Source organism: Paroedura picta, chromosome 3 (assembly GCF_049243985.1).
Source record: "Paroedura picta isolate Pp20150507F chromosome 3, Ppicta_v3.0, whole genome shotgun sequence".
NCBI lineage: Eukaryota > Metazoa > Chordata > Lepidosauria > Squamata > Gekkonidae > Paroedura > Paroedura picta.
In genome coordinates, this window is record NC_135371.1 from 156,006,772 (window position 1) to 156,150,950 (window position 144,179).

Here is a 144,179-nt window from a genome sequence, read left to right on the forward strand (position 1 = left end):
CATTCCCAAAGAGTAATGTTTATTTATTAGATTTTTAAAATCCCGCCTGTGCCATGGAAGCTCTCGGAGTGACCTGAGGCCAGTCACACACTTTCAGCCTAACCTACCTGACAGGGTTGTTGTGAGGATAAGGCAGAGGAGAGGAGAATGATGTAGGACCACTCAGAATGATGTAGGACCACGTTGGGTCCCTACCGAGGTGACAGGCAGGATACAAATTAAATATCTCAATGGAAGTCAATGGGCTTAGAAGGCTGGAACACTGTTTAGGATTGCTGGAGATCTAATAATTCTTCATTCCAGGAACTAGCCAGACCACCCTTAATTTCAGAATGAATGCTCCCGGCACATGCATTTCTATTCTGGGACCAAAGATGTCAATTTTGGTTCCCTGGTTCCTGGGCTTCCAAACTTAGCCTACTGTGTGCACCAGGGCTTAATAAATAGTTTCACATATGTGTGGTATTTTATTAGCACAAAAGAAGACAATTCTGGTGCAAATCATTTTCTAATTATTTCTTTAATAAAATACTGCATCAAATTCAGTGTAATAGAATTTGGTTAGGGGTGCATACTCAAGAGTTTTCTTATGTACATTTGCCGAGAGAGATGTGTCACGCAGAGCCTGTCAGCTTTTAGTTCTAAAACGTGAACTTTTTCCAGACAAAATGCCGTAATCATAGGAAGGGAGTAAATATTTTAAGAAAAAATGATCTCATTAGTGTGAACTGGAACAGCTTACTCTTTGAGTTAGTCACAACGAACGGTGCTTCAAAATGACTATCAGTCTTTTTGGTTTGATACAAGCAGAGGTCAGGCTTCAGATGAGGTTGGTTTTGCTTATAAATACATTTGAATTTGAGGTAAATTGGGGTTAAGCAATATTTTTTGCGTGTGTTCTGTCATTTTTGTACTCCATGATGATTCGGGACTAAATCTATCAATAGCATTCACGCTTCTTGACTCGGGATCTTAATGAAACTGACTGAATCCATTTGTACATATTAAATGCTATATTTTATATGCTGTATCATTTTCTTTCTCGGCTGTCTTTATGATATCCATAAAAAAGAGACAAAACTGAATTAAAATATTTCAGTAAATACTTGGATGCCTGTATCTAGGCTATGAATTATCCCAACAATCTGGACTGATTTCTGCTCTTTAAAATTCAGCTCAATTGAGTTTGATGGCGTTATGAGAAGGGAGAAAGTCAGAAAATTGCAGATCATATGCAAATATGAAACCAGAATCTTATAACCCCCTTGTTTGCTGCCAGAGATGCTGTGTATCAGTAATCTCTGCTTTGCTACACGAGAAAACTTGGTTCAACTATCCATGAAACATTTCAGATGCCAGACGTTGTTTGCCAGAGAACAATTAATGCTCATGACTATACTGGAATTGCCTTTTGTAGAAGTCATAATCTTTGTAAAGCTACTCCATTTTGTAGTGAAAAAAATTGAGGATTTGTTTTTGTCCTCAATGTGACATTTCCAAATCTGCAGAATAAGAATGATGCCATAACTGCTTTAGCTTGTATTTTAAAAAGTTTCTGTCTTTCAAAAGGGATATTTTAAAGGGATTTACTATTTTATGCCTTAAGAAAAATGAACACATGAGCCAGAATTTGGGCAAGCATTTGAACATTTTTACACCTCTTTCTAAGTAGCCAAGCAACATAGATGGTGCAAAACTTGACACTGAATTGTTGAGCACGTTAATGCCATTTCACATGTTATTTTTTTTCGTATGTGGAACATCATGATGTGTAAAATAGTCCTGTCAATCTGGCAGTAATAACTCAATTGTTTTACTTTCAACAATATTTCTGACCACAAATCAATTGCTTACACTGGAATACTTTTCACTGAGACCATAAAAAAGTGATCAGACATTTTTGACAGGTTTATCCATAATTGCTTGGCAAATTAAAACAGGAAATGTAGCAAACATTCATACATGTACATACATCCATTGATTAGAATGACATTGAATAAAACATAGAACATATCAGTGGAGGCTGAGCTGAATGTCACTATTTAACTAGTGGAAGGATGGCAGTAATACTGTGTAGATGTCATGTTCACCCCATAGGGGTTACCAACAGCTCAAGCAAAACGTGACTTATGAAAGAATCTAAGTGCTGCTGAATATTTGGGACTGGTAGAACAGCTTCCATCTTGTTTCCACAACGTTTCTTGTTCACTAAGTTCCATCAGGAGAAGCTTCTATTCTCTGCAAGCAATGAGATTAAAACATTGTAAGAATCAATTTGACAAATATATCCCTGCAAATCATTCCTAGTGCCACAATATAATCTAAATAACATTCCTGAAGAGTTTAAAGACCATATAAAGAATATATTTGCATTATTCAGTTCAAATGAATATGAACTGCAAGATGGATTGAAACCAGATATTATCAAGGAAGAATGTGCAAATACTATTCCTGTAGCCAAAAGAAATGAAATGCTTTGATAGATGCCTGATGAAACTCTTAACATTGCTAAAGATGGATGAGAAGCAAAAGCCAGTACTGACAGAAATACAGTAAGAAGTCCAAATGCAGCACTCCAGCAACTTGTATGTAGAGAAAAAGAGAACTATTATAAATTCAGTGTAAGGAAACGGAAGAGAACAACAAAAATAATGAACGAGAGAACTGTTCCACAAGATCAAAAAAACCAAAGAGAAATTTAAAGCATGATTAGGTATGCTGAAAGATCAACATGGAATTACATTAACTGAACAGGACTAAGTAAAGAAAATATGGGAACAAAAAACCGAAGAGATGAAAGGATGATAGATTCCTTCTTGCAAGAGCAACCTAGTTTTTTTTTAAGTGAAGTAAAAGCTGTACTGAGAGCACTTGATAAAATAGATCACCAAGAGTAGGTGAAATATCAATAGGCTTATTCAAACTATGGAAACTAAATCAAAATCTTTATAAAAGTATGCCAACCAATATGGAAAACAAAACAATGGCCCATAGACTGGAAATGCTCAACCTATATTCAAGTTTTGAAAAAAGCAGACCAAAAGATGCTACCAGCTACCATTAATTTCTTATACAAGTAAAATGATGTCCACAGGTTTACAAAAAGTAGTAAATATATACAGAATGAGAAATGCCAGATATTCAAGCTGGATTCAGAAAAGGAAGAGATACTAGAGATTATATTGTAAATTTGCATTGGGTACTGGAGCACATGAGAGAATTTTAGAAGAAAGCCGCATAGTGCTTCATAGGTTACAACAAAGATTTTTACTGTGTTGATCATGGTGGATTTTAGAAAAGGTAAAGCTTAAGCATACTCTTCAAAGTCTCAGTGCCAGCAGAGTAGGGTATAATAATTCGTTACCCACCCTGGATCCTTGGGGTGTAATGGGGCTATAAATCAAATAATGAAATGTTTAAGTGGAATTCTATTCACAAAAAGCATGTAAGGAATGAAGAACAGTCATAACATACTTGGTGTTTAAGCTCTTCCTTGAATACATATATGATAATAAAAAGAGTATGTGTCCCTTAATCACATTATGATAGATTAGTAATAATTATTCTCCAGCCTTTGTGTTGATCAATGAATCATACATAATGGCAAAAGAGCTCTTAATTATTACTTGGTTGAACTTTTGGCTCCTTCAGTTTCACCCTGGAAAAAAAGGAGTCTGTCTCTGGACAATGAAGGAAAAGCTGCTCAGGTATATACTTTGCCTTAAAAGAAGAGGGGATAACTATTCTTTCAAGGGGTGAAAATGGAGGTGTAAAGTGCCATCAAGTCACAGCTGACATGGCAGCTTTGTGGGGTTTTATTAACAACAACAGCAACAACAATAATACATTTATAATCCAGTCTTCCCTGAGGACTCAGGGTGGATGACAACATTTTAAAAACTACAGGATAATTCATCAAAACATTATAACATAAAAATCCATACTAGATCCCTTAATTAATTCCATAACCTTCTTATGGCAGAAGGGTTTAGATTTCAGATTCGGATGTAAATTTGGCTGGTCTCTGCGGTGGCGGTGGGGGTGGCTTGCACAGGTGCGCAGGCATGCACAGGTGCTCAACGATCTGGAGGTGGCATAGAGGTGATGAGACAAACTGAGGAGGTTTACTAAAGTCTGTCTCTGTATAGTGACCCTGGACTTCCTTAGTGGTATCCCATTTGAATACTAACATGGACCATCCTGCTTAACTTCCAACTGTTGGCAAAGTTTAAATATGCAAAGGAGGAGCAGAGCACCATCTTCTTAAAGAATAAACTCAACTACCATTAACATTCTGGGTCTCCTATAGCAGATTTGGCCCTAACCAGCCCTTTAAGAAAAGGTTCTTTCTTTTAATGTTGGTTAATTCACAGAAACGTTTTTGTCTTTGTTTTGCATATCTGAGGAATCCTTGAATATATATGTACCTTGTGTGTGTAGCCTTGCTGTGCCCACAACCAACATGAAGTCACTACTAACTTTACTACTAACCCTTCCCTGTTTCTCAGGGTCTAGCATGGATAATAGATTCCCCCCCCTTGGGAGTTTAAAAAGAATGTCTAAACTCTACTTTAATTTCCTGAGCCATTAACAACAGTATGTTTCATGGCGCTAGAGCCTCTTCTTAGATACAACCAAAGTCTGGAAACAGTATCCTTTTGGTACCTTAGAACTCTTCTAGAGCTCTTTTGGATCACTGAAGCACAAAGCAATAGTTGTCTAAAATGAAGTGCTGCTCCATGCAGTGAATAGTAAATGTCAACCTCCCAGATAGCCCTCTTTATACCTTTACTAATTGGCCCCTGAAGCACAATACGTGCTGACAAAATCTATCAGCCTCAATGGCGTTGACAGGCAGCCGGTTCAGGGCAGATAAAAAGAAATACTTTTTCATTCGATATGTACTTGGTAAATGGTTGAATTTACTACAAAGATATGGACCATGCAGGAGTAGCTTAAGGATTTGTGGGGCCTGCAGCACCAAAGCCAGTTTAGGGATTCACAGGGCCCTAGAGAGAGTACAATTGTGGCGAGAACAGCCAGACTGGGGCTGAGGGGTTCCCCGCAGTGGAAAGGGGTGTCACTCCGAGTGTCCTTAAAAAGGGAAAAGGGGAGAGGAGAGAGGCTCTGGCCCTGATCAATGGGGGAGAAAGCATTGTGCGTGGCCCCTTGAAGGCTGGGCCCCGTAGCACATGCTGCATGTGTGATACAGATAAACTGGCCCTGATGCCGAGAACACAAGACAGCTTTTAGAGGGAACTATTCATGGAGAGAAGATCTATCAGTGGTTACTAGCCATGATGATAAAAGAAAACCTCCCTATTCAGCAGTAGCAAACCACTGAATGCCAGTTCTAGGAGGCAACTTCAGAGAAAGGCCTTGACCTCTCTGCTTGTTTGATATCCCTTCAGGGGAATTGGTTGGGCACCATGCTAAACAGGATGCTGGACTTAGGTGCACCACTACTCTGAGTAGGATTGCCAGGATTGTTACTGAGGAGGGGTAGTTCTTTCCCTCTCCTGATTTAGTTTGGGCAACTCCTGGAGATTTGGGAGTAGATCCGAGGCAGGACAGGGACCTTACTCAGTGGGGTACAATGTCACAGACTCCACCTTCCAAATCATTCATTTTCTCCAGGGGAACTGCTCTCTGTAATCCAGTGACGAGCTATAATTCCATGGGATTCCCTGGTGCCACCTGGAGCTTGGCACCCCCAGCTCTGTGCTAACATTTGGTTATCATGACTACCTTTTCATGACTACCTTTTCACCGATCCAAAGTAAAGCAAGAAAGCACGCAACCGTGTCAAGGTGGTCAAAGAAGAGTCTGAAAAGAAATCAGGCCGTATTGCTGAAGCAAATTAAACACAATACCTAACGAGGACTTGGCGAAGCAGTTACCTCATTGTTATGATATTTCCTTTAATATGTTTTCAGAAACTGGAGGCCGCCATAAAACTGCATATAAAGATCGCCAGCTCTGATTCCAGGAAGGAAACCCCCTCCCAGTTCCTTTCTGAGCAATTCAAAATTTGTCCACGATACTTTCCAAGGGAACGAGGCAGAACTCAAAGTGGGACAGGAACACAGGCAGGAGCATTGGCAGACAACCAGCCTGTATTCCACTCAGGTGTCGGATGCCCTCAATCCCGAATCAATCAACCGAGGGGGCAATCAAAGTGTAGATACTGGGGATTCAGGACAGGATGGCCTATATTTAAACCTAATGCCACGAAATCCTTAAACCCAATACGTTCAGATCTGAGGTGTTTAGAGGATTGTTGGTCTTTGTGAGTCCGGTTTGAATGAAAACTCTACTTAGACTTAGTGTTGATTTAAAGCAATTTCATTTTAGCTGAAAAGGCACAAGTTCAGATTGGACTGAATTGGATAGCCTGGACTCATAAATTCTCTTCCAGTGATGCGATTTGAGCAGATATTAAAGATTTAACGGAAGTCCATTTGTACCCCATTCAACAGTAGGGACAAACAATTATCAAAGTCTAGATCTTCCCCGAAAACATTATGTGGTAAACTAGAGGCAACCATGGCTCTAGAATGGGTCAGTAGTGGTTCTGAAGGAGCTGGTGTGGTGGTCAGAGTGGCGCACCAGGGTCAGATCCCTACACTGAAGAAGAAGAGTTGGTTCTTATATGCCACTTTTCTTTACCCGAAGGAGTCTCCAAGTGGCCTTCCCTTTCCTCTAGCCACAACAGACACCCTGTGAGGTGGGTGAGGCTGAGAGAACTCTGATATTATTGCTCAGTCAGAACAGCTTTATCAGTGCTGTGATGAGCCCAAGGTCACCCAGCTAGTTCAATGTGGGGGAGTGTAGAATTGAACCCGGCTCGCCAGATTAGAAGTCTGCACTACACCAAGCTGGCTCTTGCCATGGAAGCTTGTTGACTGACCTTGGACCAGTCACTTTTTCTCAACCTAATCTACCTCACAGGGTTGTTGTCAGGATACAATGCAAAAGGGTCAGCAAGCCAACAATGGATGCTGCTCTGAGTTCTCCCAGTGAAGGGTGGCATCAAAATGTACTAAATAAAAAACACATTGTGGTAAGATAAGTCTGCATCTTACAGGGTACTCTGTAAACCTGTTCCATGTGAAGCAGCCCTTCAACTTCTCCCATGGTACATGTCTTAAATTAATCAAGCTCATGATCCTGATTTATTTCAGAGGAGGATGTGCCAAAGCAAACATTTAAGACTCTGGGAAGGAACAATGGTACAATGCAGCCAGAGCTAAGCACTTGTAAATCCACTGAATGGAGTGGAAAAGACCTAATCATATGCTTTAACTTTCTCACAGAAACTAAAAAGACTGTAAAGCCTTCCATTTTGTTTCAGTCGCACTCTATTCTTTTAAGTATTAAATCGACTTACCCCTTGTCTCCCACACCCAGAAGCTAACCCAGGTTTGTTTTAAAAGCAGCTCATTTATTTATTTATTTTTATTTATCATACTTTTATACCGCCCTCCCCGGAGGCTCAGGGCGGTTTACATTTTAACAGAGAACCATACATAAAACAGTCTGTAGAACATGTACACCAATAACCAACAATTGCAACCAAACACAACACAGTATAACAATAAACAATCATAACACAAACAGGTCCAGGGCTTGTTGATGGGATTCTGAGGGGGGTGGCTTATTGATTGAATTCTGAGGGGGGGGAGCAGGGGCCCTTGGTCGCTGTAGATTACATCTGGTCTCGGCCAAATGCCTGGTGGAGGAGCTCCTTTTTGCAGGCCCAGCGGAACTGTTTAAGCTCCGTCAGGGCCCTGATCTCCTCTGGGAGCTCGTTCCACCAGGTAGGGGCCAGAACAGAGAATGCTCTGGCCCTGGTCGAGACCAGACGGACTTCTTTAGGGCCAGGGATCCTTAGCTGATTGGAGGCAGTAGAGCGCAGAGCTCTTTTGGGGGCATAGGCGGGGAGGCGGTCCCTCAGGTACACTGGGCCCTGACCGCGTATGGCCTGGAAGGTAATTACCAGAACCTTTAGTCTGATCCGGAATTCAACTGGTAACCATTGCAGCTGATGGAGAATAGGCCGGATATGGGACCTCCACGGTGTTGCCGTGAGGATCCTGGCTGCTGCATTTTGAACTAGTTGTAGTTTCCGGGTCAGGGCTAAGGGCAGGCCTGCGTAGAGCGAGTTACAAAAGTCCAGTCTAGAGGTGACCGTCGCATGGATCACTGTGATGATGATCTTTTCGGGGAAGATCATCTCCTTTGACTAAAATGGGAACCGATTCCTATGGTGGTATTCAGTGTTCCTCTACTGAGCGGAATGGTTGACATTCTGAGGGGAATATAACCGCTATAATCTTAAAACGGGAAATGGGCAGTGCAAGACCCTGTGTGGCTCCAGACCGCTGCTCAAGCACACACTTTAAAGGGAACACAATAAATATATAGGTTGCATCAGTTGTCTCCCCAAAACCGAGCAAATATCTTTTAAAAACTCTAAGAGTTTTAGGAATACAGTCAACCAACTTCTGGGGCTAAAGATGGTCTCCTCGTATTGGGTGATTACTATATGCCAGGGGTAGTCAAACTGCGGCCCTCCAGATGTCCATGGACTACAATTCCCAGGAGCCCCCTGCCAGCAAATGCTGGCAGGGGGCTCCTGGGAATTGTAGTCCATGGACATCTGGAGGGCCGCAGTTTGACTACCCCTTCTATATGCCTTTCACAGCTAGGGTTGCTCATCCCCCCGGGGACACCTGGACATCTCCCGGAATTACACCTGAACTCCAGATGAAAGAGACATGTTCCCCTGGAGAAAAGGGCGGATGCTATGGCGTTATATCCCACTGCGGCACCCCCCCTCTCCAAACCCTGCTGTACTCAGGCTTCACCCCCAAATCTCCAGGAATCTTCTAATCTGGAATGGGGCCTATTTGCAGCACACGGGACTGTGACTTTGTGCATGGTTTTCTCCATATAAATGCAAAACCAACATCACTTCTTGGTTTTATTTGAAGTGTCGTCTCAGCACTGCTTGAATTTAAAGTGGGGGACACACACCCAGGCTTTTTAGAATGTTGAGCTTCCAAAATAATTTAAAAGCTTTGCAAACGGCCCTTCTCCTGAGAGTCTAGTAGGAAAGCAATGCACTGTTTCTGTGCTGTTTCTTTTGCACTGCTCAGCTCTCCGCTCCCTCATCAGCATTGTCACATTAAGAAGCCATTAAGACCCACGCACAATACCTTGAATTGCTTGAAGATATTGGAAAGAAAGGAATATAACACAGACGTCTTTTGCTTTTGCCCAGCAGGGACTAGCTTTCTGCATACTCACACTGGCTCCCTTTGAAGAATTTACAATATTTTTATATTTGTTTAAATAATATCTGGGCAGACAGCAGCTCTCAACATGTACTTTGGCAGTGAGTATGTTGGTTAAATACAGGCTGGTTGGTTCAGAAAAACCAGAGATCTTTTTTTAGAGGGTTTTTTAAAAAAATCTTGCTGAAACTCCATCCTTGCCTTAATTAGTCATGGTCAACAGCACTAAGGAGGAAATTCCCAAAGAAGTTTGGATGGGTAGAATAAAGCTTTCCTTGCATTTCCCCATTTCTTTTTTAACACTCTTGGAGTTTGACTCGAGAGCCTTGGGCTCTTTGTCCCATTCAGCCATGAGGTTCACTGCAGCTGCTTCCAGGTGGAAGGTTTTTACCATCTTGGCTTCCAAACTGGAGTGCTGTTTTCAGCAGGTGCCAGAAGATGCTATGATGTAGTAATCCCATCTCCAGGTTTTCCCTGTCCTCAGCATCTTCTTTTCAATAGATGCTTTCTCTGATTGTGAGGGAAAGAACAGTCAGACTGATCAACTGGTGGGAGAGTTGGGGATATGAGTGTGATGACATCACTTCCAGGAAAATCTGAAAATAACAATGGCAGTGCTAGGAATTGGTGGAAGCTCTACAGTAACATGAGAGTTCCTAGAGCTAATGCTATTACTTCCAGGTTTTCCCTGGAAGTGATGTCATTATGCTTACAAGAGAGCCAGTTTGGTGTAGTGGTTAAGAGTGCGGACTTCTAATCTGGCATGCCAGGTTCGATTCTGCTCTCCCCCACATGCAACCAACTGGGTGACCTTGGGCTCGCCACGGCACTGATAAAACTGTTCTGACCGGGCAGTGATATCAGGGCTCTCTCAGCCTCACCCACCCCACAGGGTGTCTGTTGTGGGGAGAGGAATGGGAAGGCGACTGTAAGCCGCTTTGAGCCTCCTTCGGGTAGGGAAAAGCGGCATATAAGAACCAACTCTTCTTCTTCTTCTTCTTCTACAATGCCACTGAGCGTTTTTATTCCTCTCAATGCAATGTGAACTTGAGGCAAGGGATTCCTGATCCGGATCTTGGCAATCCTACTCCAAGTACATCATTTGGAAGTAGGGGTGCACATTTCCTTTCTCTGCCAAGGCCTTGCCCGTTTCTCCACCTTAAACCCCTTTCAAGCACCATTTCCTTGGCTTTTCCCCCAGCTGGAGCTAGGGATGCCAGTCCCCAGGTGGGACTAGGGATGCCCTGGAATTATAGCTCATCTCCAGACCACAGAGATCAGTTTCCTTGGAGAAAATGGCTGCTTTGGAGGGTGGACTCTATAGCAGTGGTCCCCAACCTCCGGTCCGGGGACCAGAACCGGTCCAAGGATCTGTCGGTACTGGGCCGAGGCTCCTCCTCATCCTCCTCCCTGGCTGCTGCCTCGGGGGCTGCCCTGCCACTCTGTCAATGGCTCACCTTTGGTGCTCTCCAGCGGCTGCCATAGCTGGGGCTCCCCCTCGGTGTGGTACTGTGCAGCTGCTGCTGGCAGCACCCCCCAGTGGGCGGCGGGAAGTCAGAGGCACTGGTGGGAAAGCAAGTGGAGCAGGGGCTCAGGTGGCGATGACGTCCCTCGGCAAAAGACTACACCCCCTTGGGCCTCAGTAAAATTGTCAAGCGTTGACCGGTCCCCAGTGATAAAAAGGTTGGGGGGCACTGCTCTATAGCATTATACTCCATTGAGTTCCCTCCTTTCCGTAAATCCCACTCACTTCTGGCTCCACCCCCAAAGTCTCCAGGTATTTCCCATCCCAGAGCTGGCAATGCTAATTTTTTAAAATATGGTAATTGCTATATAGTCATGATGCAGAAGATTAATTTTATAAATTTGACATGATTCTATGTTTATGCCATATCTGAATAGCAAGAACACATAGAGGGGTATTTCTAGTCACTATAGTTTTGCAAAGGTACCTCACTGTGGCCTGGAACAAGTGCTTTCCATTTTGCGTTGGGGTCCAGCCAAATTGCTTGCAATCTAGGTCAGGCCCTTCACGTAATTGGCATGTGTTCCCACAGTCCTTGGCAATAGTACCAGAGAGTCAAGGCAGGGCCCAGTCAGATTGCAGGCAAGGCATGTAGCCTTCAACCTAGCCAGTTTCTACATGGCATGAAACAAGCACAACAGACACCCTTTCTGCCCCTCATCAGCCATTGCTCTGCCTCCTCAAGACAATTAAGGGAGCCTCCTTGGTCATTGCTCCTCCCCAACATGCAATGCTATTCTTGGTGGCTTTCCCATTGGCACGGAACTCCTTCCTTTTGGAAACCGGCCTGTGTCCAAATCCCAAACAAAACATAATAGAATGTAATAATAAAATTAACAAAGGTGAAAAATGTCTATATTTTGGCTGGCTTTTGGAGATCCAGTCCTCTAAGTGTAAGGCAAGAAAATGGAACTAGGGTTGTGCGATTCGGCTGCCGAAGCGGCCGTTCCATCCGGGTGCAGCCAGCCCCGCGGCGCGGCGCTGGCTGCGCCCGGACGGAACGGCTGCTTTGGCAGCCGAATCGCACAACCCTAAATGGAACACAGATTTAAAAAGAAGAATCTAGCAATGACATAACTATTGCTCATCCACTGATACAAGTCTGTTTATTCTAACAGTGACTGTCAGTTGGCTGCATACTGGAATGTAAACAATAAAAACAGTTTCTTGCGAATCCCATGAGAACAAGAGTGTTGATTAACCAGAATGCTCTCTATGTACAGGTGCACATGTTTCTCAGTAGCTTATACAAATGGTACAAACTGTTACCAACATTCTTATTTATAAATATGTTCCTCCTTGGTCAGAACAGACGTCAAGATTAAAACTAGGGATCGCTCGAACACCAACCAGTTTGACTCATGTCCTGTTTGCCAGTTGCAAACGGGGAGACAGTTTTTGTTCATTAGAATTTGGCAGGACACTTCATTCTGTTCCTTCCAAGCAGGATAGATTCAAGTGGGTAGCCGTGTTGGTCTGAAGTAGCACAATAAAATCAGAGTCTGGTAGAACCTTTAAGACCAACAAAAATTTATTCAGGGCATGAGCTTGCTTGCACTTGAAAGCTCATGCCCTGAATGAATCTTTGTTGGTCTTAAAGGTGCTACTGGAAAGGTCTGACGAAGAGTGCTTGCCCTTGAAAGCTCATGCCCTGAATAAATTTTTGTTGGTCTTAAAGGTGCTACGGGACTCTGATTTCCTTCCAAACAGTTCAGTTATACCACCACTGGCTTTTCATGAATGCAGATTTTCAAACAGCCTTCTTTTCCCCTTTATCCCTGTTACCCTCTGTCCTTTTTGCATGGCAGCTCTGTTTGGCAGGCAATGGAATAGACAGCTAAATTAACCACAAGCCCCATAAATCTTCTATTGTACACATGTTTTTTTTTAATCCCACTGTTTGGTGTTTGTATAAGTAGTTCTTAGTGATGTTAAAGGCTGCGGATCTGTTTTGATCAGCGTCACTTTCACATATCCACACTTCTGAAACCCCCTGCTGTATACCTTGGCAGGCATTCAAATCATTTGAGGCCAAACCAAACAGATCCTCTGATTGGGCAGTATCTGACCACCACAGTCTAACATCATAAATCTGACTGCAGAATACACTCAACACAAAATCTGCAGTCTACCTAGCTGGACCCTAAGAACGTGGTCTGTAGCCATGCCAGCACCTAGCCTAGCGATCCCCAACCTGTGGGCCGCGGACCACATGTGGTCCTTCGACTAATTGGAGGTGGGCCCTGAAGGACGCCTTCTCTCCCCCCCCCCGCCCTTTACTTCATCCCCCCCGGCCCTTTACAATACACTTCATTGTTGTGGCATGACTGTATCTTATTTTGAAGGGATATTTAAACATTACCATAGCGATCAGAGAGCGTTAGGGCAGTGGTTGAGAGTAGAGGAGTAAACTACCCCCCCCACCAGGCCTCAGTAAAAGGCGTTGAGTGGTCCCCGGTGAGTGGTCCCCGGCGTTGAGTGGTCCCCGGTGATAAAAAGGTTGGGGATCACTGACCTAGCCTATGGCTAACGGAAAATGTACAAGCACTACCAGGCACAAGTTGTAGCATTAGGAGTTTGTGAAGCATGTTCCAGAAGACACATTGCTTATAAAAGCTTTGCCTGTAGCAAAGCAGATTGGGAGACCAGTCATTGCACTGGTATTTCCCTTCTGCTTAAGGGTGCTAGTCCGCAGATGGGACCTGGGGATCCCCTGGAATTATAGCTCATCTCCAGACTAGAGAGATCAGTTCCCCTGGGAAAAAGGCTGCTTTGGAGGGTGAACACCTTAGCACTATACTCCAAATCCCACCAATCCTGGCTGCACCCCTCAAAGTCTCCAGGTATTTCCCAACTCAGAGCTGGCAACCCTACTTCTACCAAACCCGCCTAGTTTAAACAGCAACATTTGGAATTCCTCCCAGTTCCAAGATTACTGACATACAGGAATGTCCTCCTTTTATATCCCTCATCCAGTTCTGGTTCCATCAAGTCTACACTATGGCTTTTCTGGTGGTCAGCTGATTGTTACTCATGTGTAGTTCATTAGCTCCCCCGCCAAGGAATTATATTATCGCTGACCAAAGCCATTGGAGTTCTGTTGATTTTGATCCACTGTTGGATTGTTGCTGATGTGTTATTTTATGACTGTGTTATGTTCAGACTGTTCCATGTATGACCCCTGCAATGTTGTATGTGAACCGCCCTGAGCCGTATGGGAGGGCGATATAGAAATCTAACAAATAAATAAATAAAATTAGCAATAAAAGAACAGCAAAATAGTCCAGCATATAAACTTTCAGGAATCAAAGTTCACTTTGTCAGACTGCACAGAAAGATACACCTTGCAAGAATACATATTACAATGACACGTATTTAAAACAGTCAAGATGTTTGGCTTCTACTTTGCCTAGCAAAATAGTACTACCCTAAGCCCATCTCTCCATATTATATGATTAAAAATACATAAATAAATGCATACTTACAGAATTCCTATTTTCACCAGCATCTGAAAATGACAAAATACAGTTTAGAAGAAGAAGAGTTGGTTCTTATATGCCGCTTTTCCCTACCCGAAGGAGGCTCAAAGCAGCTTACAGTCGCCTTCCCATTCCTCTCCCCACAACAGACACCCTGTGGGGTGGGTGAGGCTGAGAGAGCCCTGATATCACTGCTCGGTTAGAACAGTTTTATCAGTGCCGCGGCGAGCCCAAGGTCACCCAGCTGGTTGCATGTAAGGGAGAGCGGAATCGAACCTGGCATGCCAGATTAGAAGTCCTCACTCCTAACCACTACACCAAACTGGTTTAGGAGCAGAAAAAGGTCCAAAAAGGTCAGCTTAAGATGCAAATATATGTACAAAGTACTATAGAACCCAGTCAAGGTATCCATATTGCAGATGACAAAGAAAATGCCTACATATCTCTAGCATGATGTTGTAGAATACAAAGATGCAGCTATGGTGATAGATTCTTGAGAGGCAGGACACTTTGCACCAAAAGGGAGCACTCTGCACAGTGCAAACATTATTACAGCACACTGGCTATCTCAGTTCTGCTGGCAACTCTTACACGTATTCCTCCCCAGGACACACACAAAAAAAAAAAAATGGAGAAAGGCAGTCCCTCAGGTATGCCCAAATCAGTTTCACTTGTGCAAGAGCTTGGACAACTCTTCTTGTTTTTGTTTTCCTCCTGCACATTATAGTGCTCAGAAACTGTTCAAACACAAAAAATCTGTGCAAGTAGAAAAAGTTTGGATACAACATATTCAGCTTAGTACAACCAGCTGCTGCAGTTTTTTTCTCACTTTTCTACTTGCGCAAGAGCTCTGGACCCAACTTGGGTACTGTCTGCACTCACAGTTTTTTTCTACTCTCAATCCTGCCGAATTCTGATCGATCTGAACCCAGATCTTGCAACAGTTCTGCAACATTCTTTTTTCTGACTAGAAACAGCTTTCAGTCAGATGCTGTGTTCTGCACTTGAATCATTCCAATTGTCACTCTCCTCTCTCCTTCCACCTTGATCTTGGGGGGGGGCACGTACTTCTAGGCACCTTTTAGCTTGAGAAGCAGGGGTTGTTTGAGGCTCCAGCCGGCATTGTTTGAGCTGTTAATTAGTCTGTTGATTGGTTTCCAGCAGGAGCAGGGCTTTCAATTCTGAGCTTTGCCTTTTGCACTTCAGTGCTTGGATAAAGTTAAGGGGATGCTTAACCCTTCACTTTCTTTAAACAATGATTTTAAGTGTGGGAGGGAGGGAAACATTTTTCAAAAGTCTTTAGTGGGAGGAAAGTAAGTCCAAAATAGGCAAAGGCATCTGCACCTCAAAGAGAATGCTGTGGGCCCGCATTTCCTCCTTGAAGTGGAGAAAATCCACTTCTGGATATTGCGATGAATAAGTAGTATGACTGCAGAGCCACACTACAGCTGTGCATATGGGAGGCAAAACTGGATCAGGATCGGACTGGAAATCAGAGTGGTGCAGATGGATTTTGTTTAATAGAATCCAACAAGCTTTAAAAGCGCCATGCAGATATTTCCACACTGGAAATACAGAAATGCAGAGCAATCATTATGATATTGGCAAGTGTAACCCCATATATTGAAGGAGGAAATGGAGCAGAATTACATTAAGTTTCAAGCTTGCAGAAAAGTAATCTAGAATATCAGTTCCAATATTTTTATCCAGATTGTCAGGATCAAAAGGAAAGATAAAATATGCAAAGTATTTGTTGAAAGAGACTGAGCTCCAGACAGTAATTCCCTTCAACAGATTTTAGATTAAAGTGCAGTTTGAACCAGTCAAATATGAAACAAGAACGTGGAGCATGCTAGGTATTGTACTACCAGGAAAGAGGAAATTATAAATTTTGTAGACTTCTAAAGCTTCAAATGAAGGGATGTTTGTTAATTATACAGTGGCAGGGCAGCAGGGGAAGAGACAGGGGCCACCAACGGATATCCCACGTCTTTGTCACCATAAATTAAAAGTCTGCACGGCCAGCAATGTTTTATGGGCAGGTCACATTAGACCTTTTAATCTGCAACATGTTCTTTAGTGTAGATATTCTCAAACAGCCCTTATAGAATATGCTTCATATGCTGTTGACTCCTACCGAACCATCAATTCCTTGTGGTATCACAATCCCATGAAAAAATAGGAATTATCCAGGCTATTCAAAATCCAATGAAGAATTATTTAATTTCTTCTTATAGTAATCCAAATAATAGTAAATATTCTTAATCATCCAAAATAATTGCACACAATCAAAACGGGTTCCCAGGTAAACTCTCCCCGTTTAAATTTACTATTATTTGGATTACTATAAGAAAAAAGTAAAGAATTCTTTATTGGATTTTGAATAGCCTGGATACTGTATATACTCGCATATAAGCCGACCTGCATACAAGCCGAGGTACCTAATATTACCACAAAATCTGGGTGAGGGTGGGAAATGCTCCATCCTCACAGGCTCTCCCATCCAGCCCCCCCCCAACAAATAGAGAAATGTCAAGAGGATGAATAGCTCAAGAGGATGAAAAGCTTGCTCCAACCAGCTTTGTACAATTGGCTGGTTGGAGCAGGCTTTTATTTTAATTACTGTATATACGCACGTGTAAGCCGAGGAGGGCTTTTTCAGAGTGAAAAAAGTGCTGAAAAACTAGGCTTATATGCAAGTATACAGGGTAATTCCTATTTTTTCCATGGGATAGTATGCTGTTGAGTCATGGACACTACAGATCTGCCTTGGAAGTCTTTTCATGTGCACTGACAATGTTTTTGTGAGGATAAAACGGAAGACTCAACAATGGCCACAGGATTGGAAAATGTCAGTTTACATTCCAATCCCAGAGAAGGGCAATGCCAAAGAATGTTCAAACTACCGCACCATTGCACTCATTTCTCATGCTAGCAAAGTTATGCTCAAAATCCTACAAGCTAGGCTCCAGCAATATGTGGACCGAGAACAGGCAGGATTTCGAAGAGGCATAGTAACTAGAGATTAAATTGCCAACATACGCTGGATCATGGAAAAAGCTAGGAAGTTCCAGAAGAACATCTACTTCTGCTTCATTGACTATGCTAAAGCCTTTGATTGTGTGAAGCACAACAAATTGTGGCAAGTTCTTAAAGAGATGGGAATACCAGAGCATCTTATTTGATCTTGAGAAACTTATATGCAGGTCAAGAAGCAACAGTGAGAACTGAACATGGATTCACTCATTGGTTCAAAATTGAGAAAGGAGTTTGGCAAGGCTGTATACTGTCGCCTTGCCTATTTAACTTGTATGCGGAGCACATCATGAGAAAGGCGGGATTAGAGGAGTCACAAATCGGGATCAAGATTGCAGGGAGAAATATCAACAACCTCAGATATGCAGATGATACCACTCTAATGGCAGAAAGTGAAGAGGAACTAAAGAGCCTGTTGATGCGGGTGAAGGAGGAGAGTGCAAAAGTTGGCTTGAAACTCAACATCAAGAAAACAAAGATCATGGCATCCAGCCCTCTCAATTCCTGGCAAATAGATGGGGAAGAAATAGAGATAGTGACAGATTTTATTTTCCTGGGCTCCAAGATCACTGCAGATGGGGACTGCAGCAAAGAAATTAAAAGACGCTATGGCAAATCTAGACAGCATCCTAAAAAGCAGAGACATCACCCTGCCAACAAAAGTGCGTTTACTCAAGGCTATGGTATTCCCAGTTGCAATGTATGGCTGTGAAAGTTGGACCATAAGGAAGGCTGAGCGTCAAAGAATTGAGGCTTTTGAACTCTGATGCTGGAGAAGACTCTTGCGAGTCCCTTGGACTGCAAGGCGAACAAACCGGTCAGTTCTAGAGGAGATCAGCCCTGCCTGCTCTTTAGAAGGCCAGATCCTGAAGATGAAACTCAAATACTTTGACCACCTCATGAGAAGGAAGGACTCCCTGGAGAAGTGCCTAATGCTGGGAGCGATCGAGGGCAAAAGAAGAAGGGGACGACAGAGAATGAGGTGGCTGGATGGAGTCACTGAAGTAGTAGGTGTAAACTTAAATGGACTCCGGGGAATGGTAGAGGACAGGAAGGCCTGGAGGATCATTGTCCATGGGGTCGCGATGGTTCGGACATGACTTCGCAACTAACAACAACAACAACAACAACAACAACAACAACAACAACAACAACAACAACAACAACTGCTTTGGGTCCCCATGGGACATAAAAAGAAGGGGATAAACGTAGTGAAATAAAAAGGCCAAACTGTTCACTCTTCTACATTGGTGCAAAATAAGCAAACATTTCTCATCTTCTCCAAAATAGGTTTGTAGCTGTGGACGCTAAAAGCAAAAAACTGGCAAAGCATCTGAATCAGAGAAAAGATCCCCAGGAACGTATTCCAGGCAGCAATGATTTCTCAGCCACCTTCTGTTTGGGAATATTTGTTTTTCCATAACACATGGCCAATGGGATCTTTAGTACTTTAGCAATACAACAAGCAATACAGCTTGTTGATTAGATTTCCCTTTTCACAGATTTACCAAATAAGAATGAACTGCTGTAAGATCTAACCATGGTTGATGAGTTCTGAGCACAGATGGACTTCACATTACTGGGGACAGGCAGGGTTTGAACAGGGAAGTGGTTATTGTGGTACTTGTTCTTACAGTCAGTCAGAACTTTTGGTATGCAGCTGCCATATAGAAATCCTCCACTGCTGGCTTCATGCCCATCGGCAGGTAAAAACAACATGCACTAATACACTCAGCGCTCCACGTGGCGGTGGCAGTCCGGTACGGAACTAGTACAGGCAGGATTTTTGAAAGGATGTTCTACATCAGTGGTCTCCAACCCGCGGGCCGCAGCCCGGCGCTGGGCCATGAAGGCCTCGGCGCCGGGCTGCGGCTCCTTCTTCCATCCCCCCCCCAAAGCGAGAAGCTCACCAGGCCGCGAGCAAATCGGCCGCCAAAACGGCCAATTAGCTCGCGGCCCGGCAAGCTTCTCACTTCGGGAGGGGAGGGGAGGGAAGAGAAGCTTGCTGAGCTGAAAGCTAATCGGTCGCTTTAGCAGGAGGGACCGGGAGGGGAGGGGCCGGGAGGGGAAGCCGCGGCCACCGGCATGGCGGCGACACAAACGCGCATGCGCGGACTGCGCGCATGCGCGGCAGTCCGTGCATGCGCGTTTGCGCTGGGGCTGCCGCACGTGCGCGGGCCCCTGGGACGCCCTCTCCACCCACCACTCCGCAACGGTCCGCGGCAAGCAGAAGCTTGCAGACCGCTGTTCTACATCATATCATCCTGTGAACTGTCTTGGAATAAGATCTGCAGGGTGGCAGCCGTCAACCCTTGTGGGGACCAAAGCTTCCTATATCATTCTCCTCCTTTCCCTTTTATCCCCACAACAAAATTGTGAGGTAGGTTAGGCTGAAAGCATACGACCGGCCCAACATCACCTAGTGAACTACCATGGCATGCTGGTGATTGGAACTGGGCCTCCCACACCCTGGCACGAAGCTCTAACCTCGACACTCCCACTGGCTTTCATAGGGTGGCTGCTGACTAGGCCCAAACCCTGTTGCCTGCCTTTTACTGACACAAGCCAAGCCTAGAATGCGGTGGTTGCCTAGCAACGGCCATGAAGGGCTTCCGTTTCTTAAAACTACTTTTGTCATTTTGGGCTTCCATTTATATATTTTTTTTATTTTAAACATTTATATCCTGCCTTTAGGAAAGCTAAAAAGTCAGGACCTGTTCCAGGTTTTGAGGGCCCCTGTGCCCCCATTAGGGTTGCCAACCTCCAAGTGATGGTTGGGAATCTCCCAGTAGTACAATTGGCTGCTAGACGGTAGAGCTAACTTCCCCTGGAGAAAATGGCTGCTTTGGAAGGTGGGCCGTCTGGCATTATACCATGCTGAGACCCTACCCCTACCCAGAGCCCAGTCTCTCCAGGCACCACCTTGAAAATCTCCAAGTATTTCCCAACTGAGAGCTGGCAACCATAGCAGTTATATACCCACCACCAGTCCCCCCTCTTACCTTTCTACCCCCACTTCCGTGGCTCTCATCTTCTCCCATTCATAAGCCCTCCCACTGCTCAGTTGCCTGGGCCACCTACACACCCTTTCCCCTACTGCCCTGGTTGGTGCCTGCAGCTGGGAGCTCTATTACCGTGGCCACCAGAAGCATCCTTTCTGTGCACCACATGGCTTTCTTCAAGGGTGGTGGAGCACTGCAGGCAAACAGATGGGGGCAGACATACGGGCAGGTGGCAGGGGAGGTGCATGGCTGGGGGTCAACAGCAACGAACCCTGTCAAGGGTTGTGGCCCTGGCAGCTGCCCTGCCTTAGGGTATGCTGACCTCTGCCTTGTCTCCAGGTGTGTGCTTTTGTGTACATGCTCTCAGGAATCGTCTCCCTAAGCAAAGTCAACGCTTTTTTTCTGCTTCAAGAAGCAATGCAGTGAAGCCTCCAATGTGGAGTTGGTGTAGTGAGATGTCCTGCTTATCTATTTGAAACACTTTTTCCTGTGTATCTGTCAGGAAAAGCAGACGCAATTAGAACAATACACTGTTATTATGTTTCCAAAAATAACTGAAACTGCAGCCGGCTAGATGCGAGAGAGAAGGTGGAAAGCAAGATTAAGGGGTGCTTGCGTCTTGCCAGTCTAATCCCGCCCTCACTGGTAATCGTATTTCATTGCACTGGACTTCCTGTCCTAAAACAAAGTATAAGTTCAGAAGGCATTTCTGTAATGCCATTCTCAAACTCATTTGAGCTGATAAACTAGATAGATAACAGAGAGCTCCTCTGTGTTTCCCACGAGGAGATCCATCGTGGAAAGTCTAGGCCCTTTTGCCTCCCTAACTTGGGCACAAATCAGATTTGCATTCATTAAGATGTAGGCATCCTATATAACAGTGGATCTCAACCTTCCTAATGCTGCAACCCTTTAATAGAGTTCCTCATGTTGTGGGGACCCCCAACCATAAAATTATGCCAGTGTTCTTTCACAGAAATTAAACCAAAATTGAACAATGGCATGAGGATCCATTGTTCAGGATGATATATAAATAGTTTCTTTTTCCGGGATTTCTCAGTTCCATTTTGCCTCTTGTCCTACTATTCCGATCTTGCTCCCTTTTGCAGCTCCAGACAGATGAACGCTCTATCTCTATCTACCCTGCAAGGCTGTTGTGTGGATGGCACCTCCTGGCCAAGCTGCTTGCCCTGCCGCAACCGCTGTGATAGGGTTGTTCGACCCCCCAAAGGGGTCCCGCCCCCCAGGTTGAGAGCCAGTTAACCTAGAGGCCTTCAGATCAATTCTCAGGAAGATTTGGGGGGGGGGGGTGCCTGGGGAAAGTGGATTTTCAGCAAATAGTGAAATCACTTCTAGGTGATGTTTTAGGAACTGCGTGTAATTAAGACTATTCTCCCCCCCCCTTTCCTCCTGCTCCTGGGGGATTTAATGTACAGGTGAGAGATTGCCCACAGCCAATGGACAAATGATAGACTTCAAGTCTCTTAACAAAAAGCATTTCTCCAGAATAGTGCTGTTGTAGAAAGAACAGCTGGAAGAGAAGGAAAAACGAGGTAAAGACAAGAATGAGACCGTTCCTCTGGATGACGATGAGAAATTAGGTATGTGGCATACGATATAGGCAGTCCCAAAGCAATTACCCATTCCGCTTTTAAGAAATGGAAAATAAATCTGTCAAAGTCTATTAGCAAGCTTCACTAACTGGCTTCAGAGACAGCAGGATTGTGTTACTATCTCCACTCACCATGCATTTCTTAAACGGTTTAGTGATTTCAAAACCAGAGAACTAACATTTGGATATAACGGGCTGAATCCAGAATAAATTTTCCAACAACAGAATGTCCTTCCATTGAATATCCTCCCGTCGTAACCCACTGATTGCCACAAAATACTGATCTTAGAGGATAGTGGACTCTGAGGAATGACATGAAGGGAGTCCACCATAGGAAGAGAAAAATGGCTAGTTTAATTTGGATCCATCTCAGTGTATGAATGAGCAATGCATGTGGGATCACACATATTGCCTTCCTACCTACTCAGTGCAGACTTAGCTCAACCCCAGTGGCAGCAGGCTTGATATGGGCCCGTAAGATTGGCAATTGTCCACTCATGAGCATTTTCTGTGGTGGCTCCCGCATTGTGTAATGGCCTGCATGAGGAGGTCATAAGAACCCCCACACTACTATCATTTCACAAAAAGGAGGAGGCTTTTAAAACGATTTATTTAAACTTATAATTTGTTAAAGGGTTTACTTATATTATTTGTACTGATTGTTTTTAAACTTGATGTGATCTGCCAAGAAGTCATTAGGGAAAGATGGAATATACCATAATAAAATTATTATTATAAAATGTGTAGAATAGAAGTGTTCAGGAACATTTTAATAAAAGGATTAGAACTGTATTTAGAACTGCTGGAGGAAGGGGATTCCTTGTCCCCAGAGCCTCACCTCCCGCTGCCAGTCAGCTGGTTGGCAGGATGACTTACCAAGGTGCAGTTAAGATTGTATTGACTGGTTTGATCCTCATGATGCTTTAAGAGAATAAAGAGCGGCGGCGGCTGGACGCGGCCGCAGTTGGCGGGCGGGGGAGGAAGGAAGGGGAGACGGAAGCGGTTGGAGCGCCGGCGCGCTCGGGACGTCGGGCTGCGTAAGGGGCGGGGGCAAGGCGTTTATAAGCGCCATGTGCTCGGCCTCCCGCCCTCTTGCGCAGCAAGCTCCGGAGAGGACACCCTCCCACCCTCCCAAGGTTTATATTGTTGCCTTTCGTCACAGCTGCGGAATGGGGGGCACGAGGTAGAGCTTTTGGTCAGGGACCAGTTTGCGACTGGGACCTGAGGTGGGGGTCTCATTAAGAGACCGGCTGATGCCGAGCGCGGCCTTACCCGGCTGGGAAGGTCAGGGGCTCGGAGCCAGGAGGTAAGGGTGGTTGTATGAGGCGGACGCCCAACAGCCATGACTGGCCTCCTCCCAGGGAGGGCATCAAGGGGCAAGGGATCCTTCTTCTCGGCTGAGAGGAACGGGGGACCCAGGGCGCTCCTTGAGCCCATGTCAGCAGCCGGACGGCTGCGCGGGTAGGGCTCTACACCTCGTGCCAGGCCAACCCCTAGTTTGTTGTTAATCAATAAAAGCTGTGGCCTTGTTCATGCCAAAAGCCGACTCGCGTCTCATTATGACTGAGTTCCCCATGCCAGTCAACACAGACTGATTCCACATGGAGGTGTAAAACCTGCACCGCCTCCTGCTTGCAAACACACGGTTGGAAGCCATGAATTTGCAAGCTTCCTGATGGGAGATCCCTCCCGCGTTTTCCCACTGCCTCATCGCAGCTTTTTGCCTCCCGCTGAGGCGGCAAGGGAAAATAATGCAAACTTCTTTCCCCACTCCTCAGCTTGTCAGTCACTGCAATCCACCAATCCCTGCACAGTGCTTGTATTGGGGACTCATATTCCCTTCCCCCTGAGCCCCCCCCCATTTTTTAAAAAGTGTACTTCTGCATTGCCATGGAGGAATGCCACAACATGCGAACATTAAAAAAAAAAAAACGAACACTTCCTCATTGCTATGGAGAAATGCCAAAACAATGAAACATTCCCTCCTTTTTTGGGGATTCTTTGTGTAATGGTCTCTATGTTTGGGTAGATTCTGATAGACTGGCCATGGTAACTGGGCCCTGATCAGTGATTGTGTGTTCACAGTAAGTTTTAAAAAGAAAGAGCATGGATGCCTAGCTGATTGGGAGAGGGCTGCTTCATCATACGCCCCCCCTTCCCTGTTCATATGCCACTGCCAGAAAATGCAAATGGGAATGTATTTGGGCTGCCTGATTCCAAAAGAAACCCATGAACAATGAGGAGAACATTTTATTTTTACATGGGGAATGTAGCTTTGTGGTCCCATAGTAATGTGGGCTGTGCCATTCTTTTTTTAACAAAAAAAAAACACAATCAGGAAATGGAGAGGGATGGGCAGGTGCACAGGTGGGCAAAACGCTGCTGAGACTGTTGTGTGTTTCTCCCTCCACACAGGCTTGCCCCTGTTTGTTCCTCGGATCGCTGCGCAGCAAGAAGTGTCAAATTGAGTTTTGGTAATTTCTCTCATCACAGAGCAAATTTGACTAAAACTTGCATCAGCCCTTGAGAGCTCTGGGTTGCTGCCGACGTCATCTGGAAGCAGCACTAAAACCAGAGAGCAATGAGAGGCAGTCCTGGGGGCAAATTCCTTGTGCGGAATCAGTCTTATTTTATTAATGTTTATTTGTTGCTTGCTATTTCTTGCTTGCTATTTCTATTTAGCCTTTCTCACTCGGACACAGTTTGAGTCAATTCAATCGATGGCTGAGATGATCAATAAATAATGCAATAGTATTAGGGTTGTAGAACCAACCAGAAATCTACAATCAGAACCGGAGCAAAGCAGAAGTATAAACATGATGCATTAAATGATGCAAAATAATATATTAGGATCCCAGTTTCAGATGCTATACACAGTCGTACAGACAAATATCCCTAACAATTTCCCAAGTAATTTTGTATATCATTTAGTACAGTAACTAATTCAGTTACATTTACTAATTATTTTTTTAGTTATTATTATTTGCTTCTTTTATACCCTGTTTATTTCCCAATGGGAACTCAAAGTAGTTTACATGATTCTCCCCACCTCAGTTTTATCCTTACAATAACCCTGTGAGGCAGTTTCGAATGAGAGTATGTGATTGGTCCAAGGCAGCCAACAAGCTATCATGGCGGAGTGGGGATTTAAACCTAGGTCTCTAGATTCTAGCCCAATATTCTTACCACTCTTCAGTAACTTTCCCACTATGAGCTAATTTTCCATCTCAAAAATAAAAACATACAAAATGGCAGCTACACATAAGGTTGCCAATCTCCAGATGAGTCCTGGCAACATCCCAGGATTACAACATCTCCAGACTACAGAGATAAGAAAATGGCTGCTTTGGAGGATGGACTCAGTGGCATTTCACTTGCTGAGGGTCTTCTCCTCCCCAAGCCAACCCCTCCCCAGGATGTATCCGGAAATCCCCAGGAATTTCCCAGAGATGGCAACCATAGCAACACACACTGACTTAAAAAAGGAAGAGTGCTTGCACTCGAAAGCTTACACCTTGAATAAATCTTTGTTGGTTTCGAAGGTGCTACTGGACTTTGATTTTATTATGCTACTTCAGACCAACACGGCTACCCATTTGAATCTAGAAAAAAAAGAAGAAGTGTTTACTTACCATTCAAAGATTTTCTGATTTCAGTATAAACGATCTCGTTCTTCTTTGTTACAGGAGCTGGAAAATGCATCAGATTGGAGGCAATTACTCTCTGTATATTTGCTGAAAACCTCCTTAACTCAGATTGTCTGATCTTCTGCTGTGTCTGTTTACTTTATTGGCCTAATTTATAGTCCAGCTTTCTCCTTCAGTCACAAGGTAGCAGTGCAGCAAGAATTGTGGATGTCGAACCGATAAAATTAGAAAAAGCAGTAATACGGACAACAAGGGAACATCGAAAGATTGCAGAGCGATGTTCTGTTACGTACAACAGTGATTGTTGTTGTTATGTGCGAAGTCGTGTCCGACCCATCGCGACCCCATGGACAATGATCCTCCAGGCCTTCCTGTCCTCTACCATTCCCCGGAGTCCATTTAAGTTTGCACCAACTGCTTCAGTGACTCCATCCAGCCACCTCATTCTCTGTTGTCCCCTTCTTCTTTTGCCCTCGATCGCTCCCAGCATTAGGCTCTTCTCCAGGGAGTCCTTCCTTCTCATGAGGTGGCCAAAGTATTTGAGTTTCATCTTCAGGATCTGACCTTCTAAAGAGCAGTCAGGGTTGATCTCCTCTAGGACTGACCGGTTTGTTTGCCTTGCAGTCCAAGGGACTCGCAAGAGTCTTCTCCAGCACCAGAGTTCAAAAGCCTCAATTCTTTGACGCTCGGCCTTCCTTATGGTCCAACTTTCGCAGCCATACATTGCAACTGGGAAGACCATAGCCTTGACTAAACGCACTTTTGTTGGCAGGGTGATGTCTCTGCTTTTTAGGATGCTGTCTAGATTTGCCATAACTTTCCTCCCCAAGAGCAAGCGTCTTTTAATTTCTTTGCTGCAGTCCCCATCTGCAGTGATCTTGGAGCCCAGGAAAATAAAATCTGTCACTATCTCCATTTCTTCCCCATCTATTTGCCAGGAACAACAGTGATAGAGTTGAGTTAAAGGTGGATTCCAGAATTAATGGGTATGCTGGAAATCTCTTTAATTCAACAGAATGGGCAGGACTGTGTTCAGGAGAAAGGCATGGAAAGCCCTGCCTGCCAACTGGACAGAGTGGTTTTACCCCCAGGTTGCAAATGATGTGCTCTGTTGCAGACCAACTTATTTTCTCCCTATCAATCTTATTCTAATATTCTAATATCATACTAACAGCATTAGAATCTAATATTCTAATAGAAAAACTATGATGGAAACTCAAATGGGTAGCTGTGTTGGTCTGAAGTAGCACAATAAAACCAGAGTCCAGTAGCACCCAACCAAGATTTATTCAAGGTGTGAGATTTCGAGTGCAAGCACTCTTCATCACGCCCTGAATAAATCTTTGCTGGTCTTAAAGGTGCTACTGGACTCTGATTTTATGATGGAAACTGTTGTGTATGCAGCACAGCGGACCTGCAGAGCGGGAACTGTGATTCCAACAGTGGGGAGATTTAAGGGTATTGTCAGCAGGCAGGATCTGTCCTGCCACTGGATTGTTTGAAAGGTCCAATCAGTTTAAACCAGAGATCTCACAAGGAGCCAGTCAAGGAGTCTGGCAGGAACCTGGGACTGTATATAGGTTTAGTTGGTGGGCTATGTGTCTCAGTTCAGTTGGTGTGTTCCAATAAAGAAGTGATGTTTCATTCCACAAGCGACTCTGTGCCTTATTGAACCCGCTATTCAATAGAAACATACATCAGCATGTTTCCCTATTAAATGAATGTTATAATATTATATAAAACAGAGTTTCGCTGAGGGAAAAAATCACCACAGAGAAGAAAACTAGGACAAACGTCTGCTATTTGAAACCCTGAAATGAAAGTCTAAGCTAAGAATAGGTAAAGGTAAAGGTATCCACTGTGCAAGCACAGGGTCATGTCTGACCCTTGGGGTGACGCCCTCTAGCATTTTCATGGCAGACTCAATACAAGGTGGTTTGCCAGTGCCTTCCCCAGTCATGACCGTTTACCCCCCAGCAAGCAAGCTGGGTACTCATTTTACCGACCTCGGAAGGATGGGAGGCTGAGTCAACCTTGAGCCGGCTGCTGGGATCGAACTCCCAACCTCATGGGCAGACAGTTTCAGACAGCATGTTGCTGCCTTACCACTCTGCACCACAAGAGGCTCATAAGCTAAGAATAGAGAAGTCTAAAGGTGAGGGGGAAAATATTCCTGAGGGGAAAGTTGTAAACAATCATAGAGTTGTGTCAGACATAACCAGAAGAGAACTGAGGGCCCAACAAGATTAAAAAGTGGTAACTCTTACTTATGATTGCACTATATATGTGACATTTTCCACTAGGGAACTTATAAGTAATTTCAAAGGGTTGTCTCCAGTTGGTTAGGGACACTCGGAGGTTGTTGCTCCTCCAATATAGAAGGAAACTGATTTTAAAAAACCACACACACACCAAAGCACCTCTATCAAAACACATCTGGTGGTGGGAAATGAGGAAAGTTGAAAAATACCATTGTGAAGTTAGGAGAGATGGAGTTGGGAAGAAAAGGGAGCAGATAAAAGGAAGGATGGCATTTTTTATGCCTGCTTTAAATTTCCTTGTAGCTCAGCTGGGGGGGCTGGAAAGAAAAGAAGATGAGGAGAAGGCAGCAGTGGTGTTTGATGCATCCAAGAGAAGCGTTGTCACTGTTCTAACGGCTCCCATAGTAATTACCTCCTTTCCCTGCTTGTGCTTCACAGGTTGTTGGTGGTAGGGGAAATGGGGGACAGGACCTGGCATGCAATGTCACTGCTAGCACAAAACTGAAAGCAAAGTCATTGTGTTTGGCCAGTGCTACAGGACTTGCCCCAAACTCTATGGTTTAACTATAGAATCTTGGGCAAATCCTAGAATGTCACCCTGATACGATGATGTCACTTCTGGTATCACACAAGAAATGACATCACGCATCAGAGTGATGCTGGCATACTGGCTGGGTGACAGCCATGGCTGGCGACTCTACACTGTTAATTCCACTGTGGCCCATCCATCTCTCCTTCCCTCTCCTCTTGCCTCCTCTTCGCTTCTCTCCTTGTCTGTTTCTCCATATGAACAGTAGCATTCTGATAAAAACAAATGTGGGATAAACCTCAGTTCTTTTTCTCCTGTTAAGCTAATCCGTTTGAGGTTATGAAAAACTCTTGCTTTGCTGAATCTCTTGTGCCATCGATTAGCAGTGTTTTTCTCCCTCAAAAAACCAACACCTTTAAACCTCCTCTTATATCCGACTATTCTAAATCAGGACTATAGATGTCTTATGTTCACAATAAATCTCCACCTGAATCTCTAAGACTGGCAGCACCAGGGAGTCTTATTTATTTATTTATTTGTTTATTTGTTTATTTATTTATTTATTTATTTGTTTGTTTGTTTATTTAGATTTATATACCGCCCTCCCCGAAGGCTCAGGTTGCCTCCACCATGGCTGGAATGGATATCACAGCATCACCACACATCTCTTGCAGTTCCCCAAAACTCTGGGGTCTCCTGGGCAACAACAGGGGACTGGGCAACAACAGGGGACTGGAGGTCTTCTCCAGCAGGACTTCTCCCATTGTTTTACCAAGACAATCCTTTCATTCAGGGGTCTGCAACTTATGCTGGACAGCCAAGTGAGTTTTAGTACAGGACCAACTTTTGCTTTTCAAAGGAAATCTTAGCATATTTCTATGAAGCTCTCCTGTTTCAAGCAAGGGCCTACACACAGTGAGAAGGACTATAGCTGGGATGTAGCCATTTAAACCATCACTTAATCCCTTTTATGCAGGTGATGTTTTTTCTTAATAAGCAGTAATACAATAGTGATTTAAACAGCCCCACCAAGCCTGTAAAACAACTGGAATGTTACACCCAGCATGGGTGTGGGAGTATCCAGGCAGGCTTTATTTAAAAAGGAAACATATGAGAATGACATCGGGGAGGAATGTTAGCCTTGTATGGCTTTATGTTTAAAATATCCAGTGAGGTCATCCCAATTCCAGGAAGGCCTGTGAAATTCCCCGATGAGTCTTTTCTAGACACTAGTGATACGACTGCTAGGTGGGCCACAGTGTAGTCAAACTGCGGCCCTCCAGATGTCCATGGACTACAATTCCCATGAGCTGCCCCCAGCAATTGTAGTCCATGGACATCTGGAGGGCCGCAGTTTGACTACCCCTGGTTTAAGGCTTTAGCTTTCAATGGGTTTGCATTCATTCAATTAAAATCAGTTTGTACAATCTGGATTGAAAACTAAGGGTGCTGAAGTGCGCGGACAAGTGCTGGAAGTCTGAGTATATACACTGCCAAACCTGTGAGGGAGTAGTTACATAAAAGTCACATTGACACTTTAAATGCAATACCTGGATGTAAAGGAGACAGTGAAAGCAGGCTTTCTAGCAGAAGAAGCCCAGCTGCTGAGAGAGGTTTGGTGTTTCAGAGGATGGCAGGACACAACTGCAATCAGTGAGTTGCTTTGCAGCGTTATCTGGAAAAATCTGATTGCCTGTTGCTTCTCCAGGGTGCATAAAAATATTGTCATCTCCGAGAAGCTCAGAAGCAGACAACAGCTGACAGTTTCAGCTGCTTATGCTTGCATGGGGACTGAACGGAACACTGGGCATCAATGACAGGATCTCCTGAGACACAGTTTAAATGCAAAAAGCAGTTGTAGGTATCAAAGCTATGGCACTGCGGCCGGAAGTGTTCCTGCTGTCCTGTTTCCTAGAGACATGCCGCACCCCCCTCCAATAAGATCCAGTTGGGAAAACAAATATACACAATATGGGTGCCTATCTTTTTTTGTCTCTGGGTTTAACAGAAATTTGGAGGGGAGAGGAACCCATCTTGGGGAAACAGCCAAGAAAGAAAGAGTTAATATCTAACCAAGTGCTATAGCTCTGATCTATTCCCCCTTTCCCCTCCCTGATTTTAATTATACCTCTGAAGGTCCAGTCACAAATCTTCAAGCAATGTGTAATTTTGAGCCTTGACTAGAATATATGCTAGCCAGGGGTAGTCAAACTGCGGCCCTCCAGATGTCCATGGACTACAATTCCCAGGATCCCCCACCAGCATTGGCTGGCAGGGACTCCTGGGAATTGTAGTCCATGGACATCTGGAGGGCCACAGTTTGACTACTCCTGTGCTAAACCTAAATCCAAGTTCAAATCCCCGCTCTGGGTGATCTAGGACCAATTTCGCTCTGAATTTAACATATCTCACTGAGCCTTTTTGAGGGACCCCCTCCCTGAGAATAATGTGTATCTCCCCTGAGCCCCTTGGAAGAAGAGCAGGATAAAACTGTGCTAGACCAGGTATTCTCAACCACAGGGCAGGAAGGTGTGGCCTGCTGACATCACTTCTGAGGTTTCTCGGAGCCTGAAGAATGTTTCAATGGTAAAAAGGCTGAGAAAGGCTGTGCTAGACAAACATAGATCTTCCCCATGTGGTTCATTTGCCATAGGCTCAGTGCTTTTGGGAAGTAGAGTGTTTTGCCCCCAGCAAAATCTGCATCCACCTGCCGGGTTTCTTGTGGCTGTCATCCACCCTCTTCCAAACCTGCTTTGCTGTGGATTTTCAGAAACCTTCCAGCAAAATATGGATGGTTGTCATGTGAGTGGGAGAGTCTGCACTTACCCAGTCTTCCCCATGCCGCAACCATTTCCCTACTTCAGTGGCCTGGGGGCTTTTTCAAAGATCCCACCCATAACTGGCATAGCAAGTATACTGATAAAACAGTATATGATTATGTCAATTACTGGTAGAAAAATCCTCAAAAAGCACCCAGGAGACATGGGGGTAGAGGGAATGGCCACCCTGGGGGACTGGGAAAATGCAGGGAAACCTGCCACACAGAAGTCCTTTTGCTTTTGGCAGCTGCAGCAACAGTGAGGAAATCTTCCTAATACTGGAAGTGAATCATTCAAATAGGGAAAGGGGATTCTACAGCTGCAAAATGAGTCACCGGCAACTTTGCTAGAATCCAGAAACAAGGGCAGCCCTCTTCACTTGGTTGTCCAAGCACAAGACTCCTTTCCACATGCTTATGGAAACACACAGAGAACCAGTGTGTCTTGCTCCCTGGTTGAGTGTGCCATTTTGATTTTGATTGTAGCATGTGGGTTGGCTCACTTGACTGTTGTTTCCCCCTGAATTAATAGTTGCTGTCTAAGTGATGTGCAGCCCTTGTATATTTTTGCTCTCTGTCCTAGAGAGGACGGGGGTGAATCGGCAGTGAACACACAGCTGGGGCCTGGGAACTGGACAGGATGGCCTAGATTTCCCTTCTAGGTGCCTGATTTAATAGGCAGGTGGCTATCAGAACCTGGAAGTGTGGGAAAAAACAAGATGTGTTTAGCAATAAACCATTTAGAAGAAACATATGTTGGTCACTGAAATAAAGATTGTTTCTTCCTGTTGGCAGGCCTAAATCCTGCTCTTTACAAATGAATTACAGAATGACCTTTGACCTCACTGAACAGACAACAAGCACCGTGCGACTCCTGTTATACAATTGCATGAGAAAGACATTTAATTACCTCTGTAAGGGTTGGGAACAGCCACTTCTACTTCAGTGTATTCCACTTCAGTGTTCTCAAGGTCAGATCCTGTCCCCAAAATAGAAAGAAGATATTTTCTTTATCTGAAAAGCAGGGAGTTCAAGTAGGACTATGTTTTGGTGTCCTTGCTCCAAGTTATTCTCACTTCCACCTGCTTTTAGATGCAGGAACAAGGCCTGAGTTTGTCACTGTCCTAATGAAGAAATGCATGGATTGGGTCTGCCCTCTGCCTTCTTCAGCCTAGCCTGATCCTGTCAGTTCTGGAAAGCTATGCATGGTCAGTCCTCCTTAGTGGATGAAGACCACCAAGCAATCCTGGGTCACTGGCCAACTGGAGGCAATGGCAAACTATTTCTGTTAGTTTTTTGCCTTGAAATCCCCATGGGGTTGCTATAAACTGGCTGCAATTTAACAGGTTTTCATGCTGGAATCTCATCAATGATAACAGCTGTCCCAGATAGCTGGAGAGACTTGACTAATGCATGTGGAGACGCCATCACAGGTTGACCTGTCCTCATCTTTAACGGATTTAGCAAAGCTGTGCCACTTCACTGTGGCAAAATCTACCTTTGTCCTACTGGAAGGGTAAGGCAAACAGGAAATGAGGTCAAGCAAACATGTGGACAGCATAAAAATACTACTAATTTTAAAGAGCTTGGCGTTGCTAACAGATTATTTATTTACAGCATTCATACCTCTCCTTTCTCCCCAATGGAGACCCAAAGTGGGAGGCTTACATGGGTCTCCTGTCTGTCATTTTATCATCACAACTACCTGGTGAGGTGCAATAAAATCAGGGCCGTTCCGCATTCATCCAAAATAGCATAATGGTTACTAATTGAAATCGCTACAGTTTTGCCGTTATGCACAACATCATTGACAATCTGCAACACTCCTGAAACCGATCCGCAAAAAGCGCTTTGTTGTAGCGCTTTCAGGGAAATCCCAAAAAGTGGATTCACCCTCCAGAAAGCGCTACACTCCTGCAACCAATCTGCAACACTAGCGGGAAAGTTCTGTGCATTACCATTGTTGCGGTTTCTACAAAGTCCCTCCCCCTGGCTCTCTCCTCTGATCTTCCGGCGAAGCGATCGCTATTTTTTTTTCTCCGAGCGAGCGGAGATCAACGCACCGGCAAGCTTTCGTTTACCCAGTGAGGCTTCCCCGGCTGCAGTCCCTCTGTTTAAAGTCACCAAGCACAAGCAACACAGAAGCCCGTTTGCTGGTTTATTTTCCCTTTATTTTTCACACTGTTTTCGGCCGAAAATCCTGCCCGTGGGGGGGGGGATTTTTTTTTTTCACTCGGGGGGAGCGTGGCAACGATGAAACGGCAGCTCAAACACCACCTGCTAGCTGGATGGGTCTCTCCTTTGCAACGTATCAACGCAGATTCGTTGCAACGGGTGTGTGTGTGTGTTTTTTTTTAAAAAACCTTCTTTAAAGGGAAAGGGGCTGTTTGGGAGCATGATAAAGACCAACACAGATTTATTCAGGGCGTGAGCTTTCGAGTGCAAGCACTCTTCCTCAGACTATGAACTCCTTACATGATCAGGGAACATATAGCAAAAATCAATTCTGTTCCATCAGTAGACTGTGTCACACAACCAAATACAGCCAATTATAATTCTTTGTCAAAACAGCCAATCAATCCCCTGGAATTCAGTGTAGTTTACAAAAACACAAGGAGAAACCAAACAGCCTGTATCAGTGATCAAAGGCTCTCACCTCACCATATTCTACTTGCCCCATCTGTCTCCACTTGGTTTAGGCTGAGAGTGTGTAACTGGCCCAAAGTCACCCAGAGAGCTGGGGATTTGAACCTGGCTCTCCCAGATCCTAATCCCAACATTTTAACCTCTGCACCAGGGGTAGTCAACCTGTGGTCCTCCAGATGTTCATGGACTACAATTCCCACGAGCCCCTGACAGCGTTTGCTGGCAGGGGCTCTTGGGAATTGTAGTCCATGAACATCTGGAGGACCACAGGTTGACTACCCCTGCTCTACACTATGCTGGAGGATGTGGGATAGCTCTTCCTTCTCTTCCCTGGGAATATGGCCAATTTCTTTGGCTTGCTGTACACAGGCACGGGAAGGAGATGGTTATGAAGTAGCAGGATGTTGAGATGGCACCACTTCTGACTGCAAGAAAGGGACCGCATTTTTAAAGTCTCTGAAAAAGACAAACCAGTGCAGCCTGTGAATGGCTGAGCTTGGACCTTTCTGTCTGACGTGCTTTTAAAGAAAAATCTGCAGGGGGCCGTTCCATGGAGAAGTGTTAAAAATGTGATACCCCTTGCACAGCCTCAAGTGGTATGGCCCATTTTGCCATCTCAAAGTTTCACCGCCTCATTCTGCTGCATGCATAGGCCAGGCACTAAGTCTCCATCAAAACCCAAACAATTTGTTGCCATTTGAAATGCAACCCTGGAAAATACATACAGATAAAATAAAATCGCTCCAAACAGACCCCCAAATAACAAGGCATCAGTGGCAAACGAAAATCGCACTGAAATTACCTTTATTGTCTTCTTTTGATTTCACGTGATTTTCGCCTTCTTCCTTATAGCCTGACCCTAAAGAAATCCAAGACATATCTCAACAAGGACTGCCAACATTTGGCAAACTTGACGTATTAAAATACCCAAACACCATTTGAAGAGGATATAAAGTCAGTATCGATTAGAGGCCTAGCTATTACATGTCTCCTATTTATGCCCTTGTTCCGAGACACTGGATTTTGCTTTTATTCCAGAGGCCGAAACCAGTTTATAATCCTAGTTAGGGCTTTAGTTTGAGAGCAAAACAGTAATTAGAGGTAGCTATGATTATTCTGGTTCAGATGTCATAGTTGAAGATAGCTAGGGAGGGAGGGGGGAGTTCACAGAGCCTGGTGGAGAAAAGAGGGCAGGAGGCCACCTCAGGCTTTGAGGATTGGCTAGCATGTTATTTGAACTAGGCCCCAGGGGACTAATACATGGAGTAGTCTGCCTGTCTCCCTGTGTTTTCCTCTTTGAATTTTAATAAGAAGCATAACACTCATAGCATCTAAAATTTGCCCACCTCAAACTGGGCCAGGGATCTGAAGACACAGGTGCTGGATCTGGTAGTTGGCTCTCCATGCCACTATTCAAAATGGGCACACGGGAGTCAGTTGCATACAACTATGGTAAACTGTCCCTGTGCTAATCAGCCTCTGCAAAGTGGGAGATGCCAGGACTAGGCAGAGCATAACAATGGCAAAACGAGAGAGGAAGATGGGAGCACTGGCCCTTTCGGGAAGTAATGCCCAATATAGTCTCTAGTGGCAATAGTACCCAAAGATGAAGAGAATACCTTTCTGAGAAGTGGGCAGTCTGGGAGAATGCCACATCTCTGGGCAGGGACTTGGCTGGCCGCTGCTGCCTAGCTAGAGAGCCAGTTTGGTGTAGTGGTTAGGAGTGCGGACTTCTAATCTGGCATGCCGGGTTCGATTCTGCTCTCCCCCACATGCAACCAACTGGGTGACCTTGGGCTCGCCACGGCACTGATAAAACTGTTCTGACCGGGCAGTGATATCAGGGCTCTCTCAGCCTCACCCACCTCACAGGGTGTCTGTTGTGGGGAGAGGAATGGGAAGGCGACTGTAAGCCGCTTTGAGCCTCCTTCAGGTAGGGAAAAACGGCATATAAGAACCAACTCTTCTTCTTCTTCTTCTAGGGCCAAACAGAGCAGTGCATTCAGGTCAGCAGGGCTCTTTGGACACATGGAGGTTAGCTGAAGAGTGTGCAGCTGGCCCAAGGTCACCCACCAAGTTACTATGGCAGTGTATGGATTTGAATCAGAGTCTTCCAGATCCTTGACCAACACTCAAACCACCACCCTGATTAAAGGCATCCACCTGAGTGATCCCTTATTTTGTATTTTATTTCCTCTGTAATAAATTCCCTCAAAAAGTTGCCTAACAGTGCCGTCCTAAGCAATTTCTGTGCCCATGGTCTTCAGTGTTTTAGAAGGATGTAACTCTGTTCAGGATGACAATATAAGGGTATGCACACTCATGACTTACAAAACTGGCAACTTGCTTTGTTACATTTTTTTTCTCTTTAGAAGGGCTCCATGTGAAACCCAGAATCTGCTCCACCTCACATTTCTGGCCAGCTCCAGGGAAGCTGTAGATAACTTGAACCAGTGCTTGGAAGCAGATTGGAAGGGATGTGGGCCAAGAACCTGAAGCTAAATCCCACAAGATGGAAGTTATACTGATGAATGGAAGGTGCAACCAGGGATTTAAGACATGACCACTTCTGGATGGGGTTGCACGACAGGTCTGTAGTTTGGTGGTGCTTTTGGAATGAGGCCTATTGCTGAATGAGCAGGTAGAAGCTGTGGCCAGGAGTGCCTTTTACCAGCTTTGGTTGTTCCAGCTGTGCCCTTATGTGGGCAGAAAAGAGATGGCCACTGTGATGTACACCGAGGTTACATATAGATTAACTTACTGCTATGTACTCTGTTTGGGGCTGCCCTTGAAAGGTCTTTGGAAACTTCAATTGGTGCAGAATGCTGCAGCTATGATGTTGACTAGAGTTCTCATAAGAACCATATCACTTGATCCATCTACACTGGCTCCAGATCTGTTTCCAGGCCCAATTCTAGATGCTGGTGCTGGCCATTAAAACCCCATAAGGCTTGGGACAGCAAACCTGAAGTACTGCCTATTCACTTATGAGCCTCTTCAGCTGCTATGGGCATCTTCAGAGGTTGTACTTCAGGTGTCCCTGCCTTCTTAAGATTAGATGGTTGGTGATCTGAGGGAGGCCTTTCTTGGTTATGGCACCAAAACTGCAGAATTCTTTCCCCAATGAGTCTATTTTTGTCTTTTTTTGTTTTGACATCCCAACAGTGATCCCCCTTCCTGTGTATTTTAGCTGTTTTAACGATGAAAGGCAGCATATAAATTATATAAATGAAATTAAGCTTGAGGACCTCCTTGTTGTAACATTTCCCATAATCCTAGATACTATCCTTATTTCATTAAAATAACACAACAAAACACCCAGGATATATTCATCGAAGTGTTAAGTCTGTCTGAAAAGTGTAAGTGCAGTATTTTCCTAGCTAGATTTGTTTTTTTGTTTTTAATCTGAAATAGTCATTTAAAACAAAATTCATTACCATAATACAGTTCGCCTTCATTATTCATTCCCAATGTCAGCTTTTCACCCATTGAATTGTTTGGTGACATGGAGCTAAAAACAAAGCAGTTTAAGAAAAGTGTTGGCATTTTAGCAGTAGAAATCCTTTTTAAAAACCTGCCTTGTCTGTGACCATATAGTTATGGCTTGAAGCAGAGAACAAAGAACCCACAAAATTACTGAGGATTTACAGATGTTACCCTCCAAGCAAAAGATACTTTTTTCTCTGCTTTCCGAGCATATATCACTGGATTGAAAAGAAATCCCAACGCTGGGCCATTTGACTTCATACCTTTATGATTTATGTGTCCCATTTGTTTCTAACACATACAAATCACAGTATTTTCCCACCCCCACCACAAACTGTGAACTTTTCCATTAGAATAAGGTGGACCCCATGAAGGAACTGTAGCATCCTGGACAAGGGAGGTCTTAGTAATTTGGGGGCTCTGGTTAAGAGTGCAGCATGGGGCCCCAGAATCATTCCCCTAGGGGCCAAACAAGAGCAGGCAAGAACAGCTGTCACAGTGATCTCCATATAAGGTGGGTGCAAGCAGGGGCAGGGATTTTGTTTCCCTCCCCCCACTGGGGCGGTGGGGCTGTGAATGGTCAGAGCCTCCTCCTCACGGGGCCTAGGGCAGCCGCCCCATCTGTCCATTGGCTAAGATCTCCCATGTCCGTGATGTGTGGAGGAGGAACTGAATGACTAAATATTCCCTCTGCAGTCAACAATGCTATCAAAGTAAAAAGTTCAATCTTAGCCTTTTACTGTGCTAGCCTTCAAATGAAATCTAGTATATGGATTTCAAATGAAATCTAGTATAGAAAATTCTTTGCACTGGAATTGTTTGCGACTCTGAGACTTTTTTTTTGTGATTCCATGTACAGTTGTAACCAAGACCAAGAGGACTCAAGGCAATTGGCTATTTCACAGATGTGTGAAACAAACCTTAGAACTGTGTTGTTTTCATTACCAGGGAGAGGATCTTTCCCATATGTCAGAAATGTCTTTTTTACTTTACAAATTTAACATTTTAAATATATTATAATACCTCTGTATCTGTTAGGCCAGTTGCGACATTCCTACACAAAGTAGCTTTCGATCCCTCAATTTTAAGGTGCTATTATTGGTGCACAGGGGAATATATATCCCCCCTAAACATCTCACGATTAATTCATAATCAGAAATAAAACTTACCCATCCAATTCCATAGAGTTGCCCTTAGCTGCAAGTGGGGAGAAAAATAAAATTAGTTACTATAGCTGTCCTGCACAAATGAAGACAGCAAATGAATGGAAATGCTGTTGCCCCAGTCCACTCAGGAAGTATATGCTGTATGATTAACCGAGGGCTGGGTGCACTATTCCTAGGCCTAGTCTGCACACACAGGATAATGCACTTTCAATGTGCTTTGGCAGCTGGATTATCCTGTGCGGAACAGGAAAATCTACTTCAAAAGTGCATTGAAAGTGCATTATCTATTGTTTGCAGACTAGGTCCTAGCTTGATCTGGAAATGGCTTATATTGATTTGTAATCAATAATAATAGGTCTATACTGTTAGACTATGCAAGATCTGTGGTGTACATCAGCGGTCCGCAACCTTTTTAGGTTGCGGCCCGCTGAGAAGAAGTGTGGGGAGAGGGCGACCCGGGGCCCACGTATGCGTGGCAGTCCCTGCACAAACCTGCATGCGCGAACCTGCTGCACATACGCGTTTGTGCCAGCGGCCGCGCTTCCCCCTCCCCCCCTCCAGCAAGAAGCTTGCCGGGCTGCAAGCTAATTGGCTGCTTTGGCGTCCGATTTGCTCGCAGCCTGGTGAGCTTCTCGCTGCAGGGGGGCGAGGAGAGGGAGTCAAGGCCCGCTGCCGAGGCTCTCACAGCCTGGCACCGGGCCGCAGACTGGGGGTTGGGGACCACTGCTGTACATGATTGAGCAGAATACTTGGAATGTCCAGTATAGGAATTGGAAGAGATGTGTAGTTAGCATATTGAAATCAGAAACTTCCTGATATTTTTCAAATGATCTCCTCTGAGCCCTGATTGACTCAACTGGAGTCTTCTGGATCCTAGAGCATGCTCCCCCCTTTCTGCCTCCAGAATGAACTGAAGAATGACTGTGGACAACAGTTAGGCAGTTAGTTAGGTCTCATCTCTTGTTTCTGTACATAGTTGTTTCTCTTCTTCATAAAATTTTATTCTTTTAAATACCCTGGTGCTTTGCGCCTCTTTCCACATTTAAATCCTGCCAACATATGCTGAGTTTGATCACCTGGTGGTAAAGAAAATGATTGCAACCTTCTGAGTGATCACACAATTATTAGAAACTGACTATAGTTCTGCATATTGGCTTGACCGTTTTTGACCCTTGGTTCTTATCAAGAGAGTAGTATGGAATCATCTCCAAAATGTAGGTTCCCATGAGCAAGAGGAAGGAATGTTTTGAGCAGGGTCAAGCTGGTCTTATCTTGTGTGCCAAGGCCAGAAGGCATGAGTAAGCCATTACAATATGTAAATCTAGGGGGCTGGAATTGATGCCAGGCAAAGACCCAGATCCCAGCCAGCAGTTCCTGGAAGGCTGGCGTCAGGGCTGCAGGGTGTTCCCAGGAGGTAGATTGGGGAGGTAGAGACCCCAGGCTATTGGCTCATTCTGCAAGGGCATCATCTTTCCCAACCCCCAAGAACAGGGTATTTAACGCGATGTAATCCTATTGTTCTTTGCACAGATTTGGGAACTCCCCTATGTCGATATTTCTTCTGCAGTAAAAAATATAAAAAGGTTTTTCTCTCAGTGTGATTCACTGGGGCTGGCAAAAGAGCCCTGATTTGGCCGTTAGACTATCAAATTTATCCATCATGACTGTGCATAATGGTAAAAGGCACATCTTGGAAAAATTTTGCAGGGCGCACTGTCATGACACTGAGGTGCAGCCCTGGATCAGACCCTCAAAGTCAAACATGCAGGAGTCCCAGGCATTGGGAAAACCTAAGGTAGTCTTTATTAGGACAAGGCAGCAGCATCTACAGGTAATCAGAATCACAGGTGGGCATTGTTGAAGACAAGTTACAATAGAAGGACCTAGGCAGATATACTCTTGGGTACCCACAATTTCCCTTTCCCACAGTTGACCTGCTTGTTTCGTATACCAAGAGGAACTGAGAAGAGTGTTTTGCACTAGAAAGTCTCTCTGAAGTAAGGGAAAGCTGGGAGGATGGGCTGCTACAAGTGACCTCAGGGAGGCCAGTTCCAACCCAGGACAGGAGAAACATCTAAGCTGGCATGGGCACATGACACACATTGCATTTTATTGCGAACACAAATATAAACACAAAACTGAAATTAAGTTTTGTGGAATCATCTCAAGGTTACCATGAACAGTAACTTCTCTTCACTAGGAATGCCAGCCTCCTGGTGTCACATGGGGATCTGTGGAATTACAGCTCATCTCCACACTATAGAGATCAGTTCCCCTTCCAAAAACGGATGCTTTGGAGGGTGCATTGTCTATGGCATTGTACCCCGCTGAGGTTACTGTCCTCCTCAGCCCCCATACCCAAATCTCTAGGAATGTCCAAACCTGGATCTGGCTAACCTACACCTCCATTCCCCACCAGTGGTCATGGGGAACCTGGTAACTCTGCAGTTTACTGTATGACTTTCCATACTTCAACAATAAAAAAAAGCCCAGAACAAGATAATTTTGAGCAAAAATATTGATATTTTAATCTGAATAGCTCTATTCAAACTTTTGAGGCTAATATAAATTGGTAGATTAAATCAGTCTGAATATTTTCTTTCATTCTGAAGCTGGGAATGAAAACAGTCTGGCCTGGAACATTGGACCAGATTCTTTCTATCCAGTTAGCGGAGAAAGGGTTTGCATTCAGCTGAGCAGAGTAACCGTAGTCAGTCCATTGTTTTCTGTACAAGTAAGAGACCTCCCCCTCCCCTTTACACAGTTGTGAGCGGCACACAGGCTATCTGAGATGAATGGAATAGCTGCTTGAATAAGATTATATTGTAGCCTAATACAAACATAGGCTAAATTTCTGCAGATGGAAAAAGTTCTTTCCAGACAGCATAACTTCCCTTCCACTCTCACGGCAACCAAAAATGTCCTTCAAAAATCCTGTTCTTGGGAGACAGGAGACTTCAAGGAGTGGAGGAGGGGTCGGGGGTTAGAGAGATCAGCAAAACTGTGGCAGGGGAGAAATCGGCAAAAGTCATCTCCCTTGCACCCATGCAAATTTTAGGCAAGATCCAACCCAAGATGCTGCCTGATTCAATGCTGTGTGAACCTAAAAATTCTGCATGCTCCTCCCCTGTTCCATTTCCTGTTTTGGGGAATGAATTCTCCCCATCCTGTTATTTTTGCAGATAACCCTGGTGCTGTCTTGTGTCCGTGCTGGCATTTTTACCATTCCTGGGGAGTTTCACACTACAGTTTGCAATTATGGATAGAAATGGATTTTCGAACTTGGCTTGCCACGAACCACTACCTGTGTTTAACTCTGAAAATCAAAAGGGGTGGGAATGGAGAATGGAAGCCTGAGGGGCACTCCCAGTGATGAAGGATTATACAAAGTTATGTATAGTAGAAGGAAGGGTTTCACCGAACAAGCAAAAGCTAAATAAAATATTCTTACCTTTTGCCTTCTTTTTGAAGTGCCACCAGAAGATACCACCCATGCCAAGGAGGACGAGCACGACAAACAGTGCAATGAGCCATTTCTTCCACGAAGCCAGGATGACTAGAAGTCAAGAGAAATATAGGTCAGGATTCACAGGCATGGGTCCATAATCCATGTCACAACTCCATGTAAGATCTGTGCTCATCAGAGAATCAGGGATACCAAATTATATCACTGAGAGTGAACTGCACAAATATGGCCAACCTTACTGATCCCCACCACCAGGAACCTCTTCTTTTGCTATTTCGACAGCACAGTTGCTGCTCTCCAGTGATTTATTCATTTAAAACATTTATTAGCCACCTTCCTCCCTTGCAAAACTCAGGGAGGCTTACAATATAAATAAAATAATTATTTTTACAAAACACACCTGAAACTGTTTTATACTAAATCAGATCATTGGTCGATCAAGGTCAGTGTTGTCTACTCAGACAGTGGCTCTCTGGGGTCACAGGTAGAGGTCTTTTACATTTCTTCCTACCTGTACCTTTCCACTGGAAATGCTGGGGGCCATTCCGCACCAGGATCTATGTAGCAAATTGGTTGCGGAACGAAAAATGCCATTTTAAATAGTGGAATTCGTCGTTATGCATACCTGCCTTTGTAGTGGAATCCAGTTGCGTTTCTATTGTTTCCCACAGGTTTCCGGTCTTGGCAAAAATCGCTAGCCAGGGAGCAATATTGCCGAGCTTTGTCCCGCCCCTGGCCGTCAAGCAGCCAAGGGGCGGCCGTCATGTCTGACCCTTTTTCATGGCAGACTCAACACGGGGTGCTTTGCCAGTGCCTTCCCCAGTCATTACCGTTTTACCCCCCAGCAGCAAGCTGGGTACTCATTTTACCGACCTCGGAAGGACGGAAGGCTGAGTCAACCTTGAGCCGGCTGCTGGGATTGAACTCCCAGCCTCATGGGCAGAGCTTTCAGGATGCATGTCTGCTGCCTTACCACTCTGCGCCACAAGAGGCTCTTGGACATCTGAGTAGATCATGCAATTTGAAAGCTGCAATATTCTACATGAAACCATTACATATGGAGTAAACATCACGACATCTACTGGATATTCCGAGGGAAGGTAAAGGGAATAAGATCACAAAAGGAGCCCTGCTGGATCAGATCACTGATTCCTCACACAGCAGCCAACTAATTGTCCTGGAGGACCAGCCACAGGGCATAGAAGGCCCTGATGTTGCCTCAGTGGTACATTTAAATTTTCTGAAATGTGGAAGCACTTTTCTCTTCCTTCTAATGCAGTGGTTTTCAACCTTCCTGTTGCCGCGACCCTTTAATACAGTTCCTCATGTTGGGGTGACCCCCAACCATAACATCATACAAGTGTTCTTTCACAGAAATTAAACCAAAACTGACCAATGGCATGAAGATCCATCATTCATGATTTACATGAATTGTTTCCCCCCCCCGGGGTTCCTCAGTTCAGTTCTGCCTCTCAAATGCTCTATCTTGATCTACCCCGCAAATGCTCTATCTTGATCTATCCCAGCCAAGCTGCTTGCCCTGCCACGACCCTTGTGAAAGGGTCTTTTGACCTCCAAAGGGGTCCTGACCCCCAGGTTGAGAACCGCTGTTCTAATGTATACATTGCTTTCCCCCCTTTTGCACTTCTCTGTATTGAATTGTTTTTCAGAAGTTCCACAGCATTTTAGGAGGTGCCCGCTCACATTTCACTCCTTGGCCTAGATTTTATTTTAAAAGGATGTGCAGGTATTTATATTGTTGCTATGGGATAGTGCCCCTATCATCCCTGGTATCAATTCCTCCATCCTCTAAATCAGGGGTAGTCAAACTGCGGCCCTCCAGATATCCACGGACTACAATTCCCATGAGCCCCTGCCAGCTGGCAGGGGCTCATGGGAATTGTAGTCCGTGGACATCTGGAGAGCCGCAGTTTGACTACCCCTGCTCTAAATACTGTAATTTTGGAGTTCTTTTTTCAACAGAGATTCTTTTGTCAGTAAATATTGATCGTATTCCCATTTTGGTGACAAACTGTTTTCATTACTACCCTCCCCAGAAAAGGTATCCTTTCAGCTTCCATAATCAGCTCCGCTTTAAAAGTTTATGACCCTTCGACTATCTCCATTGTTAAAGTATACTCTCCCCCCTAAAAAACCCCAACAAGCTAGCTTTTATTGTGGTGCCATGTAGGCTCCCCTCTAATGTGTTTTCACGATAAGCACACTCTTTTTGCAAGTTTAGAATTACTGCTACTATAGGGAATTCAATCCTTGGTTATGGTCTCAGTCCAAAAGAATAAAACAAACAGAATAACATATACATACAGAGTGTCTGCATGAACCTCATAGGTTCCACAGGAAATTAAGAGGGGTATCTTTCCCATTTCCTCTGCATACAGGGTAAATAACTTGCTGTACAAGATGGTAACCCTGGCCTTGGTAGCCCAGGCTGTCCCAGTTTCATCAGATCGTGAAAGCTAAGCAGGGTTAGCCCTGGCTAGTGTTTAAATAGGAGACTTCCAAGGAATACCAAGGTTGTGACATGGAGGCAGGCAATGGCAAACAGTGGATGAGCGATAGGGATGTGAGTGTCCTGCATAGTGCAGGGGGTTGGACTAGATGACCCAGGAGGTCCCTTCCAACTCTACAATTCTAAACCACCTCTGAACATCTCTTGCCTTGAATGCTATACAGGGTTGCCATAAATCAGCTGTGATTTCACAACACTTTCCACTACTACAATAGTTATTATTATTATTACTATTACTTATAACACCACAACAATAAGACCCCAGTAAAACCCCATTAGAGCCTCTTGTGGCGCAGAGTGGTAAGGCAGCAGACATGCTGTCTGAAGCTGTCTGCCCATGAGGCTGGGAGTTCAATCCCAGCAGCCAGCTCAAGGTTGACTCAGCCTTCCATCCTTCCGAGGTCGATAAAATGAGTACCCAGCTTGCTGGGGGGTAAACGGTAATGACTGGGGAAGGCACTGGCAAACCACCCTGTACTGAGTCTGCCATGAAAACGCTAGAGGGTGTCACCCCAAGGGTCAGACATGACCCGGTGCTTGCACAGGGGATACCTTTACCTTTACTTTAAAACCACATTAAACAACAACCAATAAAAAAACCCCAATGTGGCGGAAACAATCCTTCTCCAAATGGAATGCCTGCCACTGGTCGGCAGAGGGCTGTGTCAGCAAGCATCCTCAAGATGGTCAAAGGATGATATACTTCCGGGAGGGGAGGTCAGATCTTCCTCCTGCACTGGTGATTAAATGCTGTGAAAGGTCTTGTAGATTTAGAAAAAGAGCTGTTTTTTGTACCCTGCTTCTTACTACCTGAAGGAGTCTCAAAGCAGCTTACAATCAGCTGCCCCTTCCTCTCCCCACAACAGACACCCTGCGAGGTAGGTGGGGCTGAGAGAGTTCTGAGAGAATGGTCACTGGCCCCAGGTTCATCTAGCTGGCTGTACGTGGAGGAGCGGGGAATCCAACCTGGTTCTGCAGATTACAGTCCACCACTCTTAACCACTACTCCAAGCTGGCTCTGTATTGAAAAGCAAACATCCTTTTTCTTTTCTATGTGTGACAAACTCCACCTGCTGAAATGTCCACAGAAATAACAAGCTTTCCAGGGTTCACGCATGGAATCCTGGGAACGGTAGTTTGGAGAGGGTTTGCTGGTGAAAGGGAATGACCATCAAATCAGTATACCTCTGGGGCGTAAACATGGTTTGAAAACAGCAGGAGTCCTGGCTGTCCTAAAGGGCAAGATCTCCTACCACACAGATGGACCCCCAGCCCTCTCCCTCAGTGGTTATGCACAGTGTGTCTATGAGCCAAACTTACCCTTGATGATGACTGGCTTGCTCTGTAACTGTGATCCGGCAGAGTTGGTAGCCACACAAAAGTACTTCCCTGCATCATGGCTTGTCAGTTTCGTTTTGTGCCAAATAGCAGTGAAGATTTTATTTTCAATTATATCACCCAAATAATGCGCTTTGTTTTCTTTGAAGAAGCTGAACTCGATAGGGAAAGATCCCGAGGTAACAGAGCAATAAAGGAAGAGGTCTTGGCCGTCTTCTATCTCTCCACGTAAAGGGTTTTCTAAGCTTATGTTATAAACTGGACCTGTGGATCAAATGCAAAGAAACATTTTAGACTGTAGTCAAAGCGCCTGGGTTTTGGCAGACTCTTTCGGTGCTGGCAGGAGGGCAGGAAGACGGGGTTCAGATGAAGAATTGATTTGTAACCTGCATGAGCATGCAAGTGATTGCTGGCAATATAATAAAATTGCTATGAGTACCATTATATACTTACTTGTGAACATGAAGATGCTGTAGGTACTTTATGTAGCTACTTCTCCACCTCTATCTAGAAACGTTTAGCAGATGGACCAGGATCTTCCTAGAGACCACACCAAGGCTTTCAAGTTTGCTTTCCTTTGAGTCCCATCATTGTCGATTTTCTATGCACTCATTAAACTGTTTTAAGTGGCCTTTAAATGTGCTCTATATTAGAACCTGACTTTCTGTGATTAATCTTCTTGACCCAAATAGCTTTATTAGACATGGATTTAGATGAATCTTTAAATTGAAGGCTGGAAATATGGGAACAGGTGTATGATATGTTGTAAAGAAAGTTCTACTAACCTTTGGAGGAACAAGTATGCAGTTAGAGCGGGGGGGGGGGGGCAACACAGACCCAGGGCAGAACAGTAAAATCTACTTCTAAAGTGCCTTGAAAGTACATTATCCAATGTGTACATAATAGATGAATTCCAAAGGCTCAGTTCAGTCATACAATGAAACCAGTCTCTTTTAACTATCATTAGGCAACAACAAACAAGTCTGAACTGCTGTGTTCTACTGGACTTTAAAGACAGTTTCAAAGGGTAGCTTACATTCACATTCACTAATACCTGAGACCAGCCATTGTCAATTTTTTTTATCACCGAGAAACCCCTGAACCATTCTTCAAGCTTTGAGAAACCCTTCTTTCTTCCTTCCTTCCTTCCTTCCTTCCTTCCTTCCTTCCTTCCTTCCTTCCTTCCTTCCTTCCTTCCTTCCTTCCTTCCTTCCTTCCTTCCTCCCTCCCTCCCTCTCATTACAATTATATACATTTATATACATTTTTAACATGGCCTGCAGTTTGAACTAAGCCGAAGAGCCAACAACAGGTCCTTGACCAGGGCTGCCAACCTCCAGGTAGTGGCTGGAGATCTCCTGGGATTACAACTCATTTCCAGATGACAGAGATCAATTCACCTGGAGAATATGACAGCTTTGGGCGATCAACTCTACCGCATTATACCCCATAGAAATCCCTCCCCTCCCCAAATGCCACTCTCCTAAGGCTCCACCCCCACAAGTCTCCGGGTATTTCCCAACCTGGAGCTGGCAACTCTGTCCTCCACCCACTGACTCACCCATGATCCAAAACACAGGGCCGAGGAGCTCTTTCACCCTTTAATTCTTTTTAGTTCTCTGCTCACTGCCGTTTCCCTCTATCTAGCTCTGGGCATAGGAATTAACTACTGAGAGGTTGCTTAGTATAAAGTGAAGGCCTGGCCAAAGTCGCTCTTGTCCTTCACATTGCCAGAGAAGGGGCTAAATAGCCCTCTGTCTACCTATTACCAACTCATACACTGGTGGAGTGGGGTCTTAGATTCTCAGATGTCAGATGTCACAGAAAAATGTGAGTTGTGGGTTCCCCTCAGTTCTCATGCATCTGGTGCACGATTCAAATATGGGACTGCGGTGTGCATGGAGAAGAGAATTCTGCTTTCTCTCCAATGCCATTTTCACAATTTGCAACAGTTCAGGGTGGGGGGTGGATACTCATGTGTATCCCAGTGAGTCAGAGCTCCCGGGACTGTTTCTTTGGGGGGGGGTGATGCCGAAGCCCATTCTCCACACATGCTATGATCGTGGTTCAAACTGGTCTCTACACACACAGATATTTAGGAGATCTTGCAACTCACGCTGCACTGTGGCATATGATATAGAGCAGGGGTAGTCAAACTGCGGCCCTCCAGATGTCCGTGGACTACAATTCCTAGGAGCCCCTGCCAGCGAATGCTCCTCCCAGAAGACAAGATGGACTACAGCTGCCCCAAGTGTAAGCTGGTAAGACTTTTGGAGGAAAAGATTAGGGGATTAGAAAACAAAATTATTACTCTGACCCAAAGTAAGAAAGGGGAGGAGTTCGTAGTCCAGAGCTCTGCAACATGGAATAAAGAGAATAAAGAGAATACAACCAGTCCTGAAGAGGACAAGGAGATTGACCACAATAGGGAGCCTCTGCAGGCAGTTCGGAAAAAGACTGAACGGCGAAGGGCGAGACAGTTCTCGGGGCCTTTGGAGCTCCAGAATAGATTTCAGGCCCTTGCAGAGGAGGTGCAAGGGTCAACAAGGGAAGAGGTCCCAAAACAAACTCTAAGACAAAGGGAAGAGGCCACGGGGACAGAAGGAAATGGAGTTGAGAAGAAAAAAAAAAGGAGAGTACTGGTAATTGGAGACTCCCTGCTAAGAGGAATGGATCGCCATGTGGCTGGGCCTGACCCCCTAACCCGAAAGGTGTGTTGCTTGCCAGGGGCGAAAATTAAAGATGTTTCAGAAAGGCTGCCCAAACTCCTCAAATCTACGGATCGCTACCCATTTGTGATGGTCCATGTGGGAACGAATGACATGTCCCTGAATACCATCGCTCCTATTAAAAAAGACTATCAAGATCTGGGGAGGAAGCTCAAGCAAATGGGGGCACAAGTGGTATTCTCTTCAATCTTGCCTGTCAAGGGAAGAGGAATGCGTCGGGAGAGGAAGATAATGGAGGTGAATCACTGGCTGCGTAGTTGGTGCCGGCAGGAGAGATTTGGTTTCTGGGACCATGGGATAGGCTTTCTTGAGGAAGGCCTACTAGCACCTGATGGACTGCACTTATCGAAAGGGAAGGGAAGAATGTGTTTGGCAGGAACCTGGGGAGATTCATCAGGAGAGCTTTAAACTAAAGCCACTAGGGGAAGGAGACGATCAACATAGGGAGTGTATGGAAGGAAAACTATCGGAGGCAGCCCAACCGGCAAGGCCAGCTCATAGGGAACCAAAAGTAAAAGGATTCAGATGTCTTTATACTAACGCCCGAAGCATGGGCAATAAAAAGGAAGAGCTGGAACTTCTCATGCTGATGGAAAGGTATGATCTAGTAGGCATCACAGAAACTTGGTGGAATGATTCTCATGACTGGAATGTAATGGTGGATGGATATGAACTGTTCAGAAAAAACAGAATAGATCGAAGAGGTGGAGGAGTGGCACTGTATGTGAGGAAAGGGCTTACCTGTCAGGAAATTCTAGTGAAGGAGAGTATATCTACAGTGGAAAGCATCTGGGTGAAAATAAGCGAGGGGAAAACAAACAGTGTGGTGGTTGGTGTCTGCTACCGACCGCCTGACCAACGAGAGGATGTGGATGCTGCACTTTGTGAGCAGCTTGAGAAAATATCCAAACGGCAGGACCTTGTCATCATGGGTGACTTCAATTTCCCAGATGTGTGCTGGGAAACAAACTCTGCGAAGCGTCCTCAGTCATGCAAGTTTCTGACCTGCCTGGCTGACAATTTCATTTATCAAATGGTAGATGAACCCACAAGAGGTTCAGCCATACTGGACTTAATACTGACCAACAGGCAAGAGTTGGTGGATGAGGTGAAGGAGGTGGGGACCCTAGGGGGAAGTGACCATGTCCTCATAGAATTCCTTTTGAGATTGGGAGCCAAGGAAGCTTGTAGCCAGACGCGGATGTTGGATTTTCGTAGGGCAAACTTTAATAAACTCAGAGACATGATGAGTGTCATACCATGGACGAGAATGCTGGAAGGGAAGGGAGCATGTGAAGGGTGGGCGCTACTCAAACAAGAGCTATTGCATGCTCAATCAATGACTATTCCAGAAAGACGAAAACACTGCAGGAGCTCTAAGAAGCCTATTTGGATGAACAGAGAACTTCAAGAGGAACTAAGAAAGAAAAGGAAAATGTTCAGGAAATGGAGGGAAGGACAGAGCTCTAAAGAAGAGTACCTACAGGTTACTAGGCACTGTAGATCAATCATCAGAAAGGCCAAAGCTGAGAGTGAGCTAAGATTGGCCAGGGAAGCCCATTGTAACAAGAAAAGATTTTTCAGTTACGTGAGGAGCAAACGTAAAGTAAAGGAGGCAATAGGCCCGCTGTTGGGTGCGGATGGACAAACTCTAACGAAAGATGCAGAGAAAGCAGAAAGGCTTAGTGCCTATTTTACATCTGTTTTTTCCCACAGGTCAAAGTGTTTAGGCACATCTAGAGATGGCTGTAGCCAAAGGATAGTGTCTGGGTGGCAGGTTAACATGGATAGAGAGGTGGTCGAGAGGCATTTAGCTGCACTGGATGAGTTCAAATCCCCTGGTCCAGATGAAATGCACCCAAGAGTACTCAAAGAACTTTCCAGAGAACTTGCACAGCCCTTGTCCATCATCTTCGGAACCTCTTTAAGGACTGGAGATGTCCCGGAGGACTGGAAAAGAGCAAACGTTATTCCGATCTTCAAAAAAGGGAGGAAGGATGACCCGGGAAACTACAGACCAGTGAGTCTGACCTCTGTTGTGGGGAAGATAATGGAGCAGATATTAAAGGGAGCGATCTGCAAACATCTGGAGGACAATTTGGTGATCCAAGGAAGTCAGCATGGATTTGTCTCCAACAGGTCCTGCCAGACCAACCTAGTTTCCTTTTTTGACCAAGTAACAGGTTTGCTGGATCGGGGAAATTTGGTTGATGTCATTTACTTGGATTTTAGTAAAGCTTTTGACAAGGTTCCCCATGATGTTCTGATGGATAAGTTGAAGGACTGCAATCTGGATTTTCAGATCGTTAGGTGGATAGGGAATTGGTTAGAGAACCGCACTCAAAGAGTTGTTGTCAATGGTGTTTCATCAGACTGGAGAGAGGTGAGTAGCGGGGTACCTCAGGGTTCGGTGCTCGGCCCGGTACTTTTTAACATATTTATTAATGATCTAGATGAGGGGGTGGAGGGACTACTCATCAAGTTTGCAGATGACACCAAATTGGGAGGACTGGCAAATACTCCGGAAGATAGAGACAGAGTTCAACGAGATCTGAACACAATGGAAAAATGGGCAAATGAGAACAAGATGCAATTTAATAAAGATAAGTGTAAAGTTCTGCATCTGGGTCAGAAAAATGAAAAGCATGCCTACTGGATGGGGGATACGCTTCTAGGTAGCACTGTGTGTGAACGAGACCTTGGGGTACTTGTGGATTGTAAACTAAACATGAGCAGGCAGTGTGATGCAGCGGTAAAAAAGGCAAATGCCATTTTGGGCTGTATCAACAGAGCCATCACATCAAAATCACAAGATGTCATAGTCCCATTGTATACGGCACTGGTCAGACCACACCTGGAGTACTGTGTGCAGTTCTGGAGGCCTCACTTCAAGAAGGACATCGATAAAATTGAAAGGGTATAGAGGAGAGCGACGAAGATGATCTGGGGCCAAGGGACCAAGCCCTATGAAGATAGGTTGAGGGACTTGGGAATGTTCAGCCTGGAGAAAAGGAGGTTGAGAGGGGACATGATAGCCCTCTTTAAGTATTTGAAAGGTTGTCACTTGGAGGAGGGCAGGATGCTGTTTCTGCTGGCTGCAGAAGAAAGGACACGCAGTAATGGGTTTAAACTTCAAGTACAACGATATAGGCTAGATATCAGGAAAAAGTTTTTCTCAGTCAGAGTAGTTCAGCAGTGGAATAGGCTGCCTAAGGAGGTGGTGAGCTCCCCCTCACTGGCAGTCTTCAAGCAAAGGTTGGATACACACTTTTCTTGGATGCTTTAGGATGCTTAGGGCTAATCCTGCGTTGAGCAGGGGGTTGGACTAGATGGCCTGTATGGCCCCTTCCAACTCTATGATTCTATGATTCTATGATTCTATGATTCTATGACATCTGGAGGGCCGCAGTTTGACTACCTCTGATATAGAGCATGGGCCACAGATTTACTCCCTAAAGTATGAATTGGCATTTCTCAGTTTGGGAGAAAATGACTGATCTATAAAATCCTTGTACTCCAGTAGGAGGCAGGACTGATAAAAACAGAGGGTAGGGCATGGATAGTAATAATGAACTACTGGCTGACATTTTACCTTCAACCTGCAGGGCCTTATTCCTTTCTTCCTATTGGTCAGCCCACAACCCACCTGGTGTGCAGGGATAATCAACAAACATCTCAAAACAGGATTAGCTCCTGAACAACTACTAAAATTGGGATAGAGGCGAGCAAAACAACTGGTTTATCACAACGTATGGATGTTGTTGTTGTTAGGTGTGAAGTCGTGTTTGACCCATCGCGACCCCATGGACAATGATCCTCCAGGCCTTCCTGTCCTCTGCCATTCCCCAGAGTCCATTTAAGTTTGCACCTACTGCTTCAGGGACTCCATCCAGCCACCTCATTCTCTGTCATTCCCTTCTTCTTTTGCCCTTGATCGCTCCCAGCATTAGGCTCTTCTCCAGGGAGTCCTTCCTTCTCATGAGGTAGCCAAAGTATTTGAGTTTCATCTTCAGGATCTGGCCTTCTAAGGAGCAGGCAGGGCTGATCTCCTCTAGGACTGACCAGTTTGTTCGCCTTGCAGTCCAAGGGACTCGCAAGAGTCATCTCCAGCACCAGAGTTCAAAAGCCTCAATTCTTTGACGCTCTGACTTCCTTATGGTCCAACTTTCGTAGCCATACATTGCAACTGGGAATACCATAGCCTTGACTAAACGCACTTTTGTTGGCAGGGTGATGTCTCTGCTTTTTAGGATGCTGTCTAGATTTGCCATAGCTTTCCAACATATGGATATTGAGCTACAAAATGAGAGGGCCCTCCTTCCAAGCTCATATGGGGTATTAAAGTCTGGGGGGGGGGATTTTCTACTGCTCCATACTTAACACATATCACCCTTGTTACATTTCAACGGGCTCGCTTCAATGCATTTCCATCAGCATGGCTTAGTGGAAGATTTCAGCCTGTGCCTGTGAAGGATCAACTGTGCCTTTGCAGTTCGCGTGCCATTGAATCACTCATATTCTTCTGCATTGTCATTTTTACCGGAATATCAGAAGTAGTCTAATTTCACCTTTTGACTGTGGTTTTGTAGCTATATTGATGATCTGTTAGTTAACATCTTCCTTGCAGATAAAGATACTGCTATTTCTTATGCAGTGGAAAAGTGCTGTTATTAGGGTTGTGCACTCGGGCCACTTTGGATTCGGTGGAAGCCACCTTGGATCACCTTGGCTTCGGCAGAAGCTGCTGCGGTCCGCCTCAGAGATCTTTGAGCCCATTAAAGGGCCACGGGGCCAAGGGGGATCGCCTCCCCGCCTATGCCCCCCAAAGAGCTCTGTGCTCCACTGCCACCAACCAGTTAAGGATCCCTGGCCCTAAAGAAGTCCGTCTGGTCTCGACCAGGGCCAGAGCATTCTCTGTTCTGGCCCCTACCTGGTGGAATGAGCTCCCAGAGGAGATCAGGGCCCTGACGGAGCTTAAACAGTTCCGCAGGGCCTGCAAAAAGGAGCTCTTCCGCCAGGCATTTGGTTGAGACCAGACACAATCAACAGCGACTGAAAGGCCCCTGCTCCTCCCCCCTGCCCCTCCTCAGAAGTCCACCAACATGCTCTGAACCTGTTTGTATTGTTGCATTGTTGTACTGCCTATATTATTTATACTGTTACATTGTTATACGGTTATTATTGTAAAGTTATTCACATGTTTATAGATTGTTTTATGTACTGTTGTTGTTCTTATATAAACAGACCTGAGCCCCTGGGGAGGGCAGTATATAAATAAATAAATAAATAAATAAATAAATAAATAAATAAATAAATAAATAAATAAATAAGGAGAGTGGCGGCGGCTCTTGCCTGGCCAGTGTGGCCCGGGGTGGGCGTGGACAGGGCTCGTGCAGGCAGGTGCAGCTCCAGACCCAGCCCAAGCCTTCCTGCCCTCAAGGTGCGCTGGCAACAGCTGCTGCATGCTGGAGCGGAGCCCAGCCTCCAGGTGAGTTATGCGTGGGGCCCGGAGGCGGAGGGGTCAGGCAGGTACAGTGGCATCATTCTCCTCTGGAGAGGAGGGAGAGAGGGTGCCAAGTGCCTCAGAGTGCCCAAAGTGCGCCTTGGAGGGCCTGCTTCGGGTCTGTGCGGGCATAGGATTTGGCACTTTGGATTGCCTTGGTGCGAGCTACCTCCAAGGCAGCTGTGCTTCAGAGGCTTTTCGGCCTCGGTGGCCCAAAGGACACATCCCCAGCTGTTATACAGCCAGTAGAGTGCAGGAATCTTTGGTTGATATTAAGTGACTTGGTTGTTAAATTAATGCTAGTGTAGTTTCACCTATGTTTTGATGCTGTTCATTGACTGTAAATAAACGAATGAATGAATCAAAATCCTTGGGCAGGTAAGTGGGCTGGTCATTTGGATCCTGTGTGAAAGTTTTTGAGAGCCAGACTTGGGTGTTCTTAAGATGTTCTTACTGCAGAGCCTTTGCAGCATTAAACATTCTCAGTTGTCTTATGTATGTAGCTGAAACACTTACTTATCACTGTGACATTGAGCGCATCACTGTGGGATTTCTTGGAATGGCCATTTTTAGCTTCACATCTGTATTCTCCTTGAATCTGCTTCTTAGTGGCATTGTCCTTAAACGTTGCTGGTTCATCTCTTTCTACTGCAGTTCGGCCAATGATTATGTTTCCTCTGTAGAGAGTGTACGTTATAGGCAGAGTCCCATTCTTAGAATAGCACTGAAAACCAAAGGAACGTCCCAACACTGCTTTTCCAGTGAAGTTGAAGTGTGGCTTTGAAACCGGAGCTGAACAAGAAGAAAGCATTGCATGAGTGAATCTGTTAATAACCCATCTCATATTTCATTTATGCTATAATCCTAAGGGAAGACAAGAGTCACTGCTAGGGTCCTCACAAATACACCTTGGAAGACTCTTATCCAGCCAGTGCTGGGGCAGTTCATTTGTCGCCAGCTGTGCATTTGGCACAGATCGTCCAAGGTTTTGGTTTTGACCTTCAAGGCCATTTGCCCTGCCTTTTGACCTTCAAGGCCAAGGCCCTGCCTTCCTGAGGGACCGCTTGCCTGCTTATGCCCCCCACAGAACCCTTTGCTCTGTGAACGTGAATCTCTTGGAGGTCCCTAAGCAATCGTTCTTGGCCTCAACCGGGGCCAGGGCCTTTTTGGTCCTGGCCCCAACCTGGTGGAATAAGCTCGTGGTAGAGCTGAGGGCCCTGACAGAGCTATCACAGTTCCACAGGGCCTGCAAGATGGATCTCTTTTGCCATTTCTTTTGTTGAGGTAAGTGCTCGCACTAGGGATATCATGGCCCTCCGTAGGCTCAATTGATTACACCTATGTCCCTCACCTCTAGGGAAGTCTGCTCAAGGGAGGGATTTTAGGCTGCCATTTTTTTGTGGCTGTAGGGGGCTGAGAGCCTTGGGTATTATGGGGTTTTATATGGGTATTTTATGGGAGGGTGAGTTATGTGCAGGCCACTGTGACTCTTCGGAAAGCGGTGGGATATAAGTACAATTAATAATGATCATTATAAGACAAAGCTAGGAAAAGTTGAAGGTAGTAGGAAAAGAGGAAGATCCAACATGAGATGGATTCACTGCATTAAGGAAGAAGGAGAGTTGGCTTTTATACCGCACTTTTCACTGCCTGAAGGAGTCTCAATGCGGCTGACAATCACCTTCCCTTCCTCTCCCCACAACAGAGACCCTGTAAGGCAGGTGAGGCTGAGAGAGCTATTAGAGAGACTGCTCTGTGAGAACAGCTTCTAACAGGACTGTGACTAGTCCAAGGTCATCCAGCTAGTTTGCATGTGGAAGAGAGGAAAATCAAACCCGGCTTGCCAGATTCGAAGCCGCCACTGTTAACCACTACACCAAGCCACAGCCTTCAGATTGCAAGACCTGAGCAAGGCTGTTAATGATAAGATGTTTTAGAGGATATTAATTCCTGGGGTTTTCAGAAGCAAGAGTGCCTCCATCTTTCCGTTATATCCAATAGAGAGTCCGTCCCATAGGATATAATGGATGGTGGGCACTCTCTTTGGGAGCCCCTAGACGACCTCTTGAACCAAGCATTTTGAAATTTGGAGGGGAGTCAGGGAAGAGCCTTCCAGAGCTCCTATGAAATTCTGGGGGCTCTAACTCAAACCCCAAACTCCCCCCAGGTCCTGGGAAATGCGGGAATGCAGAAATTTCCATTATAGAATCTGGAGGAAGGGGATTGGCTTTCTAGATTGATTGACAAGCAGAAGAGAGTCACATATAAGGTGTGTTGCTCTCTTCTGCCATTTCCAGCAGCACATGTGGAGTGTAAGAAGCATGAAATGGCAGCAGACAAGGCGAGACAGCAGAAAAGGTAAGGAATGGCTGGGAAGTGAGATAATATTTAGCGCTTTGCCATTCAGTATTTTTACTGATGTGCAGAGATGCCCCAAGAATTAGTCATTGAGGTAGAAAATACAATACAAGGCAAGTTGATTACAGTCACATACACCTCTACTAATATCAGAGTGCGACAAGGATTGGTGTGCTCTCTCCAAATGCCTGCTTGCTCCTTTCTACTAGGCAGCACCAGAGATGTCTCCTCATTGGTGGATTCCAAGTCGACGGGAATTACCTTTTCTGTTGCCATTGACCAGGTCTCTCAAGCGTGCCCCTCCATATACCTCCCCTTGCTTAGCCCTGAAGAAACCTATATGGCCCCAACCACATACATTAGGCCACCTGCAGTGCTACAGCCTTCTGGACTGTGCTTATGCATCCTGCTGAGCTAGCTCCACTGAGGAACTGCAAAAACACAACAGCCGGCATGAGCAAGAGCTTCATTCAGCGACTAACTGTTTCTTGTTGATCCAATAGGAAGGCTCCTAGAAGTCTCTAAATCAACTCACAGTAAACATGTATCTGTGCTGGGTCACTCTTTTTGACGATTCCTTTCATCTCCGCCCGACAGTCATAGACACCACTGTTGGCTATGTAAGCCGTAAAGGCAAAGTCCGTCATGTCCGTCAAGAATGCATTATCCTTCATGAGTGAGACATTTAATGGCAATGAGCTATTCACTTGACATGACATGTGTATTGTGTTGCCTTCATCCAGGTCTTTTTTAGAAATTTGTAGCATTGGTTTGGGAAACAGCTCTGTAAAAGAGTTAGACAGACAGAAAGGTAATGTATTTACAGCCCTTCCACATCACTAATGTATAACACAACAGATGTGCCGATATTATTCAGTGATAGATAGCAGGGCATCTAGTCATGAATATGGCATTTCTGATGGGGAAACAATGTTTTTCCTTTAAAAAATTATTTAAGTAGAAAATAACTATGGTACACAAATGCACAATGAATACTATTCACCCAATGGAAAATGCCACAAGTGAATCAATATCCAGATTATAATGTATTTTCACAAAACTGGCTAGTACAAGGCTGTTTACTCAAGAGATCTGTAAACTTCATCATTTCAGTTAGACTCCAACATTTAACCCTCGGAAGCAGAAAGTAAAGAAGATTGATCCCAATACTTGGCTACTAAAATTCTGGCAGACATCATCAGATTCCAGATCAGTCTAAGTCAGAACTCTGGTCCTGAAAGTCGATTGAAAAGTTCAGAAATGAGCTTCTGATGCATGGTTATCTCAACTGCAAACATGATTCCTACCCATTAATATTTACATATAGCAGGAAAAATTCTGCCAAATGTAAAAGATGTCTGCTTTGAGCTCAGGACATTTACAACATGACTCATTAGAAGTGCTGTGTTTTAGAATTGATTAGTAGTCAAATCCCAGCGTTTAACAAAAGCTTTCTTCATCATTTTACATTTCCCCAACATTTAAGCTGAAATATTTGTTGAGAGGAAAATGAAGTTATTCTCTCACCCAGTACATCTATTTCATTAACGAATTTGTGAAATGTGACTGAGGAAGTGTCATGGGTACACATAGAATCGCTCCTGTGTTGTCGTCATCACTGGTATATCTACAACTGTTCCTTTACATTTTTTAAAAAAGTTTAATTATTGTGATATCTCTGACTTTTTGATCAATGAATATTTATGGTATGGGTGGAGGTCCATTTTAGTATTTGGGGGCACAGGTCAAAATTACCATTGTTTATTTTTCTGCCTCTTCAGCTCTGGTGTATTACTTCTATAGGGATTGAATAAGAAAACAGATAACCAGCAGTTTTGGGTTTTTTTTTACATTGTAAGTTCATAATTGATTAAAATGAAATTGATTAATGGATATGTGCAGACTGCCTGATATCACTGATATCACTAGGAAGGGGTTAATGAATGTACACCACTGATTCTGTCTCTCTCTCCATTGTCACCTTCCAACTATAGCTAATAAAGTTCTGAGAGGATTTCTTTTTCTAATTTTCTTTTAGGACTTCTGCATTTATCCAATGGAAAAATTAGAACATCTGGAGGAAGCACTAAGGGGGAAGAAACCTCACATGAAACATTTTTTATCTTTTATAATGAGAGAGCCAGCTTAGTATATTGGTTAGGAGTATGGATTTCTAATCTGTTGAGCTGGGTTTTATTCCATGCTCCCCCACATGCAACCAGCTGGGTGATCTTGGGCTCGCCACAGCACTAATAAAGGTGTTCTGACCGAGCACTAATCTCAGTGTTCTCTCAGCCTCACCCACCTCACAGGGTGACTGTTGTGGGAAGAGGAAAGGGAAGGCAGGAATATCGGGGCTCTCTCAGCCTCCCCTCCCTCACAGGGTGTCTGTTGTGGGGAGAGGAAAGGGAAGGCAGGAATATCAGGGCTCTCTCAGCCTCCCCTCCCTCACAGGGTGTCTGTTGTGGGGAGAGGAATGGGAAGGCGACTGTAAGCCACTTTGAGCTTCCTTCGGGTAGAGAAAAGCGGCATATAAGAACCAACTCTTCTTCTTGAAACCCTTCTCAAGGGAAGGTTTTGATCCTCAATATGCATAGCATGAAATGGTATGAGGACTTTTCCAGTTTTTTCAATGGGAAAATGGGACAGTGCTGAAAGAAAAGCCTTTTGAGAAAATCCTTGTCTTACCAAGCATTTCACTCATTCCAAATGTACAGATAAAACTTTGGAAATTAGGAAAAATTGGAAAATTGAGGGGAGTTCAGGGGAAATACCCTCTAAATACTGTGTACAATGTAAATACTTTTGGTAACAATATGCTGTAATATGTATAATGATAACGAGTTTGGTGTTTTCAATTTTATAAGATTTCACTTAATATACCAACATGCTAGTTGTGCTACCTGCTGTGGTTCTTTGAGGGAGTTTCTGTCAAAATAAAAGGTTTTTTTTTTTTTGGGGGGGTTGTTTACTACAGATTTTGTTTTCTACCTACAACTTTTATTTTTTCAACCTCTCAAAAAACAAAAAATGGGGGAAATGTGGTAAGGTAACGTAGTGTGCAGTGGTTTGTAACTCTCACAAATTGGGTATATTTGCAGTTTTTCTTATAAAGCATGAAGGTATTTTAACTTTTAAATCCTGACATTTGTCAAGTGGTAAAATTTTATCTACTGAGTTAAAAAAAAGATGAATTCTATGCTGCTCAATTAGGAAAAGATTGATATTCATATATATCAAAATTTCCCTAAATTTTGGGGACCCAGACAAATGTTTTTCCTGTTCTTCCTCATATCACCCCAAACTTCAGATGAAAATAAATCAGTGATTCAGGGAATTTTGTCCTGCATTCTCTTCCCCTACTTATTAGCCTTAATTCTTCTGCTCTTTATGAATATACTCGGTCTCAATTTTATATTCACATTCAATTGTTATATGCTCTCATTTTAATGAGAAGAATGACTGCTTATGAGGACTCAGTAGCATATTATTATGGTAATTCCTAGCCATCACGGACAAGATCATTTGTGCCTATCATAACTTTCTGAGATATAAAGAAGAACAAACTGATGAAGTATGTGGCTTGCAAGCATCAGATATACTCATTCATCCAAGTACCCCAAATCATTTATTTATTTGTTAGATTTATTCCCCGCTGTTATCTGCGAGCTGTCTCATGGCGGATTACAGAAAAAGGTATAAACCCACATAAAAAGTACGATACGATAACATTTATTGTATGTAGCCAAAGGCCATTACAAAATACAATTAAAACAATATGGCACAAATATAAATAAATAAAACAATATTTCTCCAATATTGTGTACCTAAAAATGTAAACATGGATAACTAAGTTACAATAAAAGGGATAAAATGGTGTATCAAGGTGGAGGCTCCTGTAAAAATGCATTAGGGGTCGAGATCTGATAACAAATAGGTGACTTTGTTAAAATCAGAAATAGGGTGAGAGTTTGGTAATAGCTTGGCAAGGAATTTGCCCCTGGGTTCGGAGTACAGGGGACAAGCCAAAACATAGTGGGGCAGGTCCTCCACAGATGGATTTCCACATATGCACAGGCGTTGGGCTGTGGGTATTCGGAGATATCGCCCAGAGAGCATGGCTGATGGCATCATTTCAAACCGCAAAGATGTTAGGGCCATTCTAAGATTCTACACACCCTTACAAAACAGAGTCCAGGGGTGCCGTCATTCCAACAGATGCTTAGCCTGGAGAAGGAACCTCTCAGATCTCCCACACCCTGGCCTCAGCCGAAGATCACATACATTTCGAGCTGATCCCACCCCAGATATTAGCGTCCATTGTGCTTCAGAAATATTTTAATCAGAACTCTGATCTGGACTCCCCAGACATTCAGATTATAGATCTGGATCAATGACTAGATATGCTAAAACCATACCTAGAGATGTGTCTGTCTTCTGAGCTAGCACAATTGAGATAGGAAACACTTACCTGCCACTACAACATTCGCTGTGACGGTTTTGGACACTCTCCCAAGTTCCGCTTTGCAAGTGTAATTGCCACTGTTCTCCATTGTAGCTACGGCAGAGTAAGTCACAGACTCTCCACCCCTAGAATTGTTAAGAATGTTTTTGTCCTTCTGGAGAATCATTTCAATCTCTTGCCGATGACTTAGGATAGTAGTGCAGGTTATCAAAATATTGTCTCCTTCTACAACATTCTGTGGATAGACTGTTACGTTGGGGATAGAAAATGGCTCTGCAAAAGAGTAATTCGAGACAGAATTTTAAAAAAACGAGTGGCTCTGAATGCAAAGGGAAAAGCAGAACAAAGTTTGAGTATTTCGTTCTCCTTCTGAAAACCCCCGCAATATCAGCTGATTGAGAAACGATTAATGAATACTGCTAGTGGCTAGTGAGTGAAGAATCTATTAATTATCATTTAAAGAGATTACTAAAGGAGAAATGCAGGACTGTTACTGAAAGGGACTTACTTCTGAGTAAACATGCAGTAGGAACTTGCCCATGGAGATAACAATTATTGCACTTTATGGGCAGCACTGTGAAATATTAAGTGCTGAGTAGAACTCCAGTTTAAATTCAGCTTGCAGCTGATTGTGGAAAACAAACTGAGTTCCCAAAAAATTTCCAGTGTAGAAGCACTTGTACAAAACAGAGTGGGATCAATTGAAGGGACAAAATTGAACAAGGGTGAGGAATGCAAAACCTCTCCCACACTTGGTTTACCACTAGCTTCCTAACATGTGAATTTGTAAAATTTTACTCTATGATAGTGCACATTCCAATCACAGTAGAACAAATGTTTCGATCTTTACATGAAGTTGGGAGTTCCTATACAGTGAACAGAAATTGTGGGCAGGGGAAAGAACCTGTAGCCCCATACAGTCTTTACAGGTAGAGGTTAATACTGTACGATGCATTGTGAGCATGCAGGCTGTCCTCAGAGCAATAACACGAGAATTTGTCTGAGATTGCCCATATAGAAGAAGAAGAAGAAGAAGAAGAAGAAGAAGAAGAAGAAGAAGAAGAAGAGTTGGTACTTATATGCCTCTTTTCCCTACGGTCGCCTTCCCATTCCTCTCCCCACAACAGACACCCTGGGGGGTGGGTGAGGCTGAGAGAGCCCTGATATCACTGCTCGGTCAGAACAGCTTTATCAGTGCCATGGCGAGCCCAAGGTCACCCAGCTCGTTGCATGTGGGGGAGTGCAGAATCGAACCCGGCATGCCAGATTAGAAGTCCGCACTCCTAACCACTACACCAAAAGGGCTATGATTCTGTATAGCTTCTGCTTGGTACTCCATCTAAAAAAAACCCAACCCTATTCTTATATTTTTTGTTTCAGAACTTACAATTCTGTAATGCTTGGGGTGGGAGAGAAATAAATGAAAACAACTAACACTTCTACAATGTTATGTCATAGCACTGGTAACTAACAACAGCTGGGAATGTCTCATACTCTCACTGAGTTAATCTGATACTTTCCCTTTTAGATAGGAAATGGTTTTGACCCAGTTTTTCTTTGTCACTCCCCAATCCCGCACCTTTCTATGCTATATAGAGACTGGCCTGATGGATTTATGCTTCTGTGCACCTGATGAACTGTGCTGTGACTCACAAAAGCTTATGCCAAAATAAATGTGGTTAGCCTTTAAGGTGCCACTGGATTCCTGTTATTATGCTGCTAAAGATTAATAGGACTCTCGTTCTCTCTCTGGGTGTGTGTTAATGCCATCAAGTCATTTCTGACTCATGGTTGTGAATTAATGCCCTCAAAAAACATCCTATTGTTAACAGCCTTGCTGAGGTCTTGCAAACTGAGGGCCATGGCATCCTTGATTGAGTCAATCCAGCTGATTGTTCTCTTTTCCTGCTGCTTTTGACTTTTCCAAGCATTTTTGTCTTTTCCAGTGACTCCTGTCTTCTAAATTAACATGACTACCCATCAGGAATTACTGGCTTTTCAGTGCCTGAAAAAATGTTACATCAGGCTTTCTCAACCAGCATCTCATGAAACCCTGGAGGTTTCTTGATAGCCCTGGAAGGGTCTCCCGAATGGGCGGGAGTTAATAATGTATTCTTAAAGTTTGTTAAACAGCAGGAGGCTCAAGGGCAGAGATGGAAGGGGGCGGGCACGCAGCAATGTCCTATGTGCCACTACATCACTTCTGGGAAAAACCTGGATGTGGTGTACGGTGGCTCTAGGAATCACCGGAAACTCTATGATAAAAATTGTATGAACACATAATCATCATGGATGATAATATAGTAAAAGGTGAAAAGGTATTGTTCAGCTCTGCCTGGGCTCCTACTTGGAACATTGGCAGTCTTCAAGCAAAGGTTGGATGCACACTTTTCTTGGATGCTTTAGGATGCTTAGGGCTGATCCTGCGTAGAGCAGGGGGTTGGACTAGATGGCCTGTATGGCCCCTTCCAACTCTATGATTCTATGATTCTATGACATCAGACTCTACGGTGGCTGGCCCTCTCCCCTGGCCCCGATGATTCTCCAGAGCCACTGCCAGTGGCAAAGACCCTGATGGGGCACAGCGAGCCCTGCCCCACCAGGGATGGCCCCCGTTCGGAGACCATGCCATGGTGGGAGTGAGCAGTGTGCTGCTTGCCACTGCCTCTGGTGGCCCCGGCCAATGCTGAGCTCGGGCAGGCAGGGGCAACAGAGCCTGCCCTGGCTGAAACACGGCAATGCGGTCCAGACTGCTGGGGCTGGCAGCCAAAGGATTCCTGAGAGACTGCAAGAGCGCCCACACGAGCCCTGGCTGCCCTGAATAAGAGGGGCAGGGTGACTGTAGATGCCAAGGGAAGGGGCAGGGTTTTTGTGACCTAGAGAGGCAGGGTGTCAGGAGGTGGAGAGGCTTAAAAGCCGAGACAGGGAAAGACACGGAGTTGGATGCAAGGAGAGGAGGGCAGATTACCTTGGAGTGAGAGTGATCAGATGACTGTGACAGAGAGAGGAAGGGAGAGAGCGGTGAGGGGTGCCAGCTGGGGTGTGGCCTGAGGCTGGAGGATGACTAGAAGCTGACCCTCTTGGAGAGTGAGGAGGAAGTAGATTCTGATGGGGGTAACCCCTCCCCACCACCCATCTGGTTCCTCCTGATAGGGGGAGCTGACCCACAACTGCTGGGACAGGCACTAGGAGGAGCCCTAGCTGCTGGGTCAGGGAGGGGCCCCCACAGGTACTTAGGGTCAACAGAGCTAATGGGTATAACAACAAACAATGAAATGAATTTTAAATATAAGAATGACAATATAAAGCAAGTTTTTTACAAAAAAGACTGACTTACCAACAACTCCAACGAATTCTCTGTTACTACGTTCTGATATATCCGAGTCCAATGCTAAAGATATTCTCACAGTGCACTCAAAAAATAAAACAGCATCTCCCTCATCGACTGGGAATTCCACCTCTGCAAAGTTTTCTGTTCGTTCAGGCTTAGTTTTCTGCACTGAGGAATTATTTGGAGGAGGACGGTTTTTATAAAATGTGAAATAGAAAGGAGGTTTTTCTCCCGTTACTTCACAACGTAACAATACATTTTCTCCTTCTGTCACTTGTGTATTCTGAACTGTCAGTTTTGGCTTCATTATTCCTTTTGAAAAGAAAACAACCAGTGGCCATTATTCAGAACATGCTTAACTTCATGACTATACTTGGGCCAAATTAAATAAGCTGTTGGATGCCTGAGATCAGATCTCCTGTTTATTTCAATTATTATTCATAGCATGAAAGAAACTGGAACTCTATCATTTTCCCATACTGAATGCCCAACCTCTGAACTTGCTACCCACCCTGAGAAGGAAAGGTTATGGTTATACTTTTCCTATTGGGGTAAATACCAGCTTCAGAGAGATATTTACATTGGTCAAGTGATGGGAAAGGGTTAAAACTCTTCCCTTCACTCTTCCAAACACCATCCCTATGAGAGAGAAAAATAAAAAAAATTAAAAAGAAAAATCTGAGATTTGCCTAGATCTGAAAGTACAACCAGTCAAAAATCTGAATAAAATGAAGGTGCTTATATAATCATATTTAAGCTTTACTAGTGCTGCATATCTTAATGGCAGCAGCACAAAATTTAGCAATGCAGATGCTTGAATGTATTCCTTCGTTACTTAGCAGCTTCTTAACCATTTCCCTTGTCGGCAGGTCTGAATATCTATCTAGTACAGTTTGCAAAACTTTGCTTCTAATCTGTAAGCCGCTCTAGGAGTGGTAAAAATAAAGCTGTAAGGGGTAGGTGGGAGGAGAAAGGGGTGGGGTGAGTCCGGTAAAAAAAAAAAAACTCGAAGGGGTGCCTCCCGATTGGCTCCTTCGCTGTCGGTCCGGGCCACTGCGCGGCTCCCGATTGGCCCCTTGGCCCCGGGGAGAAGGGGGAAGGGGGGAAGCTTCATGTCGGAGACATGGCAGGCCTGCTCCTTGGGGTGTGCCGAAGCTGGGGAGTTGGGGGGGGAGGCCAACGGGGGACATGGCGGAGACACGGCGGGCCTGCTCCTTGAACTGCACTGAAGCCTCCCCCCATTGGCCTCCCCCCGACTCCCCGGCTTCGGCGCGGCCCAAGGAGCGGGCCTGCTATGGCCTATTGATACTAAAATATTAAAACAGTAATATGAAAGGTGATTGGATTTTGCCAGCTTTGATACAACAAACTGTTTTTGAAGGATTGGAGGATTCAGCCACTGATAGTCAATGAAAATGGAATTTATCTAGAAGCCATTATGGTTGTTCCTTCTGGTATATAAAAGAATTGTAAAAAAAAATTGAATTGGAATTCATTGTATACATTATTACAAACATATTGCCTTGGAAAGGTTCCCTGTTTTCTTCTGCTGAGTTTCCATTGTGAACCTTTCTGAGTGGGTGGCATGGGGGGGGGCAGTCTGCAGCAAGAAGAACAACACGGGAGGAAATGCCTTTCTCCCCAGATATACAGGCTTTAAAGAGGGAGTTAACGGCATCAAATGTACCCCTGACCTTCAGAGGCAGCCTGTGAGGAGTGCTGCAGGGAGAAAGGGGTAGAGGTCTGTTCTACGAATTTATTTCATCTGTGGTGTAACAATTTATGACAAAGCAGTTTTTGAACAGATGGAATTCATGGTAGCATTAAGAGGTCAAAGTGATGCGAAAGGAGAGCCACACAAGAGGATGAAACAGGAAAGATATGATCAAGTTGATGGAAAGGACAGGAACACAGATAATTGGGTTTAGAGAGCTTCTGTGGCAAATGCTAGAGGCACTGTGATACTAAAGCCTACAATGAAGTACGTGGCTCTGGGAAAGAAAGAGAGAGAAATCATTGTCATCTTAAAGCAACAAACTTGGGAAAGGACAGAAGAAAGATTGTTGTTGTTGGCAGTGTTGGGGGCGGGCGGATAGAGAAGCAAGGTAGAAACAGGAATAAAATTTCTGCAGCCCAATCATAGAAAAGCAATTAGAGTACATCTACGAAGGAAACAGCTGGAAGAAGGGATAGTGAGAAATTGAAAAGAACTAGAGGAAAGATTTATGGCAGATGGTCACATGCAAAATCTAGCCCAAATCATAGAATAACAGAGTTAGAAGGGATCTCCTGGGTCATCTAGTCCAATCCCCCGCACAATGCAGGACACTCACAACCAGGACACTCACAACCCTATTGCTTATCCACTGTAACTTGCCAACCCCTTGAACCTACGCAGAATAAGATAAGAACAGATAATAAAGCTAAATGGAAGATACCAAAGAAGCAGAGAACCAGAGACAGAATTGCCAACAGTGAAAATACTGAAGGAAAACATCATGGGGAAAAGCACTGGTTCTATAACTGAAAACAGAAAATATCAATCGCAGATCTTGAAGCAGGTGTGAAAGGAACTGAAATGAGTAACTGGTATAGCCTCAGGGGGGGGCGGGGATGAAAGTTTACTACCAGTACCATATGCTGGCCTATGCCAGATTACTCTCACCACAGTCTTTATGCCAGGTTACAATTTTAGAATCCAGACACTTCTTAACTAGAAAATAAGTGGTGATGAAGAAATGCCTACCTTTTACTCGAAGACGTATGCTATTGCTGGTCCTTGTTTTCCCCTTAGCATTTACCTCACACTGATAATATCCAGAATCAGAAAATCTGGCTGGGAAAATTCTGTAGACCATCCATGCTTGCTCTGATGTGTTACTGTTGAGAAGTTCATCATATTTGAAAATTTTAAATGTATAATTCAGCTCAAAAGTGCCACTTTTGATTGCTTCCACAGAACAGTTGAGGGTGACCGGGTCGCCATTCAGTATTTCCTTCGCTGGATTGGCGTTGAGTACAGGTTCATTTAAGGTGAACACTGGAAAAGAGGAGAAATGTGAGTGATATTTGTTTTCAGTTGTAATCTAAGCAAAATCAAGGGGCATTTCCGCATGTGATAATGTAGTGAAATGTTTGCTGAATGTAGGTGGCATATTCTGGCCCATCCACATGATGTCGCTTACATCCAGCATCTGGGCAGCAGCTAGCTCTCTATATCCTCCACTTTAATGTGCGACTTCAGGAATCCCAAAAAGTAGATTCACCACCTGAAAAGTGCAATCCACAAGCAGAAAACCAGCAGAAGGAACGTATGGAGGGTGAAATATCTGATTGTCAGCTCTGCAATGTCCTGCCCACGATCCTGCCCTCCCCCCTCCATTTCCTACTCAGTGAAGGAGGCAGGGCAGGGGTGATGGGTTGATGAGGGTGTATGTGTGAACTACCACAGATTAATTTGTCTGGATCAACTGGAGTAGTGGAGGTGGCTGAGGGGTGGCTGGGAGCTCGCCAGGAGCCTTTCGGCCATTTTAAATGATGGGGGGGGGGAATCTGCCTCCCTTGCCATGCCCTCTGCTTGCCGGCTGTGTTTTCTTTGGGAGGGGGGGCTTTAAATAATGTAGCAATATGTTTTCATAGAACTGAATATACATTGCTATGTATAAGTCTCAAGTAAAAAAAAAAAGGGAGGCGAGACCAACAAACCACCGATTGGTTGGCCCCGTTGATGGACAGGCCGAGGAGCGGTGAGTGAAATACCACATCGCTCTCTTGTTTGCTGTTTGTGCAGCATATGTGAAGGGGAAGACACAGCTTTGAAGTGTGGAGGGGTGGAATAGCATGATTTAGTAACTAGCTTCAAAGCCCGTTCCTAAGAATGGGCCCTGAAAGGGTCCCCTCCCCTGGCCCCTGGCCAGGCAGCTTAAGGTGGCCTTGGGTGGCAGGTCGCAGCCAGATCAAGTGAGGTGGGTGGGGGCTGGGCAGCTCATTAGCAGGGCCAACAGAGCTTCTTAGCAGTCAGCTAGTCAGCTCCTTAGCAGTCCTTAACAAGCAATCAGCAGGCCACGAGGCCCTGATTAGCAGGCCCAGCCTAGCAGGCCCAGAGGCCCTCGTTAGCAGGCCCTCCACCATAATCCTTTGTCTAGGGCCTCTCCCTGTACCTGCTGCTGGCTCCAGGCACTGAGGCATCTGAGAGTAAAGAGGCTAGAGTCCACGGACGGTGGGCGGGAGCTGCAGGGGCAGGGCCAATCAGGACAAAGCTGGCTGCACCCTGATTGGCCCTATTCCAACTTGGACAGCCAGACACATCTCACCCCCTATGCTGTTTCAGAAATATATAGAGGAACAACAATGGATAAAGATGAGGGGAGCATTTGCAGAATGGAAGTGGCTTGCATGTTTCACATGGTGTTCAATTGTAACTGGACTGTGGTGTCCTGCACCAACTGGAGTTTCCAAGTTGAGGGCCAACCCATGTAGAGTGCCTTGCAACAACACAGCCTCACGACAGCCACATCTAAGTTGGCCAAAATATACAAATCGGGCTACATAGTGTGTGACAGTTTTACAAAAGAACAAATTCCACTGTGTAAAGGCAACACACAAAGAATGGGTACAATGTGAGTAAAAGCTTTTATCAAATGCTTTGAAAGCACAAGCAATACATAAGAATGTTAACAAGCTGTAGGAATGCCACTGGAAATTCCAAAATCCAAATGAGGAACTGGGAAATCCTGCGTTTAGCTTGTGAAAGGTTCTTCAGTGGACCCCAACAAAGACTTCACTGCACAAGTGCATTTCTTCATAGTTTAATGACTGAAAGACAACTCTTCAAACTATAAAAGATTTATACTGAACATGGTCTACAGCAGGGGTAGTCAACCTGTGGTCCTCCAGATGCCCATGGACTACAATTTCCATGAGCCCCTGCCAGCAGATGCTGGCAGGGGCTCATGGGAATTATAGTCCATGGGCATCTGGAGGACCACAGATTGACCACCCCTGCTCTAGAGACCTCAAAGCAGCTTACAATTGCCTTCCTCCTTCCTGCCCTTCCTCCCTTAGCTCATCACTGCTTAATAGACCCCCTTTAGGGATTTCCCTCAATTGGGAGAAGGCCCACCAGCCAGGGGTGATCACCAACGGGGTTGTCAGGTGGGAATGGCAGACAGGAAGCAGATACAGTGTATGGCTTCATTGCAGCAGGGCTTCTACTGGTTTGTCATTGTCTGGACTGCCCCCACTGTACCCTTGGATTGCCAATCTCCAGGTGGTACCTGGAGATCTCCGGTTATTACATTTGATCTCCAGATGAACAAAATAAATTCCCTTGGCTTCTCTGTTTCCCAAATGCTGCCTTTTGCAGTTTCCATCCCCCAAATCACCTGGTATTAAAAAAAAAACAGAGCTGGCAACTCTACTGTGTCTTTTGGGCTGGGTGTATAGCTCAGAAGAGGTGGTCCCCTTAGGCTACAAGCCGTAACAGTTTTTGCTGTTGGCAATAGTAGACAATAATTCCCTGAGACTAGAGGTGGTGTGAAGGAAGGACTCCCTGGAGAACAGCCTAATGCTGGGAGCAACTGAGGGCAAAAGAAGAAGGGGACAACAGAGAATTAGGTGGCTGGATGGAGTCACTGAAGCAGTCAGTGCAAACTTAAATGGACTCTGGGGAATGGTAGAGGACAGGAAGGCCTGGAGGATCATTGTCCATGAGGTCGCGATGGGTTGGACATGACTTCACAACTAACAACAACAGAGGTGGTGTTAAGATATGTTTTTCTATAACAAATTAATGTGACTATCCCTCCAGGATTCAGTGCTTGTGGGTATAGTAATAGCCATGATGCCTTTAAAATGAGATGAGGTTGATTCATGGAGGATAGGTCCACTGAGGGTTCATCACCATGGTGACCAGAGGAAACCTCCACAGGGACAGCACGTCTGAATACCAGTGCTGGAGGCAGCACCTTGGGTAGGCCTAAGCCAGGCTTTCTCAACCATGTTATATGAAACACTGGGGCTTCCTGAGGAAGGGTTTCCTGAATGGGTGGGAGTTAATTTATGTTTAATGTGTTTTTTAAAAATTGTTTAACATGTATTAGGTGATATGACCTTATATGGTCATGTCAACCCATCCCCTCCCCCTCCCCCTCCCCCTCCCCCTCCCCCTCCCCCTTCCCCCCCCTCCCCCTCCCCCTCCCCCTCCCAAAATGGCAAATGATGGGCCTGGAGAGGGTATGATGGGGAGAGGGTGTGGTCCTTTATAACAACCATACTTCTAAATACTTCAGAGAGCTAAACAGATTTATGTTTAGAAATCTAAACAGATTCATGCAGCATTTAGATATTTGAAACAGTGCAAATAAAGCCAGGTGCTTTCCATGCAAAGATGTTTCTATAAATTAGTGTCTCAAACATTTCCCTGCTCCCACCACTCTATAAGCCTTGCTTTTCCAACCAGAGTTTCATTTTTTATGAAGTATAGAAAAGAACATAAGAGTAAATACAGATTCCTCCATCCTTCCCCTACTCTGAAATTGTTTTAGAAAGTCAATTGTGTAGGTCAGTGGTCCCCAACCTTTTTATCACCGGAGACCGGTCAACGCTTGACAATTTTACTGAGGCCCGTCGGAGGGGGTAGTCCTTTGTTGAGGGATGTCGCCGCCGCCTCAGCCCCTGCTCCACTTGCTTTCCCGCCGGCGCCCCTGACTTTCTGCCGCCCACTGGGGGCACTGCCAGCAGCAGCTGCGCAGTGCCATCCAGAAAGGGAGCCGGTGGCAGAGTGGCAGGGCAGCGCCCGAGGCAGCAGCCAGGGAGAAGGACAAGGAGGAGCTGCGGACTGGTACCGGTCTCCGGACCGGGGGTTGGGGACCACTGGTGTAGGTAATCCATATAGAAATACCACAAATGTCCAGAAGTTTCACAGCCTCAAGCTAGAATGTTCTTCTTCTGTGCCGCCACCATGGCGAGGTTAATATTGGTTAAGATCTGGAAATCTACAGAGATACCAACTGTCTCGTTATGGACGGATAGAATATGTGAACTATCGAGTACGGCTAAATTTACTAGGATGGTCAACAAAAAAAACAATGGAAACCCTGGGGTTTCTTGACAGCCCTGGAAGGGTATCCCAAATGGGTGGGAGTGAATTTTTATATGACTTTTAAAGCTGTTAAAAACTTATTGGGTGATATGACCATATATGATCATGTTGACCCATTTTCCCCTTCCCCAAATGGCTAGTGATGGGCCAGGAGGGGGTGGGAAGGGGAGAGGCCCTGGCTGGGCATGTACACAGCTTCCCAACCATATTCTGCATGATTGTCTACTTATGGAATTTCTCAAAGCCTGAAGAATGTTTCAGGGTTTTTTTCAATGGTAAAAAAGTTGAGAAAGGCTGCTAGAAGCAGGTGGAAAGCTATTGTACGGTCAATATAGCACTGATCTCGTCTGTATTTAAATCCTGGGGCATGATGGAGTGCCTTCAATCTTTATTCACAAGCTGTGGAAAATGTGGAGTCTTGTCTAGATTCAGGCTATTCAAAACAATGCTATCTTCATACTTACATGAGCGGTAGCAGTTTCGAGCTCTTCTGAAGTGAGGAAGGAGTTGGGACAGGGTTCTAGGCTTGTCTTTTACAATGAGCTGAAAACTTGCCTTTTGGAGAAGGCTTTACTGTCTGACTCATGAGCATCAAAGACATCCTCCCCTCCCCACCCCCGCCAAACCGATGCAAAAGTTTAATTTCATTTCTAATTTCAGTTCAGCTGAAACTGATGTTGTGGCAGGTGTTTTTTTTTTAAATTCAGGGGCATGAAGTTTCAGTACCTTAGACTGATGAAGAACATGGATCCCTTTTTATCCTTAATAGGTAAACTACAACTCTTCATGAAATGAAGCATGGGGAATCCAGAGTCATTTTCTTACCAGCTGGACTCTAATGCCAGAAATAAGCCCCTGGGAGGAGAAGAGACACAGGGCCGGTTTATCCATGTAACAGGTACTACAAGCCCCACACTTTGAGGGGCCCCGCACAGTTCCTTTTCCCGATGGACCAGGCCATAGCCTCTCTGCTCCCCCCTTTTCTCTCGTTAAGGACATTCAAAGTGGCACCCCTTTCCACCGTGGTTCCAGTCTGGTTGCTTCCCCCCAAAGTATACTCTGCTAGGGCCCTGCAAATCCTTAAACTGGCTCTGGTGCTATGGGCCCCACAAACCCTTAAACCACTCCTGAAGAGACAGGGAGGTAAGAGGCCACTCCAGAGAGGATTCTGACCCCCCCCCCTCAAGACTTCTTTGTTTTAAAAATCAAACTGTCTCCTTCATGCTTAACATGCAATTCAGGCAAACCCATTTCATCTGCCTGCTGAAGTAAGCCAGGCATAAGAAAAAAAAAGATTAATAATTAAAAAACAAAAAAACAAAATAGATTGAGTTACAATGGTAACCAGAATATTTTCCCTTGGTTCACATAGCAAAGGCTACTTTTGAATTAATCACTATGAAATCGGCCTCCAAAGGAGCTGAGCTGGGTACTGCTGTACACAATAAAAAAATACTAATATAACCTGTAGCCAACGACCTTTAAAGAACTTTGTGGTTCATATATTGTAATATTGTAGCCCACTCTATAATTCATTTGACATGAAGATTTTAAAAGTTTAATAGACTTTAGTCACATTGAAAGCAGGCGAAGCCTGATTTGGGATATATCTAAATACTTCAGAGAGTCGTCCTAAACAGATTTATAGACAAGTAGATCCCATTTTATTTGGTGAGATTTACTTCCCAGAAAGCGTTCTTAGGATTGCAGCCTTAGTTTATGTGGACTATATTTCAAGCTGAATATTACATTAGCTAGTTAGGATTAAAATATGGAACCTATATCAACAGAAATAGTATTCTAAGAAAGACGAATATATGTTTTATAGAAATACGGTGCTTCGAGTTTTGCTTTGTCAAAGTTCTTCTGCATGCAAACCTAGGAGAGACGAATGCTTTTCTACTTAGCTCCATTTGCTCTGGAAATTTTCCGATTTCAAAAATATAATTTTTAAAAATTGCCCACTCACCATTTTCTTGAGCTTCCAGTTTGCCACCTAGAAAAGGAAAATGTATATCATTAACGGTGTCAACACAAGGACAAATGTTGCTATTTTTTTTTTATGAGACTGTCGTTCTGGAACTTACAATGGAAGAGGATCAAGAGCAAAACACAATACATCTCGTCATCGGAGAGCAGATATGAAACTCCAGAATAAAAGGGTGTTCATTAGTTCTGCTTTCCTCCTTCTTTAAGGACCTTCAATCGTAAAGAACATTCAGTTCTTTTCCCCCCCAAGCAAGCTAGGCACAACAGCAGATGGACGTCGACTCGTGGAAGCCAGAGCGGGTATGTTTTTCCAGGACCCTGCTACAAGCTGCCTAGATATTGGTCAAGTAATCATTCCCATTACTGGAAACTGGAAGTGGCAAACAATACAGATCTATCTGCTGCGAACAGGCAGATTGCTGCTCAGGAAGTGACTGAGCCTTTCCTGAGAGAGTCAGTGGACGCATTTGCTTTGTTCACTTTCTTAAGGTATATTAAAAACAAGAAGTAGCAGTGACATTCCCTCTCCACCCCCGGCAGCTGTGGTCATTATTTGAGAAAGTTCCCCTTCAAATTGTACAAAACCTAGTTATGTTCATTCTTTGATTGCTATGAATTTCCAAAAGAAAAACACATTGTCGTTCACACTGCTTCCCCATCGTTTGAATGCTCTCGGTTGTCAATTGTAGCTGGAAACTGGGCAAGAATTCAGTACAATCCTAAGCAAAATTATACTCTCCTACTAAGGTTCCTGAGAATGAGGTGGTTGGATGGAGGCACTGAAGCAGTCGGTGAGAGCTTAAATGGACTTCGAGAAATGGTGGAGGACAGGAAGGCCTGGAGGATCATAGTCCATGGGGTCGCGATGGGTTGAACATGAGTTCACAACTAACAACAATAACAAAGGTCCCTGAACTCAGGACTCGACTGTAAAGAGACCTTTTCCTCTGACATTTTAAATCAAACTAAGAAGGGGATCTACCTAGGCAAGAGCCCTTTTAATGTTTACGCATAAGAATGCAGCTGTATTATTCGTGTTATACAGTTTATGTTGACTTCAATGGATTTAGAAGGGTGAAAAATTATTTAGGACTGCAAAGTTAAGAGCTGTACAGTTTTCCTCAGGTGGCTGTTTCCAGTTGGGCACTGGAGAGCTAATGCAGGCAGTCCCCAACTTTTTCTAGTCTGTAGACCCCTTTAGAATTCTGACCCAGGGTAGTAGGCAAAGCCACAGAATGGCTGCCTCAGGAGGCGGGGCTAAGCACAAAATGTCAGGGAGCACAGTCCTGCATCAGAGTAACTCTTCAGCATTTCAAGCATGTGTTCTGTTTAGCAGGAACATATCTTTAAATTAACATATTGTTAAAATATTTTCTTGAATACACACCACTTATCAGAAGCTCTGCTGGTGAATGTTTAGAACCCTTGGTGGGTGCCAAGAAGGATGTCGGTGGGCTAGTGGCCATGGTCCTCATGTTGGGATTCCTGATCTAATTTGTAGAAGCAGGGATGTGCGAACAGAACCTGTTGCACTAGCAGGAACCTACAGCGATCCATGTCCTGTCCTTGACTTTGATCTAGGCCAGTGCCCAGCTGCAAAACTGCCACAGAATATTTCATTTTAGCATGAATTCCAATTATAATGGAAATAAAAGCCAATGTTTAGGTTTGGGTCTCAGTCCACAAGAAGGTTAGCAGGGTTTGGAAAACTTTAAGCAAGTGAAACCCTAGAATCCTTTGTCTGCTCTCTCCCACACCCAGCACTGATCTAGGCATGTTTACTTTAGCTGAGGTCATTTTTTCCACAGGCTGTGCTCACAAGGTCTGTCTACTATCTATTCCAATTCAGTTTGGCCTCTTCACATAGAATCATAGAGTTGGAAGGGGACATACAGGCCATCTAGTCCAACCCCCTGCTCAACGCAGGATCAGCCCAAAGCATCCCAGAAAAGTGTGTATCCAACCTTTGCTTGAAAACTGCCAGTGAGGGGAAGCTCACCACCTCCTTAGGTAGCCTATTCACGATAAAGAAGAATTGGTTTTATACCCTACTTTTGACTATCCAAAGGAATTTCAAAGCAGCTTACAAGTGCCTTCCCTTCCTCTCCTCACATCAGACAGCCTGTGAGGTAGGTGAGGTTGAGAGAGCTCTGAGAGAAACTGCTGTGTGAGAACAGCTCTGTGACTTACCCAAGGTCACCCAACTGGCTGCATATGGAGGAGTGGGGAATCAAACCCAGCTCTCCAGATTATAAACTGCCACTCTTAACCACTACGCCAAGCTGGCTTTCCCTGCTTTAAAGAAATAGATCAGAATGACAGAAATGGAATGGATGGGAAGAGAGGAGGGTCAGATCAAAACCTGAAGAACAACGGAAACAGGTTTGTTCGACAGAATTCTCACTTAAGAGATATGCATTATATTCAGAGAGGTTCATTCAGGTAAGAAGGAACAAGACCCAGTGAGGTAGCCACGCTAGTTTGTCACACACCCAAAGAAGAATTTCGTGATACCCCCAGTTCACTTAAAAACCTACGTACTTAAAGCTGCAATGTACATCAGCTTGGCAGTGTAAATCAAGGAAGTCTGATAAGATGTGGTTTTGTTCTCAAAGCTCTCTATGTTTACATAGTCTCTTTTGTTTCTGTTGAATTCAATGGGAAGTGTTCTTCGGAAGCCTAGCTAACTTCAGGTGTAATCTGTGCTACAGTCTATTACCTACATTTCGATGGCATTTTGCAACAGGAAACAGGAAGGAAATATTCCGGGGAACAAGCTTCAGAATGGATCCTAGTCACCATTTTATAGAGGGGGGGGGAGAGAATAACACAGTAGTCATAGTAATAAATGACCAGGAAGTACCTTGTGGCCTTGTTAGCATGATGTTTATGTTCTTTATCCTGATGTTCTTTAAATGTACTTAGTGCACGGCTTTGAAAGACTGGCCTTCTGCCAACCCATTTCTTCAGAGTCAAGTAGAAGGAAGGGTGAAAACCAAGGTCCTAGGGATAGGGTGGACTTCATGACAGACGGCCAATGTTCTGTGTTTTGGGTAGCCTTTAACTGAAGAGGAATAGATCCATAATAGTTCTGAATGCATGTTAGATTTACACCTGTAATATTTCCACTCGTTTTTCAGGCAAAACGCAAGGCCAGACGAGATGTCATGGCATCCACAATTCTGATTCATGGTTGGGTTGCCAGCCCTGGGTTGGGAAACACCTGGAGATTTTGGGGTAGAGCTGGGAGTAGGAGGGACTTTGGGCTTGGAGGGACCTCAGTGTTGTATAATGCTATGCATTCCACCCTCCAAAGCAGCCATTTCCTCCAGGAGAACGGATCTCCAGCTGAGCTAAAATTCCAGGGGATCTCCAGGTCCCACCTGGGGACTAGCATCCTTACTGCCCAAACAGCTATTTTCCCAGGGGAACTGATCTCTGTGATCAGGTCATCACTTGTGATTCCAGAAGTTAGCAACTCTACTCAAGGATGCTGCTGCCATTTTAAAGTGACTGAAGAATGACTGGGCCCACCGGGTGGCAAGGCTTTGGTTTCCATTCCCTTTGCCATAGCAGCAACCTCCAGCAGCAAACCAACCACTCAGCACACTATTCCTGCTGGCAGCATCATGTGGCCATATATGGTCATGTTGACATGTCCCCCCCAATGGACAATGATGGGCCTGGAAGGGGTGGGAAGGGGATGGGTCTAGGTGGGCGTGTCCACAGCTCTGCTTCCCAACTATATTCTGCACCATCGCGCCACTTCTGGGGTTTCTCGAAGCCTGGAGATTGTTCTGGAGGTTTCTCAACGATAAAACGGTTGAGAAAGGCTGTTCTATCCTTTTATACAAAGATTGTTAGGGAATGAGTAAATCCCACCCCCCAGAATAAGATACCCAGCATAGAAAACTATTTGCCTTAACTATGCAAGAAAAATGTTGTTTCAGGAAAGATCTGAGATGCAGAAAGAGAAAGGGAATGAGACCAGGAAAATAAAGCTCAAGACATTTGGGATGTGAGCGTCTGTAGTAGAAAAACAATAGCTGTCATCACTTCTCAGTTTACTTTCCCATCACCTGGGTAAGGGAGCTAAGGAAAAAGAACAAGCAGAGCCGGCCTTCTAGCAATCAGTTCGCCATTTCTCATCACGCATCCTGCAACATTCTGTGGGTTTCTTAGGATAGACGGATCCCTTAAAAATAGAAAAGTACATAGGCTAAGCAAGGCAATATCCTATGTGTTGGAATAGAAGAAGAGTTGGTTCTTATATGCCACTTTTCTCTTTGGGGAGGAGTCTCAAAGCGGCTTACAATTGCCTTCTCTTCCTCTCCTCACAACAGGCACCCTGTGAGGTGGGTGAGGCTGAGAGAGCCCTGATATTACTGCCTTCCCTTTCCTCTCCCCACAACAGACACCCTGTGAGGGAGGTGAGGCTGAGAGAGCCCTGATATTACTGCCTTCCCTTTCCTCTCCCCTCAACAGACACCCTGTGAGGGAGGGGAGGCTGAGAGAGCCCTGACATTACTGCCTTCCCTTTCCTCTCCCCTCAACAGACACCCAGTGAGGGAGGGGAGGCTGAGAGAGCCCTGATATTACTGCCTTCCCTTTCCTCTCCCCTCAACAGACACCCTATGAGGGAGGGGAGGCTGAGAGAGCCCTGATATTACTGCCTTCCCTTTCCTCTCCCCTCAACAGACACCGTGTGAGGGAGGGGAGGCTGAGAGAGCCCTGATATTACTGCCTTCCCTTTCCTCTCCCCTCAACAGACACCCTGTGAGGGAGGGGAGGCTGAGAGAGCCCTGATATTACTGCCTTCCCTTTCCTCTCCCCTCAACAGACACCCTGTGAGGGAGGTGAGGCTGAGAGACCCCCAATATTCCTGCCTTCCCTTTCCTCTCCCCACAAGAGACACCCTGTGAGGGAGGGGAGGCTGAGAGGGCCCTGATATTACTGCCTTTCCTTTCCACTCCCCTCAACAGACACCCTGTGAGGGAGGGGAGGCTGAGAGAGCCCTGATATTACTGCCTTCCCTTTCCTCTCCCCTCAACAGACACCCTGTGAGGGAGGGGAGGCTGAGAGAGCCCCAATATTCCTGCCTTCCCTTTCCTCTCCCCACAAGAGACACCCTGTGAGGGAGGGGAGGCTGAGAGGGCCCTGATATTACTGCCTTTCCTTTCCTCTCCCCACAACAGACACCCTGTGAGGTGGGTGAGGCTGAGAGAGCCCCAATATTACTGCCTTCCCTTTCCTCTCCCCACAACAGACACCCTGTGAGGGAGGGGAGGCTGAGAGAGCCCTGATATTACTGCCTTCCCTTTCCTCTCCCCTCAACAGACACCCTGTGAGGGAGGTGAGGCTGAGAGAGCCCCAATATTCCTGCCTTCCCTTTCCTCTCCCCACAAGAGACACCCTGTGAGGGAGGGGAGGCTGAGAGGGCCCTGATATTACTGCCTTTCCTTTCCTCTCCCCACAACAGACACCCTGTGAGGGAGGTGAGGCTGAGAGAGCCCCAATATTACTGCCTTCCCTTTCCTCTCCCCACAACAGACACCCTGTGAGGGAGGGGAGGCTGAGAGACCCCCAATATTCCTGCCTTCCCTTTCCTCTCCCCACAAGAGACACCCTGTGAGGGAGGGGAGGCTGAGAGGGCCCTGATATTACTGCCTTTCCTTTCCTCTCCCCACAACAGACACCCTGTGAGGGAGGTGAGGCTGAGAGAGCCCCAATATTACTGCCTTCCCTTTCCTCTCCCCACAACAGACACCCTGTGAGGGAGGGGAGGCTGAGAGAGCTCTGATATTACTGCCTTTCCTTTCCTCTCCCCTCAACAGACACCCTGTGAGGGAGATGAGGCTGAGAGACCCCCAATATTCCTGCCTTCCCTTTCCTCTCCCCACAAGAGACACCCTGTGAGGGAGGGGAGGCTGAGAGGGCCCTGATATTACTGCCTTTCCTTTCCTCTCCCCACAACAGACACCCTGTGAGGGAGGTGAGGCTGAGAGAGCCCCAATATTACTTCCTTCCCTTTCCTCTCCCCACAACAGACACCCTGTGAGGGAGGAGAGGCTGAGAGAGCCCCAATATTACTGCCTTTCCTTTCCTCTCCCCACAACAGTCACCCTGTGAGGTGGGGGAGGCTGAGAGAGCTCTGATATTACCACCTCCCCTTTCCTCTCCCCATAACAGACACCCTGTGAGGGAAGGGAGGCTGAGAGAGCCCTGATATTCCTGCCTTCCCTTTCCTCTCCTCACAAGAGACACCCTGTGAGGTAGATGTGGCTGAGAGAGCCCTGAGATTACTGCCTTCCCTTTCCTCTCCCCACAACAGACACCCTGTGAGGGAGGTGAGGCTGAGAGAGCCCTGATATCACTGCTCGATCCGAACAGCTTTATCAGTGCTGTGACAAGCCCAAGGTCACCCAGCTGGCTGCATGTGGGGGAGCAGGGAATCAAACCCGGCTCGCCAGATTAGAAATCCGCACTCCTAACCAGTACACCAATCTGGCTTTTTATTGGTGACCCAAAAGAAATTGCTCCAGTGAGGCAGCTTGATTACTGTGCAAAAGATATTCTGGAAGGACGGTAAAAAGAGAACTCCAAGTCGCTTGGCTGACCACATGTACATCTAATACTTGGCCTGGGCAGGGAGGTGGCTCTCGTTCTCCCCCACATGCAACACAGCACCTCTTCTGCAAGCCCCCACGTGGGGGGATCCTCAGCAGGAATTAGAGGGAGAGATAATAAATATAGGCATTGTGATCATAAGTATGCTGCATCCGCTAGCACCAAAAATGTAAAGTATAACTAAAACAAGAAAAGAAAAGAGTAACAGGTATCAGAGTGGAAGAAAACACAAAGAGGGAAGCAAATGACTAGGATAAAGAAGCTATTTTAAACATCAAGCAAGGGAGAAAAAAAATCTCACAGGTGTCTGTCTATATTGATGTCTTCCTTCCTCTTAAATAGCAAGCTGAACATGTTTGTCCATTAAAGACTTGTCCTATTTAAAAAAAAACAAACACTTGAAACAACATGTTTCTACTCAAACGGATGAATATGAATTCACCATCCCTGTTAAAATCATTACAGGACACCACCAACCTGTTGTTTCCTTGTGCTAAAACTCTGGTTTCTGCCCCTTTAGACGGCATGGTGGTGCCATCTAGCGGAAGACAGCAATAAAATGGTACAACACAGGTCTGAGGTTGATTTCAACCCAGGCTGGAGAAGCATATTTCTGCTCAAAGAGTGGCAGGGGAAGCAACCAGACCAGTCACTTCTCTCACAGCCAAATGCTCTTATTGAATTGTTATGATTGTAAGGGGGTTTATGTCTTTTTATGCAGGTTTTAAATGGTTTTATGGATTTTGTGACCCACCACGAGCCAGCTTCGGGAGTGGCAGGATATAAACATAAACATAAACATAAACACAAACACAAACATAAACACAAACACAGACGGGAACAATAGAATGGTGTTCCGTGGTTGTTGTTTGCGGGTAGAATGGGTGATTAATCCCTAGAGAGATTCCTAGAGAGATGTACAGTAGCTTTAATTTGTGCTGGAGTTATGCCATCTTGATGTAAACTCTGCTTCTAAATTCCAAGTGTGTGGAGGGTTGGCAGTTATTCAGCGGCGAAAAAGTCGGGTTACTTATTGCTGTGCTTCAGGGTTGTTCAGCCATCTAGTACATGTTTGTTTGTGGCAGAGGGCACATTTTTAGATGGACATGCTTGGTTGGACTGAACGCACTCAAAGCACTTTCTGATACCACGACCTGTTCTGCACACAACAGATAATGCACTTTCAATGCACTTTAGAAGTAGATTTTCCTGTACTGCACAGGAAAATACAGCTGCCAAAGCACATTGAAAGTGCATTATCCGATGCGTGCGGAATGGGCCCAGGTCTTTTCCATGCAATGACAGGTTTGTGTGATTTCCCTTTTGCTGTTGCAGCTAGAAATACAGTGCAGCAGCGAGGGGGCTTACAATGGGCAGGTTTCCCAGTAGTTTTTTCTGCTCCCACATAGCTGCCTGGTGGCATTTTTTTAGTTTCTTAAAATCAGTAATTGACATATGATTATAACAGTTCTTACAAGTCCATTGATGCTGATGGAATTGAAATCAGGTTAACTCTGCTTAGGATTGCACTATTATTTATTTATTTGATTTCTATACTGCCCTTCCATCAGGGCAGTTTACATACAACATGGGGGATACATGGAACGAATTAGTACGTAACTATTAGGGACAGAAGGTGCATGTAATGTATGTGGACCAAGCAAAAGTTTACTGGGCATTATGCAAAGTAGGGCTTGAGAGAATGACCAAAAGACACTGTGAACTAAAAGGATTTATGGACCGATTATAAGTCTCCATTAAGGGCCAATCAGGAAGTGTACATAAACTGGGGTTTGTCCCCGTTTCTTGTTCAGTATTGTTGGAGCAGAGAGCTGTTACTTCAAATAAAGAGCTATTTTAGAAATACTTCTGTGTCTGTATCCACTGAACCTGCAGACATAAGAGTGCAAGAGACTGGAGCACGAACATGGCTGCCTCAGAGGTTCATTCTGGCCTTTTCAAATCTTAAAAGCTTCCATAGCGTTCACATTCCAAGTATTAGATTATTCTGTTGCTAAGAATGTACCATTTAGATTTAGCCCAGAGATGCAAGGCAAACATCACACGCAGGAAATGGATTCAATTTCCCATTAATCAGCTTCCTCAATTTCTTGTAACATCTTTTCTCAAGAAGAACTCTTGTAGAACTGTAGAAATTACTTAAACCATCTCTCGGTTCAAATTTAAAATGCTTATGCTTACAGTTACTGGATGTATTCTGACAGCACGTGGTAAGAACTCTCGCTCTCACTTATATGAATGGTGTCTCTTCCTAAAATGTTTCCCCTTGACTGACCTTACTCAGTTTGCGTTCTTTCCTCTCTTTTCAGTCCAGCTATTTCTATCAGGTGATGGTGCTGATTACAATGACAGTAAGACAGTAAGAGCAGCTGCTTGGCATGCAGAAAGGATCTGATTCTGCATAGGACAGCTTCATGGGTTCATATGCTGCTTTTTTTATGGTATGTTTTATCCTGCCAGTTGAGCGCTATCATTCCAAAGTGCAAATGATCACTATAAAGAGATTTCCCTTGCAAACATGACAGTGAGTCTAATATATTGGTGGAGAGGGGAAAAAAAGGTATTTTTTTGAAAACAGGTGGGAACACCTGTTATTAGCCCTAAAATCTAAAAATGGCTATATGTTTTGGCATTCAGATGCTGGTTGGTTTGTCTCTGATCGCCCCTCTTTCAATATCTCACCCCAAATCTGGACCGACCATTATTGTGCTACCTTTAATGTTCCAACCACAGCCCTAACTAAGAACTCAGATACAGTACCATCTAATATCCCCAACTGGCCTCCGGTGAGTTCCAATGAAATGTTAGTTAATCGATGAATGAAAAGTATGAAAACCCCTTGGACCGGATGGCCTTCCTGCTGAGATCCTGAAAAAATTCTCTTCCTGGTGGTCCCTCCCCCTTGCCAACCTGTTTACTCTCATAGATCACTTTGGAACAATTCCAGATTCATATTGGTGGAGAAAGAAAATAATAGTTTGTTCAAACAAATTAAAAAGTAAATTGGCAAACTGTAATTTTCAGTCTCTCTTCCTCTCTCTCTCTCTCCCTTTACCTCTCTTGCCTGTGTTGTAGTGAGCTGAAGGCTCAGGATGCAGATGGCCTTAAAAGTAAGAACCAAAACCTTGAACCTGATCCAGAATCCAATTGGTAATCAATGCTGCTACTCAAGCATAGTCTGGTTGTGGGTCCTCCAAGATGATCTTGTGAGGGCCCTTAGTAGCTGCGTTTTCCACCAACTGTAATTTCTGGGTCAGAGACAAGGGAAAGCCTGCACAGAGGGAGTTACAGAAGTCTAATCTGGAAGTGACCATTGCATGGACCACTTTGGCCAAATGTTCAGGGGACAGGTATGGTGCGATTAGCCTAGCTTGGCGAAGATGGTAAAATGCTATTTGGGCTGCCTTTGTAATCTGAGCCTCCACAGATAAGGAGGCATCAAAGATCACCCCCAAATTCCTAGCCATAGGTACAGCTGTAAGCTGCATCCCATCCAGGCAGGGGAGGTGCGCTTCCTGATCCTGCTCCTTCCTAACCAGCCACAGGACCTCCATCTTGGAGGGGTTGAGTTTCAGGTGACTCTGCCTGAGCCATCCAGACACTGCTTCCAAACAAGTGGCAAATGTTTCCGGGGGGGGGGGGTGTCTGTCCAGCCATCCATCAGGAAATAGAGTGGGGTGTCATCAGCGTATTGACGGCAATCCAGCCCAAAGTCCCAGACAATCTGTGCCAGAGGGCACATATAGATGTTAAAAAGTGTGGGGAATAGTATTGCCCCCTGTGGCACCCAACAAGGGAGTGCAAAGGGGCCAGACAGCTCTTCCCCCACTGCCACCCTCTATGTCTGGAGAAAGGAGACCAGCCACTGTAAGGCTGCCCCCCTAATTGCTGCCCCGGCGAAGTGGTGGGCTAGCAACTTGTGGTCGACCACATCAAATGCGGCCAACGGATCAAGAAGTACGTAGAATATGGTTGGGAAGCATAACTTTGTACATGTCAACCTGGGGCCCCTCCCGCCCCCAGGCCCATCATTGGCTATTTTGGGAGGGTTTATTTATTTTTTACATGATCATATATGTTCATCACATTTAACACAAAAAAAATGAATGCACAGGCTTCTCTTGGTTGAATGTTCTAGAAATCCGTCTCACATATATATAAGGCAAGTATAGTTCTCTCACTCTTGGGCAGAGTCTGCAATTACTTTTTTAATTCCATTGTCAATCCTGTTGAATTCAGATCGCTTTGAACTCGGGTCTTCCTCTTCCCCCCCTCCCCATTGAAACAGGAAAGTCTTCTGCACGTGGTTAGGGAGGCTCAGAAGGTGGTGGTGGGGAGGCAAATGGAGAATCTTTCTTTGTTTTCTTGAAAGGGGGGGGGGACAAAGAAGGCACAAAAAAAAATCCAAGGCCGACAGAAGTTGAGAGAAATTAGGGGCTTCTCCTTTGAGGCAGGTTTGTCACATGACCACCTGTAGCCAATCACGGGTCCTCTACTACGGAGGAGAGCCCAGATTCAAAACAATGTGATTTTCTGAATATATTCAGGATTAGCAGCAGTCTGAGATATCCCACAATAAAGGTGGGGTCACTCCGGATCAATCCTTCTTGCTGCAGAAGGAAAATTTAAATCGCCCAAAATCCAAACGGAAATCGCATTCTGTGTAGAGGGCAGGGACTGAATCGATCTGGGGTTGGAATAAAAGCTCCGTGCAGTTTACACTCTGGTTTAGACCTTTTTTAGCCTACCTCATTGCACAAGCAGCCAGCCTCCTGCAGGGGGTGCTGGAACCTGAGAACAGCTCCAAAAGGGACAGTGGCCAAAATTTTTTTAAAAAGAGTTGAGAATGGCTACACTAGAGAGTTGGGGTATTTGCTTATAAGGAAAAAAAGGCGCAATCTGTGTGGTATTAGAGGGACTGAGGCTGCAGGGAGAGGCACTCTGACCTCAGAAGCACAGCCAGTATTTTAGCTATGAGAAGTTCTTATACTGATCACTGGGAGGGAGGATTGTATATTTCTACTAATTGGCTGTATTTTGACTGTTGTTGTGAATACTTGAAATGGATGTTATAGGAATTTTCCCTGAGGGATTGGAAGGCCTGGGGGTGCAGAGAGAAGCACTACTTTCTATAAAACTACATATTAATATTTCAGGGAGACCAGAAACTCCTGTAAAGAACAAACAACATCCCAGAGCAGAACTGCAAGTCTGTATATCTTCAAGGCACTGGCAGAAGTCAGATGATGAAGGACTGAGACCTTGGTCTGCTCAAATACAACAGGCCTGAATTGTCACATGATGAATGTCGTGTATGCTTAATTATTGTCCCAAATATTCGTTTGTTATTTTCGTAAATGCAAGTTTTACAAGGTGGGAGGACACAATCATAGATGTGTACTCTTTCAGTTCTTTAATAAAAAAAACCCCAATACATGTATATTTGATATTGCTCCTTGAATTAAAGTTATATGTGCATTTGGCCAAAAAAGAAGAAGAGTTGGTTTTTATACCCTGCTTTTCACTACCTGATGGAGTCTCAAAGGAGTCTCCCTTCCTCTCCCCACAACAGACATCCTGTGAGGTGGGTAGGGCTGAGAAAGCTCTGACAGAACTGATCTTGTGAGAACAATTCTAACGAGACTGTGCCCATGGTCACCCAGCTGGCTGCATGTGGAGGAGTGAGGAGTCGTTGCTCTCTGCATGATGAACCAGTGTGATATAGTGCTTGAAATATCAGATTAAGATCTGACAGACACAAGTTTGGGTCTCCATTCTGCCATGAAAGCTCCTTGGGTGACTATGGGTCCAAAGTCTCAGGACTTTGAATTTCAGGCTTAGATTGTGCAAAACCATGAGATTTTTTATCTGTTTTAAACCTTTCTAATAATTGTGCATAGAAAAACCATTGACAGCAATTCATTCTGGAAGTCTCCCCCTGCATGAATTTCTGGAACAGTTTATACAAATGAATAACTGGAACAGAAACTTTTGGCTGCATCAGTTGTATATACATTAAAACTAACGTAACAGTTAACAAGATAAAAACAGCACATCTTATAAACATGCAGGCAGATCTGCTAAAACAATAAATAACATGATTTTTACAGTGAAGTCTAAAGCAGCTTTATGAGATGGTTGGGCATACAAAAATGTATGTGTGTGCGTGATGGTAAAAGCCACTTTCCCTTGTCTGCTGTCATCACAAACACAACAATCCAGTGCTGGTATTTGTTTGTTTGTTTATTTATTTATATAATCATATTTATATACCACCACTCCCAGGAGTACTGGCTAGTGGCGGTTTACATACAAGATAAAAAACCCATATGTATAAAACCAAATAAAACATTCTAATAATAAAATTCCAAGTTAATTATCAAAAGATCACTTAAATTTCCAAGATGGCAGTGCAATGCTATCTGATGTTGTCCACTGAGCCTGGATCTCATAAAAGTGCTGCATAACAGCGCTGCCAATATCAATCTTAAAGTGCTGGTATTTGTTTATTTATTTATTTATAATCATATTTATATACCACCACTCCCAGGAGTACTGGCTCATGGCGGTTTACATACAAGATAAAAAACCCATATGTATAAAACCAAATAAAACATTCTAATAACAAAATTCCAAGTTAATTATCAAAAAATCATTTAAATTTCCAAGATGGCAGTGTAATGCTATCTGATGTTGTCCACTGAGCCTGGATCTCATAAAAGTGCTGCATAACAGCGCTGCCGACATTAATCTTATAGAATGACAGAGGCATATCAAACATCAAGAGCAGGAGGAGAACAGCAATTAGAGGAGACGAGTAGCCCAACTTTGTCACCCTGTTCTTTCCATCTGGCCTCAACCAAACACCCGGTGGAAGAGCTCTGTTTTGCAGGCCCTGCGGAACCCAGAGAATTCCAATAGGGCCTGCAGCTCTTCCGGGAGCTCATTCCACCAGGTAGGGCCAGGACCGAAAAGCACTTGGCACTGGCCGAAGCCAGGCATACTTCCCTGGGGCCTGGGATCATTAGCAAATTCATACCTGCCAAGCAGAGCACCCAGTGTAGGACATAAGGAGACAAGTGGTCCGCAGGTAGGTAGGACCCAAGCCGCATATAGCCTTAAAGGTCAAAAACAATACCTTGAACTTGATCTGAAAGCAGACTAGCAACCAATGCAGCTGTCTCAGCAATGGCTGGACATGGGTCCTTCAAGATGATCCAGTGAGCGGATGGAAAGCAGATGGTGCTGGTGGTCAGTGTCTCTTAGTAAAGGTTTAAGTGCAAGCAACAAAAAACGAGACACAGCATTATTGTCAGACCAAGGGCCAAAATATACATTGTATGCAACATGAAAAGGGTCACGGGTCCCTGCCTTGATTCTCAGTCACATGTTTATGTAGGAATCGGGAAATGATGTGAGGGGTAAGGAAGGGCTTCCCTCCTGTTCCAATTTCACCTCCAGGAAATCACCAGGGGACCACATATGAAATCGAAGGGAAGAGCAAACAGCCTGCGGTCATTTCTGTGGGTGAGAAGCCTGAAGTCCCCCCTTCACAATTTTGTTTGGAGCTGCATGAGAGGTTTTGAAAGATTAGTATTCATGTGATCATGTGATTGACAAGCATGGCCACCGCCATTAGACAAGTGGCCGAATTTGCCTGGGAGGGCGAGGAAGGCACAGAAAGAGAATGGCTTGTTTCCGCAGAGGAAGCCCTGCATGGTGGGAACCAGCTATCACGGGGTGGAGGAGGAGTGTTCGCACCAGCAAAACAAACCACGGACCCTAATCTGGGGAACAGGCATGGTTTTGGATCTGCCCAAGGGTTGCCTACACTCATTTGCATAACAATAAAAGCTGTGGCCTTTATGCCAAAATATATAAACATTTTGTCAATGTGTTCCCTGTATTCCTGATCACGCTCCCCCTGCCCTACTCATGTCACAAACATATTTTGGCCCTAGATTTCAATCTAGGGTGGGGCTGGTCAAATGCTGGGAGACCCCCTTGGAAACATTTTAAGGAACCTTCCATGAAGGGCTGGAGAAATTTACATAGTAGTGTAGTTCAGCTGTTAATTGATAAATCATGGCTTGGATCCACCAGAACCTTCCACTGACAAAATAGATTTTTAACAGTGGGCTGGAGCTCTCTCACCTCTACCCTCCCACTGAAGCAAAAGATTTTGGCTCCTGAGGAACAGAGAACCCTCAGAAACACAGTAAGGGGGGAATCAGTGACAGTTACTCCCCCTTTCTATGGAAATCCTTAGGAGCAGCGGTCCGCAACCATTTTTCCATTGTGGACCGCTACCAAATGGGTGGGGGGGAGAGCGACCTGGGCCCCCGCACATGCATGGCAGCCCCCGTGCAAACTAGCATGCGTGGACCTTGGGGACCACTGCTTAGGAGGATCCACATATCTTGTTGTTAATTAATAACACAGTTCTTGAATCTTCTGTCTTATTTACAGAGTGTAAGAGCATCATTCCCATTCTAGGTTTGAGGTTTCTAAGCAGCGTGACTGGACAATAAGGTGATTAAGCCAAGTGAGGGAGCAGCATAGAACTCAACAGGAAACAAAAGTGCCTGCTTGTTCAGATGGCAGTCGTGCTGTTTCTAGAAAACCAGCTATATCCCCTGTGCTGGTTTGGGCAAATGACGGGTCATTAGATAGTCTGCCACTGTGGTTGGTAAGTAAGAGACGGGAATGTAGAAGAGTTTCGCATCCCACCCTGCAGAGTAACGAGTGCGAGGGTGGCAGGACGTCAGAGCATGTTCCATGGTGTCAGTCACCAAGCTGAGATCCAGACTTCCTGAATGGAGAAGGTCTTCCATTTGTCTGTAAACTGGGTGTGAGAAATACAAAGCACAAGACAAGTTAGTTCTGTGGTGTGGGGGACGGCTTGAAATTTTTGGTAACTGAAGGAGCACTGAGAAGCACACATTGGTTTACACACTATACTACTCCTCTGGAGCCACTGCCCCAGCAGAGAATTTGGAATGAGGAATATATGGGTGAGACTTTCTCTTTCCTCAGAAGGATTTCCTGGTCCAGCCTAGTCTCCACCAGATATAGGCACAGCTCTTATGAGAAGCAGGACATATTTCATGATACTTGATGGTCAAAGGCTCATTTTAAGGGTTAACCTAGAAGAGGAGGGTAAGCATAACCAAGTGAAAGGGATGGGGTGGGGGATGGGGGGATGATATGCCAATTTTCCTGACACACGATAATGAAAATGGATTCTGCACTGTCATGTGAATTTGCACTCTGTACCATTTAATATAGAGTGTGAAATGGGCATGTCTGTTGCAACTTTACAAAGTATTAACTAGCAAATAGTTAGGCCTATTGTTTTTTTTTCAGCAGAGGCACGCATTATTATTATTATTATTATTATTATTATTATTATTAAATTTGTATACCATCCTGACCCCCTGGAAGCATGCCTGGCCTCGACCAGGGCCAGGGCCTTATCGATCTTGGCCCCAACATGGTAGAATGAACTCCTGGAAGAGCTGAGGGGCCTGACAGAACTATCACTGTTCCACGGGGCCTACAAGACTGAGCTCTTCCTCCAGGCATTTGGTTGAGGCCGGGCTAAGGAAGATCTGGGTCCCTTCTTGAGAGGCCCTCTGGATGCCCATCTGTCTAGGCAGGTAGCCTCCCCTGAGGCCAGTGGGCAGTGTGAACTGGGTCTGGATTGGTAGGTTAGGAGGGAACAGATGGGATTATGCTGCTAATAGTATGATTTATTTCATTGTTTTATGGGTTTTAATGTAAACCGCCTTGAGCCAGCACGTGGAGGAGTGGCAGTTGATACATTTAAATATAAATAAAATAAAAATAAATCCTCCTGCAAGTGGTTCAGGGTGGTGAACAACATGAATCAAATAACACATATAGTAAAAGTTTAAAATATTCTCATTAAAAGTTAACAAGACTTATTTAAAACTGTGTTTCAGCAGTTGTCTGATCCTGGTAGACTTTGACTCTGCCCAATTGATCTGCTATGGGCATTTCATCTGGGGAGGCATTTTGGTGGGCACCCCTTAAATGTTACCAGTTCATTGGCTCCAACCAGAAGCTTGGCCTCCTTATCAATCCCCACAACATCATGGGAAGACCACTAAAAGGGAGAGTGAGTGATCTTCCGTCTGGCAGAAAACTGAGGGAAGTGTGGTAGCTCCAGGTGGTATCTGGAGATACCCTGGTATTACAACTGATTTCCAGACGACAGAGATCAGTTCAGCTGGAGAAAATGACCGCTTTGGAAGGTGGACTTTATGGCATTATACTTCGTCCCTCCCCTATCCAAGACTCACCTTCCTTAGGCTTCACCCCAAAAATAGTCAGGTATTTTCCAACCTGGAGCTAGCAACCCTAGGTGTGGTATACTCCAAGCTAACTTTGCATCTCTCCTTTTGGACTAAATGCCCAATTAAGCTGGGTTCCTTGCATGCCCTTTCCAGGAGCTGCAATGGAACCTCGTTCTGAGAGTTGGGAAGGCAAATTTCTAAATTTAAAAGGAGGAGTACTTCTCCATTACACAAGGGACAGACTAGCTCCTGGACCACTCTTTAAAACTAACCCAAAGAGGATGCATCTGAGATTATTCTTGATGCATCAAGGCTGAAGCTTCTTTGAGCCTGAGAATTCTTGGTCCTTCTGTTTAGCACATTTTCATCTTGCTTTTCTTCCAAGCATCTCATGGTGGCGTTTATTGTCCCCCCTTGCTCCATTTTATGTTCACAACAAACCCATGAGGTAGGCTAGGCCAAGAGACAGTGACTGGCACCACACGTTTTATGGCAGAGCGGGGGCTTGAAGCCAGTTCCCCAAGATCCTGATCTTATACTATACCATAGTGCCTCCTACTTTATAACTGTTCCCTCCTATATGTCTCGTCACCCACAATTCTCAACACGAGAAGTAATTTTCTTATTATAACTCACAGGTCTCAAAAAACTCCTGCCCATATTGTGCTTTGACGTCAGCAGGCAACTGCGCCCAGGCATCCTTGAGGCTGCTTTGTAACTTCGTCGCAATGGATGTACAAAAAGCGCCAGGCTCAACAATGCTGACGTGGACCCCAAAAGCAAGCATTTCTCGCCTGAATTGGAATCAAAAGATCAAGAAATTAGACCCCCAACTGAAAATCAGTTTGTTTTCACTTGGACAATTGTTTTGGTTTCCACTGATTTCAATTAAAGACGCATTCATGGCTGTAGCTTATTTTTCCATTCCTTTTGGTTATAATCATCAGCGATTGAACTGCGCTCCCAGAGGATCCTCCCTGCCAAATTTAGATGGCTTCTAGTTTTATGACCCTGATGTCTGTTTTCCATTTGAGATGAAAGCAGGGTGTAAACTGCACAGAGCTTTTATTCCAACCCCAGATCAATTCAGTCCCTGCCCTCTACACAGAATGCGATTTCCGTTTGGATTTGGGGTGATTTAAAATTTCCTTCTGCAGCAAGAAGGATTGATCCGGAGTGACCCTACCTTTATTGTGCGATATCTTAGAGTACTTTTAACCCTCAATATTTAAAGGCTGTTTTGAATCTGGGCTCTCCTCTGTGGTAGAGGACCCGTGATTGGCCATAGGTGGTCATGTGACAAACGTGCCTTAAAGGAGAAGCCCCTAATTTCTCTCAACTTCTGTTGGTCCTGGATTTTTTCTCCCTTCTCTGTCTTTTTCCATCATCTCCCCTCCACCCCCCTCCAAGAAAAGAAAGAGATTCCTTGCTTGGCTCCTCTCTCCCCACCCTTCAAGAAAAGAAAGAAAAAGTCTTGTCCCCCCCCCTTCTGAACTACCCTAACCACGTGCAGAATACTTTCCTGTTTCAATGGGGAGGGGGGGAGAGGAAGACCCGAGTTCAAAGCGATCTGAATTCAACAGGATTGACAATGGAATAAACAAAGTAAGTGCAGACTCTGCCTAGGTTTCCTCTTCCAAGTCACTTAGATGGTGAGGAATTACGGGCTGCAGCAATAGAAGCCACTGATGACTCCTGATATTCCTGGGTCTCCCATCTCTCTTCCCCAGCAGTCATTTCTAAGCGCAGGGAGCCACAGGATCCATAGGGAATAATAACCATGTGCATTGAAGGATGCAAGGGGAAGGGGAAGGGGAAGGGGGGATACAATGATGTGTAAGCCACTTTGAATTCCCATTGGAAAGAAAGGTGGGAGTATGAGTGATGTAGCTACTAGCTACATAATAATCAGCCTCTTTGTTCTGAAGTAGAACTCTGCTCATGCAAGTCGCAGGAGTGATCAATTTTATCCTCTTCCCCAGCACAACCTCCTGACTTGCATGGATGCAAGCCCCATGCAAGCCCTGTGAATTCGGAAATAAATTTGCTTGGAGTTGAGCCTGTGCTCTGCTGAAGCTTCATAGGACAGAAGCCATTACTTATTACTGATAAGAACATAAAAAGAGCCCTGCTGGATCAGACCAGCGGTCCATCTAATCCAGTATCCTGTCTCACACAGTGGCCAAGCAGTAATTATAGAGAGCTAACAGGAAGGCATAGATTCAAATGAGTAGCCGTGTTGGTCTGAAGTAGCACAATAAAATCAGAGTCCAGTAGCACCTTTAAGACCAACAAAGATTTAATCAAGGCGTGAGCTTTCGAGTGCAAGAACCCTTCGTCAGACAGGCATAGAGACCACGGTCTTCCTCTGATGCTCCCTCCAAGCACTGGAATTCAGAGATTTGCTACCTGTATATGAGACAGGTGGCTGAGAAATATTGTAATTATAAAGTTCCTCAACAAAAGTAAAGACAGTTCACTAAGGGGACTATTCAGGTAGAAAACTGCTCCAGAGGAAAGGATGCATATCTTCTCATTTTAATCAGAGTCCAGTAGCACCTTTAAGACCAATGGGGATTTATTCAAGGCGTGAGCTTTCGAGTGCAAGCACTCTTCCTCAGACTATGCTTGCACTCGAAAGCTCACACCTTGAATAAATCTTGTGCTGTTTCAGACCAACACAGCTACCCACTTGAATCTTCTCATTGAATCTTCTGCTTGAATCTTCTGCTCAATGCAGGATCAGCCCAAAGCATCCTAAAGCTTCCTTACCCAGGAGCTGGTCGATTTAGTATGGCTCACAGACTCAGGTTACACTTCAGATTTACCTGGAGAAGCACTTGCCAATTAACCAGCTAAAAGATCAAACATCTGAGTTGCTCTTTTACCTGAGACTGTCAGAGAACGCTTCGACGCCGAACTTGGCTGGACAGTAACCTCCACCAAGCATCGCCAGTCTTCCCATCACACTGGCCACGTTGACCACTCTCCCTCTGGCTCTCTTCACCAAGGGTAACATCTGCAGTGTCACGTCAATCACGCCAAGCAAATTGACACTTAGGATTGTCATGAAGTCTTCCTTAGTCAGCCACTCATTGGGACAAGTTGGTGTAGCTATGCCTGCATTATTTACTACACCCCAGAGCCCTGTGTGAGGAAACAATATACATACGTATTTTGTGTGTGTTGTTCTTTGGTGAATAGAGGTGATCAGACTTCTATATAGCAAATGAGGAGACATTTCCTTGCTTCTTCAATGGGTACTAGAGTTGGGAAATAAAGATGACTGTAGCACATTTTTGGCCACCTCATGAGAAGGAAGGACTCCCTGGAGAAGAGCCTAATGCTGGGAGCGACTGAGGGAAAAAGAAGAAGGGGGCAACAGAGAATGAGGTGGCTGGATGGAGTCACTGAAGCAGTCGGTGCAAACTTAAATGGACTCCGGGGAATGGTAGAGGACAGGAAGGCCTGGAGGATCATTGTCCATGGGGTCGCAGTGGGTTGGACATGACTTTGCAACTAACAACAACAGAGGTGGTGTTGGGATATGTTTTTCTATCCCTCTGGGATTCAATGCTAGTGAGTATTTAAAAAGTGTCTATTTAAATCTTTACAACTATATATAAACTGCACTTGATGACTTGACATCTGAACCCTATGGAGAAAAAGAAGATGGACTCCTAACTTTTCTGCTTAGGCTGGGTTTTGATTTCCCTTTTTGGTTTTGCATTGTCCTCTTAAGTAACTTGTCATCCTTGTGGGGCGAAAACTAAAACATATCCAAGCAACTGGGGGACTAACTAAGTCCATGATGTACTCGGATACAGAATTGAAATCGAGTGTTGCATCCAATTTCAGGGACAACAGGGTGCTTGAATAATATATGACGGTGGTAATGCTACCTGATTCACAGGGATGCCAGCCTCCAGGTGAGATATGGGGACCCCCTGAAATAACAGTGGGATTTCAGACTACAGAGATCAGTTCCCATGGCGGGAGGGTGGGTTGGATGCCACTGAGATGCCTGTCCCCCCAAATCTCTAGGAGTTTCCCAGCATGGAACTGCCAACCCTATCCAACCCTCTCGCCCCACTGGTGGCCAGGGTGGAGCTGGTAACCCCAGTGATTCACAACTGGAGAATGCAAAACTATCATAATGTGACCCCAAAAGGCTTGTGGAGCTAGAACTCTGCACAGGCAACGTTAGCAGAGTTTAACCTTCAAATGAGCTTGTCTTTCAAATGAGCTTGTCCCAAGAGATTCCCCACCTACACAAAAGTTCTCACCCCAAACATCTCAAAATATTAAGGAGCCTGAGGTCCTATTATGGGCAGTAGTGCAGAAATTGCTGTCTTAGCAGCTACTCCCAAACTGTTCGTAAGATTGCAAGTCTCCCACTGGGTCTCTACAGCTGGGTGTTTGACATTATCAGGTGAGAACTGTTCCTTATTTTAATATTAAGATTATAGTCTGCCTTCCTCCTAGGACTCAAGGTAGGTTACATAAACTTCCTTTCTTGCATTAAGCCTCTCTTAAGGGCAAATCATAGTGTTATTTTTAAAAATTCAGGCCAATTGGTAATCCTACCAAATTCAAGGAATATTTGAAGCCAGTTATTCATGTTGTTGGTTTTGCCTGCACACACACTAGTTATGGCATGATGAAATAGTCACCTTTGTCCCCCACGCATCCTTTTGCCCACTCAGCCGCTGCAGCAACACTTTCGGTGCTGGACACATCTAAGATCCTGGTCTTCAAGCGGTCGGATGTGGCCTTCTCCAGCTCCTCAGCCCCCTTCTGGGTGAGACATCCTGCTAGGACCCTCATGCCCTTGAGATCCAGCTGCCTGGCAAGCAGGTTCCCAAAGCCAGAGTCACAGCCCGTGATGAAGACGTATTTCTCCGTCAGGTTCTCCACCGTCTGTCTCTCCCGGTACCATCGGCGAAAGTAGTAAAGGACCAGCAACACAGCCAGGTAGAACCACATGGCAAAAAGCTTCAGGGAAGAAATGAATGAGAAGAGAGTATGAGAAAGTGGATAAGGAGCCATTAGGCCTGAGTGTCTAATACAACCTTTCTCGACTTTTTTACCACTGAGAAACGCGTGAAACATTCTTCTGGCTTCAACCCCCCCCCAGAAGTAGCATGATTGTACAGAATGTGGTTGGGGAGCATAGCTGTGGACACACACATCCAGGGCCCGTCCCCTTCCCACCCCCTCCAGGCCCATCATTGGCCATTTTTGGAGGGTGGGGCAGTTTAACAATTTTTAAAAATTAATTTACTCCCATCCATTGAGGAAACCCTTCCAGGGCTGTCAAGAAGGGCTGGTTTATCCATGTAGCACATGTAGTACATTGTATAGGCCCGACACTGCCAGGAGGCCTGCACAGTGCCTCCCTCCCCCCATGGATCAGTATTGTAGCCTCTCTCCTTCCCCCTTTCCCCTCTTTAAGGACACTTAAAGAGGGACACCACTTTTCACTGTAGGGGGTCCCTTTGTCGCCCTTTGTCACCAGTCTGGCTGTTCCCCCCCCCCAATTGTACTCTGCTTGGCTCCCCACAAATCCTTAAATTGGATCTGGTGCAAGAGGTCCCACAAATCCTTAAACCACTCCTGCCATCAAGAAATCCCAGGGTTTCACAATGACTTTTATTCATTAGGTAACTTGCTGCCTAATAATCCAAGATGACCAATTGATATTTCATCAGCGAGAGAGAGTTGGGAAACAGTTGCTTTGACAGACACAAGAACTTAGATCCCATTTAAGACAGCCATCATTTTTCTGCACAAGACTGCAGTTTTTTAGAGCAGGAAGCCCCCAGCTTTTGCACAGGTTGCCAGACTCCAGGTGGTGACTGGAGATCTCTGGCTATTACAATTGACCTCCACATGACAGAGATCAGTTCGCCTGAAGAAAATGGCTTCTTTGGGAGGTGGATGCTATGGCATTATACCCCATTTAAGGCCCTTCCCTCCCCCAACACTGTACTCCTCAGGCTCCCCCGGTCAGTGTTTTTCAACCTTCTGACTATGGAGGGCCCACTGAAGTATTCTTCAGGCTTTGAGGACCCCCGGAAGTGATGACTGCTGGCCACACCTCCGGAAGTCATGTGCCACTGGATGTGACATCACCAAGACACTCCCACAGGATGTGACATCAACAGACCACTCCCACCACACTGGTGGTGTTACCAGGCCTTTTCCTGTGTCACCAGAATCAACATATCTATTAGAACGATCCCACCCCTACCTACATTTGACTTTCACACACTGCTAGACATCCCAGCGGGGGTGGGGGGTGGAGGCTGGCCAAAATCCAGGGTCCATCAGGAGGCCCACCAGCAGGGCCAGAATTCCAGAAGCATTTCCCCAGTATCCATGCAGAAGAGGCCAGCAAGCGATATCCTCTAGTGCAGGGGAAGTCAACCTGTGGTCCTCCAGATGTGCATGGACTACAATTCCCATGAGCCCCTGCCAGCAAATGCTGGCAGGGGCTCATGGGAAGTGTAGTCTATGCACATCTGGAGGACCACAGGTTGACTACCCCTGCTCTAGTGCTTTACTAACCACCCAAGGATTCTTTGGTGATTGTTTTCCTTCAGACCCAGATGTCACATTCTGCTATTTTTTAGCACATCACAGGAAACCCCCACAACACAAGAGCTCTAAGGTGTTTGTTTCTTTTGCCCACGCGTGAATGCACACAAAACCACACAGGCACATAAAGCAAGCCCCGGGAACTGTCCAAACAGTCACACCACCTAGGATAATGCACTTTCAATGTGCTTTGGCAGCTGGATTTTCCTGTGCGGAACAGGAAAATCTACTTCTAAAGTGCATTGAAAATGCATTATCACTTGTGTGCAGAATAGGACCTGGTTGCAAGGAGCAGAGAAACTGCCATGCCGCACTAACAGTTGTGACTCTGGGAGAGCCTGTTTCAAGCATCCCCCCCCCCACCCACTTTAAGCAACAAACACATTTTGCCCCGCCCCATTAAAACAATACTTAAAAAAAATGCAGTTGGCCAAAAATAGCTTGTCAAGTGACTTCTGGAGGATGTAACTGAAAACTTTCCTTTCCTCTGTGGGGGGCCGAAGCTGCTTGGGAGGGTCTGTTTTCGAGCCGCTGCTGCTGCTTTGGCCCCCCAGCCGTAGGGTCCGGTCGCAACCTGCCGGGCAGCCCGAAGCGGCTCTCTGGGGGAAATCACGGCGAAGAGCAGGAGCCCTCCCGCCCCACCCGGGGCCTTTTTGGCTCCGGAGACGATGCGCGCCGCTCGCTTGGGCAGCCAGCCGTGGCGCCGCCGTCCGCCTCCCCCCCCCCCCGGCTGCCCGGGCCGGAGTGCCCGGCGGGACCTACGTGGAGGCGAGCGGGAAGGGTCCTTTGGCGGACAGGATGGTCCCCAGGGACGGGGAAAGCGTCCGGCGCAACAACGGGCGGCAGCCGGCAGCTCTCTAGTGGCTGCAAGAGCGATGCCCTCGCTTGGCCGAGGCACGGCGCCACCCAGTTGGGCTCCAAAGCCAAGCCGAGCCCACGGGAGAGGAGCGGAGCCAGGCAACGCCACAGGCGGCGGCGGCGGCGCTGGAAAGCGGGCGGGGAGGAGCAAGCGGCTGGCGGGGGTGGAGGCGGCGGGGCGCAGCTATTCCGTCCGCCGCTGTGGCTTCGTCTGCTCCGCCGCCCCCAGGGCGACTTTTTTAAAGGGGGCTCCGCAGTGGGGGGAGTGGGGAGTGGGGCTTGCGCGCACGAGGATGCGCGCGCGGCTTTTCTTTCCTGATTGATTGATTGATTTATTGATTCCCCTGACTGCTGGAGAGGGCGGACTGGCTTGCCTGCTTGCCCGCTTGCCGTCCCCTGGATTGGCAAGAGGAAGAGGAAGATTGGGATAGGCGGAGGTGGGTGGGAGTGGGGCATGCCAGAAATGCCAGGGACTCCTTCCAACCCCCTGTTGGGAAACGCTGCTCTAGGGACTGCCCAACATGGAGCTGGTAACCCTAATTCTGTAGCGCAGCGGAAATGTCAGGCAGAGATCCGGCCCAGGAAAGCGTTCGGCTATTCCAAGCAAGGCAGGCAGCTGTGTTGCCAACTCTGGTACAGGGAACGCCTCGAGATTTGGGGGCAGAGCCTGGGTGCCACGACCCCAAGGTGCACTTCCGAGGAGACACAGAAAACGATCTGAGGCGGTCTTCAATAGAAAGTCCGTAAGAAAGCTTTAATCTAGTCCAGGAGAGCAAGAATGGGCAAACCAACACAACAGGCAACCATTGCTTAAGGCAGGTTACAGCTGTAGAGTCAGAATACATATAAGCTTTAGCCCAAAGCACCCCCATCCCCACCCATTCAGGCATTTTTTGCACCAAAAGATGTTCCCGTGGAAAAACCCTTTCATCCGCCAAAGTGAAAGCACCTCAGGATTTGACACATGCTTGCTCAACATTCCTCAAGGCTGCTTGACTTCTTTTCAGACACAAGCCACAGGAAGGGGTGAGAATTAACAGGCACAGCATGGAAAAATACTGAGACCCCGAGGATGAGGGGGTCCCCCAGGCTGAGGGTGCCGTAGAGTCCACTCTCCAAAACAGTAATTTTCTCCAGGGAGGCAGATCCTTGTAGTCTGGAGATTAGCTGGAATTCTGGGAGGACATCAGGCTTCACCTGAAGGTTGGACAACCCTGTAGGCAGCAGAGCCAGGCAGGTGGCAGCTAGGTGAGCAGAACTGTAATCCCAAGAAAAACAGGCTGCGGGTTGTTGTACAACTGAACAGGTGGGATGAAGTACTCAGTGGAACCTGTAAAGGAAATCGGAATAGTATGGGTGGGATTTGCTTCATCTCAGGAGGCCACTGGGAGAATCCCAACAATGGCACGTTTGCCATGAGGAATTCTAGCTGCTTCTCTGACTCTAGCAGCAGTCCTTGAGTGGCATTCCTGAAAGGCTTCAGGATGTGAAATGCCTGATCCTTCATTTGAAATAAATTGATGCCTTAAAATCATTATCACCCATTCCGGCCACCTCAAGAAGGACTCTCTGTTGTTCCATCAGCCTTTCTAGCATGAGATAGCTCGAATTCCCACTTTGTGCCTATAGTTTGCCCAAGGAATTCCTGTGAATATCCAAATATGCCTCCTTCTCCAAGAGCAGCGGATTACCGTTGACATTCTTATGACAGTGCGGTGTAGCCTGCCTGTGCATCTTGTACAGGACAGTAAGTGAATACTTTCTTACCAGGGTTAGGGAATTCCTCAAATCCTACGTGAATATGGGTGTGATACATACAGCAGATGCTCACAAATGTCTCTAACCTCACTGCCTCGGCCCTTGACACCCTGTGTGTTAGATGAGGCTGAGAGAGCCCTGAGATTACTGCCTTCCCTTTCCTCTCCCCACAACAGACACCCTGTGAGGGAGGTGAGGCTGGGTGAGCCCTGATATTACTGCCTTCCCTTTCCTCTCCCCACAACAGACACCCTGTGAGGGAGGGGAGGCTGAGAGAGCCCTGAGATTACTGCCTTCCCTTCCCTCTCCCCACAACAGACACCCTGTGAGGGAGGGGAGGCTGAGAGAGCCCTGATATTCCTGCCTTCCCTTTCCTCTCCCCACAACAGACACCCTGTGAGGGAGGGGAGGCTGAGAGAGCCCTGATATTACTGTTCAGTCAGAACAGCTGGGTCAGAACAGTGCTGTGATGAGCTCAAGGTCGCACCCAGCTGGCTGCATGTGGAATCAAACCCAGCTTGCCAAATTAGAAGTCGCCACTCTTAACCACTACACCAAACTGACATGGAATATGGATAACTGAACACTACGGGGCCTGCAGGAACTTCCGGCGTTCCACAGGGCCTGCAAGACGGAGCTCTTCCGCCAGGTTTATGGTTGAGGCTGGCACACTAAGGAAGAGCTGGACCCCCCTGGGTTACTCTTATGGCGGGTTAATGGTCAGCAAACTCTTTTTTTCTGCCCCCATGGTCGACAGTGGGCCAGGTTTACTTTTATGTAGACTCCGCCGCTTCTGGACATCTTGTGTACTGATTTTGTGTATTTATTGAGTAGTTTGGCATTTGAGGGGTAGTTTTATTGCGGTTTTTATCTATGTTGTAACCTGCCATGAGCCATTTTGGGAGTGGCGGGCTAGAAATCAAATCATTATTATTATTATTTTTGTTGTTGTTAATAATACTACTAATAATAATACGAATATAAGAAGCCTGCTGGATTTGACCAATGGTCCATCTAGTCCAGGACCCTAGCTTACACTGTCTAGCCAGTTCCTCTGGATGGCCAACCACAAGGCCTAGAGACCTTCCCCTGATTTTGCCTCTGGCTTAGTGCCTCTGAATGTGAAGATAGACTTATCTGTACACCGCCCGTGGCGCCGCGGGCGCCACGGACTAAATAAAATAGTAAGGGGTTCTGGGGCGGGATGTGTCCGGGATGAGGAAGGGTCCGGATTGGACCCTTCCTCATGACAGACAATCAGAGGGACCAATCGGCAGGCGCGAAGCGCCTGCCGATTGGTCCCTCTGATTCCCAGCCCCAGTAACTGCGAGCCGTTGCTCCCGGCCTGACGCGTCAGGCCGGCCCCTGAGGGAGCCCCCGGCAAGACTCCAGCCGCCGAGAACCTCCAGCCGCCGAGACTCCAGCCGCCGAGAGGGAATCAGGGCCAGGCCGCGCCCGCGCGGCCCGATCCGCGGGCACAGCCCGCGGGTGTGGCCTGATCCGCGGGCGCGGCCCGCGGGTGCGGCCCGATCCGCGGGCGCGGCCCGCAAGTGCGGCCCGATCCGCGGGCGCGGCCCGCGGGCGCGGCCCGATCCGCGGGCGCGGCCCCGTGGGCGCGGCCGGGCGCGGCCCCGCGGGCGCGACCGGGCGCGGCCCCGCGGGCGCGCCCGGGCGTGGCCGGGCGCGGCCCGATCCGCGGCCGTGGCCTCCGAGAAGCAGCAGAAAGAACCCACCCCGCCCAGCCGCAGAAGATCAAAAAAACCCAGAGGAGCCGCCGCAGCCCAGCGCACCACGCCTGGGACTCCCCACCAGAAACCACGAGACGCCGAGGAGCCGCCACCCGCCTCCTCTTTCAGGTAGCCTGTCCCTTGCTCTGTCCCTCGCCTGCCCCTCGCTCTGGTCCCTGCCTGCTAGCGCCCATTGTCTTCTGGATACAATGGGCTTTTTTACTAGTCCTCCATAAATCTATCTAATCTCCTTTCAGTGCCATCAATACACTTGTCTATCCCTACATCCTCTGGCAGCAGATTCCACATTTTAATCGGTGAGTAAAAAAGTGTACTGTATCTCTTGCCCATCAGCTTCACTGGATGCCTTCGAATTCTACTATTTTGGGAGAGGGAGAGGGAAGTTTTCTCTGTTCATTCTCCTGAATAGCTTCTTGTGCTATTTCTAAAGGAAAAGGGGCAGTAAACTGTTAAGGAGAGTTACAATTTGGGTGCCAGGCAGCAGTAGCAATTGCTGACCTTACAGGGGAATTCATCTTTAAATCTCATGCAGGATGGAATGTGCAGGAATCATCTTGAGTAATATTGTCTGGGGTGTTTCCTGTTCTATGTCAGATCTGTGTCTTTGGTCTGCTTTCTGGACCTGTGTCTTGGAGTATGTTGAGGAGAGCCCCACCTAGCTTGAAACAGGAGAAAACAGAGGCACTCACCATGTATGGTAACCTCACTTACTGGAATTGCCTTCTCGCAGATTTTTATTTCATGGGTTCAGTTGATATTGTTTAAATTCACTGAGTAATGGAAATGTGAACAATGGTTCATTTCTGTGGGTTGAGATATTAGGAGTTAAAAGTTCCGGAACAGTTATATTAGGAATAATATTTTAAAAGCTCAAATGGAAATAGAAAGTATAACGTCAGAAGATTAGGAAACAAAGCTGCATAGCCCCAGTTATACTGAGCAATAGTGTTAGAAGTTAGCGGTCCAGATAGCTGGCCTGTTTCCACGTGCAAAAATGGTTCTTCACATAGCTTTCGTTGTTGCTGCTAATGCACAATGGATTAATACACAATCCTCACACATTTTCACAGCACTTTCCTTTTCACCACCACCCACAACTGTCATTCTCATCCCTACAGATGGAGTGCTTTAAAAAATTAGTAATGACATTATTGTAGTGCTATAATGAATTCACCTATTTTCGGCTGAGTCTGTTGGTCTAGCTGGACCTTCCCTACCTTTGTAGCAAGCTTCTTAGGGGGTGTTGTTTTTCCAGTTTAGGGGTGGGCTCTTGAATTACCAACCTTTCTCAACCTTTTGACCATGGAGGAGCTCCTGAAATAATTTTTCAGACTTCGAGGAGCCCTGGAAGTGATGTCAGGTGACCATGCCCCCTACCTTGCTCCCAGAAGTGACATCACTCCCCCCCAGACTTCGCCCTCCTTTTCCTCACTCCTTGACTACTACTGTAGTGGTTCTGCCTCATGTAGGCTGGAAAAAAGGGCAGGAGCTGAGAAGACAGCCTGGACCCTCTCCCCCCCCCCCCACACCACTTCAAGGCTCCTGCAGACCCTCTTCAGAACTCCCACAGACCCCCCTGTTTCGGAATCCCTGCATTAGAGGATGAACAGAAGCTCATGAGCTCCTTCTCTTGGGCATCAACTGTGCCAACAAGGAGCTTATCCTTATCCATTGTTGTTCCTCTATATATTTCTGAAAAAGCCAAGGAGTGGGATGTGTCCGGCTGTCCAGGTTGGAATAGGGCCAATCAGGGTGCAGCCAGCTTTGTCCTGATTGGCCCTGCCCCTGCAGCTCCCACCCTCCATCCCTGGACTCTAGCTTCTTTGCTCTCTGACACCTCAGTGCCTGGAGCCAGCAGCAGGTAAGGGGAGAGGGCCTTGGGCAAAGGGTTGTGGTGAAGGGCTTGCTAATGAGGGCCTCCTAGCCTGCTATGCTGGGCCTACTGACGAGGGAATTCTGCGCCCGCTGTCACGCCGCTGCCAGCACTGCCCTCCCCCCCCCCCCGCGGTGCAGCGCTGGCTGTGCCCGGAGGGAACGGCCACCGAAGCGGCCGAATCGCGCAAGCCTTGAAAAGACCTGTAAAAATGGACCTTCACATCCACACAGTATCCAAATGCACTATCGCTGTGTTCTTTCAAAGTAAAATCATACCAAAACACAGCAGATTTGGAAAGCATCATCAGCAAAGCAGGGGATGGGTAGAGAATGACATCATGTGGATGCTCCTGAAATGGCTCTCAGGAAACCAAGACAGAGCAAAACATCCAGTTAGAAACAGTCCTGGTGTTCTAATCAGCTCCCTTCCATATGTAGCTCTGGGGTTTTGTCAGCATTGAAGATGACCGAGGAAGGATTCTCGGCATCTAAGATTTCTCTTCCATATGTCCAGCTCAGGGTAGCAGAGTAAACAAGGCACTGAGGCTGCACACCCTAATTTAAGAGTAGGTAAAGGGTTATCCAGGAATTACCATACTTTATAGTGTGGGGGAGAGATAGAGATAGGAGCTGATTACATGCCTAACTAAGACAGAGGGAGAGAGAGAGACCCTGGAACTGTAGCTTCTGAGAGGAAGCAGGAAATTGCCCCTAAGGGTAACAATCTGGAGACATTCAAACGAGTAGCCGTGTTGGTCTGAAGTAGCACAATAAAATCAGAGTCCGGTAGCACCTTTAAGACCAACAAAGATTTAATCTGGAGACAGACAAGGAAGGACACTTAACAGGAGAGAAGGTCCTGACCTCACTATTCTATCTAATAGTCTTCTTGCTGCCCCCTCAGGGTCTTCTTCTCTTCTTCTTTGTACACCAGACATTATCTATTCCAACACTAAGCAGTTGGAGTGGGTACAAAAGCTCCTGACCATTCCTAAGTAGGACATTTCTCAGTTGGAGGCAAACCCCTCCCCCTTATTTGGCCCATGTGAGACCTTCCACACATGTTGGATAATGCACTTTCAATGCAGCTTCAAAGCAGGTTTTCCTGTCCGTACAGGAAAACCCAGCTGCAAAAGCACATTAAAAATGCATTCGCCAATGTGTTTAGAATTAGTAGGTTCTGCTGCACTGCCTGATCAAGGGAAGGATGGGTGGGTAAGCTTTGCATGGCCCTTGCTTGTTTGGCTACACATCAAGGAATGTTTCACAAGGCCCTTTGGGGCAATGCAAGTTACTGTGCACCCTTCCCAAGCACCTCAGCATACTTCACTCCCACTCAAGTGGGGTGTTGCAAAAACAATTAATTTCTTGTGACCCATTATGCCTGGGCCAGAATGCCCATGCTGGTGGCAGCAGGGCATCAGGGTAAATCCCCGATTATGCATGCGCCCACCACCAGCGCGGGCATGGCCCAGCCCAGGGCCACGGAAGGCCCATGTTATCGGAACGCAGGAACTTCCGCAGTCCTCGGGATACTGCGGGCACTGGCAGGGGCTGAGGTGGGCCGGCACTGTGCATAATTGCCAGCACCAGGCCTTTTGGCCTGGCCCACACCTCTGTGAGCTCAGCCTGGCCCTTCCCCGCTCCCCCTCCCCACTCCCCCCTGGCCACTGCCACTTATACCACCCGTCAGCACCCCGAGCTTCCTGGCCCTGGTGCACAGAGCGTTTGTGCATGCTATGCCGGGGCATCCCCATACACCAGGGGAGTCTCACCCCTGTGCGTGCACGGGGAATGGTGGGGCATCCTGCCCCACCACAACAGCACAGCAGCAATGCAGAGTAGCGGCCGCCGTGCATAATAGGCCAGTGTGGGAAAAGTTGTGCAGTTCCACAGGGGGTGCTACTCTTCCCCGTGCTTTTTAACATCTATATGCGTCCTCTGGCTCAGCTGGTCTGGAGCTTTGGGCTGGGTTGTCACCAGTATGTGGATGACAACCAGCTCTATCCCCTAATGGATGGCTGCCCAGATCCCCCCCCCCCGAAACATAGGTTTGGAAGCTATAGGTTTGGATGGCCTGAGCAGGGTTGCCTGAAACTCAACCTCTCCAAGACAGAGGTCCTGCGGCTGGGTAAAAAGTGGTCAGATGAGGAAGCACATGTCCCACTCTAGCTGGGGTGCAGCTTAAAATCTCACTCGCTGCCAGGAACCTGGGGGCGATCCTTGATGCCTCCTTATCGATGGAGGCACAGGTCACAAGTGTAGCCCACCTGGCATTTCTCCATGCCTATCTGTACCCTGAGCACCTAGCCATGGTGATCCATGCGACAGTCACTTCTAGGATTGATTTCTGTAACTCACTTCATGCGGGCCTTCCCTTGTCCTTAACCTGGAAATTGCAGATGTTGCAGAATGCAGCTGCTGGGGTCCTCACTGGAACACTTTGGAGGGTCCATATCCAGCCAGTGCTGAGGCAACTGCATTGGTTGCTAGTTGGTCCCAAATCAAGTTCAAGGTTCTGGGCCCCAAATATTTGAGGGGCTGCCTATCACCTTATGCCCCCTGCAGGGCTCTGTGCTCTGTGGCTGCTAATCCGCTGGTGGTCCTCGGCCCACAAAAGCTATGCCTTTCTTTGACCTCCTGGAATGAGCTCCTGGCAGAGATGAGGGCTCTGATGGAGCTTTCATAGTTCCGCAGGGCTTTCAAGATGGAGCTCACCCACCAGGCATTTGGGTAAGGCCAAGACAGTTACAATCAGGGGCCCCTCCTTAGCTTAGCCAGGACAGCATGCTTCACCCCATGAATCCCTTGAGGTACTGGGTGGAAGGCTGTGTCTTTCTTCCTTTTAAAGTTTTCAGCAGTTTTCTTGCTTGGCTTCTGTGCCTTTAAGATCTGCATGAAAAACAGCATGTGATGCCAGCTGTAGATTTGCTTTCTTGGAAAGAGTTCAGTCAGGAAAACAAATCTGGCAAGGTCATACTGGTTGCTGTTAGTTTGGAGGCACGCTCAGTAATTTTCCCAGTAGAGGAAAAACAGATCCTAAAACATATCAGGGTCTAAGAGGAACAACATCTCCCAAATGTGATTATTGCGCGTCCCGGTTCTTTGCACAACAGACCTGAAATATGAATCGTGCCATACCCAGAGCATGTGCAAAAATAATATGGTGAAACATTCCCAGTAACCTCAAATCACCTCAAGAAGGATGCAATACATTGCTTGCAAAGCCACACACATTTCAGAAGAACATTTCCAGCCATGGCTGAGGAATTTCTGCGTGCTTCTTTTCCTGTTAACCTCATGGATTAGTTTTTACAAGGCCTATGACAAGGAGATTCTAATTACAAAGAGCAAAACAGTGAGATCTTTTGCATAGCTTTCAGGCACTCAAAAGCAGAAGTCCCGTATGTCCAGAAGATTTGTCGACCCTTGAGCTTAGCTCTGAAGAGTGCCTTTAAGGTCAGTCTGAGGCTCAGAACTTTAGCAGGTGGTCACTCACAAAAGATTTCCTCTGCTTATTTGCCCAGATCAAATTGCTTTTTAGGAAACACAACAACAGTGGGCAGAGTTTCAAAAACAAGTCTAGTGCCACACTGTCCAAGCTACAGGATTATGAATCGGATCAAAAGAAATCTATTAGTGATTGACTTGTGACTGGTAAATGAAAGTCTTACCAGATTCTGTAGCTTGAGAAGAGTTTCTTGCCCACGCTCTCCTCTCTCTTGCCAAGGTAGAGACACCTGACTGAACTCTGTACTACAAGTGATTGCTGGAAGCCCCTCCCTTTCAGCCAGGAATGTTTCTGTCTGGATCCAAATGCCTGTGCAGTTTCTAGATACTTTAGGGAAGCAGTTCTCAACTTTTTCTTCACTGCGACCCCAAATTCAGTGCCGAAGCCCAGCGGGGACCCAGACGGAGGAGCTGCCAGCTAGCACCGTGGAGGCGCATCCGCCAGCCCCCCCAGCTGTGGCCATGAGCGACCCCCCCGGAGGTGACTGGGGGGGGGTGAGGGCCCTGCCTGGGGGAGGGGGCTGCTGCCGCCACCATCACCACATCCACATTGCTCGCTGTCCTGCCCTGGGCCGGGCTTGGGCACGCGTCTTGCTCCCTTGGCTCGCCGCTATTCTCCTTTCTACCTTCTCCTTTCTCCTATTCTCCTTTCTACCTTCTCCTTTCTCCTTTCTACCTAAAGAGCCAATTTGGCGTAATGGTTAGGAGTGCGGACTTCTAATCTGGCATGCCGGGTTCGATTCTGCGCTCCCCCACATGCAGCCAGCTGGGTGACCTTGGGCTCGCCACGGCACTGATAAAACTGTTCTGATCGAGCAGTGATATCAGCGCTCTCTCAGCCTCACCCACCCCACAGGGTGTCTGTTGTGGGGAGAGGAAAGGGAAAGTGATTGTAAGCTGCTTTGAACCTCCTTTGGGTAGGGAAAAGCGGCATATAAGAACCAACTCTTCTTCTTCTTCTTCTTCTTCTTCTTCTTCTTCTTCTTCTTCTTCTTCTTCTTCTTCTTCTAACCACGGGGGGGGGGGGGTACACAGCAGCCCTGCTGCAGAGCACGCAGGGCTTGCCTGACTAAGTCGGGCAGGATAGGGCAACTTTGGACCCATGGGGGGAGGGGGTCACTTTCTTGCCAGCTCTGAAAGAGCTGAGTGAAGCGTTTCAGTGCATTTTTTGGCAGCTGCAACCTTCTGGGCAGGCTGGGCAGCTGCAGAAGGAGCCAGTGGGGAGCTGGAAATGTGTGGGCGCACACATGCGCACAACAATCAAGGTGGCGTGGAAGCAGGCATAGCCATAGCTCCATTGCCTCCGCGCACTGCTCGCCAGCTGCCACCACCCGCCTCCACACCCTGCCGCCCGCCACCGCGGCAGTGGGCAACCTGGTGACCCCAGGGAAGGGGCCAGGCGACCCCAAATGGGGTCCCAACCCCAAGGTTGAGAATCACTGCTTTAGGGTAAGGACACAATTGCTTTTATTAAAAATTGGAAGTGAGCTGTAAAAGGATCCAGCCTCAGTCTAGTCCATCAGGAGCTGCCAGCTGAGCTCCCACCACCTGGGCCAGTCTTGGGCTGGCTACCTTTGCAGTTCAATATAAAATGAGCTGCAATGGGAGCCAATCCCAGCACAAGTGGCATGGAACTGGCAGTTCCCCTTCAAGGGCTGATCTTGAGCCAGCTAGAATTTCACCCCCATGCCTGTCAGCTGTTAGGCTTAAATGTGTTGGGATTGCAATCAGCAAATAACTGGGTGAAGTCAGCCTTGAAGGGCTGTTGTTAAGCTGTTTAAGCAGCTGAGCTGTACCTGTGTGCTCACTAGTGCATGGAGTGGTCACAGGAAAGATTGCAATGGGAAACTTAGGAGCACACGTCCTGGGGATTCCTTTGTTTAAGGTAGGCTCCCAGCCATTTCCTCCTGCTTCAGGAAGAGGCAATCAGTGTGTGTGCTCTCAAGCAAGGAGCAGCCATTAGGCTCTCTGCTCTCTCCATGTGCTGATGTGTCGGAATGTAGTCTGCTCAACTCTGCCATAAAGGCTTGCAATGTGCTTTCATTGTAACTATCTTTTAAGCTTTTATACTCTGCTTCAATAAGATGAATATGCTCTATTTCGTAAATAATCTTTCATAGTAAAGATACTCTCCCCATAAACCTCAAAGTGCTGTGAGTCTGGATCTATGCCTCATCCATGAAATTAACTGATAACTGCATATTTTCAAATGCTCTACAAAAATTGAATCCAATAACACCTTTAAGACCTAAAAAGATTTATTCAAGGTGTGAGCTTTCGTGTGCAGGCACACTTCCTCAGACAAAATGGGAAGTGTGCCTGCACATAAAACGTCACAACTTGAATAAATCTTTGGGCATTTCTGCACATCAACAAAAACAGCGTTACACCAGCTGAATGGCGTAGCACTAAACATTATTGCGCCTCCAAGCCATTCCTCACCTTTTGCTGTCTAGCTTTTGCCTCCAGTCTTTTTGCGCTTCCCACCCTCTACAAGTGCTGCTGGAAATGGCGGAAGAAAGAAACATGCTTTACACATGACTCACTTCTGCCTGTCAATCAATCCAGGTAGCCAATCTCCTCCATGTTTTAAAGGTCCTGCAATGCCCGCTAATTTTTTTAAATTCATAGTTCTCTGTTTAAATGCATATAACTTTTAAAAATTAATCTCTGATTTGGCGGGGTAACTTTAGAGAGGCATGCTTTGTGTTACAACTTTGGGGGGGAAATTATTTCTGGCATTGCCTGCAAGCTTGTCTGCTCCAAGATGTTAGAACTATTAAAAAAGAAATTCCCATCCCCCAGAACAAGGGAGAGGTAGGGTGGGATGAGGCAGGCTACTTTAGCACATTTGAGCTTCCATACCTTTCCTCTGCTGGTTGCCTGCTAGTTGCTCTCCTGTGATGATGATGTTATCCATTCAGTTGTGTCCGACCCTCAGAGATTCTATAGGAAAGTTTTCACTGCCAGTACTCAGTCGGTTCATGGTCATCCCTGTACCGGCTTTGACCGTGTCGAGCCAGCGGATCCTTTGGCGACCACGTTTCCTTTTGCTGCTGACCATGCCGAGCATTAATGATTTTTCTAGTGAGTTGATGATGTGTCCAAAGTAAGTGAGCTTTAACCATAATATCTTGCCTTCTAATGACATAGTTGGTTTGCTCCTCCCAAAAACTATCTTGTTGGCATCTTTGGCTGTCTATGGTATTCGCGGCATTCGTTTCCAACACCATAATTCAAAAGCATCTATTCTCCTTCTGTCTTCTTTCTTCAGGGTCCAGCTTTTGCATCCATAGCTTGTTATGGGGAAGACAATGGTGTTGACTAACCAGCACTTTGTATTGAGGCTGATATTTTTGCTCCCACTAAATAGGTTGGTGAATCCACATTATGCAATTCCCCAACTAGCGCTTTAAAATGGAGGATGTAGCCAGCCGGTTACTGCCAAAATGCTGGATGTTGGTGACATCATATGGAGGGGCCATAATATAACGACTACGAAAGGTAAGCCTTTCACTACATTTAACGGGTGTGGAAATGCCCTTTGTTGGTCTTAAAGGTGCCACTGGACTCCATTTTTGTTGTGCTACTTCAGACCAACACGGCTACCCACCTGAATCTTTCAAATGCTCTGTTACTCTGTAGCTCTGCTTTTATGGAGAGACTCAGGACCTAGACAAGTTCAAAAGTCCCAACAGTGGTTATGGGCCCAGCATGTCTTTTGCTGCACAGAACGTATTCTCATTAGATAATTAAAAATAAATAAATATAGTTAAACCTTAAATCTCACAAGAGGTGCTGAAGGTTTTTTTTTTTTTTTTTTGCTCTGAAGCGCTGAACATTTTTTGGGGAGCAGAGAAAGCTGTACCCAGAGGACTGCTGGAAGCTGACCCAGAAATTAACTGCTGTTTTCTTCCTGAGACCAAGACAAAAAGCAAGACATTGGCTGGCAAGGATACCTACCAGGCCAATGGAGTCTCTGCATTAGAGCACAAGATACAAATGGAATTCAGGGGCAATTCAGAAGTCTATAGGCCTGCTGGCTAAATTAGAAGTCTCAGACTATTTGCAGTGGACACACTTGGCCTTGTTAACTTTTAAAGTGTTAGATTTAAAACATATGTTAAGAGAAGAGACCCCACAGAGATTATCCTGTATAGCCAAAACTGAGAAAAATATCAGAGCCCTTGCCTTGGGAAATTGTCTCCAATTTGCCTGAAAAAAGGAACTGGAAAATGGAGAGGCAGCGGCAGAAGAGCTACAATCACTTCATAAGGATAAGGCCTGAACATTTACCAGATTGCCACCTGGACACAAAACTACATGATGCAAATGGACATTCAAAATTCAACATAATGCAGAAGAGATTGAAAATGATAAGGCAAGATATGTTGCAAAATATGTTCTCAAAATATGGTGAGGACTATGATGAAATGCAAAACCACAATGGGAAACCAAAACCCAACCTAACGAGAAAAGTTAGGAGCCCAAAGGCTGAGCTGCAAATATATATATTTAATGTTTTTTTTACAAATATTTATTATATAAAGTGCACTAATTCAACATATTAAAAACATGGGCCATCCTGATTTAAAAACAACACATTTTTAACTGCACGTGAAATAGACTAACAGAATAGACCAAATGTGTTTTGACCCCGAGGGGCCTTCCTCAGTATACCGAGGGGCCTTCCTCAGTATATACAGTATACTCATGTATAAAATCAAAATCAAGAGGCTTGCTGGGTGGCAAAGAAAAATCTGTTAGGGACTGCTCTAACTAGCCTTCCTAATGTTAAAGTATCTGATTTGGAGCCCACCTAAAATACGCACTTCCTGAGGCCACCACTCCCAGCTTTTGCCCCGCTCTAAAATACGACTACATTCCCACGTGTATCAGAAAAAGAGGGGATTGGGGCACTCTGCCCTGGTGCATGTTTTAGAAGGTGAGCTCCAAATCAAATACTTTTTCTTTGCCACCCTGCAAGCATTTTGATTTTGATATTATACATGAGTGCATTCCTCACAATAATTTGACCACTGAGTATTATGATGAGACATTTGCTCCAGGAGAAAAGCATCCCACTATAAGACCATTTATGCACTGGAAACTTCACTGCCCCAGCTCCCGGTCAGGAGCAAAAATCGGGGGCAGATGAGGCGTACTGGGCCAAATGCTCCCCGGTGTGGGTGCAGGAAGAGGTGGGGCAACCTGCCACGAGACCTTGGGGTACTTGTGGATTGTAAGCTAAACATGAGCAGGCAGTGTGATGCAGCGGTAAAAAAGGCAAATGCCATTTTGGGCTGTATCAACAGAGGCATCACATCAAAATCACAAGATGTCATAGTCCCATTGTATACGGCACTGGTCAGACCACACCTGGAGTACTGTGTGCAGTTCTGGAGGCCTCACTTCAAGAAGGACGTAGATAAAATTGAAAGGGTACAGAGAAGAGCGATTCTATGATTCTATGGTTCTTCCAATGTGCCTGAAAGTATTTCTTTTAAAACAGCTCCACACTTGTTGCCTAATGAGGGGGAAACTCCTGGGGCCATCTGTTGTTTAATAGCACGGCTTCATGTACGTATTGATAACGTTACGCCACTCGTCATAGCCTGCGTGATCCTACACAACATCTGTGAGGAGAAGGGTCACCACATTCCCATGTGCATCGAGGAGCCTGACCCAATAGTGCTTGAGGACACAGCACCTATCCTTCAAAACAGGGGGGGGGAAAGGATTTATAATGAGGGGTGCAGAGTCAGGGATGCAATTGCCACTTTGCTGTACAGGAATAGGGGGAGGTTTTGACATTTATGTTTTGCCAAAGTTGTTTACATGTTCAATAAAGTTTGCAGATCGCTCCCTTTAATATCTGCTCCATTATCTTCCCCACAACAGAGGTCAGACTCACTGGTCTGTAGTTTCCCAGGTCATCCTTCCTCCCTTTTTTGAAGATTGGAATAACGTTTGCTCTCTTCCAGTCTTCCGGGACATCTCCAGTCCTTAAAGAGGTCCTGAAGATGATGGACAAGGGTTGTGCATGTTCTCCGGAAAGTTTTTTGAGCACTCACGGGTGCATTTAATCCAGCCCAGGGGATTTGAACTCATCCAGTGCAGCTAAATGCCTCTCGACCAACTCTCTGTCATAGAATCATAGAATCATAGAATCATAGAGTTGGAAGGGGCCATACAGGCCATCTAGTCCAACCCCCTGCTCAACACAGGATTAGCCCTAAGCATCCTAAAGCATCCAAGAAAAGTGTGTATCCAACCTTTGCTTGAAGACTTCCGGTGAGGGGGCGCTCACCACCAGCCAGCAGAAACAGCATCCTGCCCTCCTCCAAGTGACAACCTTTCAAATACTTAAAGAGGGCTATCATGTCCCCTCTCAACCTCCTTTTCTCCAGGCTGAACATTCCCAAGTCCCTCAACCTATCTTCATAGGGCTTGGTCCCTTGGCCCCAGATCATCTTCGTCGCTCTCCTCTGTACCCTTTTAATTTTATCGATGTCCTTCTTGAAGTAAGGCCTCCAGAACTGCACACAGTAGTCCAGGTGTGGTCTGACCAGTGCCGTATACAATGGGACTATGACATCTTGTGATTTTGATGTGATGCCTCTGTTGATGCAGCCCAAAATGGCATTTGCCTTTTTTACTGCTGCATCACACTGCCTGCTCATATTTAGTTTACAATCCACAAGTACCCCAAGGTCTCGTTCACACACAGTGCTACCTAGAAGCGTATCCCCCATCCAGTAGGCATGCTTTTCATTTTTCTGACCCAGATGCAGAACTTTACACTTATCTTTATTAAATTGCATCTTGTTCTCATTTGCCCATTTTTCCATTGTGTTCAGATCTCGTTGAACTCTGTCTCTATCTTCCGGAGTATTTGCCTGTCCTCCCAATTTGGTGTCATCTGCAAACTTGATGAGTAGTCCCTCCACCCCCTCATCTAGATCATTAATAAATATGTTAAAAAGTACCGGGCCGAGCACCGAACCCTGAGGTACCCCGCTACTCACCTCTCTCCAGTCTGATGAAACACCATTGACAACAACTCTTTGAGTGCGGTTCTCTAACCAATTCCCTATCCACCTAACGATCTGAAAATCCAGATTGCAGTCCTTCAACTTATCCATCAGAACATCATGGGGAACCTTGTCAAAAGCTTTACTAAAATCCAAGTAAATGACATCAACCGAATTTCCCCGATCCAGCAAACCTGTTACTTGGTCAAAAAAGGAAACTAGGTTGGTCTGGCAGGACCTGTTGGAGACAAATCCATGCTGACTTCCTTGGATCACCAAATTGTCCTCCAGATATTTGCAGATCGCTCCCTTTAATATCTGCTCCATTATCTTCCCCACAACAGAGGTCACACCCACTGGTCTGTAGTTTCCCGGGTCATCCTTCCTCCCTTTTTTGAAGATCAGAATAACGTTTGCTCTTTTCCAGTCCTCCGGGACATCTCCAGTCCTTAAAGAGGTTCCGAAGATGATGGACAAGGGCTGTGCAAGTTCTCTGGAAAGTTCTTTGAGTACTCTCGGGTGCATTTCATCTGGACCAGGGGATTTGAACTCATCCAGTGCAGCTAAATGCCTCTCGACCACCTCTCTATCCATGTTAACCTGCCACCCAGACACTATCCTTTGGCTACAGCCATCTCTAGATGTGCCTAAACACTTTGACCTGTGGGAAAAAACAGATGTAAAATAGGCACTAAGCCTTTCTGCTTTCTCTGCATCTTTCATTAGAGTTTGTCCATCCGCACCCAACAGTGGGCCTATTGCCTCCTTTACTTTACGTTTGCTCCTCACGTAACTGAAAAATCTTTTCTTGTTACAATGGGCTTCCCTGGCCAATCTTAGCTCACTCTCAGCTTTGGCCTTTCTGATGATTGATCTACAGTGCCTAGTAACCTGTAGGTACTCTTCTTTAGAGCTCTGTCCTTCCCTCCATTTCCTGAACATTTTCCTTTTCTTTCTTAGTTCCTCTTGAAGTTCTCTGTTCATCCAAATAGGCTCCTTAGAGCTCCTGCAGTGTTTTCGTATTTCTGGAATAGTCATTGATTGAGCATGCAATAGCTCTTGTTTGAGTAGCGCCCACCCTTCACATGCTCCCTTCCCTTCCAGCATTCTCGTCCATGGTATGACACTCATCATGTCTCTGAGTTTATTAAAGTTTGCCCTACGAAAATCCAACATCCGCGTCTGGCTACAAGCTTCCTTGGCTCCCCATCTCAAAAGGAATTCTATGAGGACATGGTCACTTCCCCCTAGGGTCCCCACCTCCTTCACCTCATCCACCAACTCTTGCCTGTTGGTCAGTATTAAGTCCAGTATGGCTGAACCTCTTGTGGGTTCATCTACCATTTGATAAATGAAATTGTCAGCCAGGCAGGTCAGAAACTTGCATGACTGAGGACGCTTCGCAGAGTTTGTTTCCCAGCACACATCTGGGAAATTGAAGTCACCCATGATGACAAGGTCCTGCCACTTGGATATTTTCCCAAGCTGCTCATCAAGTGCAGCATCCACAACCTCTCATTGGTCAGGCGGTCAGTAGCAGACACCAACCACCACACTGTTTGTTTTCCTCTTGCTTATTTTCATCCAGATGGAGGCAAACACTGGATATATACTCTGCTTCACTAGAATTTCCTGACAGGTAAACCCTTTCCTCACATACAGTGCCACTCCTCCACCTCTTCGATCTATTCTGTTTTTTCTGAACAGTTCATATCTATCCACTATTACATTCCAGTCATGAGAATCATTCCACCAAGTTTCTGTGATGCCTACTAGATCATACCTTTCCATCAGCATGAGAAGTTCCAGCTCTTCCTTCTTATTGCCCATGCTTCGGGCGTTAGTATAAAGACATCTGAATTCTTTTACTTTTGATTCCCTATGAGCTGGCCTTCCTGGTTGGGCTGCCCCCGATCGGTCTCCTTCCTTACACTCCGTATGTTGAACATCTCCTTCCCCTTGTGGCTTCAGTTTAAAGCTCTCCTGATGAATCTCCCCAGGTTCCTGCCAAACACATTCTTCACCAACTTCGACAAGTGCAGTCCATCAGGTGCTAGTAGGCCTTCCTCAAGAAAGCCTATCCCATGGTCCCAGAAACCAAATCCCTCCTGCCAGCACCAACTACGCAGCCACTGATTCACCTCCATTATCTTCCTCTCCCGACGCATTCCTCTTCCCTTGACAGGCAAAATTGAAGAGAATACCACTTGTGCTCCCATTTACTTGAGCTTCCTCCCTAGATCTTGATAGTCTGTTTTAATAGGAGCGATGGTATTCCTTGTGCATTCCTTTATAAAATGTACAACAAATATTTTGCTTCAGGAATGCTCATTCTAGCCAACACAGATTGCTCTCCTATACTTTATTTACAAGTGTCAGAAATCTTATTTAAATAGGTTAAATAACACTTGGGAATCTTGATTTGATCTAGTGCAGGTGCTGAGACACAGCAAGAGCCTGTAAGGTAAAATTAAACTCTTTTCCCCTTCTCCAAAACGATAAATACGATTAAGCTGGAAATATTTCCCAGTGACCTATAAAATATTGTCAGTTTGCCAGTTACTATTATTATTGCAAGCCATTCATTCAACATTTTAGGGTGGAGTGGCCAAGAACCTAAAAGTAACTCTTACTTGGAGGCAAACAAGAAGAGGATCCAAACGATCAGCAAGCAGAATGCTGAGCAAATGCGTAGACACCTTAACTTGCCCATTGCCTGGCTAATGAAAGGAATCGGTCCTCCCCCGGCGTTTGTTAACTTGAAAGGAGCCTTGTTTTCTTTGGCCCCAGTTTGATGGCGGCGGTAGGGTGGGCGAGATAAGGATCACTCTGGCTTGAGTAATCCATCACAAAGCCTGCAAGGAGGCATTCACCCTGCAAAACAATCTGCAAACATCTGCAAAAGGCATGTGCGGTCTCAAAATAGGAGAACAAAGAATGTCCCTCCCTTGATCCCACCCCCGAGCTTCCGGGAGACGGGATCACCATTTCCCCCCCTATAAATAGTGAAAGGCAACGAATAGGTGAGCACGAGGCTTTGGCATGCAATCACCATTTTTTTTTAATTGCTTAATGCAGGGGTAGTCAACCTGTGGTCCTCCAGATGTCCATGGACTACAATTCCCAGGAGCCCCTGCCAGCGAATGCTGGCAGGGGCTCATGGGAATTGCAGTTCATGGACATCTGGAGGGCCGCAGTTTGACTACCCCTGGCTTTAATGCAACGAACATACGAATACGATGCTTCTGCTGAGGCCACCCCTTAAAACAGTTGATTGGCAAACAAGCACCCCATTGTTTATTTCTCTCCAAACTGCATTGCCACAATACATTGCCCATCTTGCCATCTCCCTAAAGTTTTGCGAGAACACATATATCCATCATGAAAAACAACATTTATTTAATTCTTTATTACATGACCATTGCAACAAGTAAGCGCTTGCGTCTATATCACCGAATTAATTTTATCCAGGTGGGGGCTCTGTGTGAGAAGTTTAATAGGGCAGTAAGTGGCATTACAATGTTCTTGTACGGACTTCACCCCCTCTTATTAGGTTTGGCCGCCATAAGCGCATGCGTGAAGACGGCCATTTTTTGAGCTCCTTGGGTAGGAAAGTTTTCCCGCCCAAAGAGTTTGAAACATTCACGTGACTTCGGTAGTCCACTCCAAGGTTCTCAGACTGGCCGCCATCCAATCAGGAGGCAAGATCTCCACCTTCTTTCCTCGTGCGGGAAGAAGGTATATGAGCAGGGACCCACATTGGTGCCTCCATTTTCCTGATCCACTTGGAAGGGCAAGATGGATTCTACATCACAATCCTCCTCAACCCAGGGCTCCGGGAGAGGACCAACATGGTGAGATGTGGAGATCTGCGATCTAATGGCGATCTTTGCCGAGGAGCGGATCCAGGAGGCATTCAGAGCCTCCCACAGAAACAGGGAGGTTTTTGAGGAGGTGGCCATGAGGATGCAAGCCATGAGGTGGCCATGAGGATGCAAGCTCATGACCACCAGAGGACTGGCCCGGAGTGCTGAACCAAAACAATGTGTGCCGAGTGCATGCGGTGCGTGAATCAATCTGGGGTGGCAAGAGTGACCTGCCCATACTTTGAAGTGCAGCAGGCACTTTACAGGGAGGGAGATGGAGATGGGAGGCCAAAGCGAGTGGGCAGAAGCCTGAAGGTACTCGATCGCCCTGCTGCTTCAGTCGCAGAGCATTCACTGCAGGACGACCAAGGAGAGGGACCATCCACAAGAAGGATCCAGCGGGTCCCTCCAGAGAAACAACGTCAAGGAGGAGACCTCATCACCGTGGACCTGCTGGCGATAATCCCAGGAGAGGAGGAGACAATTTTCCCTCAGACGCCCCTTGCCCCCGGTAATCTTATTTCTCGGGATGCCTGGGTGATAGTTTTGCTTTATGTGTTGACAGTTGGCATTCGTTTAAATGTGTATTCGTTGCCACCCTGGACCTTGCCCAACTGTTGCAGAATTTTCTGAGTTGTCATTAACCATTGGGAAGGCAGAATATGCCACCAGTATTTGGCTTGTGGAGATCTGGCGCATGCTTTTCCAAGCACGCAAGAATACCACAAACAAAAGGTCCTTTCGGGGAGGGGGGGTTCATACTGATATATATATATTTCCAATCCATAGAAACACAGCTTACAGACACTCCAGCCTGTCCATTGGAATCTACAGGTATTGGAGGAGACAGGGATAGTGATTCCGGTGCCTCTACTAATCTAGGTGGTTACTCAAAGGGAGGTTGTGAGAAAAGGGACTGTGGGTGGATCAGTGTGCTTTTTTTAATGCTTGTGCAGGAGGACCACTGTATTCCAACTCAGTGGTCCCCAACCTGCGGGCTGCGGCCCGGTATCGGGCCGCGAAGGCCATGGTGCCGGGCCGCGGCTCCCTCTCCCCGCACCCCCCCGCAGTAAAAAACTTCCCAGGCCGCAAGCTTGCGGCCCGGGAAGCTTCTTACTGCGGGAGGGTGGGTAGAGGGAATCAGTGCCGGGCCGCGCATCGGGCCGCGCATCGGGCTGCGATTCGGCCGCACATGGCGCATTTGCGCACGCGCAATGTGCGGGTGCGGCCCATGCGGGCGCGGCCCACGGGCACGGCCTGATGCACGGCCGCGGTCCGCAGGCGCAACCCGATGCGCGGGGATGGCCCACGTGGGCGCGGCCCGCGGGCGCGGCCCGATGCCCTGCCAGTCCCCAGTCTCAGAAAGGTTGGGGACCACTGTTCCACTTACATGCCTCCTCCAGTGCTGCCACTCGTGCCGGAAGAGTTTCCATTGTAAAAGGGGAAAAAAAACACACTACTGGTCAGTTAAATACACACGCGTTAGCAATTAAATTCTGACAAATGTGCAAAGTATTGTTCCTCTCACGTTTAGCTTTTGAGAAGGTGGATGGTCCCTCCTCCTCTTCTTCCTCCTCCTCAGCTTTGGACACAGCAGGGGCAGAGGCCATCTTAACTGGAGACTGTGTTGCTGTGGATGATGAAAAATATGGAGAAAATGTGTGAGAACAGACTACACAGTGTTACACCATTAATGATAAGGAACACTTGTTGTGATAAGGATAACAACACTTGTTGTTATCGCTTGTCACAAACCTTTTTGAAGTGGTGTTACATTGCTTGCTGTAGAAATCGGCTTGTCGTAGTATCTTGCTTCTAACAGCAGTTCTTCATTGTCAGGAAACTGTTCTGTCCTTGCAAAATCAGTACTGTACCAACCCCTCTCCACCCAGAATGAATAATGAAGGTAACACCCATAGCCAAGGTGATCCAAGGAAGTCTGCATGGATTTGTCTCCAACAGATCCTGTCAGACCAACCTTTGGGTTGATCCTGTGTTGAGCAGGGGGTTGGACTAGATGGCCTGTATGGCCCCTTCCAACTCTATGATTCTACTAGAATTAAAGCCCATTTTATCTGTGAATAAAATGGGTGCTAGGAGCCGGTCTTCTGTCAGCCCCGGGAGGGGGCTCACCGCAGCGAGGCCGCTCCTGGGGCCGAGAGAAGGCCGGGCCGCGCCCCCCACCCTCCCCGAAGCTAAAAAAGGCGTTCTCTTGGCCCTGGGAGCGGGCTCGCCATGGTGAGGCCGCTCCTGGGCCCGAGAGAAGGCCGGGCTGTGCCCCCCCACCCTCCCCGAAGCTAAAAAAGGCGTTCTCTTGGCCCCTGGAGCAGTCTCACCGCAGCGAGGCCGCTCCTGGGGCCGAGAGAAGGCCGGGCCACGCCCCCACCCTGCCCGAAGCTAAAAAAGGCGTTCTCTCGGCCCCTGGAGCGGCCTTGCCGCGGCGAGGCCACTCCCAGAGCCGAGGGAAGGCCGGGCTGCACCCCCCCACCCTCTTCGAAGCTAAAGAAGGCAGCAGGCGCAAGGCGTTTTTCGCGGCGGTGGGGAGTGGGGGAGACTCACCGTCGCCATGGCGTGGCGGCTCAAGTCGGTGGCTGTGGAGGAGGTTATTGGCGGGGCACGTAGATGTGGGGAAGCAGCTTGGCATGGTGCCGGTTGGGGAGGCAGCAGGGCGATGGGGCCATCTGTAGGCGAGGCGGCGGGGAGTCGTGCTGGGGAGGGAAGGGCGATGGCTCACTGCCGGGAAAGGAGCAGGGCGGCCGCGTCTTTGACGCGGCCGCCCTGCTCCTTTTCCGGCAGCGAGCCATATGGGGACGGACTGTGTGCAGGGAGTCTGGGGCGGGCCAAGTGGCCAATAGGGAGGCGCGCATAGCGCACCTCCCAATTGGCCACTTGGCCCCCGAGTGGCACTCGGAGAGTTTTTATCCTGGACGGGTCCCACCCTAACTCCTCCCCACAAGCCCTTACTACTTTATTCAGTCCGTGGCGCCCCGCGCCGCGGGGCGTTTAAAGATGATTCTGTGATTCTATGATTCTATGAATGTTTCATTATATATCCTAGGTTTCCTTACTTAGGGCCATTATAAGCTATATCTAATATATTGGTGACCTTGAATATAGTTCTATATTATTACTTGGTATGGACTGTATATTTTTAAAATAGAATTGTGTGTCTCTAGTGCACTGTGTTTGTCAAATGATGTATGCCTGCTCAGGATAGACATACTATAACTTTAATATCTGGTTGTTGTGCGTTTTCTGGGCTGTGTGGCTGTGGTCTGGTAGTTTTAGTCAGTGACCTTTGGCCAGTTACAGTGGCTGGCATCCAGGCCATGCCTGGAGGTTGGCAACTCCCTCGTGTCCCTCTTTACATGTCTTAAAATCTGGTCACCTTACTCTGCTAGGGCTAGTCATAAGCTATTGGATTTATCACAGGTTGCTAGCAAATCAAGACCAAAACTGCAAAAACACAGAACCCAGTTTTGGATATACAGATATCTAACTTAAGGGTGCCAGTGATTGGACTCCACTGGACTGAACCTAAAGAGTTCATTAGGAAACATATGGTCTATGCCGGGCTCTTTAAATCCGTTCCTCCATTTAGATAAAGTTCATCTAGAAAATAAGGATAATATTTTGATTCAAACTCAATATGCTTTTATACTTCGCCTCAGTTCTGACCATGTCAAAACGTGGTAGACCTTCATACACGTAATCAAATAAGCTGAAATGAGCCAGTACAGCAGCTGAATCCTGAAAGACCTGCAACAATAACTGGTGCCTTAGAACCGTCGTCCCAACCTCCGGTCCAGAGACTGTTACTGGTTCGTGGATCAGTCAGTACCAGGCCGCGACTCCTCCGCGCCTCCTCCCTGGCTGCTGCCTCTGGGGCTGCCCTGCCACTCTGCCGCCGGCTCACCTTTGGTGCTCTCCAGTGGCCGCCATGGGGTTCCCCCTCGACGTGGCACTGCACAGCTGCTGCTGGCAGTGCCCCCCAGCGGGCGGCGGGAAGTCAGGGGCGCTGGCGGGAAAGCAAGCGGAGCAGGGGCGGTGTCCCTCAGCAAAAGACTACCCCCCCCCGGGCCTCAGTAAAATTGTCAAGCATTGACCAGTCCCCGGTGATAAAAAGGTTGGGGACCACTGCGTTAGAATAAACTTTTCACTTTCCCCAGATTCCATGGAGGAGATGAGGCGGTTTAGAATTGCTTCCTGCAGCAGGGTAGTGGACCGTAGGATGCTGAGGCTGCATCATGTGATTGAGTGATTAAGTATAGCTAAGTTTGGATTAAGGCCATTGGTAAAGCCTGAGAACAGCAGCAAATTAGCATACAGATAATAAAAGCATCAACAATAAGATGTGAATCCTGACTGATTCTCCATATGATTCAAATGAGTAGCCGTGTTGGTCTGAAGTAGCACAATAAAATCAGAGTCCAGTAGCAACTTCTCCACAGCACAGCCGATAAAACTGCTCGTTGTGGACCAGGGTTCCTTGAGGTTATAAGGCCTCGTTTCATAAGGTCATAAGGCCTCAAGGGCATGGCTCATGTTTCCCCATGGCAGTGAAAGCTCAGGGTGTTTCATGTTGATCTTTATAATACATAAACTCCTTTGGATTTATGAAGCAATGTTCTCAGTTGCATACAAGTCTCATCACTGAACACCCTGTACTTACTTCCCTCCATGGGATCTTTAGACATAATAGCTATAATTCCGATTGGACAATGCACGCTGCATTTTTAAAGCACTTTATGGGCTACATGGGCTGTACATCACACAGCGGCTGAAGGCGTTACCTCAGTTCAGGTTCATCACCTTCCTGTCAAACTAGAATTCTTGCACACAAGCTTTCCTGTTAACTAATTTTCAGACATTTTATTCTACTCTTGTCCTGACCATTTGGTCTACTTTTTGCTAGAGTCTAATATGTTGAGACTGTTGGTGGCAAATCACAAATCCTCATCTTGCCATGCTTTCAGCATGGAAAGAAATGCTTCTACCCCAGGATGAGGAGACAGTGACCTCCCTTTTGCTGGGAATGGGATATTTTTTAAGCAAACTGCCTGGAGCAATGATCAGGCATTCAAGTATGTAGGCAAAGCAAAAAAATAATTATTTCCCAAGTTGTCACACAAAGCATGCCTCTTTAAAGTCCAATCAGGAATGATTCTTCCCCCTCCCCCCTCCCAATCAAAGGACTCAAATCACTAAGGGCCCAATCCAGCCGCCTGGGCTTTGGGGCCCATGAAAGTCTATGGTGCCATAGACTATAATGGGAATTTTGGCATTCCCGCATTTCCTGGGGTATGGGTGGAGTTGAAGTAGAGCCTCCAAACTTGGTCCACTTCTAGGAGCTCCGAAGAGGGTGCCCCATCCCTCCATTATATCATATAGAGAACAATAAAATCAGAGTCCAGTAGCACCTTTAAGACCAACAAAGATTTATTCAAGGGATGAGCTTTCGAGTGCAAGCACTCTTCCTCAGACTAGTGGTGGTGGGAGGGCTGGTGATGGTGGGAGGGCAAACGCGCATGTGTGGCACATCTGTGCATGCACGTTTGTGCATGGAGGGGCCATAAACGTGCATGCAGGACCTGCCACACATGCACGTTTATGCTCCTGGTGGGCCACAAACATGCATGCGCGGCAGGTACGTGCATGCACGCATGAGCGAAACTGCCACGCATGCGCGTTTGTGGCCCCACCGGTGGCCGTGCTTCCCTCTCCCCCCACTCCCACAGAAAGAAGCTTGCCGGGCCGCAAGAGGGAGCCACAGCCCGATGCCGAGGCCTTCGCGGCCTGCCACCGGGCCGCAGCCCGGTGGTTGGGGACCACTGGCCTAGGAGACTCTGCTCCCAATTTCCACTCTGCCATGGACATTTGCAGGGTGATTATTTTTCTATCTGTCCTACCCCACATGGTTGTTGTGTGGGAAGAGTGGAGGCGTACTGTGTTAGAGACTCTTAGAGTGTCGTAGGAACAATCAGTTCCACCAAATTGGGATCCTTAAAGGATTCTACTCCTTGTTATCTTTCTTATTAAATAATTTATTTTCAAAAGAAACCTGGTATCATCCATAGTCCCTGCAAATGCGGCTGGGGAAGGTAAACCCCACGCTGCTATTGACGAAGCGGCAGGGGCAGGTGGGAAAAGGAGGGCACGCGGGCCAGCGCGCAGTTCAGGAGGGGCGAGGGAGAATGTGCATGGGAGGGAGGACGACGGACGCGGGCTCGCCACGCCTATATAAGGCATGGGTGGCGTCGCCCTCTTTCCCTCCCTTTTGGCCTGCAGCGAGCGGTCGGCTCGCCGGCAGCAGAGCACACGTGGCTTGAAGGGGAGAAAGGAAGCGGCTCGTGGCTTGCCTTGTGGCCTTCAGGCAGCTGCGATGTTTTAAAGAGCCCCATTAAGGCTCTGAAGCCGGGGGTATTTTCCAGAGGGCAGCATGAGGATGGCCCCTGGGAAGTGGCAGCGGGGGGTTGGCTACTCCAGGGAAGGGTCGGGGGGAGGATCGGATCCCCAGGCCCAGTCAGCCCAAGGTGGGGGTGGGCAAAGGGCCATTAGGGCCATCGCAAAGGGTATGTGGGCCAAATGGGCCTTGGCCATTGGGTCGGGGGGAGAGCATGCTCCCTGACACCAGAGGCCCAGACAAGGGGCCAGGCCGAGGCTGGGCCCAGCTGAAGGACGGGGCAATCACGGGACAGGCAGCGGGCAGGCCAGGGAAAAAGGGGATCCCCCTCCCAGCCTCAGAAGCCATCTGCTTCTTCATCCAATGAGGGTGAGGTGCAAGGGCCGGAGCCTGGGCCTTCACAGTGGGGGAGGTCTTGGAAGAGGCGACCTGCCACTCTGACTCCTCAGAGGCCATCCCGGCATGGTTCATCCAAAGGCAGAAGGCAGAGGCCTGACCAGGCTGTTGCACCCAGGAGTTACTCAAGGAGAAGGCAGTGGACTAGGAGACAGTCTCCTCACAGGATCCTGGATAGCAGTAGTTCGAGTGAGTCTAGGGAGGAAGGAAGGTCCACCACCTCCCATGAAGAGGGGAGTCCTCTTCAGCATACTGGCAAGGCTACACACAGGCAGTTGCTCAATTATCTGTAGAGGGTGCCAGGCGGCAATGTCGGGCGGTATCCAGCCCTTCCAGTTCCAACACTTTAAGTTCTAGATCTGAGAGCAGTGAACTATCTTGGTCACAGCGTAAGAAGAAGCACAGGAAGCCTAGCCACAAGAGACGAGGCAATAGGCATAGCTCATCTTCTTCGGGTGAGTCTCCATCCGGGGATGAGTCTGAAGAAGCACATAGAGATGGGCGTTACTGGCTGGAAGGCATGTTTGTGCCAGGCCTTCCTGCATGGCTGCACAAATGTATGTGTGAGGCCAAGAGATTGCTTGAAGCAGACAGGGTAGTTGGCTCCAGGAAAGAGCCACCAGCCAATTATACAAATGCTGATGCCCCTCTAGGGATTCATCTCCCTAAAAAAATTGCAGGAGCGAGCCCTAGAGGGCTAGTTCATGGATATGTTTGCTTTCATGTGCCTGGGAAAGTGGGGGGGGGGGGCGACACAGGCAAAAAGAGGGATAAGAAGAGCACAGAGGTCCCTAAATGTGAGCGGTCTTTTAATAATTGGTTACAGGGGTTTGTGGAGTTCATGGCGCTAGTGGTGGTTGCATATCCCGAAAGAGGCTGGCACTTGTTTTAGAAGCCAGGGAGCATGCGGGTGATGAGGCCGCACTAGATTACGACCATGACTTCAGGGAGCTCATCTCCTATAATGCGTCAGCCAGGTGGGACTTAAAGCACCACGACACTTGGCTGGTGAAGGTGGAGCCCAGTGTCCGCCTGCACAAGGAAAGAGAACGGAGGAGTGTGCCTAGTCGGCGAAGTTCTTCTGCCCTGCTGGGACTATAATTGCAAGAATTGTAAAAGGCAGCCCTGCCGTTACAGCCATACATGTGAGCAGTGTGGAGGCGGGCACACCGCTCTGGCTTGTAACAAGAGTCAGAAGCCCTTTCGAGGGCCCCAGTCTTCCAGCATGAAGGATGGAGGACCGTGATAGAGCGGCCCTTCTTCCAGCGCCAAGTCTGCTTGAACCCACCCCGGCAGACTTGCTGTCCTTGGCACGGTCGCCAGTCAAGGTGGAAGCGATAAAGACGGTGCTTTCCAGGTACCCTAGCCTGGAAAGGGTATACCCAGCATACCTTTTGGCTGGGTTTACAGAGGGTTTTCGGATCCCCTTCCACAGGGAGAAGGTGGCCACGTCTTGCCGCAACTTGAAGTCAGCGAGGGACGCCCCTTGGATTGTTCGGGAAAAAATAGACAAGGAGAGGGCGGCAGGTTGTATTGCTGGGCCTTTCACGCAGCCTCCTCTACCAAATTTACAGGTTTCTCCGCTAGGGGTGGCGCCAAAAAAGGCAGCCAACCAATTTCGACTCATCCACCATCTTACCTACCCTAGGGGGTCATCCGTTAAGTATGGTATTGCCCTGGAACTATGCATGGTGCGATACGCGTCCTTTGACAGGGCCATGGACATAGTCAGGTCTTGCGGAGGAAGCGCTCTCATGGTGAAATGCGATGTACAATCGGCTTTTTGCCCTCTGCCGGTCCACCCTGCTGACTTCAATTTGCATTTAGTTCCTTCTTGGAATGGGCAGTGGGGCAGTCAGGCCAGTTTAAAGAACTGACCCACTATTTGGATGATTTTCTTTTTGCGGACCTGCAAACTCTGATTTGTGTGCCCAAAGGTTGGCAGAATTTCAAAAGGTGGCAGGTAAGTTCGGGGCTCCTTTGGCCCCGGAAAAAAAGGAAGGGCCAGCCACAAGGCTGACTTTCTTGGGCATATTGCTGGATTCAGAACAGGGTTCGTCCAGCCTACCAGGGGAGAAGCTTAAAAAATTGCATGGGATTTTAGATTCAGCCCTAGGTAGGCACAAGGTCACATTAAAGGAGCTGCAAACCTTGCTAGGGCATTTGAACTTTGCCTGCTGGGTACTTTCCCTGGGCAGGGTGTTCTGTGCCTGATTAGATCAAGCCATAACAGGAATCAGGGCCCTGGGCCACCACATCAGGCTCACCAAGGGCATGAAAGATGACCTCAGGGTATGGAAACTGTTTCTGGAGCGGTTTAATGGCGTTGCCATATGGCAGACTCCATTGATGGTGGGCCTTCAGGTTCACTCCGATGCCACTGGTAGTTTAGGTTTTGGCATCATTTATCGGAACCAGTGGTGTGCCAAGGCATGGCCAGAGACATGGACACCCAAGGTCCTGCGGGACCTGACATTTTTAGAATTGTTCCCTATCCTGTTGGCAGTGGTCCTGTGGCAGGACGATTTTGCCAACAGGACGGTGCTCTTCGGTGTGATAATCTGGCAATGGTGCAGATTGTCAACAGACAGAGCTCCAGGTCCGAGAGGGTCATGCGTTTGGTACACCGATTAGTTCTCACCTGCCTGCAGAATAATATTAAGTTCTCTGCACAACACTTGCCAGGCAAGCAGAATGAGATCTCGTTCACAGACCACCAGATTTCGCCAGCACAGGAAGAGCCGGAGGAATTCCCGACTGACCTATGGGGTCTTAGCGAAGACTGATTCTACAGGCAGTCCTAGGATCCATGGCTGGTTCCACTCAGTGGGCCTACAAAGCGGTGGCCTGGGGATTCCAGTCTTTTGCCAGGGCATGCGGGCACAAGTCTTGATGGCCCATGAGAGAATCAGTTTTATTGCGTTACTTGGCAAACCTGCAGACCAAGGGCATAGCCCCAGGCACCATGAGGGTTCAATAAGCTGGACTTTCCTTCTATAGCAGGATCTTGGGGAAGTGGGATCCTGGCTTATCATTTTTGGCCAAACAGGCTATTGAAGATTGGAGGTGGCAGGCCCCTACACTAAATACAACTCACTAAATACATTGTGGTTTTTCTGATCTCTGCACAGGAGAGTAAATTTACTCCACAAAACTGATTTTTCTCTGCAGGGTGAAAGCATGTCACTGAGAAACTACAGGGGGAAGGACTATGAACTGTTCCATGCAGAAAGCATTGCAACATAGTTTTTCAACAGACTATATTCAATGTAGAACAATGTCTCCAACAGGTCCTGTCAGACCAACCTGGTTTCCTTTTTTGACCAAGTAACAGGTTTGCTGATTGTGGAAATTCGGTTTATGTTGGATTTTAGTAAAGCTTTTGATAAGGTTCCCCATGATGTTCTGATGGATAAATTGAAGGACTGCAATCTGGATTTTTGGATGGTTAGGTGGATAGGGAATTGATTGGAGAACCGCACTCAAAGAGTTGTTGTCAATGGTGTTTCATCAGACTGGAGGGAGGTGAGTAGCGGGGTACCTCAGGGCCCGGTGCTCGATCTGGTACTTTCTAATATATTTATTAATGATCTAGATGAAGGGGTGGAGGGACTACTCATCAAGTTTGCAGATGACACCAGATTGGGAGGACTGGCAAATACTCCAGAAGATAGAGACAGAGTTCAACAAGATCTGAATACAATGGGAAAATGGGCAAATGAGAACAAGATGCAATTTAATAAAGATAAGTGTAAAGTTCTGCATCTGGGTCAGAAAAATGAAAAGCATGCCTACTGGATGGGGGATACGCTTCTAGGTAGCACTTTGTGTGAACGAGACCTTGAGGTACTTGTGGATTGTAAACTAAACATGAGCAGGCAGTGTGATGCAGCGGTAAAAAAGGCAAATGCCATTTTGGGCTGTATCAACAGGGGCATCACATCAAAATCACAAGATGTCATAGTCCCATTGTATACGGCACTGGTCAGACCACACCTGGAGTACTGTGTGTAGTTCTGGAGGCCTCACTTCAAGAAAGACATAGATAAAATTGAAAGGGTACAGAGGAGAGCAACGAGGATGATCTGGGGCCAAGGGACCAAGCCCTATGAAAATAGGCTGAGGGACTTGGGAATGTTCAGCCTGGAGAAAAGGAGGTTGAGAGGGGACATGATAGCCCTCTTTAATTATTTGAAAGGTTGTCATTTGGAGGAGGGCAGGATACTGTTTCTGTTGGCTGCAGAGGAAAGGACATGGGTTTAAACTACAAGTACAACGATATAGGCTAGATATCAGGATTAAAAAAATTTCACAGTCAAGATCCAACCAAACAACCTTAAACCTTAGCAGCTTTGAACAGCAATCAAGAAGGCAGACCGCCAGAGAGGTCAGCTATCCAAAGGATTGCAAAAACTGCTACATGTATGATTATTGACTGACTGGAGGAAAGGTGACCTCTTATTTATTTATTTTTTATATATATCTAGATACTGGCTCTCAGGGAGCAAAGGTTCCTGGCTCTCAGGGAGCAGATTTGTTCTTTCCTGATGTTCTGGAAAAGCTAAGAGAGACAAAGAGGTATGTGGACAGACTAGAGGGACAGACTAAAAAGCTCTTGCTGCCCTCCAGATAGCTCCTCTGCTGTCATGGAGACTGACAGAGGAGAGCATAAAGCCAATAATTCTAAGGAAATAATTCCTTAGAATGGACCCTTTCCGAGTAGGATGAACCAGTATCCTCTTGCAGTACGGATAACCTTGTGGTTTTGTAGGGGAGGCCACTTTTGGCAATGAGAAGATTAACAGGAATATAGAGATAGGCATTTTGTGATAGGCATTTTGACCCCGTAGTGATTTGCTTGTGTAATGCTTGTGTAATACTTCTTGGAAAGGCTGATAGGTAGCGTGGGAGAGAGTGAAGATATATAGCATAACCTGATTTCAGAAGGAGTATTCAGGATCTCAACTCCCAGAGGCTCAAAGGTAGTATTAATGTTAAACGACGCAACAGCAGAGTGGTTTTTGAATGAAATTATTTCGGATAGCTGATGGAACAAGGGAACCTGTGGTTTGAGGCAGCTCATTCCTAATGGGATGTAATGAATGGTTGGGATAATATTGGATAGAGCTTAGAACTTGAGAATAAGAATGAAGTGATAGATGAGGGTCACAGGAGGAGACCAAAGGACTGAAGGGGGTAAGTAGTATTGAAGATGGGAAAAAGGTGGAGAGGTTTATATGGCAATGCTAGAAGCCTCTGAGTCGGAGTGGAGGAGCTGAAGTGCTTTGTGGTGGCTTTATGAGGAATGTCAGAAACTTGATGGAATTGGGAAAACTGATCGGACATTAATCCTAGATAGAAAACCTACTGGCATGGCAGTGTGAAATGTTTTTACCCTTGTAAACTGTTGGAATATCCAAGATCTGGAGTGTTCATGATTCAAAAACATGTGAAGACAGGAACAGTGTCCAGCAGTATCATTCCCAGCTGTGTAACATTACTGTATTGTGGTGCGCCAGCAGTTTACCATAGAGTTTTGAGGAAATGCTAGAGTATCCCATGATTGGGTGACAGGGCTCCTGGTTACAGCACTGAAAATGATGTTTTGGCATATCTTTCAGGGGAGTCTCTGACACTCCCATTCTTCAAGGGACTGCCAGCCCCAGCGACGTTGGTCATCTTGCTCAGCTGCCTGGCTGGGATTAGTTTTGGGGTAGAGCCTGTGGATGTTGGAGTTTGGGGACAGCCGATCTCAGTAAGGATACCACTTTCTGACACCTGGGTTTCCTCTTGTTTCTATTTTGATAATTGTCCTCCTTGCAATTTTTGTTTCCCTCCAATGCTGTGCAGCTGCCCTGGTCACTCCATAGCAATGAACATCAGTGTGATTTGGAACAGTTGTATGGAAACTGGGAAGCTGTCTACCTGTTGGGCCCTTGGGTGTTTCCACTGGAGTCATGGCTCAGGCTGCCCCTTTTGTCCCATTAGGCAATCCCAGACACTCTGGATGGATATCCTTGAAGCCTTTTAGCTTGTAACACAATTGGCTCAAATGCCTGGACACCCTGCTTACCCCCCTCTGCTTTCCAGAAACCCCCTCTTGAGGTCTCTCCTTTTATTCTCCTCTCCCTTCACCACTCCCCTACCTTAAGGGTCATCATCAGGTGCCTTCTGTCTTCCAAGTGGAGAGGGCATGGTACTTGCTCAGGGACTTGGCCCCAGCTCCTGATAGCCTGGGCTTTTTCCCCTTCCCCAGCTGTGATAGGCCCTACCAGCATATCCCCCCCTCTCTCTTTCTCTCTCTCTCTTTATTTAATTTACTAGAACTAAAGCCCATTTTATGTGGAAATAAAATGGGCGATAGGCACCCCTCCCTGGGGAAGTGTTCACAGGTTGAAGGCTTACCGGGGCCTGGCACGGCGCAGGCAGCCGCCCGTGATCTGGGGCATTCTCCCGGCCCCGGGGACAGCCTCGCCGCGTATGTGACACGGCAATGCTGTTCTCGGGCCGGGAGAAGGCCGCTGGCCACACGTCCAGCCTGGCGCGATCTGGTGTGTGCTCCCCTGCCTACCTCACCGGAGCTCTGGGCGGAAAGGTAAGTAGGGTAGCGGCGAGGGGCTGGGGAAAGGGATGGTCAGAGTGGGGGTGGGAAGGGCCAGTAGGGCGGTGGTTTTAGAGGCAGCCGGTGGGCGTTGGATCATCGTGCAGAAAGGGTTTGGGGGATCGAGGGGTGTAGTCACCGGTTGGTGGGTGCGTGTGTGTGTTTTGTGGGCTGGAAGTGGCGGCAGCGGCACGGAAGGATCGAGGGGGGGGGTTAGTTGGGGTTAGGTGGGTGCGTGACTGCGGGGGGCTGGAAAGGAACAGGGACGCCGCGTCTTCGACACGGCATCCCTGCTCGTTTCCCAACGGGGAGGAGAGGTCGGTGGGAGGACTCACCGGCTCAGAGGTCTGTTCTGTCTGTGCGGTGAGTCCCCTGGTGGCCGAAGCAAGGCCAGGCCAAGCAGCCAATGCGGAGCCGCCCAAAGCACAGCTCCCCATTGGCTGCTTGGCCCTTGAGTGCCACTCGGAGGGGCGAATCAGGAGCTGTGAAGCTCCTCCAAGTTTTTATCCCGGACAGGGCCTGCCCTAAATCCTCCCCAGTTTCCCTTACCGCTTTATTTTATCCGCTCCACAGGAGGGGTTAAAGATTCTTTGGAATGCATATCCCACCACTCCTGGTATTGCTGGCTTGGGGCGGCTTCTAATATAAGATAAAACAATACAATAAATATATTATAAACAGCTGTTAAAATTATTAAAAACATTTCAAGACATTTTTAAAGAGACATACAGCTGTATGACATACAGAGAACTAGAATAATCATAGTGTCTTGGTTTATCCCAGGGGGAGGTATATATAGGGGGGCCCAGATGGTGTTTTGCTATGCTGTCTTGATGTACATTGGCCCAAACCAAAAGCCTGGGGAATGTTTAGAAAAATTAAAAACTATTTTGGTCTGGGAGGATGGGGGACCAGCTCAGATCATTCCATGGACCAGCTGTGATTAAGTGGTTTGGACCATTTCTCTGAATCTGCTCTTGGCAAGACAGACATTATGAAAAGATTACTACGCTGTCAGGCAGAATAGATTTTTAGCATGGATACCCTTATGCCACATGGACTGAACAGCAGTTAGGGTTTGTCTAATTTTTTAATAATTTGTTGTACATGTTTCTGGATGGTGGTTAGGCTAGTCAATCACAAACAGAGTTTCATGATGAGGCGGGTTCTCTTTGAGGTTTTAGAGTCAAGTTACAGTGACCCTGCATTTAGCTATGGATTATTCCTGATCTCTTTAGAACAATAGTGTAGGTGTTACCACATGATTGCTTTAGGATGCTTTGGGCTGATCCTGCGTTGAGCAGGGGGTTAGACTAGATGGCCTGTATGGCCCCTTCCAACTCTATGATTCTATGATGATTCCCAGGGGCTGCATTTAAATTAGAGAACCCACAGAGTGGTTTGATATCCGTAGGTAAGTTTTATTTGTGAGCTGTTGGTTTTCTGTTCTTTCGCTTTTCATTTTGTATTTTTATTCAGATCTTTGTGGAATGCTTAATTTTACAGGTGAAATATTATTTGTGACAGTAACATAAGAGACATTGAAACACACAAGGTATGTAACATTATAAGTCTTTGTTGAATTTCTGATCTCTGCTTTTGCTGTAGTGTTAATGGCATGTTTTTGTATTGCATATAACACCGAGCTACTGACAATGACATTCTTGAAAATGAACAATTTTCCTAGGGCTTGTTTTGGCTGTATGTTACTCTTACCATTAAAGATCTTTGTAATAGAAGTTGTCAGTTCCTTTTCTTCCTGTAGGAGTTGGTTCATGGCTGCCCTTTCTACCACCTTTACTAGAAATGCCAAGTGTGAGTCAGGGTGGTAGTTAGTTAGATCCTGCGTTGAGCAGCGGGTTGGACTAGATGGCCTGTGTGGCCCTTTCCAACTCTATGATTCTAGGTCCTAGGAGTCCAATAATTGTCTTTTCAGTAGAGGCTGAACCACTGCCTCCTTTAGCCTACTCTGGAATTCCCCACTGATCAGGGAAAGGTTGATTGCTTCCCAAAGAGGGCCTCCTATCCTCTTGTCACTCGTTTTAAGAAGACAAGAAAGACATGGATCCAATGGGCATATTGTTAGCCTCGCTGACATTAGCAAACTATCGACTTTGGCTAGTGTGAACCATCTGAAGTCATCAAACACCCTCCCTACAGATAGCTGAAGGGCCTTCCCATATGGCCACCAAATCTGTTGGGTCCTTGTGTGTTTCCACAGGAATCATGGCTCAGGCTGCTCTTTTCATTCCATTGGACACCCACAATACTCAGGATAGATGTCCTTGCAGCCTTTTATCCTCCACCACAATTGGCTCAGATGCTCCTCTCTCTCTCTCTCTCTTTCTCTCTGTGGTTTCCAGCAGCCCCGTCTCCCATTGCTTCTTTGCTCCCTCAAGGGACAGCTTGGACTTTCCCCTTCCTCAACTGTGGTAGGCACTCAGTGTCATTAGCCCTCTCTGTTGCAGAGTAGTCTGTCCCTTCAGCCTGTTTGTTTTCCTCTTCCTCCAGGCAATGTTTTCACTCACTCTCCATGGAGGGAGCTGGGGGTTGGGTTGCTCTGTGTCTGAGGACCCTGCACGAGTCAGGGGTAGGGAATCCGGACAATACCCACCAACAATCTTCTCTGCTAGGTGACAGTCCCCAAACTCCTCTCCTTGCCATTCTCCTGCTGTTTAGCAGGAGAAAATATTTCTAGCATGGAAATGACGCAATGAGGGATTGCTCGATTCCCTAATATTGGCTAGGATCAAAGTAGGGCCAGGAGAAAAATTGGCAATGTATTTGTAAGCTCCCTCAAACATTCTCTGTTTCCTATTCCGTTTTTAGCCATGTGGTTCTACCTGGCTGCGTTGCTGGTCCTTTACTACTTTCGCCGATGGTACCGGGAGAGACAGATGGTGGAGAACCTGACGGAGAAATATGTTTTCATCACGGGCTGTGACTCTGGCTTTGGGAACCTGCTTGCCAGACAGCTGGATCTCAAGGGCATGAGGGTCCTAGCAGGATGTCTCACCCAGAAGGGGGCTGAGGAGCTGGAGAAGGCCACATCCGACCGCTTGAAGACCAGAATCCTGGATGTGACCTGCACAGAGAGTGTTGCTGCAGCGGCTGAGTGGGCAAAAGGATGCGTGGGGGACAAAGGTACAGTGTCTCTCTAATTTGGTTTCTATGAAATATAACCACTGAGATTTGCATTTTCTCCATAGAGATAATATGACTGTTCTGGGACCATTACTCATACTTTGAGGCCTAAACTGTGGACTGGGCTTTCTCAACCAGGATTTCATGAAACCCTGGGGTTTCCTGGCAGTCCTGGAAGGCTTTGTCTGATTGGGTCAGAGTTAATTAATTTTATATACTTAAAAAAATTATTGTGAAATATGACCATATATGGTCATATCAGCTTGTCCCCCCCCTCCCCATGGCCAATGATGGGCCTGGAGGGGGTGGGAAGGGGAGGGGCTCTGGCCATATAAATCCTTGCCAATTTAGGCTTGTTGCATGTGGTAGCAAGTGGATTCCAGAAAATCTCAGGGGGACATTAGGCGACGGAACCGCATAGACTTGCTCCAACCATGTTTCTGGCATTGAGGTAGACAAGGGGATGATAAAGTGGCATAGGCCAGCTCAGGCCGTGTTTCTGGTTTAGGGGGTCAAGATGCTGGAGTGGCATAGGCTTGCTCCAGCACTCTCTGGTGTTGGGGTGGTCTGGGGGTTGATGGGTATGGACTGCTCTAGGTCATTTCCTAAGCATTTTCTGTTGTAACCCTCCCATTGTGGAATGGCTTTCCTGAATATGTCCATTGAAAATTTGGAGGTTATGAAAGGCAGGACTATTTAGGACAATCTTTCCCAAATTGTGGGCTGGGATCCTACGTTAGAGGGATGAGAAGGGTAATAACCAGTATATACCAGGGTTATTCCCTTTCAGAAATTCTCAAAACGAACCAGTCTTGGATAAAAATGAAAGTGGTTGTTATTAGGTTCAAGGTTCTGGTTTTGACCTTTAAGGCCCTTTGCGGTCTGGGACCCACACACCTGAGGGACTTAGGCCCCCTGCAGAGCTTTACACTTTGCAAGTACTAAGAAGTGGTTGATCCATGTAGCACTTGTACCACAGGGGCCCTGTGGTGCTTCACAGTTAGGAGGCCTTCGCTCTGTGATTGTTAGGGAGTCTTCATATGTATGCAGCTTGAGGGCTGCAAGAGTGAAAAAGAGGAGACATACATGCTTTGTTAGTAACTGAGCGTGCGCAGTGCTCATTGCGTATGCATGCAGGCCATCAGAAGTATGAAGGCACCCTAAGATATTGGGGCATTGTGCTTGCGCGTCCTGCAGCAGAAATAACAATGTCCGTTGTCCTCTGCTAAGGACAACGTGAATCCTTAAACTGGCTCTGGTGTTACCCAAAATGAATCCCTCAAAGGGAATTAATAGCAGCAGCATTTCCTTCTTGCACATCGAAGGGCATACCTGGGGCATATCACTGGTGCTACACATCCCATGAATCCTTAAACAGAGGATGAGGCTACTAACATCAAAGGAAGATCATGAAACTTATAGAAGTGGGTAGGGATCCATCCCTGCCTGCTTTATCCATCCATCCATCCATCCATCCATCCAATGAGATTTTTAGGCTGCCCCTCTCCATTAATGATCTTGGGGCAGAGAACAAATTGTTTAAAAATCCTAACAAGATCAGGCAGCCTGTGTTATGTGGGCTGTCACCCCTCCATCAAAGGCTGCCACACCCGTGTCAACCCTTCCTGACACTCCTGAGCAGACCCTGGCACCAGAGAGAGAAAAGCCAGGTCAAGCCTTGCAAAGCATAATGGGAGAGCAACTAAAACCCACTTCTGGCTCTGAAGAAGGACTTGGAGTTAGGCTTCCCCCAACCTACTTGCTTGCAAACAAAAGAGGAGTTTGTCAGCACACCTGGCAAGTACAGAGAGACAAAGGCACCCCACTCAAGACTCCCCTCCAGCCAGCCAAGCACATTGTCTTGTAAGGGGAACTGGCCACTCTCTTTCAACACCAAATCTAATCCAAGATTTGGTCTTTGTCTTTTCCCTTACCACTATCCCCAGGCACAAGCAATTATCCAGGATTTGCCAGAAATGGGTCATCAGCCCTTCTAGATAGGAAATATTTCTATCTGTACTGGCAACCAGTACAGCTGTCTTTCTGTCCTGGCAACCAGTACAGCTACCAGAGGATTGATCAAATATACACTCACCACAGGGTGTTCTTAAGGACCCAGGCAGCTGCATTCTGGACCATCTGTAATTTCCAGATCTTGGTTAAGGCAAGGTCCACAAAGCGTGAGTTACAGTAGTCTTGACTGGACGTAACCATGTCATGGATCACTGTGGCTAGGTGTTCCGGTGCCAGGTACGGTGCTAGTAACTTTGCTTGGTGTAGAGCTGCCTTTGTGACTTGTGCCTCCATGGTAAGGGAGGCATCAAGGAGCACTTCCAGATTCTTGACAGTCTGTGCAGCTACCAACTGCACCCTATCAGGACAACAGAAGGGTGCTTGCTCTTCTGGACCCTTCCTACCCAGCCACAGGATCTCCATCTTGAAGTGGTTAACTTTCAGCCAGCTTTGCTGAGCCATTTTGCCACAGCTCCCAGACACCTGGCCAAGGATTCAGTGTATTCAGCTGGCTGCTCATTAACATGTAGCACTGGGTGTCATATGCATATTGATGTCTTTGGAGATTATCTGTCAAGGCAACCAATGCCATTTCCACCCCATGGCCAAATTGGAAACCAGAATGAAATGGGTCAAGTACTGAGGGCCATTCCGCACAGATTCTTTGTACCAGGAGTGTGGCAAATTGTAATCGCTACAAAAATGCGGTTATGCACAACATCGTAGACAATCTGCCACACTCCTGAAACCGAACTGCAAAAAGTGCTTCATTTTAGCGCTTTCAGGGAAATCCCAAAAAGTGGATTCACCCTCCGGAAAGTGCTACACTCTTGCAACCAATCTGCAACGCTAGCAGAAAAGTTCTGTGCGTTACCATTGTTGCGGTTTCAGCAAAGTCCCTCCCCCTGGCTCTATCCTCTGATCTTCCAGTGAAGCGATCACCTTTTTTTTTTCTCGGAGCGAGTGGAGAGTAATGAACCGGCGAGCCTTCATTCACCCAACGAGGCTTCCCCGGCTGCAGTCCCTCCCCAGAGCTGTTTTAAGTCACCAAGCGCTTTCGACACTTCCGGGTCTTCCTCAGTGGTCAAAATTATAATAATACACTATATAACACTCTCTATAATGTGTAGCTGAATGGTTGAGTGGGGACCTGAAAGATAAATAAATATTGAAGAATATCAGAATGAGCATAATTAAAAGAAGAGTCTAATATGTAAATAATTCAAAAAATAAGTGGTGACTTACTGTAACTTATGGCTCCAACCAATATGTATAAATTATATCCTTTTTGGAGACCAATTCCTATGTTATGCCCCTAAAGTCACCACTCTGTAAAAATAAGAGACTTCTTTTGAAAAAATTCAAGGGTGAAATTGCCCATATTGCCAACAGGGTATCCCCATACATACTTTCGCTATCATTAAGTTCTGTAATCAGAGTGTATTCTCATGTGCGTCAGAAAAAGCTATATCATTGTATTAGGAAGGAAACTATTTATGCCCATCTGTAAGGCTGATGCAATCCTGCTATTGTTGCATCAGCGTCTGTGGACTGGCCTTAAAGTCCAGCAAAAAAATGCTTCATGCCCTTTGCATCCTTCTGTTTAAGGAGGAGTAGATCAATTCCCACATTCTTGAGGTTCATGATGCAGACAACTGCACCCTTTTTTGTTGATTTTTCAAAAATATCTGATTTTAAAGAAGGCAGAATCTATAGTTACATTAGCTGCAAAGGAGACTCCTTAGAGAATAATATTGGCACACTCTAGGAGATGCTTGTCCTTGTCTCACAGGATCTGAATCATTTTGCTTGTCCACACTATGGGAAAAACTCTGACTTCCCTCTTGGGTATTTTGTCATGCTGGGACCCTCTTCCTGTTCCTCCATTGGGGAAGGCTTCAAATCTAGGGCAGTCAAAGTTTTATCTAGAAAGGTAAAAATAGTCTTCTATTTTAAAGAACCTTTTGAGGGTTCTGGGAGCTCTATGTCCACCTCAAGTTCTTCATCTGTGAGAAAAACAGACTCTGCTCTAGAATAAAGTTCACTAATAAATAGTTACTATATTAATTAAGTGGCTGGATGGAGAATGAGGCGGCTGGATGGAGTCACTGAAGCAGTCAGTGCGAGCTTAAATGGACTCCAGGGAATGGTAGAGGACAGGAAGGCCTGGAGGATCATTGTCCATGGGGTCACAATGGGTCAGACATTGACTTTGCACCTAACAACAACAAGAACAAATATTAGTTAAGTACAACCTTGGAGAACATGCTTTTCTTTGTTTGTTGTTTTCTGACTACAGGCACTCAGCATGCTGACCTTATCAGCCATACTAGGTACTCTGCCAGCTTTCAGGATATTAAGACTTTACCACAAATCTACCAGAATTTAATACCCTTCACATGATGGGTCTCCCATGTATGGGCTTGCTAGTTATGTGAAATTTCTGAACCCTGTTCATTTGGATGCCGGGAGGGAACAAGCTTAGGAGAAGTGCTTGTAGTATTAGTAATCTGGTTTTACATTGACATTTAACATCTGGCTGAAGTAAGGTTATGAAACTAATACTGCAATATTTCTCTATTTACTCTCACAAGGCTGGAATGGATCCAGTGCTATGTCCTTACGAAGTACTATCGTTGTCAGGTCTCCCTTCATTATTTGGCATTTCAAATTGTTCTCAAAGTTAGATTAGGTTATAACTTTGTTTGCCATTGATGCAGTAAGCAAACAACCCTCTGGCAAATCAAACAGTCGTTCTATTGTGCACATATTGAATAATGAAAAAGAAGAAGAGTTTTTATATGCTGCTTTTCTCTACCCAAAGGAGTCTCAAAGTGGCTTACAGTCGCCTTTCCTTTCCTCTCCACGCAACAGACTCCCTGTGAGGGAGGTGAGACTGAGAGAGCCCTGATATTACTTCTCAGTTAGAACAGCTTTATCAAGAATTGTGGGAAACCCTCATACAATCTGTAAAAGATAAAAATAACTCTCTTCTGGAAACTGACCTCTAGCATCTGATTCCAGAAATAGATCTCCTATTGACGTCCATATTTCTCCACATACATGGGTAGCATATTTTCAAAATCTCTATAAAGATCCAAATTGCCATTATAGTCCATGTTTATTAATGGGTATAGCAGAGTGGCCTCCAGTCTCTTACAGCAAAGTAAAGTCAATCATCCAGCAGCTGGGGTGCAGAAAGGCCCCAGAACTAGATGATATTACTCCTGAATTAATTAAAAACAATGAAGATTGGTGGGCTCCACTTTTCGCAGCCTTGTTTTCCTTTAACAACACAACAGGATGGATCCCCAAGAGTTGGGAAAGAGCAATTATAGGACCCTCTATAAAAAAGGAAATCGGAAGGACCCAACAAATTATCGACCAATTAGTCTACTTAGTGTTCCCAGTCCATGGACATATGGAGGGCCGCAGTTTGACTAACCCTGCTTTAGACAAACTATCCATCTGGCTAGATCAGGAAAAGCTGATTGTGAGGGAGCAAGCTGGATTTAGGGAAGGGGCATCCACCTTGGATCATTGTTTAACTATCCAGCATCTAATAGAGAAATATACCTCTGATAGTCCCGCCTCACTATGGCCCATTATGCACGGCCGCCGAAACGGCGATTTCGGGTCACATGGAAAACGCAGAGGGGGAAGAAGTGAAGCAAACCACTTATGCACGGGTCGGGATGCAACGGCGGCAAAACCCAGAGTAACCGATTATGCACGCGGCAACCCCGGCGCCGCTTCTGGTTGCGCCCCGGTCACCCGGAAGCTGCGCTTTCTTCTGCGTCTCGCTAACGTGGCTTTTTCGGCGGCATGCACCGAATCTGCGGCCGGTTGTAGCCGGCGCTGTGCGTTATCGGTGATTTTAGTCGCCTCCATTCCACCCCGAATGTGCGCTATCCCCCCCGTGTATAATGGGCCTATATGTTGTCTTTGTAGACTCCAAAGCAGCATTTGACTCTGCTTCCAGAGCTCGTCTCTGGAAAAAACTAGAGTCTACTTCAATTGATCGAAGGCTTCTGATTCTTATTAGATCTTTATACCAGATGATTGCATATTCATATGGCAGGTCTCCCTCTGATTAGCTTGCTCCAGTCCCATGCCACTCCACCCTCCTCATACCACGAGAAAGCTCGGTAGGCTATAGCATTACAATTTTATAGATATAACAATTACCAATAAGTCTCCCCAAAAAGTGTGATGTGGAAGAAAATGCTGGCTAAGGCAGAGAAATTGACAACAATGGGGGTGGGGCCAGAAAACCCTCCTCCCTGCATTTCTCCACCCACATAGCATTTACCTCAGTTCTAAAAATGTCATAGCAAATCAGATTTATGAAAAATCGTAGCAAAACAGAGTAAAGGTCACATATACCACAATACCATGTGGGAACGCAACAGAAATAAATACATTTTCATATCTGAGGAGGACCAAAATATTCATGTGGAAGTACCCTGAAAATGGGTTACCATATTTTGAAAAGAATAAGAAAAGAGAAAAAAAAGGATATATTTCCTGACAACTTCAAACAAGGGATTGCTATGAAAAATCTCATTTTAAATACTCCTACTATTTAAGCTGCTATAATTGCTACTAACTAGGAATATTTATTTATTATTTAATTTATACCCCTCCCCTCCCGACAAAGTTGGCCCAAGGTGGCTTACAAAAAGATAAACTACAACAATTTCCATAAAACTCCTTCAATTAATCCTCAATAAAATAATACAATCTAAAAAAATCCAACTGATGGCAGAAACAACATCCCTTCCCTGTCCCAGTTGGTAGATCACCTATCCCAACTGCATTCATAATCTGGCACAACCAGGTGGATCTCACACAGGGGCCTCCAGTTCATAAATACTAGGCGGGGCCTCCAGTTCATAAATATATCTACTAGGCGGGGCCTCCAGTTCATAAATATCTCTAACCTTTCCACCCCAAAAGAGGTCAGTTTCTTCAGTTTTTCAAAAAGAGGTTTTTCAAAGTTTTTCGAAGAAGAAGAAGAAGAAGAAGAAGAAGAAGAAGGACATGTCCTCTAAAAACAGATCATCTGGTAACCCTACCAAGTCACTAAGATTTTCAGTGCTCTGTTTGGCCGAGCTTCAGTATCTTTCATGGACTTTGCCTTTCTGCCTTTCTTCATAGTTCATAAAATAGTTCATAAAATCTTGTTTTTGTATACTCTGTACATGTGACTGCATTGTGATGGCCTATGGCTAACACAATAAAATCTACCTTATTAAAGTTGGGAAAAACATATGAAAAACTGTATTTCTACATTCTCATTTTCTGGGCTTGCAAGTGTTCGCAACTCTTCTGTTGTTTCTCCCCACCCCTGTTCTGCACATATTTTGCTTTCCTCTAGTAGCCGATGTTAGTGGCCATGGGAGATATTGCTCCCTGCAGAGGAAAGGGTTCCAGAATCTGATGGTTTACATTGCATTGCTCTACTATGACCTTCCTTGCAATGGAGGAACTGCAAGGTGGGAGGGAGAGAAAGAGCAGAGAGAGAGACAGACGGACAGACAGACATCTTATCCTTACACTTTGCCTATCCTATGTTTTCAGCTAAGACCTGTCATGATTAGAACTCTAAACAGCTATATCCTTTCATCATCCAGGACTTTGGGGCTTGGTGAATAACGCAGGCATCTGTATGCCATTAGGACCCAATGTGCTTTTGACAAAGGATGACTTTGCAAAGGTGCTAAATGTCAACCTGCTCGGCTTGATTGACGTGACCCTGCAAATGTTTCCCCTCATGAAAAGAGCCAGAGGTCGAGTGGTCAACATGTCCAGTGTTCTGGGAAGAATGGCATGCTTTGGAGGCGGCTACAGTCCATCCAAGTTTGGTGTGGAAGCCTTCTCCGATTCTCTCAGGTAAAAATACCTATTGTTCCTGACAGACGTAGTATGCCTGTTTTCCTATTGCAGTTTTATTAAGTGTAAGCAGGCATTCCTGTCTATGTGGTTTTTCAGACTGCACTAAATAGTGACTGAGGAAAACACCTAGGATAGTGTTGCATGAGTAAATGCATACGATGCTTTCCCTTTTGTTACCCCTCCCAGCTTGGAACAGGAGATTGCCCAAGAAGACTCTGTGTTAATTCCTTTATCAGATGGGGAAGCATCCAAGGAAAACATATCATTCCCCCCTGTACCTTTGGTTGAGAATTGACAGTGGGCCATTGGGTCTGGCAATTATGCAACTATGACCCTTCTGAAGCCTGAGGCTTACTACTAGCAACTGCAGTCCCTGTTGTTGTCCGCAAGGCCAAGCTGTTGCCGAATAAAAGTGGATCATCTAGTTTCCCCCAAAGTCTCACTGTCTACTTTTCTGTAAAGCTAACTCCACTTGAAATTCTGGGCCACTTATGCCTTTGATTTCATAGGACCTTTCTGGCAAATACTGCTTTTTATTTACCAGGCCAAGCTTGAGAAAAATCTCTTCAGTTCCCATGTCTCTCCAGCCATTTACCTGTTCATTATTTACAGTTTCAGGCTGTAAATATTCTTTATTTAGACCTTCCAGACTCGCAGGACAGTTACTGGTTAGGACTGGCTGTTTCTCTGATCGTTATTTCAAGTCCCTCGAAATGTGGCTAATGACACCTTAATTGCTGAACTAGGCCAACAGAGGCTTGAAACCAGAGTGTGGTACCTTAGGTATTGAATCAGTTTTCATTTTAGGGCTCAGTCAAATAACCTTTTGGCTGCCCCGTTAAACAATCCTCACAATTTCAGCTGGTCTCCCAGACTTTCTAACAAACTTGTCTTTTTGGGATTAGACTTACACTCTTTGATGGATCTTGAGAGAAAGTATATATAAGCTCATAGTAAGGAGATTGGAGGACATTGAATATCAAACCTTACTGTCGTTTACATCTCTATCTTGCTTTCCCCATGTATGGAATATTATCCCATTATATAAAGTTATCCCCCCCTACCTTACCATTATTGAAGCTTACCCAGACAGGAAAGCTTTCATGCTTGCTTGGCTGAACTCTTTCCCTTCTAACGTTCTCTAGCCAGCATGGTGTAGTGGTTAGGAGTGTGGATTTCTAATTTGGAATGCCAGGTTCGATTCTGCGCTCCCCCACATGCAACCAGCTGGGTGACCTTGGGCTCACCACGGCACTGATAAAACTGTTCTGATCGAGCAGTGATATCAGGGCTCTCTCAGCCTCACCCACCCTACAGGGTGTCCGTTGTGGGGAGAGGAATGGGAAGGCAACTGTAAGCCGCTTTGAGCCTCCTTTGGGTAGGGAAAAGCAGCATATAAGAACCAACTCTTCTTCTTCTCCTTCTCTTAGGGAGGTTTAACCATATTCATTTAGCGGAGAGACTATGTTTTCATGGTTGTATGGTCCCTGATCTTCTTCCTCATATTATGTTGTTTTGCCCCAAGTTCCCTTTATACCGCTATGTGATATCTGACATTCTGCCCTCCTTTCAATTCCATTTTGACAAAACTGTAATAGTCAATAAACTACTTAACTGCAAGGATCCTGCTCATATCTCCCGAATTGCAGCATTTTTAGGCAAGGCTTTTAGAATTAGTTCCTTGTTTTTAACGGAACTGAGTAACTTTGTTTGATTTTTAATTTTATTACTTTGTATTTTCTTACTTGTATTGCTCATTATGCCAAGAAAGGCTTCTGTATCGGTATCTGTAAGGGCTGGCTGAAGGGAAGTCAAATTTGCCTCAGCCAGAGACACTGCCTTTTTGGCCCTGGCTGTGGCCTGGTGGAATGCTTTGTCACAAGAGGTCAGGGTCCTGCAGACCTGTAAAACATGGTTGCTCCACTGGGCCTTTGGTTGAGGCTTACAGTAACATGTAAAGGTAAAGGTAAAGGTAAAGGTATCCCCTGTGCAAGCACCGAGTCATGTCTGACCCTTGGGGTGATGCCCTCTAGCGTTTTCATGGCAGACTCAATACGGGGTGGTTTGCCAGTGCCTTCCCCAGTCATTACCGTTTACCCCCCCAGCAAGCTGGGTACTCATTTTACCAACCTCGGAAGGATGGGAGGCTGAGTCAACCTTGAGCCGGCTGCTGGGATCACACTCCCAGCCT

The 144,179-nt window shown here is 46.2% G+C and overlaps 3 protein-coding genes across 12 annotated transcripts in view; 1 reads left to right on the plus strand and 2 right to left on the minus strand.

Moving 5' to 3' along the window:
- Positions 1-501: 501 nt before the first annotated feature.
- On the minus strand, positions 502-73,777 carry PECAM1 (platelet and endothelial cell adhesion molecule 1). The gene is made up of 16 exons (XM_077328860.1): positions 73,416-73,777; positions 73,298-73,324; positions 66,973-67,266; positions 64,233-64,538; positions 60,902-61,168; positions 56,966-57,214; positions 54,589-54,864; positions 45,823-46,104; positions 41,958-42,062; positions 38,510-38,537; positions 37,292-37,365; positions 34,657-34,713; positions 32,119-32,187; positions 25,586-25,642; positions 14,310-14,332; positions 502-2,238 (listed from the first exon to the last, which is right to left on the minus strand). The coding sequence occupies exons 1-16, from the start codon at positions 73,447-73,449 to the stop codon at positions 2,209-2,211; spliced, it is 2,178 nt and encodes a 725-aa protein (XP_077184975.1). The 5' UTR covers positions 73,450-73,777; the 3' UTR covers positions 502-2,208.
- Positions 73,778-86,190: 12,413 nt separating this feature from the next.
- On the minus strand, positions 86,191-106,922 carry LOC143833265 (17-beta-hydroxysteroid dehydrogenase type 6-like). Of its 2 annotated transcripts, none has more exons than XM_077328872.1 (5): positions 106,798-106,922; positions 94,958-95,279; positions 93,173-93,431; positions 90,921-91,078; positions 86,191-88,810 (listed from the first exon to the last, which is right to left on the minus strand). In XM_077328872.1, the coding sequence occupies exons 2-5, from the start codon at positions 95,268-95,270 to the stop codon at positions 88,593-88,595; spliced, it is 948 nt and encodes a 315-aa protein (XP_077184987.1). In that variant the 5' UTR covers positions 95,271-95,279; positions 106,798-106,922; the 3' UTR covers positions 86,191-88,592. The 2 variants fall into 2 exon arrangements, with proteins under 2 accessions (XP_077184987.1, XP_077184986.1); XM_077328871.1 differs by lacking the exon at positions 106,798-106,922 and adding an exon at positions 97,647-97,894.
- A 33-nt stretch (positions 106,923-106,955) lies between these two features.
- LOC143833264 (retinol dehydrogenase 16-like) overlaps positions 106,956-144,179 on the plus strand; it is a 45,108-nt gene continuing 7,884 nt past the window's right edge. The window contains exons 1-4 of one of the 9 annotated variants that reach the window (XM_077328861.1): positions 106,956-107,114; positions 110,007-110,137; positions 133,763-134,077; positions 141,727-141,985. In XM_077328861.1, the coding sequence (XP_077184976.1) occupies positions 110,083-110,137; positions 133,763-134,077; positions 141,727-141,985 (629 nt within the window). In that variant the 5' untranslated portion in view covers positions 106,956-107,114; positions 110,007-110,082. The other 8 variants (XM_077328866.1, XM_077328868.1, XM_077328865.1 and 5 more) reach the window with 8 other exon arrangements.

What these genes read in the sequence shown, in the direction of transcription:
- PECAM1 (XM_077328860.1), bottom strand. Translation starts at nt 73,449, where the DNA reads ATGTATTGTGTTTTGCTCTTGATCCTCTTCCATT. An exon ending in AGAATTCGTTGGAGTTGTTG is followed by an intron (nt 61,169 to 64,232) that starts GTAAGTCAGTCT and finishes ACTCTTTTGCAG; the next exon opens with AGCCATTTTCTATCCCCAAC. An exon ending in TGTTCCCAACCCTTACAGAG is followed by an intron (nt 25,643 to 32,118) that starts GTAATTAAATGT and finishes TGCATTTTCCAG; the next exon opens with CTCCTGTAACAAAGAAGAAC.
- LOC143833265 (XM_077328872.1), bottom strand. Translation starts at nt 95,270, where the DNA reads ATGTGGTTCTACCTGGCTGTGTTGCTGGTCCTTTACTACTTTCGCCGA. An exon ending in GCGTTCTCTGACAGTCTCAG is followed by an intron (nt 91,079 to 93,172) that starts GTAAAAGAGCAA and finishes ATTCCAATTCAG; the next exon opens with GCGAGAAATGCTTGCTTTTG. An exon ending in GCAGGAGTTTTTTGAGACCT is followed by an intron (nt 88,811 to 90,920) that starts GTGAGTTATAAT and finishes TCTCACACCCAG; the next exon opens with TTTACAGACAAATGGAAGAC.